This window comes from Periophthalmus magnuspinnatus, chromosome 1, assembly GCF_009829125.3.
Source record: "Periophthalmus magnuspinnatus isolate fPerMag1 chromosome 1, fPerMag1.2.pri, whole genome shotgun sequence".
Lineage (NCBI taxonomy): Eukaryota > Metazoa > Chordata > Actinopteri > Gobiiformes > Gobiidae > Periophthalmus > Periophthalmus magnuspinnatus.
Window position 1 is genome coordinate 22573678 of NC_047126.1, and position 121896 is coordinate 22695573.

Sequence of the window (121896 nt, forward strand, 5' to 3'; positions counted from 1 at the left end):
TTGCAGATTTCTGTAGAATCAATGACCAAAAAAATAAACCGTTATTCTGGGGTGAGATAAATAAGGTAATTTGGGATGTGCCAGGCAACCACAATATGGCATAGAAATTATGGATTTATTATTATTATTATTATTATTTGTTAATTTATTTTTATTAAGTACCTTGAAAAACATTTTTTACAGTGATTGGACTCACCTCTCCAAAGATCTGACTTGTAACTTGGCTTGGTGATATCACCATGGAGAGAGATCCGTTTCATGCCAGACTGTGGAAAATTCTAGGCAAAGCAACAGCATTTCTATGGAGACAAGCAGGTTGTTCAATCATCCAAGAGAAAAGTTAAAAGTTTGAATTGACATTTTGTTTCGTTCAGTTTTATTGTTCAGTGGGACTCATCTAGAATAGTACAGATCTTCACTAAGGCATCATTATAATTGATCTTTTAGAAAGAGAAACACATTGTCACTTTAATCATAATATAATTCAAGGGTGTCCAAACTATGGCCCAAGGGCCAAATGTGGCTCTTAGACCAATTATTGCTGGTCCTCAAGCCCTCTGCTGAACTGGCCCAAATGATCATAGGCTGTACTTTTTGCTGAAAATGTAAGTATTTCTACAACTATAACCTCAATAACATCACAATGTTTTGTGATACAGACTTAAAATTAATGACCTCCACTTCAAATATATTTCAAATATCACATGGAAATTTATTTGTAGCGGAGGTCAAAAAAGTGAAAAAAGTTTGGACACTCTTGATCTAATTATTTGACCCATTTTATACTAACATTTCCTCTTCTGTCAGTTGTTTCTATTCATATAATGTAATATTAATCTGAATGTGTTCTGAGCTCACCTGGACTCACTGTGGAGGAGCACCATCATCAGTTAACTGCATGTTTTTTTAGTGCAGCAGAGTAGAGGTACAAAAGCTGTACTTTTAAACAAATCACGAGTTTGTATGACCTGCCCTCTGCGACTTTCAATTGGTCCACATCTGGAGGGACATAAGGACTTGACTAATGGTGTGGCAGCGGGGGTGCAATGAGATGGGTCGATTCTTTGTCACAGAAGTAAAACAGACAGTTGCATTCTGAACGCTGTAGTGTTCGATGTGAAATATTCATGTGCTTTCATATTTTATTGTGATTCGCTCAAGTGGAAAAAAAAGAAAAAATTTAAATAAAAAAATCACTGTCACCTCTACTCACCGAGTTGAGAGCTTTGTTTATTTTATTGCTTATACTTCTGACATACAAGTTTCTTTTGTAAATGATGGAGAGAGAATATTTTGTGCGTATTAATTAACATCTGGCGGCAAAACATAATAAGACTTAGTTGTATCTGTTTAATTCATGAGCTGTGGTGAGCAGCTGCAGCCTGCTATCATGATTTTAGGATTACGGGTGGCTTTTGGCAAAGTGTTCAAAACATAATTTTAATTTAGTGAAGGAGTAGCATGATAGTACCGTGTTCATCAGCACTCACACACCACATTCATACGAGGCAATGTGGGTGAAGTGTCTTGCCTAAAGACACGACAGTATTTGCCACCACCTGCGTCCCACTGGTATCCCTAGCTGTCTCCCATCCAAGCACTAACCAACCCCTTAACCTCTGAGATCTGAAGAGATCAGGCTTTGACAAAGAGGTTTGGCCATATTAAATATGTTATACATAATTTTACTGGAGTATTAGAATATTGTAATGGCATTATATAACATCATTAAAATGGTAGCAGGCATGGTAAACTCTTGTGTCCTTATGGGGGAATACTGTCTTCTATATTTGACCCTCTGATGACCACAGTGGACTCAGGGACCCTTTTCCGAAATCTGAGCCAGGATCTTTGTCAGGGTCAAGCTGGAGGAAGTGTAAAGTTAACAGAGAATTTAAAGTAAAGGAAACCCAGAAACAAGGCAAACATACCATCAGGTTTGCTATGAATGAAAATAGTTAAATACGTGTGGTATGTCAGTGTGTCAGTGAGTACTTGAGGTAAATATTTATCAGTCAAGTGGCAGTTTGTGAGTAAAAAACACTGAAAAGAAAAGTGCAAAAAAACAAAACAAAATCCCCCCACCAAAATACAGGAAGTAGCGCTGAGTTCTAAAATGAAACACCTGTGCCTTTGTCATCAACACAGAAAATTCCAAGAAATGCAGCAACAATTTAGGAACAAGGAACACATTTTTCACAGATTTAACAGTTTCTAATATGGATTTAACAAAATGAAGGTGTTGTCATCTATTTCATCTTGACTATTGTGCAATTTACCCCTCCCCAAACCGCCACCTTAACGTGGTGGAGGGGTTTGAGCACCCGAATGATCCTGGGAGCTATGTTGTCGGGGGCTTCATGCCCCTGGTAGGGTCATCCATGGCAAACAGGTCCTGGGAGAGGGGTCTGACTAAGAGCGGTTCAGAAGCCCAACATGAAGAGGAAAAGAACAAGGCCAGTTATGTCGCCTGGACTGGCGTTACCGGGGCCCCACCCTGGAGCCAGGCCTGGGGTGGGTGCTGGGCAGCGAGCACCTGGTGGCCGGGCCTTTCCCCACAGGGCCCGGTCGGGCCCAGCCTGAAGGAACGACGTGGGGCCGTCCTCCCGTGGACCCACCACCTGCGGGAGGAGCCATGCGGGGCGGGTGCAGAGAGATCCGGGCGGCAATCGAAGGCGGGGACCTTGTTCTCCTGGGGGACTTCAACGCCCATGTGGGTAATGACAGTGACACTTGGAGGGGCGTGATTGGGAGGAACGGCCTCCCCGATCTGAACCTGAGTGGTGTTTTGTTATTGGACTTCTGTGCTAGTCACAGTTTGTCCATAACGAACACCATGTTCGAGCACAAGGGTGTCCATCAGTGCACGTGGCACTAGGACACTCTAGGTCGGAGGTCGATGATCGACTTTGTTGTCGTGTCATCTGACCTCCGACCGCGTGTCTTGGACACTCGGGTGAAGAGAGGGGCTGAGCTGTCAACTGATCACCACCTGGTGGTGAGTTGGATCCGCTGGCGGAGGAGGAAGCCGGACAGACCTGGCAGGCCCAAGCGCATTGTGAGGGTCTGCTGGGAACATCTGACGGAGCTCTCTGTCAGGGGGGTCTTCAACTCCCACCTCCGGGAGAGCTTCTCCCTGATCCCGGGGGAGGTTGGAGACATGGACTCCGAGTGGGCCATGTTCTCCACCTCTGTCGATGCGGCTGCTCGTAGCTGCGGTCGTAAGGTCTGCAGTGCTTGTCGCGGCGGCAATCCCCGAACCCGGTGGTGGACACCGGAAGTAAGGGATGCCGTCAAGCTGAAGAAGGAGTCCTATCGAGCCTTGTTGGCTTGTGGGACTCCTGAGGCAGCTGACGAGTACCGGCGGGCCAAGCGTGCTGCGGCTCGGGCAGTCACAGAGGCAAAAACTCGGGGTTGGGAGGAGTTCGGGGAGGCCATGGAGGAGGACTATCGGACGGCCTCAAAGAGATTCTGGCAAACCGTCCGACGCCTCAGGAGGGGGAAGCAGTGTTTCACCAACACTGTTTACAGTGCGGGTGGAGAGCTGCTGACCTCGACTGGGGATGTTGTCGGGCGGTGGAAGGAATACTTTGAGGATCTCCTCAATCCCACTGTCACGTCTTCCGAGGAGGAAGCAGAAGCTGGGGACCCAGAGACGGACTCGTCCATCACCCTGGCTGAAGTCACTGAGGTGGTTGGCAAGCTCCTCGGTGGCAAGGCTCCGGGGGTGGACGAGATCCGTCCTGAGTACCTCAAGTCTCTGGATGTTGTGGGGCTGTCTTGGCTGACACGTCTCTGCAACATCGCGTGCCGGTCGGGGACAGTACCTGTGGAATGGCAGACCGGGGTGGTGGTCCCTCTGTATAAGAAGGGGGACCGGAGGGTGTGTTCCAATTACAGGGGAATCACACTCCTCAGCCTTCCCGGTAAGGTCTATTCCAGGGTACTGGAGAGGAGAATCCGACCGATAGTCGAACCTCGGATTCAGCAGGAGCAGTGTGGTTTTCGTCCTGGTCGTGGAACACTGGACCAGCTCTATACTCTCCATCGGGTCCTTGAGGGTTCATGGGAGTATGCCCAACCAGTCCACATGTGTTTTGTGGATCTGGAGAAGGCATTCGACCGTGTCCCTCGTGGTGTCCTTTGGGGGGTGCTCTGGGAGTATGGGGTCCGGGGCTCTTTGCTAAGGGCTGTCCGGTCCCTGTATGACCGGAGCAGGAGCTGTGTTCTCATTGCCGGCAGTAAGTCAGACCTGTTCCCGGTGCATGTTGGACTCTGCCAGGGCTGCCCTTTGTCACCGGTTCTGTTCATTATATTTATGGACAGAATTTCTAGGCGCAGCCAGGGGCCGGAGGGGGTCTGGTTTGGGAACCACAGGATTTCATCTCTGTTGTTTGCAGATGATGTTGTCCTGATGGCTTCTTCGAGCCAGGACCTGCAACAGGCACTGGGGCGGTTTGCAGCCGAGTGTGAAGCGGCTGGGATGAGAATCAGCTCCTCCAAATCCGAGGCCATGGTTCTCGACTGGAAAAAGGTGGTTTGCTCTCTCCGGGTGGGTGGTGAGTCTCTGCCCCAAGTGGAGGAGTTCAAGTATCTCGGGGTCTTGTTCACGAGTGAGGGAAGGATGGAGCGTGAGATTGACAGGCAGATCGGTGCAGCGTCTGCAGTGATGCGGTCGCTGTATCGGTCCGTTGTGGTGAAGAAGGAGCTGAGTCCAAAGGCGAAGCTCTTGATTTACCGGTCAATCTACATTCCTACCCTCACCTATGGTCATGAGCTCTGGGTAATGACCGAAAGGACAAGGTCGCGGATACAAGCGGCTGAAATGGGCTTCCTCCGCAGAGTGGCCGGGTGCACCCTTAGGGATAGGGTGAGGAGCTCGGTCACACGGGAGGAGCTCGGAGTAGAGCCGCTGCTCCTACACGTTGAGAGGAACCAGTTGAGGTGGCTCGGGCATCTGCTCAGGATGCCTCCTGGACGCCTCCCTAGGGAGGTGTTCTGGGCATGTCCCACTGGGAGGAGGCCCCGGGGAAGACCCAGAACACGCTGGAGGGACTATGTCTCTCGGCTGGCCTGGGAACGCCTTGGGGTCCCACCGGAGGAGCTGGAGGACGTGTCCGGGATGAGGGAAGTCTGGGAGTCCCCCGCGACCTGGCCCCGGATAAGCGGAAGAAAATGTATGGATGGATGGATGGACATTGTGCAATTTAGTTGCACAATAGTTGCTGTTATGGAATTGCTGGGTTTCAGATGACATCTCAACATTCAACAGGCCAATACTATTTAAGACAGATAGGGCAGCTAAAATAAATATTGTTAAAATGCAAAAATTTCATGGAATACAGTGAGTTCTGGAGTCTAGACACTAAATGTATTTTTCGGATATTTCATGGCAAAGTACAATGTAATCAATAGGGAAAACTGGTTCTTGTCCCCCATCTGAGTGTATGACATGTCAAATCTGCTGCCAACCACGAAGTAACACAACACCAAAATTTTAAAACTAGAAAAAAAATAGGTGATGTTAACTAATATAGTGATGTTTACTATGCTCTAGTGAAATGCATTGCCTAACCTGTCAAAAGTGAAGGTAACTTTTATTTAGTTTTGATACTAGTTTTAGTATTGCGTAGAATCAAATTTTTGATGTAAGTAATTCATAAAGATCTGTAAATATTCATTTGAGTTGACTCTGACAAAAACAGTGAAAAGAAAAGACAAGAGCTTTGCTGAAAGTCAGACAGGAAGTGGTTTTATTAAACACTGTCTAAACATGCCACTGCAGGTGAGCATACGCCATTGAAATCTGCAGCAACATCATCTCATAAATGTATATATATATATGTATATATATTTGCATCATCCATAATATCCTCTTCATCCACCCTTACTCCCAGCCCACACATTCAAAACACCACTGTTATGTTAATAAAATAGAATCTTAACCTTTGTCTAAAAGTGTTGTCTAGCTGTTTGATCATCTACGTAAGCCCTTCTGTATCTCCACACATTGCTTGTCTCTTTTCCTCTCTGGACAATGAGACCGCACCAGCTCTGGACAGCAGGGGGCACTGTAGCCCCGCCCATCACTCATGCTGTGGTCTGAACTAGCTCTACCCTGAGAAATCTAAGACAGAAACAGAGGAGAGGGAGTGGGAGACACGGACATTCAAATGGTTGTAGGGAATGGCGAGGTAGAGATTGTCCCAGCCTAGGTCACCATTCTACTTATTGGCGAACACTGAAGATTTTGTAGAATAATCATTTGATAATCTAATATCCTAATACGCTAAACCCTAAATACTGAAAGCAAATCTCTACTTGCTGGTGTCAGATTAAATGGTCAAAAAATCATCATTTATCATTGTTAGTTGATTTGTAAAAAAAAAAAAAAAAAGAATTGTGTTATGTGTTTGTTGGCAGTGAAATGCACTCAAATGATTAAAATTTGTAATGTAAAGGATTATTCACAAAGTGCTGTTACTGTAACTGTAATGGTGTGTATTTGGTTAAGTTGGCAGTGAGATTAATGAGAAAAATTGTATCAAAATCTGTTTACACTACAACAGTGCGTAATAAACCTCTAAAGCTTCACCATGTTAGTATTAATGCTAAGAGTCTATTCTATGACCTCCTTGACACCTACAAAACATGACTTGTCTTCAGAAGCAGATGATTAATGATTTAGATTATATTTAAAAGTTATCATAGTTGCCAGTGTGGTTGCGAATGCTGTAACCTAGGCTGGGGTGAGGGAGCAGGCAGGTCCAGATGGTTTGTGGTCAGTGTGTGAGACCATGAGAAGAAGACGTAGTTGTGCCTGTGTGCCACTGCTCAGAGGAAGTCATAGCCTGTTCACACATGGGATAGGATGAATCGTGTGAGAAAAGCCTAAACTGACTAGTTCAATCTTCTACAGAGCTGCCGTCAGGAGGGTTGGGAGAGAGGCTAGTGGCATCAAATGACAGAGTCCGTCTCCTCAGCTCCACACTGCTGTCCGTGAGCTGGGTGGTCATGGTAACGGGCTGGTCGTCGGGGGGTGGGCTGACCCTGTGTTTCCTGTTCCTGCCCGATACCGGGGACACTGATTGGCTGAGGCGTCCTGATAGATGTCTGCTTATGTCCCCTGTGTGTGGGGGCGCGTGGGCCGAGTTGGTGATGTGGCTGACCTCAGCATCAGTCTCGTCTGCTTGGGACGTGTGCTGAGCTGTGCTCAGTCTGCTGGGGAGGGGGGAGTCAGGGTGCAGGACACTGAGGCTCTGGGCCTCTGATGTCTCTGGTGTCTCTGCGGGCTCCTGGCTCCTGGGGCGGCTGTGGCTGGTGCTGGTGCTCCTGCAGGAGATGACCCTCTGGGGGTGGGCACACTTGAGCGTGTGCACACTAGAGGAGCGTCTGCGCTGGGGTGAGGCTGAGGGCACAGTCAGGTGTGTGTCTCCTGTTAGCTCCTCTGTACTGCCACTCTGCTCCACAGAGTCACTACGCACGGCCTCCTGGGGACCAAGAACAAGAGATCAGAACACAGCAGCATAGCAGACCTCCTCTGGTTTAAGTCATGTTGAAATACTCTATCAGCCCTGTATCAGTAAGAACACATCAAATGTTTCAGCTGAGGAGGACTTGCCTTAGACATGATTTACACACAGAAACACAACTGTGTCTACAGTTCCAACACATTGTTTTCTTTTTATTGATCATGTCCCACTACAAAGGGCAGCAGTTTGTGTCCATCCTAAAGGAGACATCAGCTGTTTATTCTGCCCTGGCACTTTAAATAGCTCATTATTACAGACCATTTGTTTATCAGTTTTTAGAGCAAAGTGAAGTTTGTACTGTCATAATGGCAGGTTGATACAGTGCAGATGGTGATGTTGAAGTAGAAAGAGAATAATCTCACATGATTTGAGGCTTTCTGAATGGTTGATCTACACGGTGTTCCAAATTATTATGCAAATTGTGATTAAGAGTCATAAAGGTCCATTTTTTGATTGATTGTTTGGATGATATTGTGTCTCAGGGCTCTGGGTCAGTAAAATCAATCTCAGATACCTTTGCCAATTTGTTTGCCAGGTAAGTCAAATTAAAGGAAAAACTACTTAAGAGGGATGTTCCACATTATTAAGCAGACCACCATTTTCAAGCGATATGGGAAAGAAAAAGAATCTTTCTAGTTCTGAAAACAGTTGAATACCTTGGACAAGGTGTGAAAATCTTAGATATCTCACAAAAACTTAAGCATGATTATCGTACCATTAAGAGATTTGTATCTGATTCAGAGCACACACGAATTTATGCAGATAAAGGCACAATGAAATAGGTTTCTGCCAGAAAAATACACTGGATTAAGAGAGCAGCTGCTAAAATGCCATTACAAAGCAGCAAACAGGTATTTGAAGCAGCTGATGCCTCTGGAGTCCTGCAAACATCAAGGTGTAGGATCCTCCAGAGGCTTGCAGTTACGAATAAATCTTCTATCCGGCCACCCTTAACCAATGCTCACAAGCAGAAACGGGTCCAGTGGACCCAGAAATACATGAAGACTTCAAACAGTTTTGTTCACTGAGTGTCGTGCAACCCTGGATGGTCCAGATGGATGGAGTGGTGGATGATTGGTGGACGGTGACCATGTCGTCAACAAAGAGGTGGCGGAGTCACGTTTTGGGCCAGAATCATGGGGAGAGAGCTGGTTGGCCCCTTTAGGGTCCCTGAAGGTGTGAAAATGACCTCTGTAAAGTATGTGGAGTTTCTAACTGACCATGTTCTTCCATGGTACAAAAAGAAGAACTGTGTTTTCCATAGCAAAATCATCTTCATGCATGACAATGCACCATCTCATGCTGCAAGGAATACCTCTGCATCATTGGCTGCTATGGGCATAAAAGAAGAGAAACTCATGGTGTGGCTCCCAGGATCCCCTGACCTCAACCCTATTGAGAACCTTTGGAGCATCCTCAAGGGAAAGATCTATGAGGGTGGGAGGCAGTTCACATCCAAACAGCAGCTGTGGGAGTCTATTCTGACATCATGCAAACAAATTTAAGCAAAAACTCTCCACTAACTCACAAGTTTAATGGATGCAATAATTATGAAGGTCCTATCAAATAAGGGGTCCTATGTTAAAACATAACTAGACCTGTTAAGATGTTTCTAATGCTTCTAATTGAAAAATAAATAAATGACCATTTTCAGTTCTTCTACACGTCTACAACAATAACATGGTTTGAAACTTCATTGTGCATATTCATGTACCTCATTGTACCTCTACTCTGCTGCACTCATTTTGGAAGAGTGCAGTTTAGGTTTTGATTTTTGAAAAAAATACTGCCATCACTGGGAGGTTTGTTCAATAACATCTGAATTGTACTCTAAAGGCTAATAACTTGCCAATAATTTGGAAAGCTGTGTATTTAAGGGAGTGAGTCCTGAGAGGGACGAGGCTCAGTAAACTACTGCGTCAGAAGAATCAGAAGAAAGACCACAGAAGAGTGATCACAAGAAGAAGCACCTCACAGAGGGAGAGTCGGTGTGGAGTTTGTCAATACCATATTTGCCTTTCCTGTCTTTATTTGCCAAGGCAGTTCAGAGGAGACAAAACACCATGGAGCAGAGCAGGAGGGGGTCATGGGGGCATTCGATGAGAATCACCATCCCACAGAAGTATGAACTGACTGCAGCAGTGATCAGTTAAAATGAGCAGTTACTCAAACGCATTTGTGTATTATTATAAAGTGCATTAATATAATAAACATTTGAACTTTATATGTAAGACATTCAGGAAACACAGGTTATTAGTGAATAACTTATGAACTACAAAGCCAGTTTAAAGCCTCCCAGAGAATTGGGGGATTGTTGACTTCTTGGTGTACATGAACATTCAATATTTTACACAAATCAACCTACTTTATATCATATTTTAGGGGCAAAACTTTTCTCAAATTCAATACAAGATGATAAAAAATAACAAAATAAAATAAAATAAAACTTCAAGAGATTATTTTTTTCAGACGATATACCTCTCAACGAGCTGTTTATTAATAAACACCACACTGTCGCACCTGTCTGCGGAGCTGTCGTCCAGCTGAGTGGAAGGAGGCGGGCCTCTGAAGAGCTGAGCGCTCGGGGATATAGGAGGGGCTCAGCTTGTTCCTGTCCAAACTGTCTTCAGGACTAAGCCAGCGCTGGGGCCTTCTGTTGCTGGTGTGTGTGGGGCTGTGTTTGAGAGAGCCCTGTCTGTCCATGCTGTAACACGACACGAGCTTGGGCCGGCCCCCTCCACCCTCCTGCACCAGCCTGTATCCGTCCACGCTGCGGGTGGAGCTGAGGCGGTGGCGGTGGATGCGGCGCGAAGGGCTCAAGCGGTAGCCGTCGATGCTGTGGGCGGAGTTGAGACGATGGCGGTGGATGCGGTGGGCGGGGCTTAGTCGGGAGCCCTCCACACTATCGGAGGGGCTGAGTCGGCTGGAGGAGAAGCGGTCAATGCTCTGGAAGGGGCTGAGGCAAATCATGGGTCTGGTGCTGCGGCCCGAGCCCAGCGATGCGTGGCTGATGGCGGGCAGAGCTCCAGGAACCTGAAGCAGAGAGCTGGCCCCACTGGAGCCCAGGGAGGACATGGAGCCTGTGCACAAGAGACACAACAAGAGAAATGAATAATTCGGTACTTTTCATAGATGTCTGTGTAATCTCTCAGTCACCCAGGTCTGATCCATAGTAAAAGCCAAAGTTAGATCGGTCAACTGGACAAAACTCTACAACATTTTGTCCAGTTGACAGATTTAATTTTGGCTTTTACTACTTTTCATAGATAAATGTGGAAGAATTTATGCAACTAAACATCTGTCATTCATAGCACAGGTGTTCCACTGCAGTCTCCACGGACCGTCCTGACTGACATGCAAAACTCAACACTACTAAACTGTTGGTGGCTTTGTCCAGGAATGTGAATACATCAGCAAGCTGAGACTTTAACCATGCACATAAGTAACCAGAAAAAGCTCCTTTGGGTTTTTGTCCACATGTCTTTGTCAGGACTAATCTTGACCCGATTCTCAAAAGGGTTCTCAAAAAGTCGACAGCTGCATCTTAATCCATACTACTATTTTAACAAAGAAGTTGATACTGAAAAGGGCAAATTTGTACCTAGTTTTAGAGATCAACTGTATATCCGAATTAGTAAAGACCACATAATATTATTATAGAAGCTATTTTCTGTTGAAATTTACATTTGATAAAAAGTTTTCTTGTTTACATATATTTTTGGTTAATTAAGACTGGGCCTGACCGTAACACCACATTTTCTTTACATATGCACAGTGCGGTGGCTGAGGGTTTGCTCCAGGCACTCCAGTTTTTCCCCTTAACCCAGAATGTGGACAAAAGGTACAGTCCTCCAGCTCAGGTAGTCCTGACTGAGATGGGTCCCCAAGCACTGCAGTGCAGTGCTCACTGGTTTGTCCTCTACATTTGACCTAATACAGAGTACAAATTTCCCTACAGGGATAATGAAGTGCACCTTAACGTATATTATTACAGCGTTTTTAATGTGAGTATTTGACAATTTACACATGACAATACAGGTTTGAAGTCCAAGCTGATCCCACAATCTAGAGCACCTGAGCAGGCTATGACGCTGCACCTGGTGACATGTTCAACTGTTACATAAACATTTATTTTGAGTGGCTCCCAACCTCACCTTGTGTTAGTGTAAATATCCCCATAGTGACATGCCAAACACACATTCATTAGCTCAGAGACGTCCTGCTAAATGCTCGGTTTGCTTCTATTCAATAACAGTTGGTGAAATAGGAGCCAGGCTGTTTAGGGGAATTCTACCTTCTGCCAAGGAGCCCATGTGCCAGCCTGTTAGTGTGTTTGTAATTGGGATTACATAAATGCAATTCTGAGGACTTGTGTTCTCATCACTTTTTAAATTGGGTTCTATGAAAAACTAATACGACATGTTCTGCTTGGATCAATTCAAAGACAAAATACATTTATTCTATTTTAGATTTTAGTTTAAAAAAGTGAAAATAATAATAATGTATTTTGATATTAATAGTATACAGTAACGTTTGAATAGGTGGAAGAACCAGAAAAGTTAATACAACATGTAATACAGACATTTCTCAATTTCTAATTTATTTATTTATTTTTTTCAATGACACATTATGCAGTCAGTTTTATAATTTGATATAAATAATGTATTATGTTGATAGTGTTAGTGTGAGGTATCAACCTCACACTAGTATAACCCCCCCCCCCCCGAAGTACTGAATGTACTTTGTGTTGTGCTGTATTTTAGTGCATTATCGGTTTTGTGATTTTTTTGTGTGTGTAATTATCGTGTCTCATCTGCGTCTGTTACTTGTCTCCTGCATGACTAAATAAATAAAGAGAACGAAAAGTTAGTTCCTTAGACTGCACCTATAAGCAACATTTAAAAAGAAAATACACCAATCTGGAAACATTCAGCAACTACCAATACTGAATACTGTAACATCTGAGAAGTGAGCGCTGGGACTTTAAGCTGCGTTTATAGCCACTGGAGATGACGTGGCGGGGCTCTGTGACATTTAGAACTCGGTCTGGCTGAAGTCAGGTCAGAACAAAACAAAGACTTTTTTTCATCTGACAAATGCAGAACTTTATGTTCCTTGCTCCAGGAAACAGATTTCAGAGTATTAAGAGCAGAACTAGCAGCCTCTGTAACAACAATATCCTAGAGCACTCAGGCTAACACACTTTGGTAACACAGCTGGGACCAACAAAACGTTTTTTGTTTACTCTTACTTGGACGTTCTTCTTTTATTATTATTGTTATTATAGGTAGTAGTACTAGTACTAGTACTAGTAGCAGTAGTAGTAGTTCTCAAATGTACTTAATTAAATGTACTGCTTAATTAATTGAATTCCATTTCTCAGTAGTTTTCCAGTAACATACCTTTATTCCTTCTTGAGACAGTCCTTTTACTTAAGTAAATGTTTTGGTTACGCTTCCCATTGTGAATAAGTCTACAAGTGACAAAAGCCTTGTTGACAATATGAAATGATTTTAACATTTGTGTTTCCTACAGCACTTTATGTACTTTATTTTATGTCTGTCAAATTACATTGACTTCAAATTATATCAGATATTGTGTCCATTTGCTGTTATAGTTATTTTTATTTGAGTCACAGTTTTCACAAATATTTTCTTCTTTTACTTGACCAATATCTTGTGTCACCACGTTGTAATTCTTCTTGAATAATAATTTTGTAATGGTACTACTGTTGGCTAAACTAACCACCACCTAATAATAGTAATAGAATGAAAAGTGCCACTAAAATAAATAAGCACAAGAATCAGCATTCATTTTATATAATAATATGGCCACTTAAAGACTTAATATTTTATTCACTGCAAAATGAGTGTTTTTATTATCTGACAAATTGACATCTTTGTGAATTGTCATTCATTTGGGCTTCATCTTTAAGACTTCTCTGTAGAAATTGTACAATTCTGCAAAATCTCAGCGTGTTAAATCCACACACTTTGCTTCTCTCTTCAGTCTATTAGCAGAGGCAATGGTCCATCCAGAATCCACTTTAGCTTGGGAGCTCAAATGCTCCAATCATTTAGCCATAAACAGTAGAGTTACCTGAGTAGTTGTATCCGGTGTAGGGCTCATTGCCAATGGGAGCGTATGGGGCACATCGCAGAGGCTGCACATGGCTGTCGCTGGGGAGAGACAGCATGCGGCCTATGCTCAGCAGGTTGCCATGGGAACGCTCCTCTTCCTCCACAGCCACCTGCACACATCATCATTCAGACTGTCATCATTATAGTCACCTCGCTCTCCCACCTCTCATACATGCAGGAAATGACATCATCAAATCTCTTCAACAAGGCCAAACAAGGATTATAAGAAATGACTTTGTGACTTTTTATATTTCTGTGGTTCATAAACAAAGGGTTTTGTAAACTAACAAACTGCTGACCAGGCTTAGCTAGGAATGAGTTATCTTTTAACTAACATATTTCTGCTTCAAGTCAACTCTAGCTGTAGTGAAAGTCCTACTATGCTTAAACAAGAAAACAAATTAAAGATTTAATATTGGTGAATGTGACATCCTCCCAACAGTCCGTATAGTCTCAGAGCCAGTGTCACCTGTGCAGGTGTGTCGCCATTGGGCCCCTGGTCTAGAGCCCCTGATGTGGTGCTGTGTCTGCGAGCGGCCTCCTCCTTTTGTCTCTCCCTCTCTTTCTCCCTCTCTCGCTCCTCTCTCTCCTCCATCTCCTCCAGTTGGGCCTCCTTGTTGCTCTCCTCCAGGTGCTTCATGAGGACAGCCACCACCACATTGACCAGGACAAACTGAGCCGTCAGCACAAACGTGACAAAATACACCGGGGAGATGAGAGGCAGGTAACTCAGGCAGTGGCGGTCCTGTGGTCGGCACTCTCGCAAAGTGTCCTGCAATGTCATCATTATTATTTATGTATAAATATAAAGAGGTTTTGGTTGTACATCTAAAACGCTCTACAGAATAACAAGCCTGAAAAGTCTGTGTGAATCCCCACATTACCACTAAAACATAACTGGTTTCCTAATGAGACCCTAAAATCTCGTTATATTTCTAGGTTTTAATAATGAAGAGTGCCCAGGAGGCCACTAGATGGCACTTTGAGGCCCTAAGCCTGGCTATAGAGAGGAAAGAGAGGTAAGTAACCTTCATAATCCCATTCCAGTTGTCCCCCGTGGACACTCTGAAGAGCGTGAGGAAGGCCATGCCAAAGTTGTCAAAGGTGGCGTGGCGACTGAGGCCTTCACACGGGTTCTCGTCTGAACACTCTGAAAGACGATCAGAGAAAGTCAGGGTTGCACTGACACAACAGGGACTATTGTGTGCACATTAGATGTGAGTCTAAACTGACTTATTAATATATGCACCAAAGCAAATGTAAGCCTGTTACATAATCAAACTGAGATCTGAATACAGTGTCAGCTGCATGCACACACACACACGTGCCACCCTCATGCACACACATGCACGTGCACGCACACACACACTAACCCAGTTTTCCAAAGAGCTCAACTCCCAGAGCTGCATAGATGAAGAACAGCAACATGAAGAGCAGACCTAGATTCCCCACCTACAGAGACAGTACAGCACAGATATATACAGAATGAACACAGAAAAACATGAAGTCAACAGACAGAGCACAGTGAGGCTAGAAACACTCTCAGTCACTATAATACTGTACTTCTAGTACTACCCTCAGTACTTCACTTTAATACTCAGTACTACTGTCAGTACTTCACTTTAATACTCAGTAATATGATCAGTACTTCACTTTAATACTCAGCACTACTGTCAATACTTAAATTTAATACTCAGTACAACTATCAGTACGTCACTTTAATACTCCAGTACTACAGTCAGTGTCACTTTACGTCCAAGTATATACGATAGCAAGCTATTACATCAAAAAAAGACTATTCCACAGCACGGTTAATGTGGTTAGAGGTTACACATGTTTTAACAGGATTATCGGTGTAAGTGATATACAGCTCCAGTCCAAAGGCTTTAGCCTCTGTACACACACTGATCAAGAAAAATGCTTAGTCTGAGGTTACTGACTATTAATATGAGTAAGTGGTGCATTAAAATAGCAAGTTCATGTTCCATCAACAACAAAAAACACTAAGATTCACAAAAACATTCCAATTTTTCCACCAGTAAAGTTTTAGGTAACATATTGTTCATTATCAAGTCAATATGGTCCCCCAAATCAACTTTTTTCTTGAGCATTTGAGTATTTTAGACAGTATAACTCTTCAAATATAAAACTCTACTTAAAACATGTATATTTCTTTGCTTTTACCAAAACCTTGTGTAATTTCCAGTATAACCAGTTTTCAGTATATCTATTTTGTGTTACCTTACGAGCTTCTTCAGTTGTGAATGGACAAAATAGTCAATTAAAAATAATGTATTCTAAATGAAGGTGACTCTTATGACTGATCATAATTATGACTTATAATACAGAACCATTTGTGCACACTAAGGTCACGTTGACTTAAAATCTGAATAATAATTGCAAAAATTCAACATTGCGTTTATCTTACATCATGTACCATATCGTACAAACCTATTATCCATAAATCTAAAGACAAATTTCTCCGTGTCAGCCTGGTTCCAGTTCTGGTGCATTACAAACCTGCTGACCATTAAATCAAATGACAAAATCGATTGTGGGAGACTGGGTGTGCTCTGCTGTCGTGGTGGGAGGTATGGAGATGGCTGATTAGATGATATACGCGGTTAGCGCCGAAGCACGTGGAGCCCAGAGCACTTAACACAGTCCGGGCCTGGTCCACAGCAGCGCTCTGTCACATCAAAGACAAATGCTATTACAGCCGTTCCAGAGACGGCGAGGGGCCGTGTGCACAGACAAAGAGCAGGGAGGTTTGCTATGGAGGATCTGGAAGAGGGGTCGCGACAATCTCCTCCTGATAATCCTGCTTTGAAGGCAGACTTTGAAAAAAATATTTGTACAAAATACATAGAAAATATTGACACGTTGTGAATAGGGGTAATTTCAGTAAAGCGGTTTGAATTATCCGCTGTATGAATCCGGCTGTAGAAATACATTTGCCTTGCTCAATATAAAACATGAAAAAGGCATTTTTTAATTCAAAATCATGGAAAATGCACTTTTAATTTAAATGATAAAATGATGAAAACATGTACATGTGTTATGGCATCAAGTGCTATTTTGGATTGAAATTTGAATTGCTTTTATGAAAATGCAAATAGTGCCTAAACTGTGTCTTGTCTACTTGTCTAACCATTGCATTACAGACAGACAAGCTTTATGCTTGGATGCCAGTTGTTTCTAACCCATTTCCAAATGAGTTCCTCCCTGTTCCTTGACACTTTCACTGGCTTTAAGGTCTTTTTCGCAGCTGAAAGGTTCCTTCATTAGAGCACTTAGCACTCCTCTGTCAGAACACAACAAGGGGAAAATGTTCTGACAGAGGAGACACAGCCTCTTGAAATGACAGCCCACAAAAGTTACCAACATTAAAGTTATATATTGAATGAATAATTTTTATAACACAGGAACATAAATGCACTGTTCCATAGACACAATTTTCAAATTCATTCAAAATGTCAATGTGACAGTACTAAATGTCTAAATGAAGATATTTACACATCTCAATAAAAGTGGAACTAAACTTGTTTGGTGCATCTATCCACCAGGCTTTTCTCCCATGTTGGGAACACCTGTCAAGCCTGCATCGAAGCTGAGGCGCTGTGAAGGAGCTGATAAGCCACTTCTCACTGCTCACTTGGAACAGCAATTAATGTGGTGGCTCCTTTACGGGAACACGCAAAATTAGTGTACGGAAGAAGAGGAAGGAGAAGAGGTTTGGAAAAGAGCCCACATGTAAATTTAACAAGGAATACTGACTGTTTTTCTTCTTTGTTCTTACTTCCTGCCACTGTCAGTCAATCACAACCTGCAACCTTTTGTCTCTCAACTAATCACCTCACAAGCTACTCAAATGTATGCGCTCGCTCCCTTTTTTCCCCTTTTGCTTGAGTCAAGTGCACAACGCTTCTCTACCCCACCTCCTTCAGCACAGGAGCAGAACTAGCCTGTGTCTAGCCCTTGGGATTCTCTCTTTATTGCATCACTGACACGTGTACTTGCTGAAGTCTGAGAGCCAACTCTTACAAGTTAAAGGGCCCATATTATACAATTTTCTGATCTATCATATAATGGTATTTCCTCATCAAAAACATACCCAGAGTTGTGTTTTGTTTCCTTCACAAATGTTTAAGACCCAGACCTGCATAGTTAGGCTGTATTTTTCTATTAAACGGAAAACACTGTGTTCCATCTTTGATGTAATGTGAAAATCCAAGAAGTGCTCCACTGTGTTTTAAACTCCACACACCTTCACTATAATCATCTGGGTGATTTCAGCTCTGCAATTCAATTCAATTCAATTCATTTATTTTTGTAACGCCCAAAATCACAACAACAGTTGTCTCGAAGGGCGTTCATGTTTTGGTTGATGGGGAAACCGGAGTACCCGGAGGAAACCCATCCAGACACGGGGAGAAACATGAAAAACTCCACACAGAAAGGCCTGGTGACCCGGGGATCGAACCAACCTTCTTGCTGTGAGACATGAGTGATGCCACTCAGTCACCGTGCCGCCAAGACACAAAAAACAAAACAACAGGAAAAATCAGACACAACAGGAAAAATCAGACACAACAGGAAAAATCAGACAACACAAGAAATCGATTGACATGAAATTCAATTGCCAACCTCCATTGAACTAAAGGTAAAAGGTGGCCGTTAACTTGAAAACTACCACTTCATCATTTTGATGAGGTAACAACATTATAACGTGGGTTAAACCTCACAAGGATCCATACATTTAAACCATCATCATCGACATCATTGCACTTCACTTTTTGTCTGCATCTGTTATTTTTCAATGTATTTTAGAAATTAAATCATTCCAGACTAATACATCTCCATGGATACAATGAGGTAGCTTAGTCTCTACCAGACATAAAATCATGCATCTCTAAGTACTAATACAATCTCAAATACCAATTTTCTAAAATCCTAGCACTGTAAATGTGCAAATTGCCTAGTGGGAGTACAGTCCACTTCCTCATTTATCGTCTATCTAACAGTGTGGGCTGCTGCCCTGTTTCTCCTCTCCCCCACCCTCTCTCCCTCTCTCAAAGCTTCCCCTGGGGCCCTGGTGAAGTCCCGTGCACCGTACTGGCTTCCCCGCTCGCACGACTCTATTTTTACTCTTTTTGCTTTCGTGTTTCATCATTCCTTCTGTACGCCATGTTCAAAGCAACAGCTACACTTGCGCCTCCAAGACAGGTATATTGTGAAAATGCACCACCTGGAAAAATGAGGATTGTGCTCTCACTGGGGAGTCTCAAGAAAAGTCAGCATTAATTCTATCAGAAGAAAATAGTAAACGTATTGATTTTACTTCTGTGTTTCATATTATTATTGATAAGACTTATGCGACATATAGAGGGCAACTACACTTTGTATTAGTGTTGTGACGATACTATAATTTCAAAGTAGATTTTGATAGTAAGGAAGAGACTAAATACTCAATGCTGATACCACAAGTACAATTAAAACCATGGGTGTATACTACTCTATGTGGTCCTATACTTGTACTGATACATCTCAAGATCATTGTAAAGTTATTCAGGAAAGGTTCGCAAGGTTCGCTTTGCAGATAGAAAAAGACCATGGTAAATAAAATGAACCCAGCACTATTTCTAAACTTACAAAAATGCATTGAAAAACGTTCTTTCAAAACCAGCATGGTTCCACATTGTTTGAGATAGAATGTGCTAGAATATTTGGTGTAGCTTTCAATTAGATTTCCCAGAAGGTGTCAGGCTGGTTCTTTTGTAATACAACAAAGGAAAAAGTATCTGTATTCTTGCAATAATTATTTTCTCATTCTTTATTAGACAGTTTTAATAGAATAGATGAGGGGATGGATTATTTTTATATTCAGTCAGTCTTTGTAGTTATGTTGTGAGAATGTTTTATGAATATCTTATTTTCAAAAAGGCAGACAGTTTATTCATCCCCAATGGGACTTAAACATTCTATACCTATTTATTTATTTGTATTACTTATCTAACCAGAAAGTTCCCCTAATATTTGTTCCACTGATATTCTCATTGTCAGTGCAGCGCTGATCATGTTTTGTTTATGTTTTTAGTATTTTACTATTTTAGTTAAGCCCCACCGTGTAACTTTTGAGCATAAAAAAGTCTTTTTTTATTTTTATGTTTTTATTCCACTGAAAAACATGCCTCATGGCTGTGAATGGGCTTGCATTTCCACAAACCTGACTCTCAGGAGGCCCTCACCTTGCTTGTCTCCATGGAAATACTGTTCATTTAGGTATAATATTCCACAGCATAGCATAAAACATGGAGAATCAATCAATCTACCTGTCTCTCTTATCTCATACTTTATAATGTTAGTTATTGTGAAATCTACAATCACAATGAATTCAAAAAATGTTCCTGTCCTCTTTAGCAGATATAATTTCCTTGTATTCCATAAAAAAACTTAATGTTGAAAATACTTTGTTGGGGCACAAATAAAGTTACATGAACTGCAGAACAGCTCAGGTTGATTCTTAAGTGTGTATCATTTTTCTTTCTGGTCTCTGGAGGAAAGGCAAATGTATTGCTCAAAGTGTCAGGGTACAGCATGTGGCGCGGAGGAGATCTGGTGGGGATTTGGTGATTGATGTGGTGTGGACATGGGCACTGCCAGCTCCCATAAATCAAAACATAAAATGAGCCATCTGCATTTCATCGGATCTGGAACCAGGCATGACTTTTAATAAACATGTCGGAGTCAACAGGAGCCCGGCGCCTGTGTCAGGATCTAATTAATGGGGAGCTAGAGAAGGAAATAGGAGCATATCAAGGGCAAAGATATCAGTGTGAGTCTTTATTCAATTTGACTGCACGTGTGAATACCTTTGCATCAGTTCATGAGTCCTAGTCTGCTTTGATCTGTTTTCACAGTATTGCTTTTCATTTTTACATTCCTGTTCATGTTTATTATACCACTTACGAGAGGTGGTATTATATTGAGTATGAGGTAATATTGAAATTAAACCTTCAATTTGTGTTACGGTTAATAACCTTAGTATATGTTTTAAGTTATAAGTTTTAACTCATTTATTTCTATAGACATCTTTTTTAAAAGTGCACTATATAACTTCTATATAACTTCTGGTGGAAGGTTTGCCACCTGCTTGCCTCCATGGAGATGGATAAATTTAAGGCCATAGTAGTACAAAAACATCTCCATGGAGACAAGCAGGTCAAGCTAATTTGAAGGTTATATCGGTGGAGAAGCAAGCCGGTACTTTAATAACTATAAGACCCCGTTTTTTTTTCTTCTGGCTAATATACAGAAGTTAGAACTTTTTTTTACAAAGCTATACGCTACATAAAAGTTATAATATTCATATCATTATGCCTTATGTTTAGTAGTGTTGTAGCTCTGTGGTACCTGGGGCAGGGCTTGCATCACCGTGTCCAGCAGCGCTCTCATCCCGGTAGCCATCTTGAGCAACTTGAGAACTGAAAGGCGGTCACCATGGTGTCAGCTCACACATGTACAGTGTACTGGTGCTGTGCTAAGTGCAGTGTGTACCTCGCGTTATCCGCAGCACCCTCATGATGCGGATGATGGTGGGGTTGATGGGCAGTGACGCGTTCAGGTCGATCTCTTCCAGAGTGATGCCCATGATGGACAGCAGCACGATGGCCAGGTCTAGCTGGTTCCACCTGGACAAACAACATTTTTGCAGATATTTTAAAGTGTTTTAGTTCTTTTATTCATGCATTTAATATTATGGATAAACAGTAATAGTTACAAACCCTCTAGATTGTTTGTTAATTAATGATTTAGGGTAAAACATAGAAAACATCATTACTAAAAAATTATAAAAAAGTTTATAGTTTTACTTCCTGGCTGAACATGGGCAGCAGATATGACATATGACAACTTTTTTTTACACAAACTGCCATTGCACTGATGTAAAACTATGAAACATTTTTACCACAGGTATCACCCCAATACACTGGCTGTCATGTGATTTGCCCAAGTCGCTCAGAATGTGCCTTCTTGGGGACAAGTGCCCTGTTTAGGCCCGCCTGTGTTTACAGAGCTGAGTGCTGGGCTGGTGCCGTTTGAGACAGATTCTGGCCATATGGAAAGAGTCTCTTACATCAACAATCAAAAATTAGTTTATATGTCCACAACTGTCTGAGTGATTTTGATAAGTTTTGTTCTCACTTTTTAATTTTTGTTTTGTGTTATAATCTTTTTTGTTAAATAAAAAAAATATAAACATTACTTTACAAAAAACCTGATCAGAAGGGACTTGAATATAGAGACTAAAGGTTGTATCACTGCTTTAAAAAAAAGGGAAAAAAAGTATTTGTTTATTTGTACACACAAAGAATAAGAGAAGATGTTACAGTTTGTGTCGTTTTGCTTTATGTGGATAGGCCCAGTAATTACAGAGATAATACCCATAAACCAGGTTAAAATGCCCGTCCCTGAACCGCCACCTTAACGTGGTGGAGGGGTGGGAGGTATGTTGTTGGGGCCTTCATGCCCCTGGTAGGGTCACCCATGGCAAACAGGTCCTTGGAGACGGGTCTGACTAAGAGCGGTTCAGAAGCCCCCATGAAGAGAGAAACAACAAGGCCAGTTACGTCGCCTGGACTGGCGTTACCGGGGCCCCACCCTGGAGCCAGGCCTGGGGTGGATGCTCGGCGGCGAGCGCCTGGTGGTCGGGCATTTCCCCACGGGGCCCGGCCGGGCCCAGCCCGAAGGAACTACGTGGGGCCGTCCTCCCGTGGACCCACCACCTGCGGGAGGAGCCATGAGGGGTGAGTGCAGAGAGTCACCTCGCTGTCACCTCACTGGGGATGAAGGAGCCTTAGCTTGTGCGGGAGCTTGAGCGTTACCGGCTAGATATAGTCGGCCTCACCTCCACGCACAGCTTGGGCTCTGGAACCTAACTTCTTGAGAGGGGTTGGACTCTCCATTTCTGTGGCGTGGCCCGCGGGGAGAGGTGCCTTCGGGTCGGGGACAGGTCTCTCACTGTTGTGTCGGCCTACGGGCCAAACAGCAGTGCGGAGTACCCAGCTGTCTTGGAGTCCCTGGGAGGGGCACTAGACAGTGCACTAACTGGGGACTCCGTTGTTCTCCTGAGTGACTTCAGTGGGCCATGTTTTCCACCTCTATTGTTGATGCGGCTGCTCGTAGTTGTGGTCGTAAGGTCTGCGGTGCTTGTCGCGGTGGCAATCCCCGAACCCGGTGGTGGACACCAGAAGTAAGGGATGCCGTCCTATCGAGCCTTGTTGGCTCATGGGACTCCTGAGGCAGCTGATGAGTACTGGTGGGCCAAGCTCTCTGTCTCTGCAACATCGCGTGGCGGTTAGGGACAGTGCCTGTGGAATGGCAGACCGGGGTGGTGGTCCCTCTGTATAAGAAGGGGGACCGGAGGATGTGTTCCAATTACAGGGGAATCACACTCCTCAGCCTTCCCAGTAAGGTCTATTCCAGGGTACTGGAGAGGAGAATCCGACCGATAGTCGAACCTCGGATTCAAGAGGAGCAGTGTGGTTTTCGTCCTGGTCGCGGAACACTGGACCAGCTCTATACTCTCCATCGTGCCCAATCAGTCCACATGTGTTTTGTGGATCTGGAGAAGGCATTCAACCGTGTCCCTCGTGGTGTCCTTTGGGGGGTGCTCCGGGAGTATGGGATCCGGGGCTCTTTGCTAAGGGCTGTCTGGTCCCTGTATGACCGGAGCAGGAGTTGTGTTTACATTGCTGGCAGTAAGTCAGACCTGTTCCCAGTGCATGTTGGACTCCGCCAGGGCTGCCCTTTGTCACCGGTTCTGTTCATTATATTTATGGACAGAATTTCTAGGCTGTACCTGACTTCTTTTAAATGTGTATGCGCACCTCTCTTTGAAGAATCTGCGCAGGCCAAAAGCGATGAGTTTGAGGATGGCCTCGATGACAAAGACCAGAGTGAAGACGTAGTTGCAGTATTTCAGGATCTCCTCCAGGTACTGTACAGGACACACGCTGTTAGTGCCAATACTGAGACAGGGATGGTGGGCATTGTGTTACCATGGTTACCTGGGGCTGGTTGTAATGCTCCATGCTCATGGTCAGCAGGTTGGTGAGGATGATGACGGTGATGAAGAGGTCCAGGTAGTGGCTGGTGCACAGGGTGTGGATGGAGCGTCTTAAAGGGGAGTAGTCTGCGTAGTATGGTCTCTCTTGGGCTCCTGTGTGCAATAGAGTTCAGCGTAAACAACATGAGCCATAGATTTATTAGAGCAATAACTAGAAGAGACCATTTTGAGCCAATGCAAAGGGAACATTACAAGTGCTTCAGCCGCATCATACACTGCTAGCACTAAACTTGTTAATGGATGCTATTAACTTTATACTATATTAATTTTAAAGGAACTGTATGTAGCCTGCTGTTATTGTTTAAAAAAGTTATTACAATCACAACTGAGCCAGTGCATAACTCCAGGATCAGACCGCATGCAGTGCAGCTCCAGTCCGGTGGCTGAGAGTATTTCGTATAATTAAAAGTAGTAAGAAGAGCTCAGACCGAAGTCCAGTGGTGCCAGCGGTGGTGGCTCCATATTAATTCCATTTGGACTCTATTTTTGCCAGTGTCGACCACAAGCCTTTTTCCTTAATAAATTAATGGTTGTGTGAACGTATTATCTCACATGTGCAGCCTTCAAAGGCGATAACCATAACTGCACAGTAGAGTACTGCTTCTCAGGTGAGTGTCACATTGCAACAAAACTGATCCGACACAGGAGTCACAGCTAGATCAGGTGCAGTCTGAGCAAGGCAAACCTCAAAAACCCCAGAAATAAGGCTGCACTAGCACTGATTAATGATTGGCAGGTGCTGGGTTTAGGTAGTGAGGATTCAAATCAGAGATATGTTTAAACCAACTGGATTTCTCCATTGAAACTAACAACGCAAATGAGAGACTCATGTGAGGCTCATTCTGAGTTTTGATTGGATATTCACCTTGAGAACCAAAAAACAACAAGAAGTTAGCAATCATGTAAATGTAATAAAAAAAAATTTGTAATTAAGAATAAATCAGCATTGTAATTCATATCACTAAAAGCTATATTTGAACATGCCTACCCTGTATATGTGGACACACACAGATAAGTCAAGTTTACCTACCGGTCTACTAACTTTAAATTTACTATAGCACATAATACATGAATAGTATGGGCTACAGTGCAGATGAATATGCACATATTTTAATTCATTGACAGCTACCTTACCCCATAGAATAATAGCAGAGAAAAGCCAAAATAACAAACAATGTGTATCCTTTCAGTGATTATGAACATTTAATAGTTCAATAAAAAATAAGAGTGCACACTTAGCTACAACTATAGCTACTTCAGTATTGAGGCTAAGTCCCAAGTACTTTTCCTTCCATACTTCTCAATTGATTTAAAAACATTTCACATAAAGTGCTATCCCAGAAAATTCATGGGGGGGGAGCACTTTAGGTTACAGAAGATCATGGTAATAGGATGGAAAAAGTGTTATTTTAGTAATTACAGGACACAGCTGCCATTTTACTTAACTTTATAGTAATATGAAAACTAAAAATCATTTAAAAAGAAAAAGACGACTTTACTTGAGACTACAGTTAAAGTGGACCTATTATGCAAAATCAACTTTTCAGAGTTTTAATTATGTTACAGTTGTTGGCCCTTCTCATTTACCCTCCCAAAGCTGTATTTGGCTTGATTTGTGCATATTTTAGCAATCTTTAATCGCTTATTTTCAAGACACCATTTTGCCGATCAACTCCAGTGTTCTCCACTGCTCTCTATTTACTTCATTCTCCAGTTTGATTTCTTAATCGATGATACACGTAGGATTTGGGAGCGTTGCATAGAGATTTTGGTAAAAATGAAAAAGTTTCCTCTTCTCACTAGCGTAATTTGCTGTTAACCATAGGAGGTGCCAACAGCTGCCCAGCTCTTTGTTATAATGATGTTGACAGCAACTTTAGCTCCCATTGTGCACCGCTATTTTGTAACATGGACGTCAGCAGACTTGTTTCTTTAATTAAGTCATTTTAGATGAATATTGCAATTTAAAAAGTGCAAATTATAACATAATGATAAAAGTGTCATAGATTAACTATAAATAACTATATAACAGACACAAGAACAATACGTCTTGTTTAAAACAATGAACCTTGACTTTGTAATTACATATACCCAAGCCCCGAACCCTTGAGCTAGAACTAACAGTCCAAATGACTCCAAACCAGAACTCAGAAGTCCAAATGGGTAGATTATGGTTGGTGGGTAAGTTATGCAATTACCTTTGCGCCAGTCATTTTTTATCTATATTATAACACCATATCCTTATCAAAACATACCTGGAGTTTTGTTTTGTTTCATTCAAACATGTTTAACACACAAATCCTGCATATTCCTGTGTTCAACTGAAAACACTCTGTTCCACCTTTTGATGTCAATAGGTAATACAGAAAGGGCTAAATTGAGTTTTTAAACTCCATACACTTTCACAAGAATAATTTTCAGCCCTGGAATTGCCTTTGAAGTTACAGCTATTGTTTTAGTCTTGTTGAAACTTCTTCACTTCTCAGTGCACCAGAGATACAGGAGACGCTCTCAACTGAACAGAAGGGAAAACAAAAGAATTTTGTAAAAGGTTACAACTTACCATTATTCTAGTGTATTTTAGACTAAAGCAGTTAATGTGAAGCAAAATAATACTGCTAAAAAACTGCTAACTTTAAAACTACCACTTGATGACATCATAAAGTGGATGTCTGTGTAATCCTTCAGTCGTCAATGTCTGATCCATAGTAAAAGCTGAAAATAAATCCATCAACTGGACAAAACCTGCTCTTCACACCTACAACGTTTTGTCCAGTTGACAGATTTAACTTCGGCTTTTACTAGATGTAGACGGCCTAATAATCCAGGGTTACTTAAACAAGTGAGAATGAAACAAAAACACAACTCCAGATATGTTTTGGAGGAAATAACAATGTTTTTACAAAACTAAAACCTCACAGGGTCAATTTTGCATAATATAGAACAATAATCTACAGTAAATAGAAGTGAAAGAATTAACTAGGACTACAGAGGAGCCTGAGTACCACCAGAAGTTGCCTACACCACAGTTCCAGACCCGCTGCTAGCTCAAGTCTGTATCTGTATATGACATCTCTTGGACATGTTCCCACACACGCAGGCCTCCTCCACTTCCTCACACATGCTTAAAAGATTCATATGACATAAGCGATGAAGTCAGCGGTGAAGAGCGAGCCAAGTGTAGAGAGGCATGTGTGAGTAAAAAGTGCCACCTCAGGGATCTAGGCCAATCTATCACACACACGTATACACATGTGCACGCACACACACATACACAAGTGCAAACACACACACACAAGTCCATGGCACCTCAAGGTGTCTTTGGGCTGCCATCTCGCTGCCTGCTGCCAAACACTTCAAGTAGTAACATTTACAGATTACAGCACAGATTGGAGAGTGCGCAGGTTGCACTGCGTGTGAGTACTGAAGGATCACTCAAACAGTCTACATTCATTGTATTGAATAAGTCTTACATAATCACATCTTCAATGTAATGCTCAAAGTATCTGGTATTGTTAATGGTTTGGATCTCGTGGGCTGTGGCTGACTTAACAATTCATAAATGGAAATCTTAAGGGCACTATATTTTATATTCTCTTGGCTACATTCTTTCTGATAAAAGCTTTTTATTTTTCATAATCTTTCATAATCAGATAAAGAGTCATTTGACCATTTTTTATGCTAGTTCTTCATTTCAACACCAGAACATGTAATATATTGTGACTGATGTAGGCAACCTGCTGTCAAAGTGTTTGGCTCAGGGACACAATAGCAGGGTAGTAAAGTAGTTAGCACTTCAGCCTCACAGCATGAAGGTCCCTGATTGTATTGTCTGAATAGGGTGGGGTCTTTCTGTGTGCAGTTTGCATGTTCTCGACCTATCTGTGTTTTCTCTGGGTGCTCTGGTTTGTTTTAAATCAACATTTTAATGTAATTTAATTACTATGGGCCCAGCACAGCATTTTTAAGAAAATTGTGATAATTCTTAAGTATTATCTGCATTTATGGGATAATACTTAATAACATGCATTCTTGTTGTGAGCTTTCCTAACTATAGCTCTGAGCTGAATTTGGCTTTGTGGTGTCACCTCCTTGTCTACATGGAAATAGATTAAATTTAATGTCATGCTGTGGAACATTCAAGGCAAACTACTATCATCTCATTTTTTTCCCTCTTATTTGCCTGGTGCATTCTTCTTTTCTCACAGAGCAAATCTTGGTTATTTTTGTAGCATAACTAGAGCACTTGTAAAACTTAAGTAGCTGCCTGTATTCTAAATAAATTGCGTCGCTGTCCTTGGTGCCGGAGAGTGACTGCATCTGAGTGCGGTTTGCTAATGCAGAGGAAAAGAGCCAAAATATAGAGACAGTGATGAATGGCCTGCTTTTATACAGTGCACTTGATGCCCCAAAGCTTCAAACACAGCAACTCCCCGCTCCACTGTATCTTACATTCAACTACTTACAGCATAAACTATATCCAAGCCTGAAAAGCTTTATACAGAAGAAAATTTATATTGTCGTAACCATTCTCAACAAAGTAGTTTCACTCTACAATTGGGTTCTGTGTTCATTTGATCCTTGCTGATGGAAAACCTTCGTTATTCAATATTAAATCAGTTTGACAAATGTCCCTAGCCAGTATCATCAGATTCAGTCACTGTCCTTGGTTTTGTACTTGGCCTAGGACAGAGATTTTTATTTTATGTTGTGATTTTGAAATGAAACTGGCTATAGTGACTGGTGTCCTCTTGGCGAGTATAAATACTTGGACTGGAGTTGTTTTTGAGGTGTGGTTCTGGATGGGCTGTCTAATGGAATCAAAGAGGAGCTGTAAGATTAATTGCAGCTCAACTGAAATATCCATTTCAATGAGCGTAGTTAGTAAATGGCAAAGGCTACAATGACTTTGGTAAAAAATGACCTCTGCAAACAACAAACTATCCTGACCCTATGAGATTTTCTGTAAACAAAAACAAACCAAAAAACAGTAAAACAACTACAAACCTGTTCTGATTCTTGCATAGGTTTAGCAGTGGATATTTTAGGTGTCTTTCAAATGTTTATGCTCTTTGACGTGTGCCTAGTCCAGAATTATATCTCTTTGTATTTTTTTAAACAGAGGGATATCAGTCCAGTCACCACTGTCACGCCTCGAGTCGGATTTAGACCTAGTACTGTGCAATGAGATTTATTTCAGTGACGCATGTGAAGTGAAGGATCTCCTTGGTCACCCATCATTTAGTGCTTCGCTCATTGATTCAGCAGAAATACACAATGTTTTTCAGTCCCCTATAAATCAACTGCATTATTGAAATAAGATTGAAACGTGTTGGTATGTCCCTTATTTAATAAAAGGAGCTTTTGAAAATTGTTCTCTTTTTTGGTTTCTACGTTTCCAATGGATCCTTGATAAGAACCAGATTTTTGTCAAACTTGTATATATATATGTTCATTAACTCACAAATTATAACTCTGCAACAGTACAACTAGCTATAGTGGTTACAAGCAAACTGCCCAGCTGATTTCTCTAACCATTTCTCAGAAGAGTTTCATGTGTTTGTAAAAGTTAGTTGGGGGCAGCACACAGTCCTGACCCAGTCCCTCACAGCACCTTTGGGATTAACTGGACAGGAGCCCAGCCGGCCTTATCAGTGAACATCGCAGCCCAGCCTCACTAATGCTGTCCGGGCCAATGGGAGCTAATCCCTGCACCCTGCTCCAAATCTTGTAGAAAGCTTTTCTGGTCAAGTGCTCACAGCACAACATTGTTCGTAGTGTTCAAGTCAAGTGCTGTACTTTATAAAGATTCATCAGCAAAAGTGGGAAGATTTTAGGGCTGAAACAATGACTAGGATTAATCACAACTGTTTTATAACTCAGACAGAGCAGTAGTTACATGAAAATGAACAGAGGAAATATGCAAATGTTGTGTTTTTGATGGAAAAACTCTGCAAGTCTTCTGTATCAACATGTCCTCAAGCAGCCTCCCTTTGGCTTCATCTGAACCAGGTAGAGTAAAAAGTTGAATCATCGGCCTTTTGAATCTAATGATGATGTAGCACGGTGCGGGCGCTTAACAACACTGTCAATCAAACACTGTCAATTAAACCTGTTGCAAACATTAGTGACCTCGGGGAAAGAAGGCGCCTGATTTGTCTGTTATTAAAGTTCATATCCTGATTTACAGACACAATAGCAAAATAAAAATACAAGGTTCATGTAGAGTGGATTAATATGAACATTTCAAGATAAATATGACAAACATTGACAGTAGTAGTTAGAGAAAGAGGGGTGACCATTTTTCAATGTGAAGTAGTAAATTGAAGTTAGCAGGTTAACCATGCCCATTTATATATACAGTTTATGGTTTGACTGGGCAAAGTTTAAACAGTACCCCTGTGATATCAAAGGGTTAAGGTACTACTGCTACTGAAAGTTTGCCTGGCAAATCCAGAGGGATATCTCTATGAATTTTTTATACAGATTGATACCAGTCTGGTCCCCACGTCCTCCGTCTCAAGCCAAATAACCAAAAATGATTGTGCAATCAGGTATGTTTTTTTTCAGCGATGCATGTAAAATGAAGGAGCTATTTTTTACAAACAAAATTACATTCTTTGTCCTCAGAGTTTAGTACTTTGCCCATTGATTCTGCAGAAATCTGCCATGTTTTTGAATCCCCTGTGATATTTATTTTCTTTATTTTTTTGATACAGATCAAGCATGTCTCTGATTGGTTAATCCACCTGTAAATCATGCCCATCTCGCGGAGGTTCACGGTGACCAAACTTGCATCTTTGTTAGGTATTGAAGAAGTGTGCATTTAGGCAAAAGGGGTATTTTTTGGTGGGCAAAGAAGAGAGGTACAAATATAGTAAAACAATATTGGAGTTTTAGCATGCTTTTCTACTCATATTCATTTTTCTGACATGCTACAAATTTTTACTTTTCTGAAGTGAGGAGACTGCAGGACTAAACATGGAAAATAGCAGCTCATTTCATCCTGCACCTGCTTCTGTCCATCGCTCAGTGCTGTGGCCATTACTGAGAGGTGCTCAGATGCTACAGTGGCTCATTAAGTCCAAAAAAGGGGCATGTTGTCTAAAATTGGTGTGGTGATATTTCAACCACACCAGAGTCTGTTTGTGAATGGATCAAGGTTGACAAAATTAAGTATCTCAATATTTGTTGGATTCTCATGATGGCAATAATCTTATATTTTTTCAGTCTTTCAGGAATGATGCTGTAGTGACTGATGGTGTTGCACTTGAAACAGAATTTGAAGTGAAATATAAACTGAATTTGAATTCTCTTTGAACTCTTTCAATTTGTAAAATTTCTGTTTTAGTTATGCTTTCAATTAAAATTATACAATATTAATTTTCAGTTTCTAGAGGCACAGATATCAGACCACTATATTGGCCACCTCTAACCAATACAGATATCACCCTGTGTCTATGACCTGTATTAGAATTTAACTACAAACTTCACTAAAATGTAGTTAACATGATTATATTTAAGACTCAAGAACTAAAGAAGAAAGTTTTTCCTATTTTTGGTGAAGTTTATAATTTTACTTTGCAGTTGAGTGTTTTGGTAAAATAAATGTTTAAATTGTCAGAAAATTCTGACTCTGAATTCTGCTCGTAAATTGGAATTTTACGTGTTCATAACATAAGTAGGATTCTGTTTTCAAACTTAGCGTTACTTCTTGTATTTTTGTACTTTTATTCTCTAACATTATCCAAAAACTGCCACTTCACTGATAGAAAACTATGTTAAATATTTACCACCTCACCATACCGAGGAATAATTAGAAAAATGCACTTTAAACCAAACTAACAAGTTGTTTATTTGATGTTTCCACCAGGCTCTTACTTCTCCTCCTCTTCTCCAGACGCTTCTGCCTCTTCTCCTCCCTGATGCGGGCCTCCTCCTCCTCCTGCTGCTGCCGGCACTTGTGAAAGTTCTCCACCACCACGCCCACAAACATGTTGAGCACAAAGAAGCTGACGATAAGGAGGAAGGAGATGAAGAACAGCAGCATCCAGGGGTTATGATTCCGTATGGGCTGAAGGAGAACAAGAAATACCAGTTAGCATTGGGGAAAAAAACCCAACATGGATGGCAAAAGAGAGAGAGGAGAGAAGAGAAAAACAACAAGACAATGTAAGTCCTGAGTCAGCATTGTCAACCCAAATCTATTATTCCTCTGGCTTTCCCCTTCTTAAACCGGTCTTATCTGCTCAGTGGTCTTTTTTAGAAACAAAAGGATCAAGCGCAGTCGCTGACACCAAACACAGCTATAACTCGCACACACAGACATACAGCTCACTGTGTGCAGTACTTTATCTGGTCTTGTTGTTGGATTACTCAGACTCCCGATACTGTGCTGAACAAGTACTAAGCTACTACTACCTCTTTACACAAGGCCACCTCTGATAAATCACCATAAAAACTGCACTTTGTAAATCAGAGCAGTCTATGGGCTATTATTTGTTAACATATAACTTATATAGATCACCACGTTACCTCTTATTGGTGTGGAAGCATAGGTGATGTAGGTTCATGGGCTGAGTCTCGTACTACTAACCGTAAGGAGGGTTTGAATAGTGCTCGGGAGAGATCACTAGATTACCTAGACATGCATGGATAACATATAAAACCACTTCAAGGATGTTTTTGATGAGGGAACATTATAACATGGTGGAAAGCTCCAAAAAGCCAGTTTTGCAAAATTACCCCCTCTTTAAAATAATTAATGATATCACTTATTTTTACATCCACATAGGAAGAAATTAATTACAGTATATCAAAGACAAAATTATAATTTGAAAGACCAGTTATATCTATGATCTTATCTTGTTCTCAGTTTAGCTTCACATTGGTCCTAATTCTGTAATTTAATAATGATAATAAAATTTGATATTGATATAAGGAAATTTTTTGTTAATTAAAAGGTAGCGAACACATTATATTCAACATTCTTATCAAATATTACCTTGTCCATATACAGTGGTGCTGTCCTAGAGCATTCTAAAATTATGTGTCAAATTCATGTTTTATCAGCAACCTTTGTGCCAATATTATTAAGCTGATCAAATGCATCCGGTTGAGACCAAACAGAATAAGATAATTTGGTGACATGAGGCCCAACCAGCTCTGAATGCTCAATGCCTCATCTCGTCTCATTTTGGTATTACTCATCCTGACCTCTGTTTCAGGGTGTGTGTGTGTGTGTGTGTGTGTGTATTTGAGTGTGTGTGTGAGCGCACTTGCTGGTCCACCGCAACCGCGTCCAGCCCGTCATACATGATGCTGACCCAGCCGTCTTTGCAGGACAGGACGAAAAGGGACATGAGGGCCTGGAGGAGGGACAGTTATTAAAGACAGAAGAGACATCAGTCAGGTTTAAGAGCAGCTGTCACTCTCAGATGGAAGAGACCCCAGTGTCTTTGTGCTACTGTCCGCAGACATAAATCATCTGTGCTTATGTAAGGGAGGGCTAACTGCTTTCTCAGGCTGATATAATGGAGTTATAGTGGCCTAATATTGACTTCAGGGAAAGGTTTATGGTAATGTGTGTGATTTTGTCTTGTAATCTTGGAGACGTTCTCATCTCGAAAAAAACATGAAACTTTGCAGTGATTCATGGAGATTTGGAGACCCCTGGACGTATCCTCCTCAGTGTAGGTTGTGTTAAAATTCTGATTTTAAAACAATGATAACATATATTTTTTTACCAACACTACTATTTGGACACACTTGATTGCAATTAGTAGGTCTGTCCAAACTTTTGACTGGTACTGTATATTCTGATTGCCCAAACATTATGTCATCCAAGTTAGCATTATATTAAATTACCAAGTCTGATCATGAACTACAACTGAAATTCCTCACATTTTTTTGTTTGCAGTACCATATTAAAAACAGAATTAACTACACAGACCATGATCCTTTGCTCAGTTTAAGTGGATGCATATTGTAAGTCTCCTCAAATTATGGCAATAAATACATTGTAAAGTTAGTCCATTAAGTGTGACTAATCAAGGTAGTTTGAAGATTACAGAATAGTTTGAACTAGGGCTGCAGTGATTAATCCAATAGTTGTGACTAATTGAGTACAAAAAGTAATCGTAGGTGTATTTTGATAATCTTGATCATTATTTGGATGATACACACTCTAAAAAAGACATTTTTTATAACAAAGACAGTGGCATTTTTAAATCAAAATGTCAAAAAAAGAATAAACAATTTCAGATTTTCATAAATTATTCAGTCACCAAATTTCAACTTTTATTTGGTTGATAATGTATTTAAAAAGTCTCAAGGTATAACAGAAATAATCACTTGAGTAGCTGACTAGTAAAATTGTACACATTATAGAATTGAACATAACACAAGTTTGAACACATAACCCACCTGTCCTAAATTGTCAAAGTTGTACTTGCGGCGGATCCAGCGGTACCCTGCTTCCAGACACTGGGTCTTGTTGGTGATATTGCTGAGGTCCCGACCCTCGCAGTGGAAGAACTTCCCTTTGAACAGCTGCACAATGACAGACAGAGGGCCAGGACAAATTTACAAAGTACTGAAGAGTGTATAGATAAATAATGAACATGCAGCACATTCCATTGTACTGTAAAAGCCTACAGGCCAACTGTATGTTCCATCTGCTCTGCCCTGCTTTGTATGCAGCACAAGACGGGTTCATCTGCAAACCCTTATCATCATATAATGCTGTAGATAAGGTTTAAAGGCTATTATGATAATACAAAACTTTGTTACAACACATGTCATGCATACTAACAAAGTATGAACCTTCTGGACTACACTTGTCACTTTTCTGTAAGAAATCATTCATATCACTATTAAGAATTAAGTATTTCTTTCTGTATAAACAATAACAATAACAATAAAAACTAACAACAAATAAACACATTATTATACACATACTATTTATCTAAATTTAGTCTAGATCATGCTAATCTCATTGTAAAAAAGATTATCAAACAAATAAGCTAATAGAGTACCTGATTTTAATAGGGTAGCTGATTTTAATGTGATTTTTGTCAAGAAAAATCCTCTTCACATCATACATTGAAAAAGCTACTAAATAAGAACACTGAGACTGTAAAATATAATCTGTTCATTTTACATATCATTTTCTCAGGTAATAATTAATACAGACAGGATCCTTTTTTCATCCAATCAGGTACAATGTTACAAAGAATCATGGGAAATCAACTGCCTGACATTATCCTAGAGACTTGATTCTGTCATGGTTCATTTTGAGAAGTGGCAAAAACCAAACAGTTGGCAGAGATTGAAAACTATAAGGAAACAAATGCATGACACAATCCCAGACAGTTATTTCTGTGTCATGGTGCAATATCCGAATGGTAGGACTCAGGTACAGGTCCTTTAAAGGAAACAAATAAAATATAGAGAGAATTGAAACACAAACATGTGAGTAATACCAATCTAGTGCCTAATAATTTTGTGTAATAATAAATCTGTGGACTAACTTGAGAGCAGACAAAAGAGGTCATTTTCAGATGCAACATTCTGTCCCTGGAGCATTTTTTAAAACTTTGTAGTAATATCATCCTTTATCAGCAGCTAATTTGCATTCCACCTCACTTTTCAATCATCTGCAGCGCTCTGCCCTATTTTAGCTACAATGGTCTTTTGTGCAGGAAAAAAACATAATCAGGTTTGGAAGTTTAACAATAATAAAAAATAATAATTTAAAGGGCGCATATTACACTATTTTCTGATCTGTGTTATAATATTCATCAAAAACATACATGGAGTTGTGTTTTGTTTCACACATGTCCTGCATATTTAGGCTGAGTTCTTTTCTCAAAAAACACTCCACCTTGTGATGTCATGTTGCAATACAGGAAGTGCTCTACTGTGTTTTTAAACTTCATACACCTTCACTAGAATCATTTAGATTATTTTAGCCCTGTAATTTTCAGTCTCTACTGAACGAAAGGTAAAAGAGAGTTGTTAGCTTGAAAACTATTGCTTCATAATGTCACAAAGTGGAACAGAGCATTTTGAACTTTGGAGAAAAAAAAAAAAAATTACTCAAAGATTACTCAAACATGACAAAACACAATTCCATGTATGTTTTTGATGAAGTAACAACATTCTAAAATGGCTTAAAGCTCACAAGAGTTAATTTTGTGTAATATAGGACCTTTAATGTGTGAGGAAATATGCATATACCTGAACTCCAAGAATGCCAAAAACGATGAAGAACGCACAGCAGATGAGGACTATGTTTCCAATCGGTCTGAGAGAGGTGATCAACGTCTCCACAACCAGTTTGAGACCAGGCGCGCGGCTTATCACTCTAAAGCACATTCAATATTACATAAAATGATATCAAGTACCAAATTTCTGAACCTTAGTGACCTATATGCTTACCTCAGTGGTCTAAGAGTTCGGAGCAAGCGTAGGACTCGTAGGATGCCCAAGATTCGGTTTCCCCCAGCGGATGCTATTGACACCAGGATGTCCACTAGTGATACGAACACCAGGAGACCATCCAAAACGTTCCATGAACTCTGAAGATACACGCCTTTGCCAAAATAAAGGCCCATGGCACACACCTACAAGAGTTATAAAGGTGTAAATCCAACCAAGAAGACTCCAAACCAATCAGTCAACTGCCTTTTTCTTACCACCAATCACCCTTGTCAATAATCATTCCACTAAATGCATTCTCTGTAACCTCCTCTCCATTCCAGCAGCAGAACCATTAGCCATCTAAGCTACTCCATCTTCTTTTATTCACCCTAAGCAAGTGTGGGACAATCAACTATTTATTGCTCCTCACTTATTTGTCATCATCTGTTAAAGTATTTGGCTAAATCCAATGCTAATACTTTAAAGAAGTGAAATGTTATGAAGGAAAGAAATTTATTGCTTGCTGTTTAGGTTAGCCGAAAATTAAATGATTTTGCTGGCTGCGTTATTGAAACACTTTTTCTACTCCATGCCCCTCATAAATACTGAATAAATTAACACAATGATTAAATAAATTCATGGTTCTTTATGCTGCTTTCCCCAATGCCAAAAGCAATAACAGACACTGATCTGATCTATGAGTTAGAATAGCGGCGTAGACCTATTAAGATAAAAAAAAGATTTTCTCTTTCTTTTGATTTTTGTGGTAAATATAAATTAAATAAATACAATTTGTAAATTAGATGTCCAGGCCTTTTCCAGCTCTTCTTTGAGCCCCTGGTATTCTCTAGTTTCTTGTGTTCCTTTTTCCTGATGTTTCTGTCACTTGGTACTGCAACGTCTACCACAATGGCTTTGCTTTGCTCTGTTGTTTATCCACCACCACAATTTCCGGTTGGTTCCCCATCACCATTCTGTCAGTCTGTACCTGGAAGTCCCACAGGATCTTGGCTCAATCATTCTCCACTACCCTTGGAGGTGTTTCCCACCTTGAGCTAGGGGTTTCCAGTTTGTACTCTGCACACTTGTTTCTGTACACCATGCCCGCCACGTGGTTATGCTGCTCCATAAGTGCTTTCCCTGCCAGCATCTTACACCCTGCAGTTATGTGCTGGATTGTCTCAGGGGCCTCTTTGCACAGCCTACACCTTGGGTAATGTCTGGTGTGGTAGAGCTGGGCCTCTATTGCTCTATTGCTCAAGGCCTGCTTCTGTGCAGCCAGGATAAGTGGCTCTATGCTGTGATGTTCCAGTGGTATATCCCATGTAGGGGCTTGTCATCCCATGATGGTATCTCCAGGACCTCTTCCTTTGCACTCCACTGTCTGTACTGTACTGTACCTTTTGAGGGATCCTTTAGGATCAGGATCGTATGCCCTTCGGTTAGCCCCATCCCTTAGCAGCTGGTTCATTTGTGCTGTCAAATGCTCATGGAGAGCAGTGAGTAGGTGTAGCCAGTAGATGTGGATCATGTCAGGGCCTGGTGCAGTCCAGTTTTTCATACCTGAGACTCTTTCCTGGATGTCTGCCACTGTGATGGTGACCACTTGCTGTTGTCTTCTCTCAGAGCCACTAGCCACTGATGCCTCCTTCTCCCATATGCGAACAGACTGTTTATTATTACTCTTGGGTACTTGTTTTTTCATTGCACCTCTCTGGCACTCTGACAGTTGGCTCACTTCTTGCTGCGCTACCTTGATTTTAGCCTCTGTTTCCATGGTGGGGATTGTTTCTCATGGCTCCCATGGTTGCTCTTATAGCCAAGCATCTCTAGGATCACTGCTGCTGAAGTGTATATCAGCTCATTGGTTTCTGGATGGTTGAGGTAGGGATCACTCTCAATGTTGATTTCACATCTTCTAGGGGACTTTCAGAGAGTATTTTACTTAGCCTCTGTAAGTGGCGTCGGGGTTGCCTTATGTTTATTCGGGCCATGATCTTATCTTTCAGGTCAGTCGCTGCCTCGCTCAGCATGATGCTTATTGGGGCTTTGTACCCAATCTCCGCTTGGGGAGTTGATGTTAACTCCCCTCTGACCTGGCATCCTGCTTCCCCCTTGCCGTAACATTTGTGTTATACCTCGTCAATGTTGGAACACTATTAGTTGCTTAGCCGTAAGCTTGGACTGTGGGTTTCGAAGTAACCATTTGTCCCACATGTAACCACATGTAAACATTTATCCCCTGTAATCCTTCTGACTCGGGTCACTGGAGCAGTAGCATTCCAACAGAGCCTTGTTCTCGCCCATTTCCGTCTTGTTCCATTAGCCAGTTGAGCTAACCATTTTACATTTTCTTATCAAAAAAATATATATCTATATGTAAGGAAAATGTGTAAACTATGTCCATTCAGTTTCATTGAGAATGCTTGGAATTGCTGTCTCCTTGAAACAGTACTGACTGAAACATTTTGAAATTACAGTACGGCTATTGTGAACATAATGATTACATGATTACATAACGCTAACATAACAGCAGCACACTTGTATTTTATTGAAGGTCCCTCCATGGGTAAGTGGCGGTCTGCTGTTTGTGCAAAGCACTGTTACCACATTGAATGCCGTGGTTACACATTTTGTCAATACATTTATCCTCCCACCTGGTCCTGGAGGATTCACTTTTCACTTGACATGCAATGTTTTTGTCTCAGTAAATGCCTTAAGGGGCCTGACCCCCAGGCCACCTATTGATGATCACTCATGTATAGACTTTAACACACAGGAGCATCGCCATTATTATGCAGAGATTGGAAAGTATCTGTTCAGAAAGAAATAATCTGACCAATTATTTTTGAAATGTATGCAAACTACTCGAGGATTAAAAAAAGAACAAACATATAACATGCCTCCTAAAGGCTGCATGCCAATTTTGATTCAAAATTTCATAAACATGACCTAATTGTGTCCCCAGATATGACATGTTCAAATCAAATATAGCTTTTACTAACAACCACAGTAATGCTGATCTATTCTTAGTTATAACAACAATTGTCTTAACGTACCATTTATTTATGGTCCAACTGTTTTGGTTCTCATACAATTATCCAATCAGAAAGCAGAATGAGCCTCACATGAGTCTCTCATTTGGGTTGCCAGTTTCAAAGCTGAAATCCAGTTGATTTAAACCTAAAATGACTCTTTCTGATCTGAATCCTCACTACCTAAACCCCAGCACCTGCAGCCAATCATTAATCAATGCTAGTGCAGCATCTGCAGCTCAGTGACTGAATTCTGGAGGTTCTGACCTTGTACATGAGGCATTGCCTGTCCATGTATTGAGAATGAGAAAAACTTGTATTTGTCCTCTATATGAAGGTTAAGGCACTGGAAGGTTCAATTGTGATTGTAATACCTTTTTTTTCTAAACAACAAGAGCATAGGCTACATACACTTCCTATAAATATATTATAATTCTATTCTTCTAAGATGCTTTCAAACTGTGAGACAAATACAGGGAGTGCGTATGTCAATCTTTTGTACAAGCCAGTACATACAGTCTTCTTTATACTTACTTTAATCATCATTTCTCCGATGAAGATGACAGTGAAGATGTAATTGGACACGCTCAGAAAGACCCGCTCCTGTCAGTCACAGAGACACAAAAACATGAGTGCAGCCCCTCCCACACGGACACACACAGCTCTGAGGATTTTAACAGCAACTTCCATAATGAGCAGTACCATTGTAGCCGAAATATAATCAAAGCGTGTGAGGGGGAGCCCTGTTCTAACTAATGAATCCCCCACTGCTATTACATCAGCTATTCAAGTCTGCAGTCACTATTTCAGTGTGGGAATGTGTATGCAGGTTTTAGGTTCTGGGAATGTTAGCCACTAGTTTGGGTTGTAAGGTGATTTTTTTATTTTATTTTTTGTAATCCAATAAGTTACATGTGAAATAAGAGAAAGGTCTAGTGGAGATTAAACATGAAGTACCATCCATAACACTGGACTTAATTAGGGCATCATTAAGTGCAGTAGCAGCAGTGTATATAATGTCCGCCCTGTTTAAAAGGAAGCTTCAAGGATTCCCATACGCGTATGCAAATCTATGGGCCTATGGAATCTCCTACGAAGAATAACCTTTATAAATGCATTAGTAGAACTGGTATGAAGTAAGATTAATTCACGTGGCAATACCTGGTGCTATTTTTGTATTCTTAAAAGTGGCCATATAATATAAAATTGGTTTGGAGTTTTATAAAGACTCTGTGTACCTCAACTAACAGTGCTCTATCAGTATATTAGTTAGTAAACCAACAGAGAAGAGTTATTGTTGATTCAAATGTATTGCAGCACTATCGTGTGTTAGATGTATTCACCAGTAGTTAATCCAAGGGTTTTTTATTGAGTTTTATAAATAATTTTGGCTAATGTATGGTGTTGCTGCATTCATTGTTGCAACAAAAAAGGCAAAAATGTTAGATTTTTTACCATTACTTCTGTAAAGAAAGTACTATTAATTATAACTATACGTTAATTTATTTCACAAACAGTCATGTTTTTTGCAATGCACTGGAACTTTTGTGAAAATTATAGTCATCTAAATCTTATTTTTATGACTTTTACTCAGCATTACGTACCATAAATTTTAAGCCAAACAATGGAACAACAAATAAACAAATAGAAATTATTAATCTTTCAGCCCAACATAAAGTCAAATTATAAATTCATTCTTTTATTTAGTTATTTGGTTGGGACAATGCATGTTAATGACATGATTCAACATGAATGTAAATACACCGGATTATAGCCAAAGGATAATTTCCATCAGTTGTCCCAAGGGCGGGGTCACAAGGGGGTCAGAATAAAAACTGCACACTACACTCTTTGCACAGTTCCCATTATTGCACCATCCTAAATACTGCACATTGCACTCACTGCACAGTTCCCATAACTGTGCATTGCATTCATCACACAGTTCCCATTATGGCACCATACAAAACATTGCACATTCCATTTATTACACAGCCCCCACTATTTCAGTCAGTTTGGCCCATTCAAGACACTTACATTTTATACCCACCCCCTTCATATTTTGCCCATACTAGCAAATATGTCTCTATAGAAAAGTAAAAATCACATTGCCACACTAAATGAGTGCATGTTTGGTTTGACCATAACCAGTTGAGCTTTAAAAAAAATGTACGTGGGACATTCTCTCAGGATTACTGGGAGACTAGTCCACAGGTTCCTACCTTGGACAGATAATACATTCTGACCAAAGGTGGTCTGTCTGTGGGGGATCAGCAGGTCACCTCTGGTGGTGGCTCATGTTGTCCTGGCTAAATCGTCTTTATATTTGATGTACTCTTTTAACGCTGGTGGTGCGAGGGAGTGTAGAACCTTATAAATTAGGTAAGCTCTTTTAAGCTTGACCATGTTGTACAGTCCAATAGTCTGTTCTTTTTCAGAACATGACAGTGGTGGTGGGTAATGGGTTTTTCATCAAGTATATTTAGACCTCTTTTATAGAGGTTTTCAATGGTTTTAAGTGTTGTGGGGCAGACAAGAGACCAAATAGTTAAACAATAGTCTATGTGGGAAATGATCATAGAGTGAGTAGAAGTAGGTTTTAGCAGCACTGATGTTTAAGTTATTCTCAATGTGACAAAAATTCTGATTATTGAAGTGAATTAGCTGGGACACTTTTTTATATGACTTTTAAAGGATAATATTGGGTCTAGGATAACTCCAAGGCATTTCAATTCTGGGACCAGATCAAGTTCTACTCTGAGAAAGACATTTGATTGCTAAGGCAGCTGTGAGGTCATTTATGTCAATTGATTATATGTGAAACTGTTTCAGAAGAGGTAGGTTGTTGAGACCGTTGCTCAAAATGAGTCACAAGTCATAGAATTTGTATGAAGAGTCATAGCATTTTATAATGTATTCTCATACCTCATACAAATTAACATAAGGAACTGCATGCGAGATGCAATGATTTTAAATTCCATAAATATGACCCAACTGTGTCCCCAGATATAAGGTGAACCTGTTGAAATCAAACAAAGCTCTTATTTGTAACAATTGTAATGCTGATTTATTCTTAATTACAAAAACATTGGACAGGATGGCCATGTTTATGTTTTTTTGGTTCTCAAGATGATTATCCAACCAAAAAGCAGAATGAACGTCTAAACCTAAAAGTCCTTGCTCTGATCTGAATCCTCAATACCTAACCCCAGCACCTGCAGTCATTAATTAGTTCAAATCAGTAATCACTTTTGCTTTCTATCATGTTATAATGTTGTTCACTCATCAAAAACATGCCTGAAGAGTATTTTAGCAATCTCTCCTGGACGCTATTCAAAACCTCTTTGCAGTTAGCTGTAAGATTCTGTGCATTGCTCAGCTCACAAGACTACGTCACCCATGCTGCCACACAGCAATTCTCCATAAATACACAAAAGTGTGGCACAAAACTGTAGACAACAACTTGGCAAACCTCACGCAATGTACAGTAGTGTATTTTAGGGCAGATGCCTCCGATGCATGTCACAGATGCCGTGGACGCATGACAAAAACAGTTGATGTGTGCCCAGCGCATCAGTTGCGTTCTGCAAGTGTCTTTGGATGTTTTGTTTTCCTGGTCTCTTTGTGAACGACGGCAGACCAGGTTGAAAGAGTAGTGTATTTATTACATAAAACCCATCAACGGAAGCGATCAGCTTCGCAGTGGTATGTCTGGGTCCATAACTAGCCTTTATGCTAGCCGGTGCGCCCAGCATAATTAAGTTGCATCCAACGCGTGAACACTCAAGACGCGCCACTCTGATGCTTGAAAATGCACCACAAGGCGGCCTAAATATATGCTATGTGTTAATATCCCCTCTTTAGAGAAATGGCAACCTAGGTTCAGTTCTAATTGTAGTACCTTTTTTAACAGGCTGCATTCAGTTCCTTTAAGTTCAGTAAAAGAACCACACCTCCTCTACCAATGCTGCTGCTACATTCATGTGCATTCAAGTTCGTAGACTGAGGTCATTGCTGGGGAATTGATTGTTATACTTGCCTTGGGTTGAATGAATGCCACAAAAAAATCTGCTATAGCAAACAATAAGTATACTCTATTTGATTTTGGGCTCAAATACATCAAAAATCTTTAATATTTCCACAGTACTCTTGAATGAAATTGCAGTTTATGCACAATAGTCTATTTGGGCTTGTGTTGTGAAACATAATTAAGTCTATGGGCCTGTTCAGACCAGACATTAGTATGCGTCCTGATTATAAGTGGCTAGCCTCAATGCCAGCTGTTAGCTCTCCAAGGATCCTCAGGGCCTCCTAAGACCCAATCACTTCAGTGCTGTTTAGAGGTGGTCTCAAACACTTCTGATTGGTTCATTGGGAGGGTGTCAACTGATAAGTGTGCCCAATGCAGATGTCTAGAGTCAGCTCATATTTTGCTGTTTAGTGGATTTGTTTTAATGAATCAGGGAGGTCAAGGTTTAAGAATTTGACTTAAAAAAAAAAAAACATGATTAATAATGACGCCATATGATAAACATAAAATGATTTAGTATCAGACGTAATATCGAATAAGCTTCTCTGAACAGTTTAGTGCATTTTTCTTCATGCTCTGTTTGGTAAGGTACAAGTCACAGCTGCCCTGGGGTAGACTGCTAGAAGCAAGGCTGCCAACCCACGCTATGTTATAAATACTGTTAAAATAAATGTTATATATTACTACTTACATCATCTGTCTCATTTGTCCAGGAAGGTTCCATGGTAAAATCTAAAAGTACATCTGCACGATTTAGGAAAAATCTCTAATTTTTTTTTGAATTGTGATTATTAGATTTGCAGTTTATGTTCAAAGTTCCCATTTTGTGTCCAGAAGAAAAGACCAAAATATGAACTGACAAACTAATACATGAATCACATTTCAGAACATGTTTGCACAGTTTTTATGCAAAATAAGACAGGATTTTTAGTTGTTTGTAGAGGAAATTATGGTACTGCAGCCTTTGCGATTTGCTACTTGCATCCATTCAAATTGCAATTGCAGCACTATCTCAAAAGTAGTCATCTGGTCAGACACATTGTTGACTACCTTTGAGATAACCGTTTCCACCATAATTTGTCAGTGCACAAAATGTATTTTGTACTGTTTTGACTGGCAATAAAACCACCCATTCTTGATAAAATAACCCAACTGGAGTTGTATATCACATCATTCACGCTAGTTTCAGTAATCCTCTGTAAAAAGTCCTTTGCCTTTGAGCCTTACTCCATTCAAGTTTTCCTGAGATTGTGATGTCATACACAGAAACCCTGGGAAACCCAGTTGTTAGTTTAAAAATCATCAGCAGACTAATTTAAAGCACTTTTGCCGTCTAATCGCTTTCATTACTGCTGCGTGCTCATGTTCCTCATTACTTTGTTTTATTGCTTTCACTGTGGTAATTCCCTCTGGTGACAGCAGATGGCAAGCTGCACCAGATCAGAATATATTGAGCACTGAAGCTGTGAAATGTCTGCTTTTTTATTTTTTATTTTTTTAGATTAAGCATTATTTTAAGTTCAAAACAAGACCATTTTTAAAGGCCAATAACAATACAAGTAATGCATTATATTTGTTCAATAAAGCAGATGTATTATGCAAATTGACTTTTTTGTTGTTGTTTCCCCTCAAATTATAACTTAATCATCCACGGAAGTCATAGATTATAGATGTACTGTATAGCAGACACAAGCACAATATGTCTTCTTTAACAGAGTTGGATTTAACACTTTAACACTTATCACAGTTTAAAAGTACTATAATTTGTTACAAAGTGACATACAATTATTATCATTATTGTATTGGTAATTGGGATGACTGTATTATAGTCACAATAGTTATAACTCTGAAATATGATTTAAAGCTGAATATGTGAGCTCAGTGTGAAGAAAACAACATCCTGCCACATCTGAATCCAAGGTCTGTCAGCCTCACTGTTCCTTTGTCTGCGTTCCATCTTTGACTCTGCGCTGACCTCCACAATTCACTTATTTAATAGATGTGTTCCGGCTGCTCTGCCTCCACGCTGCACTCACACATGTTCTCATCATCATTTCATGTGCCACAACACACGGCTGTACAACATCAAACCTGCACCTTCCACCTTCAAACACACAAAAACCAATTGTCATATGAAACGCGCTGGCCTTGTAATGCAATTCGAAAGGTATGAGGTCTATTTCAATTAACTCATAGGTGAACATGATGAACCAGGCAGGAAGTAGCTCTTATTACTAGGGATGGTATAAGTTATCAGAGATATTGGTGATAATAGAGGATTTTCCCAGATATTTATATTGGTTTGATATTGAAATTTTAGCCGATATTTGGCACCAATATTTTGTTCTGCACTGCCCCAGGCTCTGTGTGCCTATGTGTCTTTCTCAGTTTGTCTTCAGTGCAGCAGATTTTTTATATATATTATTTTTACAAAAGTGAAAAGTTAATTTGTAAACTTTACTACAACATAACATAAATTTGTTCTGCACTTTAGCTTAATGACGGTAATGGCAAATACCGGTCATCAGACGCAACAATGAAAAAAATATGATATCGGTACTGGCAAAAAAAAATCCATATTGGATTATTCCTACTTATTCCAGTTGAAATGTAAATGCGTGCTGTACCATGCTGTTGGCCTGTATATCCGGTCGCTCCAGTGCGATGGTGATGCAGTTGAGGAAGATGAAAAGGAGAACGATGTGATCAAACAGCTTGTGTGTGATCACCCTCTGACACCACAATCGGAACCTAAAGGAAAAAAATCCATAAAACTCTTATTGATCCCAAACCTAGAAGACATAGCCTGATATGTCGGTATATATAAGTTTTCCAGATGAGTGTACATTGACTGTTTTGCTTCACAGGCCAAAAAACTGTTCTAAAGCTGCGCATGACACCAGAAAATTTCATGCATGTGAATATTAAACATGTGCCAAGGGGTTTGTAAGAGGAACAAAATAGAGCTGAAACTGAATAAAGGATACAATTACTACAACAAGTCCTCCTCTTAAAATGATAAGATTCCTTCTATTTTCTGGGCAGTACAAATTTTGCTCATAAAAAACAAAAAAATTCAACAAATTTAGAAATTAAATAGAATTTTATAAGTCTAATGGGATGAAAAAAACAAAATCCTACTGCAGTTTTGCTTTTGTACCGCAAGCTACAATATATCATAGTAAAAATAACCCTATTCTCTGTGTAATAACTTAACATGTGTATTTTCAGTGCTCTGTAATTAATAAAAAAATGTGCATGCCAACACAAAGCCTCCAGTTTAACCTTCACACGTTAGCTGTGAATTCTCTGGCAGCGCTCGCTAGCACCTCGGTCACTCAGGTGCTAACAAGCCTGCGTGTGCGTGCCTGTGGACTCACTCATTGTGTGGAGAGAACAGATACAGAGACCAGTCCTCATGATCACGGCACCACTGTGGCTCGTACGGCTCCACAATCCTCTTCAGCTTCACCCCAAAACTCTGCAGGTAAACAGCAGGTCACAAGTAAGGAAGAGGATACAAGCAGTAACTGCACTTTCAAATCAGTAGGGTGGGTTAAGGTTGTCAATTAAAATATTTTCCTCATAGTTTTCATTACTGTCATATTTTTGCTGACTAAAATTAAATAAAAACAAAATAAAAAGTAAGACTAAAAAATTACATGCATTTTTGTTGACTAAAACCATGACTTAAATGTTTTTACTGAATAATGAAAAATTAAACATAGATGAATGAAAGGAATGAGTGGAGACTAGATCCATGTTCCACTTTTCAATCGCAGAACCCCAAACCAAACCAGAAGAACATGTCTGTATGCAAGCACATACTATTTATCAGAGTTACCATAAAATAAATCAATTTTCATTACATCCATTTCCGTTTGACAAAAAAAAGTCCTAGACTAAAACTAAATTAAAATTTCTTGTCAAAGTTAACACTGGTGAATATTGAGGTGGAGGTCAGCTAAAATAATTTTTTCGAATACATTTAAAAAAATAAATAAATAATGGGATTTTATAATCTGTGAGCAATTTTTACCAAATTTTCCATGTAACTGAGCCAAATTTGTCTTGTCTGAGTACAGATATATTGTATAAGCAGCTGTTGAGTTGTGATGTAAGTTTACATCTAAGAGTTTTATTGTCCGATAATAAAGAAGTGCATGTTAGCTTTACTGTGACGCAAAACTACGTACTAGTCTCTGAAAGTTGTGGAAAAAGGTGAATAATTAGGATTTTTGGAATGCATAAGTAAGGAATAACTTTGGATCACTGCCAAATATTTTAAATACAGTAAAATCAGGTACCTCAGGCCTTTTTTTTGACTCCCTGCCCTCCATCTGAGACTTTGATATCAAATTCTAGATGTACATGCTTCATCATAACAATTTCCAAATATGAACTTTAAAAATTGACTGGTGATATATCTTTAATCTTCTGAATAATCTGTATTAGAAACACCGATTTTGATGGCAACAGTATCAATTCATGCCAATATGTAATTAATAACTGTGTAGAGTTCAAAGTTCTCATCTGGGTTACTTTGAAATGTGTTCAAAAGGTTTTTCAATAGTCTGTTGTGTGACTACGTTTGCAGAGAAATACCCAAACAAGCCTGATAACATAATTCCTACTCATTTGATTTTATATGTACTAGTTACATAAGCAAAACAAGGTTACAATTAATGAGCAGCACTTTTTGAACTTATAAGCATGTCAGCGCTTTTTAGTTGAGGCAGAACAATAGAAATGTCTTTGATGGTGATCTCCACGGTAAATAGAAACAAAGCCCACCTCCTCAAACTCCTCCTCCTCCTGGTCGCTGAAGGGCAGGGTGGGGACAGTGTCGTCATAGTCCGGGAGGTGAATGGTCGTGCCGTTACAGTCGGGAGGGTGGAGCAGGGGCACCTAGACATGTGAGGGGCATAATATCAGCCGGTTTCAAATGTTAATCCTCCTAGATATTTAGAAACAAAATTAGAACTAAGCCAAAGTCTATGTCAGATCTAAACTGGAATCAAACCACAACTAAACAAGAACAAGTGTAAACATAGCCTGAATATAATCTAGTACTTGCCAGAAGAATTACAATAAGATATTTTCCAACACCAGTGTACTGGACTGTAGAAGTCTCTGATAGCTTGCCCCACCTGCAGGTAGTCAGGCTGGTCCAGAGAGTGCTCCTGGCTGCTGGGGTTGGAGCTGTGTGTGTCTGAGAGCAGAGACTCCATCTCTCCAGACTGACTCCTCCGGTACAGACTGGGCCCTCTGCTCATGCTGGTCCAGCTAGAACGCCGGCTCTCTGAACCACTGTCCCACGGAGACTAACCACAAAGGACATAATGACAGGTTAGACTTCAATAGTGCATTATTCCGGTGGTGTTACGCTATTGTAGCCACAGCTGCCCTGAGATAGGCTCACAGAAGTGAGGCAGCAAATTTGCCACTAGCAACACTCACACACCACATTCATACTAGGCAAGGTGAGTTAAGTGTTTTGCATAAGGACACAACAACAGTATGCCACTGCACCTGGTATGCCCAGTGGTATCCCATCATAGGACTAACCAAGCTTGACACAGGGAAGGCTTTGAGTGAGTGTTTTGAAGCACTGTTTCAGATCACGTGATCTCTGCAAATGAAGCCTTGTGGTTCTGCAGACAGCCGACAGATAGTGCATATGTATTTCAATCGTATGCAGTTCTAGCAGACAATCAACAGATAGCACTAATCTCTATAACAATTAATGCTTTGTTGACTCATGATGTTTAAAACTTCACTCAACATCACTACAAAAAAGACATGTTTGAGTAACCTTCCAAATTTTGTCTGCTGCTCAAAACCTCAAAATGTTAAGTCCAACACAGTGATGTCATTGGGTGGTGTCTAATACATATATGCAATATAACTAGATCTTTTGACTTTATGCCAATAAACCATTCCCCCATTCAAACTCATGCAATCACCCATTCATACACCTGCATATGCAGACACAGGAAGCAAGCGGTATTAAGTGTCTCACCTGACAACACAATAGTGATATGCAATACCAAACTTTATGATCAATCATTAGTTAAACAGTTGAATATCTCAGCCAATCACAAGACAAATATTGTATAACAGAAGTCAAAACTAATGTGCATTATCCACCCTATGAACAACAACTGTGTGCACACAGCTATGTTAATGTAACCCTCCCATAACACTGCTAACTTCACTAATAATTCATACTAAAACACATACAGCAGATCAAAGGGGAGCAAACGTAGTGAAAAAGAAGACAACAGCTCAGCAACAGCATCAAATTTCACAAACAAAAGGACCAGCGAGCACAAGACGAGCTGCAAACATTTCATTACATATGAGCTCAGCAGCAGTTCACTGTCGACTTTCTGTTTGTGCTCATAGGCTCATGTTTGTGCCTGTAATGACTCCGACACAGCCCCTGATCCGGATGCATCCACTCCCATAGAAGCCCCAGTGACTCCCGGACCCCAGACAATAACATGTGATAAGAATCTCCCATTGGTGATTACACTGATACAACTGCTGGAGCTCAGTCCTAGATTTAATTTCAGAGTTCATGTTGTCATTTTATTTTTTGTAATACTAACAGGCCACATATTTTAAAATAGCATTATCTTATTTTAAAATCATAAAGTGGCAAAGTATGTACCGTATTTAAATCTATATAGCTAGTTCCAGCTCTCACAAACCCTTTGGTACATTGCTAGTATTCCCTATTCACATGCATGACTTAATTAGAATGTTGTTTTTTTTTTTACAATTTAGCAGAGGTGGGTACTCAGCTCCATTTACTTGAGTAACTTTTTAAAGAATTTATACTTTCCAGAGTACTTTTCAAGCAGCATACTTTTACTCCTACTTGGGTAATATATATATATTTTTTTATTGATTGTAATTTACTTGAGTAAAAGATTTGGTTACTCTTCCCAATGTAAGTCTACAGGTGACAAAAGCTTTATGTTGACAATGTAAAATTATTTGAAAGCGTATGTTTCTTGGACCTCTCTATCCAATTTGTGCATTATATTATGTTTTTTACTCTTACTTGAGTAACCACTACTTTTTAGTTCTACTTAAATAATATTATTTTGAAGTAATGTTTCTATTACTTGAGTACAATTTACTCTACTCTACCCTCTTCTGCAACTTAGTAATGTCATTTCATTTTTAAATACTACTATAGTTACAACAGTTACCATTTTAACAATTTGCAGCACCAACTTTTTTTTTTAGATAGGTAGAAGATAAGGCAGTTTAAACACTGAAATGCTGTGAACAAGCATAGTGTGTATGAGTGAGACATTTAGATTTTGATTGGCTAGATAACAAATTGCAAAAAGACACTTTTTGATGACCTCAGCAAATCTAGATTACTTAAACATGTAAATGAAACAATATAGACTACTACTCCATGTATGTTTTTGATGTGAAAACATTATAACACAGTAAGAAATAAAAGGAAAAAGGAAAAACTTTTTTGTAGAATGTCAAATGAAGTATGATCAGATTGGTTTTAAAATTCCTCTTTCATTGTTATCTGATGAAAGCAACTGCTCAGAATATGCTAAATGCTAATGACATAGCACAGCTGTGGAATAATCTCCCTTTTATACTATTTTTATATTAGTTCTGTCTGGGACCTTTATCAATTTTATTTTAAAGTATTCATGCAGCTCTCACCATAGACCTCTGCTCCAGACTGTTGAAGTCCGCTGAGGTTCCGCTGGGCCGTCGTGATTGGTTGGAATTCATCGTGGGCGTGGCCGCGGTGTGGGTGATGACAGGAAGAGGTGGGGCTATGTGTGGCATGGAGGCTTTTGGGTTCAGGAGTCCGTTAGGGGTGAGAATCATGGCCTGGATCTTCAGTTCTGCATTCACAAAAACATACAGATTTGTTATCAGCAATTCAGTCACATATATTTTCTAATCAAAATCATTTCTGTTATTGTATTCTTTTGCATTGCCCAACATAAAAACAGACACTGTAAACAAATAGGTGTGTTAGTTTTGGTGTAGTTAGCTCCTCCCTTCGGAGAGATCAGCACTTAACCAGCATTGAAGTAGAGTACTTTTTCACTAAAGCATAGTTAACAAAATTATATTAAAGGGAAATTTTATAAGTGTAACTGTACTTCCTGGTTGGACAGGGGCAGCATGACATATGTGAAGTAATTCCAGTTCTGTTACCTAGCAACCATAATAACCATGATAACACAGGCCAAAACTTAGTTATGCTTAGACTAATAAAAATGGATGACATCAACAACTTTATATTTTAAATAATTTATCTATTATTAAATCAATGTTTAATTTTTCAGAAAAATACCTTCCTTCCTCATACATTGTCTCTGCATTTTGGAAGAAATTTTCAGTGTCAATGACATAGAGAGAACTCTCCACTCCTTTATCTTTGTACCTTTCCACAAGCTGGCGTAAAACTATGATAAATATTTACCCCAGGTACTATCCCACCAAACCAAGTCATAATTAGAAAAACTTGAAACCTTATCGTATGCACTTTAAGTTAAAATAAATGTTGTATAACTGCCTCTCCATCTGCATCAAATATAAAAGGCCTATACAATATAGTGATGTTATCCAAGTCATTAATACAATAACATTGCGGCCTAGAATTTCTACAATAGTTTAAAATGAGATATTTGTTATGCACTGTGAGCTTGGTTCCAGTTATAATATGCAGGAAGAACCATAGCCATACTACAAATTAGCTGTAATCATATACACTTATTGTATAGCAGTAAATTCACTGGTATGGTGGATACTATTTCGAGTGACAGAACTTACGTGGTTATAATAAATAAAATAAAAATATATATTTTCCATTTTTTATTCATCATGGATCACAACAGCGTGTAGTAAGGTCATTTGGCTGATTTTACTTACACCTGTCACAACCAGCTTTATTACTGGGACTGGAGTGAGCAATCTGGGACAGAACACTTTGGATGAGATTTGAACCAACAAGGCAATAACAGTTAGCCTACTGAGTCCCTCTTAGAAGTGTGATTTTTAAGGGCAGTATTATTTCTCAGCATTTATTATATTGGACAATTAATCGTCATAATAAATCTCTAGAAGTAGAACAAAAAACTTTAACTACTGTGACTGGGGAATACACATAAGTATTAGAATACCAACTCAAGTACTTTGTATATTAACTTCTCAGTTTTATTATTATGTGTAAGTAATCTCAAAACTATTTGCAGTTGCAAACAAATTCTGATCTCTAACTCTGATAATGTAAATTAATTTCCACAAAAATAACTCTTTAGTATGATAAATCACTACAAAATTCAGCAAAATAAATAAAAAATATTTACAATAATTAAATATATCAGTTTAATTTCCATGTTGTTAGTAAGTATAGCATAAATTATACAAAAACTTAATTAGAGGGTGTTAAACACATGACATATTTATATCACCATGTTACCTTCTACTGTTCTGAAAATGCTAACTTTTCCGAAAACAACGTATTAATATGTTAAATAAGTTTCACTTTCGTTTTTGACGGTCTGAGTCCCCTGTCCCTTCGCTCCCACTCCCCCTTCAGAGCGATATCACAACACAATAGGTGTGCATCCTGCACAATACTGCATATGGCATCAGGTTTGTCAAGTTGTAGTGTACTGTTTTGATCATTTTGTATATTATATTTATGGAGAATTTCATGTGGGAGCATGGGTGAGGCTTGTGAGTGGAGGATTGAATAGGGGCTGAGAAAGATCACAAGATTAGACAAACATGTATTGATGACATCTAAAACAGGCATGTGTTTGATGGGGGAACAACGTTACAACATGATAGAAGGCTCCAAAAAGCCGATTTTGCAAAACATCTTTAAAACAGTTGACCGTGATTGCCTATTCCCTGTGGTGGTACTACCTGCAGCATATAGCTCCCTCAGCTTCTCCTCATCCTCGAAACCCAGCGATTGCCTGTCTTCATCGGTCTCCGATCGGTTGGCATCCCCCTACAACGCAAACACAGCATCGTGTCACAAATGCCTTTACAATCACCGCCACGAGCATCACGTTATGGTCTGCTGCTGTCAACTCCTACAAAAGAATTAGCGGGAAGCAAAAGAATGACTGATAAAGAGTTTTGTGCCAGAAGGGCCTAGAGGGGGGTGGAGGGTGGGGGATGGGCTGGGGTCTCCTGAGTTCTCTAGTTGAGTTATGATCGTGGCATTGGCAGCGATCTCCCCAGTTCAGGCCAATAAAGCTTTACTGAATTTAATTAAAATTCACGCCAGAAAAATGACGGCAGACGGATTTGGCAAAGAGTGTCTGTATGTATGTGTGTACAGGGGGAGTGAGGGAGGGGATGACAGCAAGTGTTCTCTGATGCCGCAGATAAAAGATGAAAACTAAACAACAAAAGCTCCCCAGCTGTGAATGGCAGGCCGTATCAAACACATCCCCACCCAGGAGAGGAGCGTGTGAGTGAAAGAACGAGAGATAGGGACCGAGGAGGGAGTGATAGAATATAATGGAGGGGAAAGAGCACTGGAAGCCTCCCAATAGCATGATGGTGGTTGGTTCTCTGTCACAGGCTCTGAACAGTTGAAGCAAATTTTGCCAGAGTGCTGTGGTCGGGGCGGGTAAGGTGCCAGATTTGGGGGTGACACATTTCAAATAAAGTGAAGCGCTGTGGCACTTTGCAAACCCTGTGCTTTAGTCCCAGCGCAAGTCCAAATCTGCAGACAAACACCACATTGTGGTGATTGGAGCGGAGGGAGGCGAGCAGAAACAAGACACAAAAACACAGAAAACACTTCAGCAAAAAGGAAAAGAGCTTTGGGACTAAAGAAGACAAAGGAAGTGTCTGACTGTATGAGTTACTTTTGAATGTGGACCTGTAGAAACGATAATGTAATTGACAACAAATATCATTGTTTATTGCTTAAAGGTACGGTGTATGTAACTTTCTGGAGGTGGCACGTCACCAGCTAGGTTGTGGAGATGCAAGTCAGCTCAGATTAAAGATGCAAATTTTTCAATGCAATAAACACCACCAAAGCATTTATGCTTTTATTTTAGCATATTTATGACTGAAAAGTTAGACACTGTGGCTTTAAAGTAAAATGTTCACAAACTTGAGAATACAGGAAGTGGACTGTCAGATTTGACACACTTTATACTTTGCCACATGTTTAAAAACTTTATTAACAGTATATTTTATCATCCTCATTTATTAATGAACAAACCTCTGAAAGTTATAATACAAATTACTAAGTCTTTCACATCATGATTATTTATTCTGGTAAGCCAGGCCTGTCTCATAAAAAAAAAAAAAAGTCCACATATTTAGGTTCTGATTCCCATCAGTAATATGATTCTTAGCTCAAATGCAAAAGCCAGAGTGCTCTTTTGTGTTCAGGATCTGTCACTCTACATGGGGGTCTCATTATTCATGGATGTTAGAGATTTGAGGGTTTTTTCAAATGTGCATAAATATTTTTCATTCGACACAGCAACAGCACTACAAAAGTACACAAAATTTAATTTTGAATATGTTTACTTTACATTTTCTTGTTATGAATTGTTAACATTATTGGATATAGTGCAGCTTCAAAATATTGCAATGCAAGTTCCTCCTCTACACAGACATTTCCAGAGGGAGCCATTCCAGATTGATATTAGAGTGCTAACGTGATTAGCTCTGTAATATCAATCTGGCTTTTGCCAGGTTGGAGGATGTGTCCCAGGAGAGGGAGATGTGGGGATCTCTGCTTGTTCAAAGCTAAGTGATGGAAAGAGGAGAGAGGACAAAGCTACAAAGTCTTTCACTTTATCTGCAAATACAACTAATATCCCCACTCAAATCACATAGCAGCTCATTGTTCTGTGTATATTATAGTGTCTCACAAAAAGATCATTTCAAATCGCATCTTCAATAGCAGAAATAAACAATTTTTTTGTCCTCACCTCTGCTTGGAATCCTTCGACCAAAATGGCCACCAGCAGATTGAAAAGGACATAGTTGCCAAACGTCATGAGAGCTACAAAGTACAGAGCAGCCAGAGGAGAGGTGGACGCCATACCATTATAAAGCACTGCGTTCCAGTCTTCTTGTGTTAAGATCTGCACAGACAGGCAGCATGTCAGTCATACAATGGATAGTAATAGGCACAGCACTTAGAACTAACCTATTTTCTATGAGCTGTTGTCAGCACAATGCCAATATAAAATGTCTTTACTTCAATGGGCTAAAGTGTAATGATGCTCATCAGTATTAAATCAGGTCTGGTGGTTGTTGCATTACACCACTCCCAGTTCACTTGTAAACTTTGCTTATCTACTCACCAGAGGGCTTTTGTGTTTACTACAGAAATTGAGAGCGAGCGTTCTGAAATTGGTGCAAATGAATTAATACATACAATCGCCTGGGCCACTACTGGTGACAGGACCAGCTGCTACGTGTTTCCCATTGCAATTCATTTCAGAGTGTAATTTAGCGATGATGTATCAACAGGGAGCTGTCCAAATGAAGTAAGGCTGATGTGCTGGGAATGGGTACGAACCTGGAACACAGTGACAGTGGCCCAGAGCAGGGAGTCAAAGTTCTTTCTGTCCGGTAATGTGTCGCCAGTCTCCTGACGCAAACCAAATTTACAGCCGAACAGATGCATGCCCAAGATGCTGGAACAAAAACAGCAAAGGGGAAATAAGTAGGTTTTAAATGATGGTGATGACAAATCTCTAAACAAACAACTATAGTCATTAAATTTGACCAAATGTTAATATCCTTATTTACAAGTCTAACAGTTAAAGTGCGTATGACAGATTTAATTTGGTGGGATAATAAATATAAATTATAGTTTTACAACCAAGAAGCAATTTGCAAAGAAAGTTCAAATTTTTAGCAAAATCTTAAACACAAAGAACTTAACTATGTTTTAGTAAAATGGGTAGTCTACGTTGTCATTGGCACGTTAAAATGTTCACCAAAAAACGCATTTGTCATAATTGCAAAGTGTCATGGAAACAATATGATTTCTTTCTGGTTGTACAAACTTTTGCATGTGTTGATAAGGAGGAAAAAAGCAAAAGGCAAAATAATCAATAACAAAATGAAAAATATTGAAAGTGTTAAAAATAGTTTTACTTTGACTAAACTCTATAATGTATTAATAATTGGACACATATAGACCAGTTTTTTTGGAATATCAGATTTCATAGGTGCATGTAAACACACATCAGTCATCAAATGATTTGGTCTATTTGATCTAATTAGGCTTTCACATGCATAGGTTAGGAGCACTAAATAAAGACAATTCTGACTATAACCTTTCAAAAATTATATGTAACAGAAAATATCTCGACCAGACAGAGAACCTTGGCCCTCTTATATACATCATATATTTGAACACCTGAATATGAATATGAAGAGCATAAGCAGCATGCAGAAGGTGGCCACGTTGTCCATGGTCTTCATGAGGACCACCAGTTGCCTGCGGAGCGCTGGCAGGAACCGGACCAGCTTCAACACCCTGAGCAGTCTGAAGGTCCTGAGTACTGACAGGCCTCCCTCCGCCTCTCCCACGATCTCCCACACGCTGCAACACAACAACAAGCACATTAAACACGCCTACGCAAATACGGTTCAATCAATATTCGCTTAACCTTCACCACAAATGTGGACCAATTCTCCCAAGAACGCCTCTGGGCTGGATAAGAGCTGAAATCCTCTGACATGTGGCAACTAAAAGGAAGAGGCCATTGCTACAGCAGTGCAGCCAATAAATGTAGTATGAAAGCACAATAAACAAGCACAGCCTTCAAGCGCAGATACATAATTTAGCTTCAAGTACTACATAATGGAGTAATACAGACCCTGTAGACTCAGTGTACCCATTTGGCTGTGAAAAGCAGTCCCACACACCACAACATGTGACGTGTACAGCCAATCCGGCCCAGGAACATATTTTTTCATTTAGAAAAAAATGAGATTTTCAAACATTCTATTGGCATGTCGTAAGACTAAGGTAGCTCAGTATGTTTGAAATTTATTGAGTGTAATATCAACATGCACAATATCTGCAGACAGCTTGAGCGAGGGTATTTATTACAGTCCTCCCAGTGCCAGCCGCTAATGATTTCACATAAAACAACAGTGGCTTTAAAAGAATTAAACAAAGCAACACTGACAACAACATGCCACTATGGAGGTTTAATTTACTCAGAGAGCTGACAGAGAGTTGGACTGAGCACCAGATTATTTAATTTTAGCATTAAGTGTCTGTGCGGTAATGTGCTCAACTTGAAACAACGCCTACAATTTTCTTTTCTTCAATATAAGAATTACCACATCTTGACAATTATAGTAGGAGGAGTAGGAGGAGTTATTAGTTCAAATTATGGATGGACCAATAAGGATTTTTTTAACCAACATTTGGTCTGCTGCTGTGGCTGATAACCAATATTTAGCTTTTAAAATCTATACCAAGGCCCCCAAATGTATCCCTTTTCACTATTGTAAAAATACAACAACAAATAACATCAGTATCAGCCGATACCAATATTGATAAATCGGTATGGTTGTCAGTTGATACCGACACTGGAACCGATAAATTGCCCATCCCTAGTTCAAATGTAAATTGATTTTAAAAACATGAAGGAGCACTAATGAAATTCAGACACGGCATCACTCAGACATGTATGAATGAAACAAAACACCACCAGGTGAGACAAAAACAATAGCTTTAACTTTAATGGGCCAATATTACACTGTTTTCTCATCTGTTATAATACTGCTTCATCAACAAAAAGAGACCTGGAGTTGTGTTTTATTTCATTCACACATGTTTAACATACAAACCCTGCATATTTAACTGAAAACACTGTAGTTTTAAACTACACAAATCTTCACTAGAATCATTTGGATAATTGCAGCCCTGGAATTGCCCATCTCTAGTGAATAAAAGGTGAAAGGTAGCTGTTAAAGTGGAACTGATCATTTTGAGTTGTTGAGATGTTGATACATTAATAATTAAATGAAGGTTAGTCAAACATGTATGAATGAAACAAAACACAACTCTGGGTATGTTTTTGATGAGGTAACATTCAACATTCTAACCTGGCTAAAAGCTCACAAGAGTCAATTTTATTCATTTATAGAGAGAGAGAGAGAGAGAGAGAGAGAGAGAAAGCGGAGGGGGGAGTACATTTGCAGAAGGATTAATCAAACATGCCAGAATAAAACAGAACACTTGGTAACTCCAGGTATGTTTTTAATGAGAAAATAACATCCTTGCACAACTAAATGGCTACAAGCTAAAAAAAAAAGAGTAATGCTAGCATAATATAGGACCTTAGGTAAAGCAAAGGAGAATAAAGAATAAAACACAAACAAAGCCAGAAAACACAAGCTGAAAGATGAATGTTCCTTGAAGTGCTGCAGACCACCAGTCTTTAAATCAAAGGCAGGTTTGTGGAATCTGATGGTTCTGAAGTTTGTGACATGGAGCGTGACGAGGTGAAGATTTTAAGACAATGTTTATCATTTCTTTCCCTCATTTTATGTTGTAGGTTAGGGCCGCACGATAAATCGCAATCAATTTTGAACTGATGCAATTAGCAAGTCATAAAAGCTGCAATTTTAGAAGTATTATAATTTCCACCACAAACAACAAAACATCCTGTCTTATTCTGCTTAAAAAACTGCTAACCCTGTAATTTAGATCTGTACAAACACGTTCTGAAATGTGATTGTTGTATTGTTGTTTTTTTTTACATTTTGCAAATCTAATCGCATTCGCAAAGCTTGTCAGAAAAATCGCAATTCGTAATTTTACCAAAATTGTTCAACCCTATTGTAGATAGAAGCAAAGTGACATTTACTATGGAGTCACTCAAAATGACCGTTGTGACTGCACTCTTCTAAATGATACAGCTCTAAAATGATCTCATTGAGAAAAAGGTTTATGCCCCAAAATCCTGTTTGTGCTCAAAGCATTGATTTGTTATCTTTCTTTCACTCATTTCTGGAAATGGTTGCTGCTGCCAGACTGTTTTCCAGTAAGTGAAAAACAAAGGTCAAATTATCACAACATTTAAAGGAACTATATATAAGATTTTGATTTTAAATTCCATAAACATGACATAACTGTGTTCCCAGATATGAGTTTAACATGGTCAAATGAAATATAGCTTTAACTGATAACAAGTGTAATGATGATTTATTCTTAGTTACAAAAACATTGAACATGATGTTTTTTGATTTGGTGTTTTGGCTCTCGAGATGATTATCCAAGCAGAATGAGCCTCACATGAGTATCTCATTTGAGTTGCCAGTTTCAATGATGAAATCCAGTTAGTTTAAACCTAAAATGACTCTCCGTGATCTGAATCCTCACTACGTAAACCCAAGCACCTGCAGCCAATCATGAATCAATGCTGGTACAGCCACCGAGTGAATTCTGGAGTTTCTGAGCTTGTATAAATAGAAAAACTTATATGTGTCCTCTATTTGCAGGTTAAGGCACTGGAAACCCAGGTTCAGTTGTGATTGTAGTACCTTTTAAACCTCCATTCACTCATTCCTCAACCTCTTATTGAATGGAGGGAGACAGCTAACTGCTCACAATATTCTTCACACCTCCTCAGTGATGCAAGATTTAGAAGGAAACATGTTGGTATCATATTGTAGGTTCCTCTGCCTCGGCCACTCAAACCAAGCTCTAGGATTACCTCTTGCAGGGGGATACAGATGAGACCACTTCACGGCTCCCATGCTGCAACTGTAGCTTTGAGCTGAAATGTAATAAAGACAGGGATATCCCGTGTCTGCGCCGCAAGCTCACAAAAGCACTTCTTGTTTGTGAACTTAAATAGGTTTCCATTTCAAGGCAGTTTTGGAGACACAGTATGAAAGAAAACATCCTGCTGATAGTTTAAGTGGCGTTGTGAAAATTATCTCTTGATGAATAATAATCCATTTGCGAAGCCTGGTGAGTTATGAAATACAAAAAGGTTTATTCTTTGTTACAACTGATACGGACAGGACAGGGCCCAGGCCTGCCCTAGACACAGACTGGCATCCTTCTGGCATCCCAAGCATGCTCTCCTCAGTTCTATCATTAGTCTCTCCTCTCTCCAGAGCATCTGAGTATTTATACCAGAATGACAAAACTACAAGCTTTGCTAAAGCAGGGTCACATCTGCTCACAGTCATGTTATAATGAACTTTTACACCAGGACAGGTAAGACTACAAAGGCTTTCCTGGAGGATGGGACAGAGCCTTCACACATGCTAATATCTGCTCTGGGTCTGACAGATTGACAGACCAAATGCATTTATACAAAAATGTATGATAAGAATATTTTCTTCACAACATGAATGCACTTACATTTCCATTACAGTGCATATGACAGGCTAGAAAACGTTTTCGCTAAAACATAGTTAACATAATACTATTTAAGATTTTTTTTAAATGTACCTAGTTCATTTGACTTTCTGGTTGGACATGGGCATAAGATGTGACGTACAAAGAGGTAATTCCATAGCTTTTACCATAATGTTAACAAGCACCAAAACGTATCTAAATTACACATTAGTTATGATTAGACTAATACAAATAAATGACAACACCTTTATTTTGTTGAACCAATATTTAAACAGTCAGAAAATGCCTTTCTTGCTTGTAAATTGTTTCTTTTAATCTTTCAGGTGAAATTTTCTGTGTTGATGAAATATCTAGAGGTATTCCATTTTAAAACTTATACTATACTTCCTGTATTTTTGTACTTTTCTTATCAACTTTTTTCCTCATAAACTGCCACTTAACTTAAATGATAAATATTTAACTACCGCATCAAACCATGTCATAATTAGAAAAAAACATGAGAACAAGTTTTTTTGGGCTCATCTAAAGGTCCTCTATCATGCTTAATTACATTTTTAAAGGTGCTCTACGTAATTTTTCTAGCAGGGGGTCAACCACCTCCTTGTTAGCATGGAGATGTTACTACGCTTTATCTTGAATGTTTCACAGTATGGCATTGTCTATATCCATGAAGACAAACAGGTAACACCTCCAGTACAAACTATAGGTCACATCTGTGGAGAGGTGAGTCCAATCACCGTAACAGTGCATGTTTTTCAAGGTTTTTGCATGTTTTCTACTTTTACTAGCAATAAAAATCCTTAAAGTAGAATAAATTCAAGATAAGTTTAATGCCATACTGTGGAACATTCTAGGCAAAGCAATAAGCAATCACAATCACACCACCAGAAAAGCTACATGGCACACCTTTAATCTACAAAAGCAAAGGTATCTAGAAGTAGTAAGGCTGTATGTGAATAATAATAATAATAATAATAATAATATAAGACTTTCAAAATGAATTTGAACGGTGACAGGATCGAATGCTGTCAAAGAAATATTCTATAATTTGCGAGAATAGTGTTCTTTTTTCTTCCAATAGCCACTGGGCCTAATTTAGATGATAACTTTGATTAACGAGTTTGTGAACACCATGGTAAAACGTCGCTTTGCATAAACAGTCATTAAAATGCACAGAGGGTTGTTGCAATTTGTGTGTTAATCAGAAAAGTAAATGTAGGTCTTTCAGTTTTATCAATGCACTTTCCAACTAATGATACAGTTTGTGAATGCATGAAGGTCACTTTGGGTTGCTAGACATTGTATGAATAGGTTTTTCCAGTGGTCAGAAACAGCAATCATCAAACTGCCCACCTACTAAATGATCACTACACATCTTTATTACAATTAAAGCCTAATTCGTACTGGATTAGTTTTACCTAAGGTCCCCTGGTAAATTGTAATAATTACCGACCGGTTCCGTGCAAATCGTCCGTGTTTGTAAAAATGTCTGTAAAAATTCACCCAAATTTTACTAACTGTAATTCTGCAAACTCAGACCTCCTCAAGTGATTCTAGTCCCATGTGAACGTGCATGTCTCTAAATTGGCATGTTTTTCATCTGTGCATTGAAGTTAATAGTGATCGAAAATGTCTCTACGGCCCATTTTAGGTTCAGATACAAACTAAATATATTAATTATTATAATATTAATCCAGTTATTGTTTTTTTGTACAATTAAAAAGTAAAAAAACAGAAAAACATGCAGTAAAGACAAGATCTGGAAGTACAAGTTGTTGTGGTAAACGAGGACCAGCAGCTTTTGGTGCAAAGTTTGGACGGAGGGGGCCATATAAAGGACTTAAAAGCGAGAGACTACGGCTGTTTCATAATAAATCTGATGGTATGGATGTCATGCTGATCGCCGAAAGTGCTCCACTGTGTTTTTAAACCCCGTACACCTTCACTAGAATCATTTAAATAATTGCCAAACACAAGGTAAAAGCTAGCTTTTAACTTGAAAACTACCACTTCATGACAACAGAGGTGAAACAGAGCATTTAGAGCTTTGAAGATGTAAACAGACTACTAATAAAGACATGTGTGAATGAAACAAAACACAACTCCAGGTAGGTTTTGAAGAGGTAATAACATTATAAAATGGTTTAAAGCTTTCAATAGTCGATTTTACTTATCGTAAATTGCGGACTATAAGCCACTACTTTTTTTCTACACTTTAAACACTGCGGTTTATATGGCGGTGCGGCTTATTCATTTTTTTTTTTCGTGGCGCCAAAAACATTTTGCCTAGCAACAGTTAACCAATAAAATTGATGAGTAGTTCACAGAGGTCCAATGAAATTGTATGATCAGTCAAGCGCACTAACCCTAATCAACATGGAAAATACTAGAAGAAAAGCATATGATGCGGTTTTTAAGTTAAAAGCAATCACTCTGGTGGTTGAAGAAGGAAATTGAGCTGCCACACGTAATCTTGGCATAAATTAATCAATGGTGAGAAGGTGGAGACGCCAGCATGAAGAACTGAGCCAATGCAAAAAGTCGAGAAAAGCTTTCAGAGGTAATCATAGCAGATGGCCCGAGCTTGAAAACTATCTGGAAGACTGGGTTAACACACAGAGAGCAGGCGGCCGTGGTGTTTCCACTGTACAAATCAGACTGAAGGTTAAAGCTATCGCCACCGAAATGAAAATAGAAGATTTTAGAGGTGGGCCATCGTGGTGTTTTAGATTTATGAAACGGAAAGGCCTGTCCGTTAGGGCACGCACAACTTTGTGTCAGCAGCTCCCTCCTGACTACGAGGAGAAACTTGCTAACTTCCACACATTCACTCAAACAAAGATAACGGAGAATTACATCAGGCCAGATGATATCATAAATATGGATGAAGTACCTCTGACATTTGACCTGCCTCTCATTCGGACCGTAAATAAAAAAGGTGACTCGTCCATCACACTGAAAACAAGCGGCCATGAGAGAATGCATTTTACCTGTGTTCTGAGCTGCACAGCATCTGGACTAAAGCTTCCTCCGATGGGGATTTTTAAGCGGCTGACGATGCCAAAGGAAAAATTCCCAAAAGAAATCGTGGTGAAAGTCAATAAGAAAGGTTGGATGATGGAGAGCCTAATGAAGGATTGGCTCAGAGAGTGCTACTCAAAGCGACCAGGCGGCTTTTTTCGAAGAAAAAAAGCATTGCTCGTTATGGACAGCATGAGGGCCCATGTAACAGATTCAGTGAAAGCTGCCATCAAGAGCACAAACTCAATTCCAGCTGTGATTCCTGGGGGTACCACTAAGTATCTCCAGCCACTGGACATCAGCGTGAAACGGGGCATTTAAAGTGGCACTGCACGAAGAGTGGGAGGCTTGGATGACAATTGGTGAATAATCTTTTACCAAAACAGGCCACATGCGAAGAGCGTCTTTAAATCAAGTCTGCCAGTGGATCCTAAATGCGTGGAGCCATGTCAAAACATCAACCATCACCAACGGGTTCCGAAAGGCTGGACTGCTGCGTGATGAAGAAGACGACGTGCACTCAAGTGACATCGAAAACGAGGAAACTGTAGTAACTGATGATATCCTGAGGCTGTTTAACACTGAATTAGAGGACTTTGATGGTTTTAGTGTGCAGGAGGAAGATGAAGAAGGCGAACAGTGACTTTTCTGGCAGAATGCAATATTGGTATCTGTTTTTACCAGTTATAAGGAGATACTGGAATGCTGTTCATGCACTGTTGAGTAAAAAAGCATAAGCAACATAATTTGTGTGTAACCGATACAAACGTATATTTCAAGGTAGCCGCGTTACAGGCACTGTTAGAAAAAAGCATTAGCAACACGTATGTAATATATTTGTTTATGTTATGCGGATTAAATTAAAAAAAGTTTAAAAAAAATCCTCACCTGTAATATCTTTCTGTGTAAATATCTCATATAATAAATTGTTTTTTGGTTCTCTGTATAGACATAAAAGTGAAAATAGTGGATGTTGTTCCTGCAGTGACTCATTTCTTACAGTAATAAGAAGATATAATGAACGTTTTTAGCTAATTTTTCATATTACTACGTGGGATACCTGCGGCTTAAAATCTGGTGCAGCTTGTACAAGTACAAAACTGATTTTCTTTCTAAAATTAGAGTGTGCGGCTTTTAATGAGATGCGCTCTGTAGTCCGGAATTTACGGTAATATAGGACTTTTAAAAACATTCAATATATGATTTTGTTGAGTAAAAAACAATTTCTAATAACAATATCCTTTTAACTGCAGAGTTGTTGACCTGGTTTATGGTTATTATCTCTGTAAATACTGGACCTATTGCATGAAACAAAAACTGGCACAAAGTTCAACATATTTTTGTCGTCATGACTAAATGCTATTACTTTTTTTTTTTTTTTTTTTTTTTTTTTACAATAGCTTAAGATGGTGCCATTACTCAACTAAATTTGTGATTGTTGTCATTTGAAATAACTGGAGGAGGCCCTTGCCATCAAATTTTATAAATGTGAGCACAAATATTCTGACAAGAGAAAGTGCACCAAAACGTCTTGTGTCTCACCTGATAATGACAATGATACTGTCGAAGCCATTGTAAGGGTTCTTGATGTATCCACAGAGGCCCAGAGCCAGGACCTTGAGCAGCATCTCCAGACTGAAGAGACTGGTGAACACCATGTTACTGATCTCCAGCACATCTGTCAGCTCCTGTGGCTGGACGACACAACAGGACATATACAGACAGACATTAGCATAAAGTAGGACTGTGTGCAAACATTCGCCCAATATATTATATAAACTCATTAAGACAAGACAATTACAGAATGGTAAATGGTCACATTTTTATATGGCTCTTTTGCACTCAAATCGCTTTACATTAAGGAACCATTCACACAAACATTCATACACCAGTATACACAGACACTGGGGGCGAGGAGGGTTAATTGTCTTGCCCAAGGACACAATGACAGCATTCATTTGTGGGAGCTAGAATGGCATCACCAACCTGTGAGTCAGTGGATCTGACTGCTCTATCAAAGAAGAAAATATATTGAACATCTAGCCCAGGGGTGCTCTTGATGTACCTTGCACAACGTCATGAGATAATACTGCACAACACAACTGAACTTCTTACATGTTCATAATTACTTGAATGATGATTACTGCTCTGACTTGCACTGAATGGAATCAGTGAGGGATGAATAGTTCAGGCAGTAGCTTCTGACAGGAGCCAGGAGTAAAATCGCATTTTTCGTTTGAAAGCGATAACAGAGCTAATCATGTTGATTACGGTTTTGTCTTTTTTTATAGCCATAAAAAACATGTTAAACAAAGTATCAGAATTTACTGCATTTTTTCACACAACTACTTCTATTTTACACATCCATCCATATTTTTCTTTTACGATGATTTATGATGATTATTTGTGATTATTTATGTTTTTATTTGTGTGATTTTAATGTCCTTCTTATTCTGTAAAGCACTTTGAATTACTTTGTGTACGAATTGTGCTATACAAATAAACTTGCCTTGCCTTTACGCATCGAATAAATGACTGGGAAAATCCCCGGAGCACCCGCGCTCTCATTCGTCACCTTCGAGGGACAACAGAGGCAGAATACCGTAATGATGGTAAAATATTTAGCTAGCCCCATGTCTCCGCTTTGAGACACCGTTTGAATTTACATGAGAGCACGACTGGGCGCGGAGTTACGCTGTTGGAAAGTCCGCAACCGCAAATCTATCGGCGACGATAGGATCCGACGCTATAGAGTTAAACTAACCCGCGCTTGTTTATGTGTGTGCAGCGCCCATGATGTGACCTAGAGTCAGGTGTAATCTGACTGGTTGTCCTGTATATTAGTCATGTGACTGGATGGATGACGGGATGTGATCTACCCAAAATGCCTTCGTGATCGACTGGTAGATCGCGATCGACGTAATGAACACCCCTGGTCTAGCCTCTGAACTATGACTATTAAGAAACAAAAATATATTACTTAATTGAAAGATAAATAAGGGTTGTCCCAGCCCACTCCAAACTTGTTTCTACCTGAATGTCAATATTCAGAAATGCCATGAAATTATTAATATCTGAGCCTACGGAAAGTGCTACAGTCAATGAATAGCATTTAGAGATTGGAAGATTCGCAGATACTGACCTTTAGCAGACTTTTCACTTTTGTAAAAATGATAAGTGATAACAAAATTTATCTGGGATATAAAATCATTTTTTACATCTTTGTGTAAATATACAGCCATATGAGTCTGTAAAAGAATAAAGTCAATTTCGGCCAATACCCACCAAATAAACGGTCGGCATTGGCTGATGCTGGAACTGGTATACTGTCCACCTCTAATAACATTGGTCCAAAAATATGAGCCCCAATGGGTTTGTTGGCACAGAGTCAGTCTTTACTCAAATTCAAAGTTTTTTTTTTCAATATATCACACTGTAAGGAAACTTAAATACATGATTTTTTTTTAATGACCAAAAAGTAAATACCCATGATTCTATGCTTTGTGTCTGTGCAACAATGTAAAAATACTATTACTCATTCAGTAATATAAAATTCAGTCTTTTTCTGTGGAATATGATATGGAATATAAACTATTAACTAAAGGCTTGTTCACAGCACAAGGGGCACAGGGATAACACCACACTTTATACTACACTGCCTGGCCAAAAAAAAAAAGTCGCTACCAAAAAAAAAGGTCACACACTCTAATATTTCGTTGGACCGCCTTTAGCTTTGATTACATCACACATTCGCTGTGGCATTGTTTCGATTTTACTTCTGCAATGTCACAAGATTTATTTCCATCCAGTGTTGCATACATTTTTCACCAAGATCTTGCATTGATGATGGTCGAGTCTGACCGCTGCACAGAGCCTTATCCAGCACATCCCAAAGATTCTCAATGGGGTTAAGGTCTGGACTCTGCGGTGGCCAGTCCATGTGTGAAAATGATGTCTCATGCTCCTGAACCACTCTTTCACAATTTGAGCCCGATGAATCCTGGCATTGTCATCTTGGAATATGCCCGTGCCATCAGGGAAGAAAAAATCCATTGATGGAATAACCTGGTCATTCAGTATATTCAGGTGTCAGCTGACCTCATTCTTTGAGCACAGACTGTTGCTGAACCTAGACCTGACCAACTACATCAACCCCAGATCATTTGCTTAGTTAAATCTAGGTGGCAACTTTTTTCAGTTCATACTACAGTTTTTTATTTATTTTTTTACAGGTTTATATCTGGTGGTACTAGGAAAGCCAGATATTATAGGTGGTACTTGGTGTAAAAAGTTTAAAAGCCAGTGCTTCATTAGAGACAGTAATTGACATTTTCACTGCAAAAAGAGTATTCGAAATGTATGGGATGATTAAAATAAGGACTGTGCCACCATAGTAAAAATAGAAACCGTTTCTGCTGTTGTGTCCTTGGGCAAGACACCTCACTGACCCTAGCAGTTAAAGGGTAAGTGCGAGTGTGTGTAGGTGTGTGTGTGTGTGTGTGTGGGGGGGGGGGGGGTATGTCGGGGTGTGTGTGTGTGTGTGTGAGAGAGAGAGAGAGAGAGAGAGAGAGAGAGAGAGAGAGAGAGAATGGCAGGCACCTCCGTCAGTCAGCCTAAGGGCGGCTGCGGCTAAATTAGTAGGTTGCCCCTGCCAACTATGGAAAATGAATGAATAATGGGATACTGAAAAGCGCTTTGCGAGGCTTGTCAAGATGTAGCACAACATAAGTCTAAGCCATTAATTTTGTTATGACATTTCTACAACATTAACAGTAAGCACAGCCCTATCGTCAGCAGCACTGCCGTACAATCAGAGGTGGGTAGTACTTAGTTTAATTTATTCAGTTACATATATTTGAGTAACTTTAAAAAAAAAAAAAAAAAAAAAGTACTTTCTAGACTATTCCAAGCAACACTTTTACTCCTACTTAAGTAATATTCTTATTGAGGTAACAGTACTATTAAGCTTTTGTTACTTTTCCCACCATGAGTAATTCTACGAGTGACAAAAGCTTTATGTTGACAATATGAAGTGATTTTAACATTTGTGTGTCTATCCTTTTGTGCATTAAACGTTTTATCCTTCCAATTACAATAACATCAAATTAAAAATCAGATATTATGTCTCCACTTACTTTTACTTGAGTAGTAGTAGTATTCCCAAATACTTTTTTATTCCGACTTAAGTAATTCCTTGGACTACTGTTTTGTACTTCTACTTGAGTCATATTATTTTGAAGTAATGTTACTACACTACACACATACTCCTGTAAGGAAGTGAAATGATATTACATCCACATAAAAACAAAGCCTTTGCCATTTAGTGACATTTCTGCAGCTCCAGTCTCCTTCACGAGCGCCAAACAAGCCATGCTGAGTAAACAGAGGGATTGAGCATGTGGGTAAGCTCAGTGACATCTGTCTGACACTCCAAGGGATTTCACATGACACCACACCGGTCAAAGTCAGCGGAAGGGAAAAATATGTCACCATGTGTTACAAAGTGAGCAGCATCAATGCTTCTTTTTTACTTTTAGTCAAGTAATTGACTAAATGTGCCAATTTAGCCCTATAGTGGCAGATACTATTGTCGCCGATAGAGCGCGGTTGTGGACTTTCCATTAACGTAACTCCGCAACCAATTGTGCATCATGTAAATTCAAACGGCTTCTCAAAGCAGAGGCATGGGGCTGTTTAAATATTTTACCGTCATTATGGTAACTTGCCTCTGTTGTTGGATTTTCCCAGTCACTTATTCGATGTGTCAAAGAAATGGATATGGATGCATATGTAAAATAGAGGTAGTTGTGTGAAAAAATGCAGTACATTCTGATACTTCTTTAACATGATTTTTATGGCTAAAAAAATAATAAAAGTCTAGGCAAGCTATACTGGACTATAGTGTGCTCAGTCCTTAAAGGGTTAGTAATAGTTTACTAACAGTAGCATAACAGTTTTACATGTGCTGATGTGTTTGTGGATATTGAGTTTGTTTATGGTCTGGTTTGGGGCTCTAGGTTTGAAAAGTGGAATATTGATTTAGTCTAGGGTTGTCAAAAGTATTGAAAGTCAGATATTAATTGATACTAAAACAAGTATCGATACAAAAAAAAAGTCTAATTCACAGGACAGAAATGAACCTGTCTTGAATAGCTTTAGAATGATCTTGAGCTGTATCAGAACAAGTATAAAACCACATAGACTAGAATATGCCCCATGGACCACTGTGGAACATGCTTGGACCATTGAGGAATTACACATATATAAGACTGGATGGTAAGATAAAAGAAAGTATTACAATTTATTGTTGAAAATGGCATTCTATTGTCTAAATAAAGAGCATTTTTTAAATTATCATTGTGGTATCGAGTCTATTTCTTAGTATAAAAATCTAGTTTAAATTTAGTGACAACACTTATCTAGTTTATACTCATTCCTTTCATTCATGTTTAGTTTTTTATTATTCAACAAGAATGTAAGTACTTTTAGTCAACACAATCATGACACTGATGAAAACTATGATAAAAATATTTTAGTTTACAAAATGAACACTGGCATCAGGTTTAGCAGCGCAGAGCTGTTTGAAGTGCAAAATAGTCTGGGCTAGACGCAGGTGAGCTCTCTGCTGTTGCCAAAGTGGAGCGCTCAGATTTGAAGCGCAGTTAGTTCTTGTTTTGGCTCAGAGTAGCTAAAATGTTTCTGAGTGATATACACAGAGATACAGATGCTACATGGAGGGTGTGAGGAGGGGAGAGGGCTATGTGCTTAGGTGGACTCCCTGTCTGGTATCAGCTTGGCTTGTGTTACATTCACACAAGTTTAACACACAAACTCTGCATATTTAGGCTGGCCAGAGTCCACAGTCCTACCGAGCTGATGACAGGCATCAATACTGCAAAACATAAGAGGCATATTGAGGCTAGGTTTGACATCGCCACAAGCCCAAAGCAGGTGTGGGAGGGCATCAGGGCCATTAGGGACTATAAGAGGGAAACACCATGTCTCTCAGCTGATTGTCCCAACTTAGCTGAGGACCTAAACCTCTTTTATGCCCACTTTGACAGGGAAAACACTGACCCTGTCCTGCCCGGAGTGGTGGGTTGGGTGCTGAAAGATGCAATGGAAGCTGGCAAACATCTTTACTTCCATTTACAACACATCACTGTCCATATCATGGGTCCCAGCATGATATGGCAAAGCAGTCTCAATAGTCCCCGTCCCTAAACAGTCCAATGTCATATTTTTAAATGAGTACAGAACTGTGGCACTCACCTCCATCCCTGCCAAATGCCTGGAGAGACTGGGCATCAAACACATCAAAGCTGTAATACCACCATCACTCGACCCATACCAGTTTGCATACAAGGAGAACAGGTCAACTACAGATGCCATCACCTCTGTGTTCCACATACTACTAGTATTAGTGTGGTTCTCCAGCTGCACTAAGGCTGACCAGCAGGTGGTGAAAACAGCGAGAAAAATCACTGAGACAACTCTTAAAGTACCACCTACACCACTCGCTATTTAAGGAGTGTGCGCAACATCCTGCTCAACTGGCACCACCCTGCTCATCACCTTTTCAACCTGCTGCCCCCCCTTCCCCCTCAATAACATTGAACTGGACTTGCATTGTTGCAAAATGACATAAAAATCCACATATCTAACTGGATGTCCCTGTGATGCACTTTACTGTTGATGCCCTTTATGCTGCTGCAAAGTCTGTTAGTGTTTATTACACATGTGGTGCACTGAATGTCATTATTGTACTAATGTTTACACTGGGATTATTTATGGGGTTATTGGATAGGCTCTTGCACCTTTTGTTTGTTTTTTTTAAACTATGCTGTGGTTAATGCTCTAAATGTCATTTCATCGTTTTCTATGACAATGACAGTAAAATCTTGAATATTGAATCTTAACAGAAAACACTGATGTCATGTGGTAATACAGGAAATCCTCCACATTGTTTCTAGACTCTGTACACCTTTACTAGTATCATTTGGATAATTTCAGCCATAGAACTGCTACTGAACTAAAGGTAAAAGGTAGCTGTCTACATGAAAATTACCGCATCATGGCATCACAAAATAGAACAGAGCATTTTGAGCTTTGAAGATGTAGACAAAGTAATAATAAAGGTTTTCTCAAACATGCAAAAATGAAACAAAACACAACTCCAGGTATGTTGTTGAAGCTTGAAGCTCACAAGAGTTAATTTTGGATAATATAGCACCTTTTAAATAAGGACAAAAGGGCTTGACAATAACTGGAGTTCAGTTGGAGATATGTTGGCTAAAATTTAAATTAAACAATAGCTAGGCTTTAACCTCAACCAAGGCATCAACAGGCACATTATTACATTTTGGGTGGATTGATAGAATCTTTCTTTTTGACAGTTCTTGAAACATTTCTTAAGGCAAGGCACGGCAAGTTTATTTGAATAGCACAATTTGTACATAAAATTAACATTAAAAGAGAAGAGTGCAGAAAAAAACCCTTTCAGCCTGGATCAAAATATTGTCAGGACGGTCTCACATCTTCAGGAAAACAGTTCCAGGTTTTAGCTGCATAAAACTGAAACCCTGATTCCCCATGTTTAGTCCTGACTCCTGGCACCAGCAGGAGGGTGGTCCCTGATATCCTTAGAGTGTGAGATTGTTCATATGGCACTAACATGTCAGAGATGTACTTTGGTGCTAGGCCATGGAGAGACTTATACACAAGCAGAGCTGCTTTAAAGTGTATATTCTGAGCCACAGGAAGCCAGTGCAGAGACCTGAAAACAGGACTTACGTGCTCGTACTTCCTAGGTCTAGTCAGGACTCGAGCGGCAGCCTTCTGGATGTACTGCCGCTGTCTTAACTCTCATTTTGAGAGGCCAGTGAGCAGGCTCAGTTTTCTAACCTACTGGAGACAAATGCATTGATAGGTCTCTCCAAGTCTGGTTGGAGCTGGGTCACACATCGAGGCAGCATGTAGATGAACTCAGACTGGTGACGATCTCTTGGACAGTTTTGACAGTTACAGGTGCAAAGTGAGTCAGCTCTAAGTGTCTAGGTGGCTGCTGAGGTGTTATTTGTTTTGTGGAACTGATGGTATTTTTAATGCCCTGAATCTTGTCATTAAAGAATACGGCAAACTCATTGCACTTAGATGTGGAAATTAGGTCTAATTGCAGCAGAGCTGGAGGGTTTGTTAATCTGTTTACTGTTGCAAATAGGACACAAGTGTTATTACTGCAACTTCCAATAATGTCAGAAAGAGACCTCTCCCTGGTTCTACATAAATTGTGGTTGTACATGTGCATCTTCTCTCTAAAAAGTCCTGCTCAGCCCTCCGGCATTCTCTTTTCTGTGCCCTCATTCCTCCATGAAGCTTTCTGCTCATCTTTAACCACTTTAACCTTCACCAGGGCAATGGTGTCCAGAACACTGAAAACACTTGAAGTCACAGGGTTCAACAAATCATCAACATTAGAACATGAGACATTTTCAAAGTCATTTCCATGAACAGGGCACCTGTGTTATCATTTGTGTGACTCCTTTGAACAACTGCAGGACCAGCCCCTGGTTTGGGAATAACAGACAGGTCAAAGAAGACACAGACACAGTGTCCTAGCTCTTGGTGATAACAGCTCTGAGGGAAGCAGCAAAGAGTTTGGGTGAGGGACCAGGTGAGGACCAAGGAGGCATTTCCAACTTAGGCTCTGTCAGTAAAGAGAAACTCTATGTTGTATATTGTTGCTTGAAATGGCGCTGTTGCCTTAGCAATATTTGTGATAATAATTTTGCATTAGATTATACAGTCCTATTTCTCTGAAATACTGACTGATGAAATATGTTGTGCTGTTGACAAACTCACTGAATTTATAACAGCAACAATAGCTAGAACATATATATAAGAAAAATTAGAAGCTCTCCAGGCATCTAATCTATTTGTTGAGCACTAAATAACCAGTGCTCACTTTACTGACCTAGTGCACACTAGCCAGAGAATTGCATCCATCTTTCTATTTTCTTGCCAACACAAAACAAACCTATATAACATACAGGACATTTAAGATAAAAGTATTCACTAAACAAATAGCTGTAGATACTAGATATTACTCCATTTTGCCTCCACTGAAGGGTAGTGAAAAAATATTTGACCCCACAAAAGATCAACATTCTAATGTATGCTTCTTCAATGCTACAAAGTGGGCATAGGAATATATAACAGAATTTTAAGGACCTACTGTGATTGTGTCTGCTATATACTTATAATCTATAACATCCGTGGATCATTGTTATAATTTGGACATTTTAAATCTCAATATTCACCTAAAACAGCTTAATAAAAGAAAGAAGTCTGCTGACTTCTGCACTGGAAAACTGTACCTAATGGGAACTGATGTCGCCGCAAACATCTTCACAACAAAGAGCAGTGAAGCTGTCGGCACCGCCAGTGAATAGCTGCACATCACACAAACAAGTAGCTGATTTTTTTTCATTTACACCAAAATTACTATATGATGTTGTCGAATGCATATCACTGATTAACAAATATACCAGCAATGACATCTTGAATACAGGAAAATAAAGATTACTCAAATATACACAAACCACGCTAAATACAACTTTGAGAGAGTAAATGAGAAGGAAACAACTATAACATAAGTAAAAGCTACATATAAAGTCTATTTTGCAGAATAGACCCACAAAACATAATTTTGATTTGATCTGTACTAGGATTAAACAAAACATAAATTTAAAGTGCGATTTTGATTGAGAGTTAAAGTCATTGTGAATCGAAGTAAGGTTTTTCACTTGGCCATTAGGTTAATAATTGTGAATGAACATAATACTAATTGTGATATTGCTTCTTATAATACATAACACTAAAATCTGGCATCGTAACATCACTATGTGGTAACTTATTTTACATAAACTGACAGCAAAAAAGTAATTCAAGTGGTGTATCATTTTCTCTTGTCTGGTGAACAAAAATACAGCAAAACCTGTAAAAATAATATCTTACTAACAAAAACGATGTAAAAAAATATGTGCTTGGTTATAAAAGTCATGTTTTTTAAAGACAGTACGTGCTGCCTATTTTTCCTCTCGCAGTTGTAGTACTCAGTGATCACACACCAACAACTGACATGGTTTTGTGAAAAAATAAATAAATAAAATATTTTTGTCAGAGCATTTTTCATCCTCACACTAGGTTTCTCACATAATAATCAGTAGGCTAAGTTTAGATACTAACTGTGACTACCGTGTTATCGGCATACATTTACAATGTGATAATAAAACATCAGATGGTTTGTTTGCATGATGAATTATTGAGTTATTTAAATGTCCATAATGATGCAGCAGATTGTTTTGCCTCTAGTTTGTGACACAATTTAGAGAATTAGACCAGGAGATTATAATCCCACTGACCATCCGCCTGTTACATGTTTATTTACTGCAACTAGTCCTGACAACAACAACTTTCAAGCTGTTGATTATCTGTGGTTATATCATCAAGGAAAGCAAAAACAAAGCATTTAAAATCTAATTAAGTAGAATTGACTCTAATTAATTAAAGACATGCTAGAACAACACATCACTAGTATCAAAGCAACACTGAAAACATCCACTTCAAGGTGCACTATGTAACTTGATTGTCTTCATGAAGATGTTTTAATTGTAACAGCAACAAAAACATACATTCTTATTGTGAGATCACCTCTCCAAAGATCTAACTGTAACTGTCACCTGCTTATCTTGGAAATAGATACATTTAATGCAATACTGTGGAACATTCCAGGCAAAGCAAGAAAAAGTAGGTGGTGAACCAAAAAGTTATGTAATGGTTTATACATAGTTTTAGTTTATTGGTTTATTTTAGCAGGGACCATGTGCAAACACATTAATCTAATAAAAGAAGTGCTTTACACCAGATTTAGCTAAAGCTAATTTCCATCTGCAGTCCCTGGGCAGGTTAACAAACGCCTAAAATACATCCAAGTATCCATCCATTTACAATCAAGCCATACATTCTCCCATTCTTTCATTTAAAAACATCACGCTCCACATTTCCACATTTCAAATTACTCAAATATTGTCTCTCTGATTCCTGGGTCTATTCACATGAAACAAAAAATGGCACTGAGTTCCAAATCCCACTCTCTGCACAATCAAATAATGGAACAGTATTTTGTTCACTATAGCTTCAAAATGTGGCACTATTCAATCACAATGGCATTACCATTGGCAGTACTTTTAAAAAAGTACTTTAAAACAACATGGTATAGTCTCTCCTCACTCGAAGTTCTCTCAATCGTCTAATATCTGTGAATTTTCTGTTTGGGCATATCTTTCTAAAGCAGTAAATCATCCATAGATTTATATTGCCCCCTGCTCTCCGTCTTAAAAATGACTATCATGAACACAACTTATAGCATTTTTTCACTCCATTCATAATCATTACCCCTTTTCACCAAGAGATACCTCCAGGTCTGCTTTTGCTCCTACAATTCAATGCTAGATAAATGACTAGCTTTAAACAGCAATGAACTACAGTGTTGTGTTAAAGAGGGGGCATTATGCAAAATGGTTGTGTGATTTTATGTCATCCATGCACGTTTGCGTAATCTAGCGATCTCTCCTGGGCCCTTTTCAACCCCTCCTTATGGTTAACAGTAGAATTCTGTCCAAAGCTCAACCCACAAGCCTACATCACCCATGCTCCCACAGGACCATAAATATAAAAAAGCTTGATTCAAAACAATACACTTCAACTTCACAAACCTGATGCGATGTGCAGTAATTTCATTAGTGCTGTGATAGTGCTCTGAAGGGGGAAGAACTTAGTGCAGGAATCAAAGGAAGGGGGGACTCAAGAGCATCAAAAACAAAACCTAAACTCATTGACGTTAATACTTTGTTTTCAGCGAATAGAGCATTTTGAAAAAAATAAAATGTAATATGAATATATAATATGAATATGATCTGAATATGTCAAGTGTTTAGTTCAGTTAATACCCCACAGAAGTGTAATACCCCCTCTTAAAGCTATATGTTCAAGCACATTTCACATGCCTATATATACTCCTGTAATCATTCTGATGACCTTCCTTATTGTGCTTTCCGTTTCAGTGGATGGTGTGTGTTCCCCGGAAAATCCTACAGATATGACACATGAATGCACTGTAGTGAGTTCAAATGATAAATGTACAGAAAAGCTTCAATTAAACATGAACCACTTACTGTACCAGTGCTTAGCGACTCTCACTGCACACATCACTTATTTAGTGTATTGCTGTATTATAAGTCACATTCTTGGCAGTGGATAATGTTTGGAATGCCTGTGAAACAAGGATATGTCATATAACAACCAGACATTGGCATATCCAAAACAGCAAAGCAATCTCTGAGATTTATTGCAGAGAATATTTAGGAGCTACTTCAAATCAACCCACAATAACATAAAGTATATTGTAAAATGCGTTGTAATCTGCCTATTAGGGTTGTCATAAGTATCAAAAATTTGATACTAATTGATATTAAAACTAAATACTAAAACTAGATACTCATTTGAGCAGGTATCAATACTAAAAAAAAGTCAGATTCACAAGAGAGAAAACAACCTTTCCTGAGTAGCTTTAAAATTATTTTTATCTGTATCAGATCAAGTATAAAACCACATAGTCTACTATATGCCCATGGAGCACTATGGAGCATGCCTGTATTACAGAGGGATTACATAGATACATAGATAACACCACATGGTAATACAAAAGAAAGTACTCTTATTTAACAATGAAAATCACATTCTATTGTCTGAAGAAAGAGTGCTTTTTCTTATCACTACTATTGGAATTGGTATTGAGTATTGAGTTTATTCCTTAGTATCAAAATCAAGTTTGAAATTTTGGTATCATGAAAACACTACTGCCTATAGTCACGCCAGTGCATGTAATATAAATGTAACAAATGCTGAATGCATACACACTAATACTAGGCCGCACTATATGATAAAAAGATAATTGGCAACTATGTTTTGTGGTGCGATAACAATATTAACAATATTATGGCTTAATTTGCTAGTCTGGATCAAAATTAAAACTTAAAGGTGCTGTACTTGATTTTTACTGCCTTAAAAATGTGAAAAACAAAACTATGTCTGTGTAATCCCTTAGTCATCCACATAGGATTCATTTAATTGGAATCTCTTAAATGAGTACATTTTAAATGGATTGCAGCAGTCCAATTATTCCTCACTTAACTTTTGCATTCCTACTATCGTAATTATTCTCCGCACTGAGTTTGTAGGGTCTTTTCAGAGGGGTGAGCCGAGTTTTGCCGCCACAGTAATACTAACGACTAGCATGCCAATTAGCATTCACTTCCTGATACTCGGACAATAAAACATTTTATAATTATATAATTTTTGCAATATTGATATTTGGGCGATATATATTATGCAGCTATAACTAATACTTTACATAAGTAATGCATATATAAAATTTGTTTAGATATGCATGACTATCTAAAGCCTTTAAAATTCTTTGTTTTAGTTCCCCCGTCCTTGAAGCCACACCTTAACATGGTGGAGGGGTGGATGTTTGAACAACCAAGTGATCCTGGGAGCTATGTTGCTTCATGTCCTTGGCAGGGTCTCTTAGTCTGACCCATGCGCCGCTGCTACCATAGCAGCCAAATGTGCAAAATACTATTTAGTTAGCACTTACTTAGCAAAGTCGAAACAAACATGTATCATCAGTCATACATATCCAAACTAACATAAACTACATTTAATAGTTTATTTCGCATGGTATGCCAAAGTTTGGGAAACAATGCAGGATGGTTGTCTCACAAATGCGCGTGCAAGTTGCTCATGTCTGGCTTCAATGCAGAAACTTTTTTTTGGCAGGCTCTGCAGTTTGGTGGCTCACTGCCATGTTGGTCTTGTGTTTCAAAGCCATAATAATTCCACACATCAGACTTAACCTTCTTCAATGGAGGATATAAATGGGTGGTGTCATACGGACCCAGGTCCACTGCCTGCCCACTAGACATGAGGGTGACTGTGACGGTGAAGAACCATCCCCAATTCAGAACTGGCTGAAAAGCTAACAAGTTTAATTGTTATAATTGAGGGACCCCTTGTGGGCAAACACCAGAACTAACATCTAAACAATGTATTGAAACTGCATAGATGAAACATGAGGCAGTCTGGTGTTGGTGTTGTAGGCGATTATCACTGTGTGCGGATCTTTTTGATCGCAATTAGAGACACAATGGTATGGGCGGGAAGCTGGTGGCAGCTTGCTTATGACCCCACAGCTCAGTCGCCACATGTTGGAGTTGAGTAAGAGGGTCGTATCCCTGCAGGACCCGTGGTTTCCATCGGGTGCTCAAGGGAGTTTGCCCAACAAGTCTACATTTGCTTTGTGAATCTGAGGTATTCAACTGTGTCCCTCATGACATCCTTTCGGTGGTGCAACGAGACTATGGGGCCTTTGGTAAGGGCTGTACAGTCTCTCTATGACCGGAGCTGTGTTTTCACTGCTTGCAGTAAGTTAGTGTAAGTTAGTAAGTCAGTGCAAGTTAGATTCTGCCAGGGCTGCCCTTTGTCACCAGTTCTATTAATTGTTTTTATAGACAGAATTTGTAGGCACAGTCAGGGACAGGAGAGTGTCTAGTTCGGGAACCTTATCTCTGCTGTTTGCAGATAATGTTGTCCTGATGGCTTCATCGAACCAGGACCTGGAACATGCACTATGGTGGTTTGCAACCAAGTGTAACGTATACAAGTGGTTGAAATGAGTTTCCTTTGCAGGGTGGCTGGTTCCTCCCTTAGGGATAGGGTGAGGAGCTCAGCCACATGGGAGGAGCCGCTGCTCCCCCACATCAACAAGAGCTATCTGAGGTGGCCCGGGCATTTGTTTAGGATGACTCCTGGCTGCCTCTGTGTGGAAGGTGTTTCGGGCACTTTCCACTGGGAAGAGGAGAAGACCTAGGACATGCTGGAGGGACTCCAGGTCTCTAGGCTGGCCTCGGAACACCTTGGGATCCCAACGGAGGAGCTGGAGGACGTGTCTGAGGTGAAGGAAATCTGGGAGACCCTGCTTAGGCGCTACGACCTAGCCCCAAATAAACGCAAGAAAGTGGATAGATGGATGTATTAGTTCCTGTCAATTGCTTGATGCAGTTCAGCTTTGCAGCAAAATGTGCCCTTTGAAAATTCTATAAATTCAAGACAACAAATTGATAATGACCTTCTCTCACATCCCTGTAATTGGCCGCTGTTGAACAAAGGTTCCTATTTTTAGAGGAACCATAGATTAAATACTATATTGCTGCTTTTGTCCCATCTATCAAAAGGGCAATTTTAAATCACCATAAATACTACTATTATTCCACTAGCAAGGACCACAACTTCAAAATACAGTGGAAAAGGAGAGGACAAAGTGCAAAGCAAGAATAAATATATTAGGTCACAATTAGCAAATAAACACCGCAATTACATATATGTCACATACATTCCTCTACAAACAACTAAATACTCTGTTTTATTATTTATAAAAATGCTAAAAGATTAATTGTGATCAAATCAAAATCGCAATTTGAATGGATAAGGCAAATCACAAAAAGCTACAATTTTTAAGTGCCATAATTTCCTCCACAAACAATGCAATCTCCTGTCTTATTCTGCATAAAAACTGCTATAGTCCTGCATGTTCTGAAATGTGATTCTTGTATTAGTTTGTCAGTTAATATTTGAGTATTTTTGTCAATTCTTCTGGAGGTTTATATATAAATTCTGCACAGAATCCTATTAAAAGTGTAGATACAATCATAGTCGTAGTGCTTGTCAGAAAAAAAGCAATTCGATATTTTACCCCAAATTATGCTGTCTTAATGGTGACACTGTTTTTGTTCAAGTTTAGCATATTTCAGTCTTCTCCCAATGGTTAATGCTCTTAGATGTGAAGACCCTACAATTAAAATCTTAACATCTAATCTGAATGGTTAAAATTTGATATTTACTTAAAATTACCCAAGTTGACTAAAAGCAACTAAAACCTAGCTTATATAAATGGTTTATAAATGCTTATGATATGTCTGTGCTAAAATTTCGACTATCCAATCCGACTGTCAGCCGTCTCTCCTCCTCCCTCTCTTTCTCTCCCTCTCTCTTCTCACTCTCCTCTCTCTCCTGTCCCGGGGTCACGCTTTAATTAACACTTCAGGTCTTATGAGTTTCTCCATCTCCTCTCTCTTTCTCTCTCTCTCTCACACACACTCACACACACACATTCTGATCCCATATGCCTGCCGCTCGACGTGTTGATTGGAGCCTACGTTTTATTGACTCTTGGCCGTGATTAGCGCATCCATTTTCAATCAAACTCTATAGCCCCATCCAATCTGAGATGAGGGCAAGCGTTAGCCATGGCAATACCTGCTCGTGGTACTCGATGCCCATAGACAGTGTGTTAATGAGGATGGCAATCATGATCCCGCGGTTGAAGTAGCGGCTGGCCACGATGAGCTCCAGTTTGGCACGAAGGTGGATCCAACAGCGGGGGAGCAGGCGGTGTCTCTTCGGCTTGGGTGGGGCTGGGGCGCGGTCGGTGACGGAGGTGCAGTGACATGGGCTGTTGTCATGGTAATTAGTGGCATTGATGTGGGTGGGGGTGTTTTCCACATGTTCGTGCTCATTATCGCCGAGTCTATTGTAGAAGCAGTAAGGACACACGGTGGTGTCTACAGGGATCTCTCCTGGCAGTGCTAAGGTGGGATGTCCGGAGCACCCACCTGCAGAGGGGACAAACAGGAGAAAATGGAGAATGAGTAACGAGAGTGCTATTTCGTATGGCTTGGTATGTAGTGTAGTACGCAAAAGGTCACAGCTGTCAGCTACATCAAAAAGAACTGTTTTCACTGCCGCACCTCTCATAATGATACAGATTTCAACATTGAGCAGTCTATCCTAGTTTAGTCTGTCTAAAATGCACAAGGATGAAAAGAATAATTGATTGTGTTGGACCATTCACACTGCACTGTCAAGAAATTAATGTTGACAACAGGATGTACGTATGTAAGTGTATATATTGTACCAAATTGTTAATCTCCACAAATATCCTGGCCCAAAACCAGTTTTTGAGCCAGCCAAAATTTGAGCCAGTAAAAGTCTACCATGAAGATGATTTGGTTTTGGGAATGTTCTACAGCATTTTATCAAACTTATACCATGGTCAGTGAGAACTCCAAAGGCAAACTGCCATGTGTTGATTTTGCATAACACACAAGTAGTCCGGCAACTGGTAAATCATTGCTATGTGTCCATCACCATGACATCACCATTGCAGCGTTTAAACATATGCTCAATTTCTCTGAGTAAAATGTAGAGACTAGCATCACGTAAAACAGAAATAACTAATATTTGAGACATTTACAGACAGTGAACAGGCTTTTCAGATCACAAGTGGGACATTTCAGTTTATAGCCATGGTATAAGAGCAGTAAACAACTTAAACACACTTCTCAGAGTGTTCTACGACTGCGTTGTGCATTAAAACTGTATAACTGTATACATTTTTGGGTGGTTTAATTGTTCAAATACATTTAAAGACATACATTTAATAGATCTAAACTGTAACCTGGCCTGGTGATGTATCCTGCTTGTCTCTATGGAAATAGCAAATCAATAAAATCTCCATGGCAGGTGGCCGGCCCTCCCTCAGAAATGTTAAGACCATATACTGCCAGTACACTATATGAATGCAAAACTGCTAGTTTCACTTTTGCCTGTTTAACATACAGTATAGGCAGAACCACACTGGGAGGGGTAATCTAAATAATGTTGCTGTGTATAAAGAATATGAATAATGTAACCTTTTTATTTATTTATTTTTTTTACAATTGACCATCTCTAAAAGCATGCCATATTGATTTGCACTCTAGTGGAACCCTGCCTTCAGTCCTACATTTGAGTATGCAGATGTGTTTTAATATATTCTCTTTGTACAAAAACAGAACATTAATTTCATCTCTGGTAGAGGGGAAAACAATTCAATAACACAGAAGGTTCCATGCGGTTGGGATGCTCTGTACGGGAGGGGGGGATTCTTTTATTAGAACAGGGACGTATGTGTCTGAGTTTAGGGGGAAGGGGTATGGAGGAGAGGGGGAGAGATAGAGGGAGAGAGAAAGAGAGAAATAAAGGGAGAGAAGGAGTTCATTAGCAAGCAGCTCTGAAGGAATGCTCCAGTGACATAACAGAAGCGCGTAATAGTGTCGCTGTGATTACAACAAATTTATGATACAACGAAAATGGTAAACTCAGCTTAGATTTCCTGTGGCGTGTCTCCTGAAAGACTACAATACAAAGGAAGTGACACCATTAACTACAAGAAAAATAGGAGCAATTTTGGACTCAAAGAAATATACCATGCTTTCAAAACATCACTCTTAAGATCAAAGGAGTGAAGGTAAAACATAAGGTAAAGGTTATAATGTTCTGAAAAGTAACATTATGGCGAAAAGAAATATACAATGCACGGAGAGACACACACAAGCCTGTGGGCAAGGGTGTGCTGGGTCCGGTGTAAGAATAATGTTGTTGCATAGAGCCAAAGTTGAAAGAAAAAGTATACTAGCGATGTGTGAAAGGCACATGTTTCTATAGCTATTTTCTGACTGACTTTTAAAAGTGTGTATTCTCGTCAAAAGGAACAAATCACAAATAGGCTGTCAGACTTTGACATTTCAATTTACTTCAATTAAATTTTAATACAACAGACACATACTCAGCCTGGACTGCACTAGACTGGAATGGACAACACCATCATATTGTCTTTAGAGTTCATGCCTCTGGGTCTCCTGGTCCTAGTCAGATGGTAAATAAACTTCTCCTTTGTTAGATCTCCAGCATCATGTCTCTTCTCTTTAACTCTCAGGCTGCTATTCTACTACACTTATCTACCAATCAACCCAAAACATGCGCAATAGCTAAGGTAGTCCTGACTAAGACTAGCTCAAGAGCTGGAGACAGGTCACCCCAGCACCACTATATGATGGGTCAAATAAATTTAGGGGCAATAAAGTGGGGCCATAATCAATGTTTTATCAAAAGACACAGACAACAAGCCTAAGTCAGCTTAAGTAATGCTTTATGCATAACCATTTACACAATGCACTTTATCATCATAGCACACCCGTACAATTAAAAAAGTAAAAATAACAAGCAAACAGACGCTAAACTAAAGCTCTTGAACCAGGGAACCAGAGTTCATAAGTAAATACTTTGTTCTGAGAGCCACAAAGCCCCTGTGTCTATATGCATTTATCCCTCCCGTAATACCCTACAAGATTTTAAAATACATATACTTATTAACAAATGTGCAAAATACATCTAGTATATATTTCAGTTGTTTTAATCCAAAAACACAACTAACTTATCAACATTGGGTGAAAAATAAAGTCCCAAAGCATGACAGCTCTAGCCACAGCTCCAGACACACCTTCAAATTGCTACTCTGTAAGTGCAGAGACATTTCGTTACTGAATTTCTTCATTCATTTGAGGACAAAATTGAAGAGTCTGTTTTTTTAGGGGTTGAGTGGGTAAGCCTTGACGATTTGAGTGTGCAATGTTTATTGGCACAGAATGTAAACCAGTCATTCCTAGGGCTGTGGAAATGTTTTTTTTTATTGTGACTAGTGGTAGAGGTAGTGGTAAAAAATATGTATGTGGACAGTTATTCGTCATCCATCTTCAGTGTCTCCATGGTAACCTATCTGGGGCATTGGGTGGTAGGACCCGTCTCCAGAACTTGAGTTAAATTTTTGGTCAAGTGTACCTTAAGGTGGCATTGATATTATAATCCCAGGGGCAACAAACTAATTTTCCTATTGATTACACTGTATTTTTCCAAGAAATATCTGAAAAGTAAATTCACAAATGTAGAACCTGATAATTTCTATCAGTGACTAGACCCATGAACTTGCTATATTATAACAAAAACTTCATATTAACAATATTCATTTTAGCTTCCCCCACCTGTATTGAATATTTTTGGCCTATCGACTGCTGTGATGTCATCTGAAAATCAGCAATTTAAAGGCTGATGTGTGGTATTATTTCAAAGCAAAATCAAGGGAGAAATTAAATTGAACAGTTATTAGAGTCTGAATAAAATTTATGTAAATGGTGATCCTATGCTTCTGGGAGGGCAGCAAGGGGAGGGGGGTGTTTTTTTTTAGATAGTAGTGCAGCTTTGAGGTAAAAATTATCACACAGCATGTCATTTATTTCACTACGGGAGAGTTTAAATCTGCACACCACTGTGAATCCAAGGTCGAGGCGTGTTGACTTTGAGATGCAAACAAACTCACCGTGCTCCAACACCAGCTGGGGCAGTTTGTTGACAGTCTCAGCAACCGGTCTCTTCTGCTCCTGGGCTTTTGCATGTGCATGACTCAAGAGGGGTGAGATGATGGGATAATTGTAGCCGTTTCCTCCGTTACCGACGGAGGGCTCGGTAGGAGGCGGGTTAGGCTGGTTGTGCTGCTGGTGACGATGGTGGTAGAGCTGATGCAGATGGGACAGGTCGGTTGGGACGTGGCCAGAGTGCCGGTTGGCCAGTCCATTAATCTCCCCGCTTCTCCTCATGGCCCCGCCCCCTCGCTCCTTCAGACACGTGCACACCTGCTGCACATGCACGCTCATGAAGGCCAGGCAGCGGGACAGGCGGCGCCATGCTTTCCGTCCCAGGTGAGCCAGGTAGCGGATGATCTCCTCATAGCAGCTGCCTGGTTGGCTGTCGCTGGCCAATGTGGAAGCTGATTGGTGGAGCTGCCGGGCGCGCTGCTCTGACTTCATTAAGGCATGCTCCCTCTGCTTTGTTTCGGAAAACTGGGTTGCTATGACGACCAGGCACAGGTTGATCATGAAGAAAGAGCCCACCTGAAAGAGTTGATGCAAGCACAATGTTGTTGAACAGAGGCTGCCAAGGTTGAAAGAAAAAGTGTACTTGTGCTGTGTTTATAGTTATTTTGTGACTGGTGGCATTTAAAAACTGTGCATTCTTGCAAAAGGGAACAAATATCAAACAGACTGTCAAACTTTAACATTTCAAGACAAATTATTCTGAAAGTGACAGCTATTTACAGGAAATCATGTCATTTTGTTCTACCTTGTTTCTACTTTCTGTGAACTGTCTTTCACTATCAGTCAGCCTGCTTCTTTTGACATCTCAACCAATCCTATCTCAGGCTAATCATATAAATGCACTCCCTCTCCCTTCCAGTGAAGATATTTCCAAATCACTTTTCTTCCTCCAGTTATCATATCTCTTGAACTCTTATTAAATGTTGCATCAAACAGAAGATCATATTGGTAGTTTTCAGATTCTTGAATGTGATGATGCCATACTCTCAGATTGGGAAAAGAGACAGATTTTCATATTGATTTAATTGTAATTTGCCATGAAATATGCAAAAGGTAAATTACAAACAAACAATTCACAACAAAAATCTACACAATAACAATAATCATTTACCTGCGCCCCATATGTATTAAATATTATTGGCCTATAGCATGTTGTGATGTAATCTGAAACCCAGCTATTGGTTGTACATAAGTCACAGTGATTTTCTTGCTTTGAGGTCTGTCGTTTCTGATCTCATCTCCTTGTGAAAGCTAGGAGCCCTGACTTACACCACAGGGAGCGCTTTTGCCATGATTAATTAATCACTTATCAGCGACATCCAGAGCAGCACGAGCACAGCTGAATACAAGTATAGGTGTGTCTCTGTACTTACTATGATGAGGAAAAAGAAGTAAATGAAGTTGTAGAACGAATGTGCATCCATGACATAGTACATAATGTCCACCCATCCCTCCAGTGTGATCACCTAAAGGGAAAAGGAAAGGAAAACACAAATTAAGTTTAACATGATATTGATCATTTGCAACTGATGTCATCACATTCCCTGGGGGTATGATGCTAACGAGAGCACTAGCACTACTCTGTCTGAAGCTCTGTTACTCAAGTTAGACTTTAATTTAGAGTTAATTTGAATTTTAACAGAATTTGACGAAAAAGAAATGACTAAGTTGGAACTACAACAGAAGAGCTGAGCTGTGTCTTCAGTTAGTCACTAGCTCTTTTTGGGCTCCTGAAAATGTATTTTTAAATCCATTTTGAATTTTCTCTTGACTTTTGTCGATGTGTGCATTGTGTCACCATAGTAACTGCTGAACATTCCACCATAGATATACATGAAGAATGATATCACTACAAAGCATCGATTGGGTGATTTTAGTTCTCTGGTTAAATACATGTCATTGCACCAAGTATTGAAAAATTCGTATAGCTGTAATACTAAACTTTTTTCTTGTATATCAGTTGCATTGTAAAAACAGTAATCTTTTGATCATTTGCAAAAAAAAGAACCTGGACTAGCCCCCTTCCCCAGTTTATGCCCCACAGTCTGACAACAGGCTGAACATAGATAACACAAATTATACTTTATGCTTGTAATCTTGTAGGAAATAGGATTAACTAAATTTAATCTGTAATCAGTGCTTTTTAATCAGTAGAGGCAAGAAGATAACATGTACACTCCCCCAACCATTGTATTAAATCAAATCATTCAAATATGGATGATTTGTACCACCATCGTCTCAGTATAAACCTAGGGAAAACACTGCACTCCACTACTGGGCTCAAACCTGGACAAGTGTCAACACATCCTAAGCTAAGTTTCAAAGGAAAACAATTTTACCTGGAAAATGGCAATCCATGCATATCCAATGTTGTCAAAGTTAATAGCTCCTTTGTGTGGGTTTAGTTCCCCAGCGCGGCACTCGTTGTAGTACTGAAACCAGTTGACACATGGTGCTGGCTGGTCTGGTCTCAGTCTGATCTCGGGTTGAGCCTCGTCCGCGTTCAGGGAGCAGTATGTCCCCGCCACCCGCCGTCGGGGCACATCGGAGCACCGAAGCATCCCGTTCTCCCGCTCCGTGGAGCAGATAAACGGGTGATCATCTGTGACCTCAGGCCGGTAGTAACCACTCAGGAAGGTAACATTGTATTTCCTACAAAAGAACACAAGAGTGGTAAAAGTACTTACAAAAGTACAGGAAATTAATCAGGTCAATTATCTGTGGCAAATTACTTGAAAACTATTTCAAAAATGAAGTTACTGCTTCAACTGATTTTTGAGTGGCAAGAACAGGGCTGACTTTTTGTTTAAAAATTCATCTGTTGACCTTATTTATCTCTCATCTGTTGAGGTTTGTGTTTTTACTTTTACTTGACTCAGTAGTTTGACTTTGCCCATTTAATTGAGTTAAAAGGCCCAACATACTGCATCCATGGAACTTGGCAAGTACAGAGGCATCTGAATTCTTCCATTATGTTAAATCATGCAAATGTAGTGATACACTGGAATTAAAATAATGAGGTTTAGCAAATTTATTTTCATATGTGCCTAAAAATACATAATCGGCTTTCCTTCAGCTGGGCCCATTTCCACATAAAAGAGTTCTTGTTCTCTGATGTCAATTTGGACATTGTGGCACTATTTAGACTACTCAACTCCTTAGACTTAGAAGAACAGTAGAGGACTATCATTGATAATTACTGTGTTTGCATGAGCTGTATGTCAACCCTCCACAAAGACACAAATGAAACATAAACTACACAGGTGCTAGAGCAGGAAATGAGAAAAGAGGTAAAAAGATGAAAGAAAAAAATGCTGATGAAGTCTGCAGGGAGGGGGCAGCAAGAGAGGGCCGGGGAGATAAGCAATCAATCATCTTTGTAGAGCGAGGGGTCACACCAGACCGCTGCTCACTGCTCACTCCTTATTAGGAAAGGTCATTTGCTTGTTTGTCATGCAGAGAAAAAATAGATTACTAACCCAAATTTTCATTTTGCGCTGGTCTGGTAAAAACATATAGTCTGCAGTGACCCGGTGACATTGTGACGCACTGTTCGTGATACAGCTATAGCCATTCGTCCTCAGCCAGGGAATAAAAGGATCTATTTTTATAGCAGGTGTGGATTATGGCCAGTCACTCAGATAAGGGAGGGAGAGTCGGCGGTGAGGGAAAAGAGCAATCTGTGCTCCACAAAATATATCCCTCAAAACACAGGCCTAATAAACAGGTCTGCATAATTGTATTCAGAAAGTATACATTGATATTGTATGCATTATTTATATGTCCAGGTTTGTTCAAGATCTTCCAAAAATAGAGGCACAGTATAAGAAAAGTTAAGGATTAAAAAAACAACTGCATCTGGTATCAAACGAACTGTGTAGCCCTAAATCTGGTGTCTCTCAGAGTCATATGTAGAATAACGGTATTAAATGTATTAACATTAGAACTATGAAACATGTAACTATAACAATACTTTGACTTTAGTTCAGAAATACAAATTATACATTGTTTTCATTATCATTTAGATAATGATGGCCAATAAGCACTTAAGAGTTTTTGGTTGATTTAAATAATCAAGCCAACCAATACAGAATATTATTACTTGGAGGTGTTCAGCGATTCTTGAATTCTTATTTAAGTTAAACTTTTTAGAAGCCACATTTTTAGACTACATAGTAAACCGCAATCAAGTCAAACAGAATTTGAGGCGGATTTATATCAAACCGCAAAAGCTGTAGTTATTTAGCTGTAGAGAACAAAATATCCTGTCCTTTTATAGAAACATTCTGTTGTGGGTCTGGAGACTTCTACAGGCATGTTATGAAATGCATGGGATTCTTGTATTAGTTTATCAGTTCACATTCAGTCTTCTCTCAAGTGTTAATGCAATTGTTGTTTGCTATGTGCACTTTGAACAGAATTTGACTTTTTGAATGTATATCGCAAATCACATGTCAATAGAAATTGCAATTATATTTTTTCCCAAAATTGTGCAGCCATTCTCCAGTCAGGTACAGCACCTCTGCATGTGTAAACAGTCTCCCTTCAAAAGTCCTGCACTGTTTCTTCTTCATATCTGAGCCTCCTCCCACCACCACCCTGTCAGTGATTATTAAGTTAGAGGTGGGCTAGAGTAGATGTGAGGCCAGGAGGTGAACATTGTGTTACGAGATATTATGTAGGCGCATTTGTCTGTACAGAAGAGGAGAGCGTCAGTCAAATGGTGATGGGACATGACAGCACGGCTCATGTGGGAGGCAAATCCAGCGACAGAGAAATTCAGTCTATCGTAAAATATCAAGATGAATCAAGTTAGGTCATACTTGGTGTTGTCTTTGATGCACGTGGTATAACACCATGACATATGCTCAGCTTTTCCAGGTATTTGTACAACATAATGGTCCTATAATGTCCCATTTATGTCCATCACATTTTTGTAGAAGAAAATAGTACAAAAATGGTTAGCCAGGGAGAAATTTCAGAGCAAGCTGCTGTAAAGTCAATCTAATTACCCCAGCCAGAACGTGTGTCTCTGGCTGCAGGGCTGGAATATTGTTATTTTACTAGAGTGTGACTTTAAAGGGTACAAAAAGTATTATTTTTCAATGTTTTATTCTACATAGATTATATTTTAATTTTACTTTTTCTGTTTTGTTTTATTCAAGGTTTTCATTTAGATCATGTTTAGATGATGTCCAGTTTATATTGTTTGATTTTTTTTTTTTTTTTTTTTTGCACATCCTGGTGCTAATTGCAGCTCATCTTTGGTTCTAACTTTAATCTTTTTAAACCACAACTCGTATTTTCCCCATGATCAGTACCCCTTCATTGCAGACAGCCAAAACTATGCAGACATAATATTTGGCCTGTTGTTGTGGCCAATAACCAACATTTGTCGAGGCCAATATTTAACTTCAAAAATTCATATATTTATTTGGAATATAACATAATTTGTTATATGTTTGTGTAACATATTGCCATATAACACTATTCTATTTCCATTTTACTCATTAGTCTGTTCAAAAAGGCCACACAGAGAATGGAGCAGCGCAAAAAAAATATCAGTATTGAATACTGGTATTGAATATCGATATCTAACGGTATTGAAGAATCTGTATTGAAATCAGCCGATACCAATACTTGATATACCTACATAACACTATCCCTAGAAAATATATTGCATAATATTTCAGAAGATTTCATAAAACCAAAGCACACTTTTCGTATAAGTTATCTTAAGTTTTCAACTGAGACCTTTGATCACACAACTTAAAATATTCACTTGTAGAGCCAGACGATAGTAATTCTGGCAGGGAGACTTACCTTGGCTCAAACTCAGGGAGGTAGCTTTTAAGTTGAGCGTTGTGGGGGTGAGGTTGGAAATACCCTGAGATGAAAAGGCTGTGTAAACGGGCTTATGGATATAGTACCCAGGTCTGATTAGAAAACTAACAAGATTAGATTATTGGGCATATTGATCTGCTCTTAGCAATAATAGATGGATGAATAAGGCTAATCAGTTTGGAGCTGACTTGTGACACGGATGGGGCCAGCAGATCAGCAGCTGTGACACTCCTCTGTTACTATAGAAACTCACATCTTGAAGTCGTCGCCCATGAAGCAGCGGTTTCTCAACAGGCCTGCCCACAGCTGCACGCCAACAATGCCAAAGATGAAGAAGACGAAGAAGCAGAGTGCCAGCACGTTTCCCAGCATGGGGAGAGTGTCGAGAAGGAGGGTGACCAGGATACGCATGCCTGGTAATGGACACACACACAGACCATTTAGTGGACTGCCAATAACAGTGAAAAAATGTCTAAAAACAAACCTGAAAAAGTTTTGAATCAGAAAATAATTATCATATACCGTCAAATGAAAATTGTCAATGGCAAGTCTGGTCAGTCTGATAGATCTGTCAGATGGTGGAGGTGGAAATCCTACCGCCCAAACACGTCACGTAAATAAGAAATCGCTTGTTACACTACTCATATTAGAAGAAAGCACAAAGATACTGTATAAGTATCTGATACTGTATCTGTATAATATAACAGATCTGATTGTGAGATTTAAGATACTGTTACGAGACTATAAGCTGCACTTTTTTCCATAGTTTGGCCAGGGATGCGACTTATACTCAGATGCGACTTATATGTGAAATTATTAAAATATATAATTTCACATCTTTGTTATTGTCACACTGACAACTGCGCGACAGCACTCACGCATGGCTTGTGTACCAGTATAACATCTTCATCTACTTCCAGACTGGTGCTTCTTCTACTTTCAGAGCATGCGGACTTGTTCAGAAGCGACACCGAGGATGAAGAATTCAATGGATTTAGTGATTTGGAGTGAGATCGAGAGTAAACTTGTTGTTTTTTAAGCTTTAGTTATCTGTATCATATCTTACGTTAATAAACCATACACTTACTCAGTTCACTGTCTATGCTTCATGTAGTTGAATAAATATGTGTTATGTTACGGCTGCTTATATATTTCTAAAATTGAAAATCTAGCCTATGCATCACACAAGCACCACAGGTCTGACACAACATTAAAAACAATGTTGGTAACACTTCATAATAACTAAGTTGATGTAGTTATTGAAAAGTGTACCAATATGTTTTGTGTATAAAACACAGACAGATGCAGGTGGAATACGCAAAATCCAAGCAAAAATGCTCTGCTGTGAGGAGAGAGCCATTGCGCCACCACCAGGGCATTACTGCCATAATGATGCATTACTGCCATACTCTTGACACTTTATATTTGGAATACACTGCACCATGACTTAGAAAACTCTCCTGTCCCTTACAATGACCAGACAGGGGAAATCTGTTTAGTGTGTTCTGCACAAAATCAGTGAAGCACAATTAATTCAATGGCAAATAATTAGGGTGCAAGTAATGGTAATTGGCCTCTCCTCTATTCTCTTGAAAATAAAAGCTTAAACAAAAGCCCTCTCCTTACTGTCTCCACGTCGGACGTACTTCAAACACACTTTTAGAAGAGCCAAGGTCACACTGTGTAAAACGGAGCTTGCGGGCCAATTTGTGCACAACACAAGCATTGTAATGGCTGCTGTGACTTTGTTCACTATGTCCTGTTTGGTTTGCACGAGCGTCTATCAAAGACAAAGCTGTGCGTTAATAGCTACTGATGCTAATTGCTCTAAAAGGTTAAAAAAAAGAAGTCAAATTTAGAGTGCGCTCAGGCAGCACTAGGGCTACAACTGTACATTTTCATTGTAGCAGATGTCTCAGAGGCTGCAGACTTTAAAGGGCCCATGTTACGCCGATTTTTGATCTGTTATAATGTTGTGTCCTCATCAAAAATGTACCCAGAGTTATGTTCTGTTTCATTCATGTTTAACACACAAATCCTGCATATGTAGTCAGATTTTTTTTCTCAAATAGAAAACACTCTGTTCCACCTTGTAGTGTCATATGGTAATAGGGATCTAAAGATACTGGTGATATCACAGTATCACAATTTCCTCAATATCGCTGTAGTCTCTTTTCGGTATTAAACAGTATGTGTTTGTGCCCAAAATGATAGTTTTGACTACATATACTATGATCCGTTGCGCCACATCACCCCTCAGATCCGCTGTTTGAGCTCATAGGATCACATGGTGCAGGCTTTCCACACTTGTGTTAACAACAACAAAGTGACACGCAGATGCCAGCATTTGCAAAGAAGGGAGAATGGAGGAAGAGGAAAGCTGAGCCGAAACCCTGCATAATGTTGAAAAAATAAAAAAAATTAAACAGTTTAGTTTTGCCTGGATATTCTTTTTTACTACTTCACCAGGCTGTTCACATTGCAGATTTTCTTAACTTATATTGGTATTTTGCACTTCATTGAAACATGCCAATCAATACATTCCTATGTGGTAAAACGGGAAGTGCTCCACTGTGTTAAGCTCCATACACCTTCTCTAAAATCATTTGGATGATTTAATTCCTGGAATTTCCCATCTACTAAACAAAAAGTAAAAGGTAGCTGATAACTTGAAAACCACCACTTCATGACATCACAAGTGGAACAGGGGATTTTGAGCTCTGGAGATGTACACAGACTGATGATTCAGTGATTACTCAAACATAAAACAAAACTCCAGGCATGTTTTTGAGGAGGTAACAATATTCTAAAATGGCTTAAAGCTCACAAGAGACAATTTTACGCAATATAGGACCTTTAAGAACTATAAAAAGGGCAAAATATAATTGCAATACAAGTCAAATTACACTGCCTGGCCAAAAAAAAGTCGCCACCTGGATTTAACTAAGCAAATGATCTGGGGTTCCTGCAATCGGTCCGGACTAGGTTCAGCAACAGTCTGTGCTCAAAGAATGAGGTCAGCTGACACCTGAATATACTGAATGACCAGGTTATTCCATCAATGGATTTTTTCTTCCCTGATGGCACGGGCATATTCCAAGATGACAATGCCAGGATTCATCGGGCTCAAATTGTGAAAGAGTGGTTCAGGAGCATGAGACATCATTTTCACACATGGACTGGCCACCGCAGAGTCCAGACCTTAACCCCATTGAGAATCTTTGGGATGTGCTGGAGAAGGCTTTGTGTCAGACTTGACCATCATCAATGCAAGATCTTGGTGAAAAATTAATGCAACACTGGATGGAAATAAATCTTGTGACATTGCAGAAGCTTATCAAAACAATGCCACTGCGAATGTGTGACGTAATTGAAGCTAAAGGCGGAACAACGAAATATTACAGTGTGTGACCTTTTTTTGTTTTGATGATGACATTTTTTTAGCCAGGCAGTGTATATACTGATTGTTTTAGATTTGGTAAAACAATCTTTCCACATATTTTAGTTGTAACTTCAGATTTTTGTCATTTGTACAAGCAGTGTTGTTTTCAGTTTAAGAAATGGTTATAACACCATATACACTGGTTACTAAACATCTGGCAAGAACAAAACTATTGAAATACATGAATCATTTAAAATGTTCTGTTGTTAACTAATATTGGTGCTTAAATACAGGCTATTCAAAAAGTACCATTAGAGCTAAATATGTTTGAGGATTGTGTGGCTCTCAAGTGCAGTGCATTTAGTAATATTTTTATTTAATATATAGATATATTTAGATTTATGTTCAAGGTGAAAACATGAATTGTAGTAAGGCAAACCAACCAAACCATCATTTTTGACACAGACTAAAATGAATTCTAAGTGTACCTTTCAACCAAGGTTGTACTGGAAATACCTTCATTTAACACTGAATCTTCTTTAATAAAGTAAATGCGACAGATAGAACAGTTCAACAGATCAAAAAGTTTGAGTTTAAGGATCATTTGAGTTACATAACAAAGCTTTGGAGAGCAAGCAAGCAAAGCACAAATATCTCCATGGAGACAAGAAGGGAGCAGACCTCCTCCAGAAAATTGCAGTGCACCTTTAATATCTTGTTCAATACCCATTATGTAATAGGCTTATGAAAATTATGACTGGTATGAAAATTATGATTGGTCGGATAAAACATCACTGATCAAAAGACAGCAAAGTGTTTAAAGAGGAAAAGAGGAAGTATTATGCAAAATCGACTTGTATGATTGAGCGTGTGCACCTTTGCCGTCAAACCAGTAAACCTAGGGGAAATACTGTGTACATAACAACTTCACAAACCTGATGCGATATATAGTAGTTTCATTAGTGAGATGCATGCTGATTGTGTTGTGATAGCTCTCTGAAGAGGGAGTGACACAGATAGCAAAGGGAGGGAGGACTCAGAGCGTCAAAAACAAAAGTGCAACTTAGAAAGCATGTTAATACGTTGTTTTTTCCGAATATAGCGTTTTCAAAATAATACAAGGTTACATACGTTAGTAGTTAATACCCCGTAGAAGTAAAATACCCTCTCTTTAACTGCTCCTCCAGTGCTCCTCCATTACTTACACGCTTTAATATTGAGAGCCATAACCAGAGCTATCTCCTGACTGTTTTATCACTGTGTCAGCACTAGGGAAAGGTCTGCGAACCTATTATCACTTGAGAATGAGAGAATATCCTCTGGCTTGTGTAAATGTGTTTAAACCATCACGACCGCCTTTAGTGGCATCAGGCCAAGACTAAAGTGCTTAAGTTGAGACTTCTGGAGGTGAGTATTTAGACTAAGTGAGACAAACTATGTCGTTACACACCATAGACTGTATATATAAATGAAGATAGCTAACCTGCTAGCTGCTGAGTTTCAAATAGGGAGTGCCCATGGGCGCGTTTCCGGCTCACACCTCCCTCCGTGTCTGCTGTCAGCTCGTCATTTTGGTCTTAAATTGTTTGCATTAACCCACTCTACATGATCCTGATATTTTGCTATTGTGTCAGTATGACCATTAAAAACAGACAAATCAGGCGCGGGAAAGAAGGCGTTAAAATCCCGAGGGCAGGGGGGTTACGTTCAACAGCCTCACTCCGGATTGGCTCGTTGGTTTCTATGACACGGCAATCAAAATTCCAAATAAGTAACTTGGCTCCAAATTCACCCCTGTAACTGCTAGCCACTTCTTTATACAGTCTATGTTACACACACAATACAGGCTGACAGGCTAATTGGCTGTGAAGTATAGTGACCCACGCACACAAAAATTAATACATGTGGATATATTAACGATGTGCCAAAGGGTCTGTGAGCAGTAGGGGCAAGTTAGATTTAAATGCATACTTCCGTCTTCTGTGAAAAATTGAAAATTGATTTGTTTTTTGAGAAATGGTTTGTAGTGCCTTGCTTTGGTATTTATATACTGAGTAGTAAAAATGCCACAGATGAAGTCAATAAAGGCAAAATAAAAAGTGAAATTTTAAACTTACTTAACTCAGCAATAGCCGTTATACTTCATGGCCAGTGTGAATAGTCAATCAGACACTTAACCTGCTAGTGCAAAATTGCCAAATATCCATTAACATATAACTGAGAATTGTTTATAAAATTACACGCAATTCCAAAGAGCATATCTAACATGTATTTTGAACAAGTTTATTATAATAAAGCTGTGTTTCTGCTTTGAGGGATTGGTACAGCTATGCTTGTACTTCAGATGCCCTACCTTATAAGGCTACAAGATCAATTGTGATTGAATTGAAAATGCAATTTCAATGGATGCAATTAGCAAAGGCTGCTATTTTAAAGTACCACAATTTCCTTCACAAAAAAACAAAATATCCTGTCTTATTCTGCATAAAAAAACCTGCTAGCCTTGTAGTTCAGATCTGTACAAACATGTTCTGAAATCTGCCTCTTCTGTTGTGTGCCAGTTCATATTTCAATCTTTTTGTCAATTCTCCTGAAAGCGCTTAAAATATAAACTTTGAACAGAATCCTATAATTAAAACATAAATCACAAATATAATCGCAGTGCTTGTCATAAAAAAAAAAAAATCAATTCGATATTTTTCCCAAATCATGCAACTCTATTATTTAATCAATTTATGAATTAATTAATTTATCAATTAACAGCTAAAATCATAATTGTTAAATATTGCAGCAGTTGTGCTGTTGTTCATTTCAATCTGATATTCCTGCATCTCAGTGCTATTAGGCAATTTAACAGTTGATATAGCCATTTAGGTCATAACTATATTACACATAATTTCTGAATCGTATGCCTTCAGAACCTTATCTTACTTTGACATATTATTCATTATTATTCCACTCGGCTTTTCTGTTCACTGTTGTTGCCCACAAACCACCGGTGACAGGTCGACAGGAGGCTTGCCGTTTAGTTCCATTTTATTCTGCTCTCTCAAACTGTTATTCAGTTTTTGCTCTAAATCAGCATAAAACTAATGGGGCATTTAAGAGGCACTTTTGGATTATGGGAGTACTTTTTACTTTTGAACGTATTTGAAGTTGAAGCAAACCTTGAAGGAGACAGACTTAATTCTCCTGGAGCTTAGCACTAAAATCACTCATGGGAAACATTACAGACGCCTGCCAACTCAAACAGGATCTCTTCACTTTAAACACTGCCTGTCTATCTCTGTGAAGTATGCAACACCAAATGAGTAAAACTAAGAACTTAATGAGTGTAAATAGTACCATACGCAGGAATGTGACAAGTAAGGCCGCAGTTGGCTAAACAAATTCTTGAACGACTAAAGATGTGTCCTGCTGATCGATTAGTCGATTAAAAAGGGGGCGTGGCAAAAGCACTTAAAATTATCTCTGTGTATCTGACCCTTTTTTACATATAAATACCAAGAAATAACAAATCTTCACCTAACTCACTCACTCATTAACTTCTACTTTCTGTTGTTGTTGCATATAAATCCTTATAATCTAAATAAAATAATTATCTGATTAATACTGACATAGGTAGACTAAGACACCATCATGAACAAATATAAGGGTTGGCCATTTTCATGCAGAATAACACAGAATATTTAATTGTTTGTGGAGAAAATGATAGTACTTCATAAACTACGATCTGCTTATTGCGTCCATTAAATTTGGCATTTCTATTTGATTGCGATTAATCTCGCAGTCCTAGCTAATATAATTAAATTACTTGGTGTGAAAAAGAGAATAAGTAGCATTTTCACAATACAAGAGCCTCCCCACAATTTGAGTAAAAGTACTGTGACCCAGATACTACATACAAAAACATATAGTACTATATATGTTGTGTGTTGTAAGCAAGTTCTAGTTTTCTCTGTCAATTTGGTTTACATTATTACTATAGAGTGAGAAGAATGGCTCTGAGGTATGTACACTAACACACTGATTCATATTGACTGAAAAATCGATGGACAAATCTATACATTACACAAGGACATAAAGGGTGGAAAGTTTTGACCATAAAAGCACAAATAGGACGTGCTGATGCGGCTTTATGTGTATCAGTCACGTTACACATATAGAATACTGAAGTAGATGAATAGAAGTTTATTGATATGAAAGTGATATTTAACATATTTTTTATTAAGGAACCGTAAGTAAGATTATATGAACTGTGTCTCCAAATATGAGGTAAACATGTTCAAATCAAATATAGATTTTACTGATAACAATTATGCTGATTTATTTTTGAGTAGTTTTCACACTGCCACTAGTGAGGTCAACTTAAAAGAGCATTCGCTCCAAGAGCAGCGTGCTTGGGCCAGTGTGAACCCAACAGTCACATTCTGGACCACATTAAAAGCCTGCTCCCAGCGAGCTCGAAACAGGTGGTCTTGGAGCGACTCCACTCGCACTCTGAAGCGGGGCGAGTGTGGTGTGAAAAAATAAAGTAAACAGAACTAAATCACTTGTTTATGTTCTAAGTTGGTGTTTTGATTCTCAAGAAAATTAGAATACTGATTGTGTAACAAAATGAAGAAGCTTTGTTTCTCTAATTAATAAATAAGAGTCAAAATGAGGCAAAATACATAATATTATAGTTAAGTTGGTTAAGGTTCTGTTATGGTAAAAAATCAAGTGTTATATAGAACCAGAAATGGAGGTATTTGAAATCATTGTTGATAGCAGCCAAACCCTTATCAGCAAATTAGAAACTAAATGTAAGGTTGACAATGGTCATAATATCACGCAATAGGGATGGAAATATATCAAAATATCATGTCTCAAGTTAAAAACTTCTGCAATATTGTGAACTGTGCAATATTTGAAATATTTAAAAACAGCTATGTCTTTATACTGTCTCTTTTTTCATAGCCACTGTTAAACATTACATTTTGTAGCTCGGGAAATTGTTCATTTTTATCCCGTATAACTTCACAAAAATGGAACATTTGAGATATTTTACATCATCACAAGAATGCCATCATTTTTAATATGTATATCCTAGTAAGGCTAAGTTATAATTAGGCTCAAAAACACCATAACAACCAGCACAGAACACATAAACTCCAATTCATCAGACAAATACCAAACACAATAGGCCAAAATTACGTAAAAAAAAGCACAATTAAGTTAAGCAAAAGCACAAACTCACTGGGTACTCTGTTGATGGCTCGCAGTGGGCGGAGCACTCGAACCGTCCTGATCGCTGATAGGCTGACGTTGTGTCCATCCAGAGAGTACTCCAGCATCCTAGAGACACACCAAAGACATCTCTGTGTCAAATCCGGATCAGAGCGACTTTGGCCTTGGCCCCAGCTCGTGCATCTGGAGGGAATCCGTCACTAGGCGCCGTCGCCAGGAAACACGGGCCCTTTAACGACCAATCATCACCGAGTCCCCGTCTCCCCGGACCCAGCTACGTGATTGTCATTCGGAGCAATCTGCAGACGCACACTTCCACACACACATTTGACATTTCACTGGCATTAAACAAGTGTCGACGCTTTATACACACACAACTCACTGTTGAACGTGCTGCTCGCTGGCTCATATTTAATGTCAAACGGGCGGGCGGGCATGTTGGAATCTAAGGCTGAATGAAGTTGGCAAAATACTGAACGGTGACGTAGAAGAGGTCTTAAAATAAGGGTTAGCAAGTGGGGACATATATTATAATAATAAGAACAATATACTTAATGAGAGCTTAAGTGATGACAAAATGTATTTGGCTTCTAAAAAAAAAGAAAACAAAAACAAAAAGAAGGAATAAGCGAGGACAAGACCCAAGCTCCTAATGAAATCGTTTGAAATTCATTAATTCCTTTTAAGCATATACAAACTCAAGTCTTGAGCAGCCTCGTTTGAGAAATACTATTAGCATAAAAATATCATTTTCTGTTGGCTTTTTGTATTATGGATTTAGTCATACTACAATTAATTAAATAGCCTGTATCTGGTTTAAAGTTATTCTTGTCAAGATAAACGCTCTTTACATCCTGTGTTGTTTGGTCAAAGCTAAATAAGAACAAAGTGAGACTGTAAAATACTATCGATTGCCTAACAGTATCCCAGGCAGTTATTTCTGCGTCATGGTGCTATATCACAATGGCAACTAAAACACTTGACTTATTTTTGAAATCAGTTACAGGTTTTTTAAAAGATATATATTTTATATATATATTTTTTAATTGCCATAAAAATAAACACTGGTGCATTCATCATTAGACAGACACCTTTGTTCTCCTAACGTCAAGTTGTAATTCCTAAATTTTCCTTCCAGTGCAATCAGCTAATTGAATTCAGCTGTGATTAATCTTGCAGCTCTACGAGACATGTCAAATACTTACCCCACAATAACAATAAAGAAGTCCAGTCGGTTCCACGTGTCGCCAAGGTAACCACTTTGACCTATAACGCCCAGCGCCACCATCTTCACCACCATTTCCCCGGCAAAAAAGATGAAGATGCCGTCGTCCAGGGCCTACACACAAACACGCACACAGACACACATGCACATGCACATACGTCAGAACAGCCCAGAGGATTAGAGTAAACTGATTAGTGACAAAATTAAAGGGAGAACTTTTTAAACCCTTGATAATAAAGTCTTAGCATAATGAATATAGAATTTCTGAAGCAGTGTGTGCATGTGTGTATGCACTTAGAGATTCTGCACCTGTACTACTAATATTAATAGCTTATTTATCACAACTAAGTTATCAAAATTTAGCATACTCAGCCAGTACTCTTTTATTATTCAAAAACAGGAAGTGCAGACCAGTAATAGCACCAGTATTATGTGAGATTCAAAAGTAAAACACCTCAAAATGTTTACATAGGTGTTGTTGAGGTTTTTGGGTTTTTTTTTGTCATAGTAAAATAAATTGCATTTACATCTCCAATATACCAGACTGTGTCTATAGCTTAAAATTGATCTGGAAGACAAATCAGAATTCTGTGGTGGAATTTGCTGTTTAACTGTCCTGGTTGACCTGGTTGACCTTATGCTTAACATCTTTGTAATCCCATCCGCATGAAACAAAAATGTCACAAAATTCAACATTTTCTCTGTCAGCTAAAATTAACAAAAGTTAAATGATCTTTTTTCACAATAGCTTCAGAAAGTGGTGCCATTGTTCAACCCAAAGACATGATAGTTGTCAGTTGAAAGGACCTTAAGATTAATACGGTACATTTTTGGACCAAATCTTAAATAAATGACTTCAACATTTGTGAATCATAAGCTAGGACATTTCTTTCAAAAACAGTACAACTCCCATAGAGTTACATTAATTTCCCAGCTCTCCATCTGTAATTATGACATCAGCAACTTGTAGAACGTGACTGCAACAAATGATCAAGAAAATATTGTTTTGTAAAATTTCGATTGAAACTATTCACTATCCAACTACTAGCCAAGTTTATAAAGCCTGCTTATCAAGTTTACATGTGTCAGTAACAGAAGAGGGTAGTATTCAGTTACGTTTACTTGAGCAACTTTTTTAAGAAATTGTACTTTTCAGAGGATTTTTCTAGCAGCTTTACTGCTGCTTGAGTAATATTTTTATTGAAGCAACATATAAGTAATTCATACTGTACAGAGTAACAGTTTGAGCTTGAGTTTGACTTTTGAGTAAAAGTTTTGGTCCCTCTTCCCACTGTCAATCTGCAAGTGACAAAAGTTTTTATGGTTACTACATGAAATTATATCAACATTTGTGTTTCTTGCACCAGTCCTTCAGATATGATTTATTTTGTCTCATGTTTGTGTCTAACCTTTGAAAATACTTGATTTTGTGCATTATTTAAGTTTTGTTCTTCAAATTATATTAACTTAAATATAAGTTAATATAATATAAATCAGATGTTAGGTCCCAGCAGCTCTTACTTGAGTAGCAGTTTTCTCAAATATTACACTGTTTTTTCTATCCTTGTGTACAGCACTTTGGTCAACTTTTTGTTTTTAATAAACTGGATTCGGAATACTTTTTTACTGTTACTTGAGTCATTTCTTGAACTTCTACTTTGTACTTCTACTTTAGTAATATAATTTTGAGTTAATGTTACTCTTACTTAAGTAAATGTTTTGGCATAATGTATACTTTTTATGTTACGTGAAATATGATTTATGGGGGTCTTTTCAATTACATTATGGTGAATAATATTAATACAAAAGTTCCGCTGTGTCCAGTCCTGTCTGACTGAATGCAGAATTGTTTATATTCCAGTGGAGATACAGTGGCTTTCAATAATACTGGAACAATGACTCACTCAGTAGTTTTTATTAACCTTCCTGTAATGACTGCATACTCATAATTTATAATGTGTAAAAGGAATTGTCCTCTGCAGACACGTGACTCGAATTAAAAAAGGCACAGCATAATAAATAATAAGAAAGGCCTTTGTGAATACTTGTATGTTATGAATCGTTATATGTTAATGGCTCAATTCATTCTATTGTAATGTGTGGTGAATGCGCGTCTTACCTGGAGAAAGAAGGGGGTGTGGCCACAAGGCTGGAACATTCCTAGGGTCACACAGTTGAGCAGGATGGCCAGGATGCTCACGCGTTCGAACCATGTGCAAGACAGTTAAGGCATTTCTCAAAATGCAGTGACTGTAGATAATAAAATAACAGTATATACAGATTCTTTGCCATGACATGGCTGAGGGATTGTGCATGTATGTCTATGATGGAAAGTTCAGCAGTTACCATACTGACACAATGCAAACACTGCCAAAGAAGTTGAAAACTTGAAAAAATGAACTGTTTAACAGCACAAATCAGCTCACTTGTTGTGGTTCCAGGTAAGTCAGTTCTTTATGGTCAGATTGTGTTAAAATAAAGCTCAGATTAAAGTCTAACTAGAGTAACAGAACTTCAGACAAGGCAGTGCCTTCAGTTAGCCTGACATCCCCCAGGGAATGTTAATAGCATCAGCTGGAAAGTATCAATAGGGGGACAGGGTCTGATCAAGTTATGAGCAAAGTGATAGGAGTGACCATCTCAAACGATACACAAATGTAAGTGATGAAATATTGAAGATTGCATTTCTTAACACATTTCAGCCATCTATTGCCAGCCAAACGCAGCCTTCTACATTTGACTGTAATCACATCTTAATACATTCATACTTTTATACAAATAGACTTTCTCCCCTTCCTGTACCTGAAAGCTCAGCTGTGTGTCCTAATCCACAATTATTTAATCTTTTGGACAAGATTTTGTGCCACAGAATGTTACAAGAGAAAATTACCATAAGATAGGGAAAAATTATTTGTTTGGATTGAACAAAAAACAGGTTAAGTGTTGGTGAGTTACACATTTTGACAAGCTGTAGGTTCAAGAAGCATTGCTACAATGACAGCAAAAATATAAAACAAAGTAAATAAAAAATGTGAGGTTTCAATTATGAGCAGAACTGCACAATTTATATATACAAATTATGACACAACCTCATCTTGTCTTGTTCACGTGGACCCAATCTCATGTCTTGTGGAAAGTGTGTCTCGTCCCACAACTACTAACCAATATAAAAACTGGTTTGTATAATAATCTGAACAAGTGTCAATACAAAAATGAAAGCCACAAGCGGCAATGAAAGCTGTCGCCACAATTCATTGTTCCTCCCATGCGCCTGGCTTGGACTTCCAACTGTCTCTGCATCGCGACCGCCTCTGCATCGCATCCAATTATGGTGTAATTTACGTTTTCTGACTGGAGTGACCTAAATAATGTTTGTGTCACTTTTCAATCACTTTACACTTTGCATCCAGGATTCATAGAACCATAGTTATGTACGTAACTCTCATTATACTGGAAGGAATGTTGGTGTGATGATGATTTTTGTATGTTATGATGAATAGACTGGACCTTAGAATCAAAATCAAGTTTGAAATGTTAGTATCATGACAACAATATCCCCAAAGCAGCAGAACCACCAACCTTCTCAGCCCCTCCAACTCCTCTTCTCCACCACCACCCCTGAGGAGATATTTTCCCATCTACCATTCCATCCCTTCATCCCATCTCTACTTCTGCATCTGCCAAGGTCTAAGCACCAAAGTTTATATCCACTACTCATTAGTCTATCACTAGTGATACAAAAAATTCAAACTCAATTTTGCTACTGAGGAATAGACTAGATGCTCACTACAGATTCTGATACCATAAATGTAAAAACACTCTTTATTTAGAATGATTTCAACATTAAATCATAGTACTTTCTTTTAAATTACCATGTGACCTTATATCTGTGTAATCTCTCAGTTGTTCAAGCAGGTTCCATAGTGGTCCATGGGGGCATATACTAGTCTATATGGTCTTAGACTTGTTCTGATACAGCTCAAGATCATTCAAAAACTATTCAGGAAAGGTTGATTTCAGTCCTGTGAATGTGACTTTTTTAGTATTGATACTTGCTCAAATGAGTATCTAGTTTCGATACTAGTTTTAGTATTGATTAGTATCAGATTTTCGATACTTTTGATAACCATACTATTCACTCTTTTGTCTGTTTCCCAAAGGTTTCATCCTGGTTGAATTAGACAGATTCACACGTGCACCTGTCTTGTTAAAATGGACTCTTCTTATTTTGACAGCTGTTGCTAGGAGCTCTGTCAAAGGCTTTCATTGCTGTCGAAAATCTTTCGCCGTGGCTCTAAAGGCACTGGGATACGGTTCACATCATTTCCATACTCATCAAAACACCCGGTGACCCTTTATGGCCGGCGCAGACTCATTTGCATCCATTATGACGAATTATTATTTTATTTTTTTTATCTCACTTTTCCCTCAGACAGTTTGACACCCTCATGCGATGTCTGAGCAACCGCACGGAACCCAATAAGGCCGCCTTGTTGTGTCCATCTGGTGAATCCTTTGATTCCTGTTTGCTTGGTTTGCTAAGCGTAATCACAACACAAACACGCCTGAAACACACTGAACATCGGACTGACTCTTAATTTTATTCCCCTTATGTTGGAAAATTAATGCAGGCACTCATTGGCTAAAACGTACCAGCTGGAATTTACAAGTACAATTTGTGACATAACATTTTGGCATGTTTAATATTCAGGGGTGAGATGGAGAGCAGGGAAACGGCCTTGTAAAACATTTAGAGTCATCCAGAGTTTAAAGTGGAACTTAATAATAAACTGTCTATATGGTGTTTTCATAACAATATCTGCTGTTTGTAATCCTTTTTTTGGCAATTTTAATGTAAACTACATACAATTGAAGCTTTTTGTTAAAAAAACAAACAAAAAAAACACCGATATCTAAATTTGTGCTGCCTTCAGTGGCTTCTGCAATTTTCAGTAGTTGGGAACATCACAAAAGTATGCCCTGATTAGATTCAGGTGTTTCTGAATTAAAATACCTGGATGCAGGGGTGGAGTTTGAAGTGTGGATACTTGTTAGACCAATTGCACTGTTCCTCATAGACATTGCTCCTCCTCCCTCCACATTCTTTTATTTAGTCCTCCAGGTATTGCCCAGTTTAGCAGCTGTATTTGAAGTGTGGTTGTGTGCAAAGTTGAGGAATTTAGTCCCACTTTAAGCCGCTCTTGATTTATTTTTTTCCGCTTTGCTGTTGCTAGCTAGCTGTCAGAATCAGGAGGAGACACATTACAGGTTTCAAATGGGGCTTACAGTGGAGCGGATTGTGTTGGCGCCTAGCAAACCTACTCAGACTCGTATATGGCTGTGAAATGAGGGAAAAAGTGCTGAATGGCGGAGTAGTATTCAAAACTCAAGGACGCGTGCATAACATAAGCAAAAGCCCAGAGCGTGTGCACATGAACCCAGCGCGACATGCACAGACACGCTCAGTCCCCTTTCCCGGACACTTTGCTCTCAAGAGGGCGGCAAAAATTAATGAGAGTACAATCCTTTATCACCCTTGAGACAGAGGGGGGAGAGGGGAGCAAGCGAGGAGGGTAAATCCAGTGTCCTCCCTTTTCGCTGTCGTTGCCATGGGAACACCCCACCACCACCATCCTCACCGTGGGAACTCACTTTGGAGTTTTCACAATTCTCTGCCATGCACTGCAATTAATAGGCAAACAAAGCCAGTGCAAACAAGCTAGTCTGTGATATTGAGCTGGGGTATCAGAATGAGATTATTTATGTTGGGATAAGTTACAAGCGCACAAGTGTTAGCCGGTGTTAGCATGCATAGTTAAACAGGGGGAGTGTGGCAGGGTCAAGGTGTGAGTGATGGATGGGATGGGAGTATTTGGAGCGGTAAGGCCATCATTCTAAACCAGCATAGGGAACGTCCTCTCCTCTGTCTGCTCTTTCGTTCGCTACTCCTCTATCAGCTATGCAACCTTTTCCTTTCTATCATCTCTCATTTTCCTCTCCGCAGCTTTTTCCCTCTCTCTTGGCCCAATTATTTCCCTCCACTGCCCGGCTCCTGCTGCTCCAGTCCGCTCTGTCTTCCTTTATATAGTGCGGTGTAATTTCCCATTTTCATTCCGTATCATTTCTCGCATAGTTTTTTCTTTCCTATTCTCTTCCTGTCTGTTTCCAGCATCGCTGCAAAGAGAGGAGCAGCTCCTAGGTTCAGTTTCCCAGTCACAAACCTGATTTCAAGTCGAGTGACAAACTGTAGCTATATTCAATCATTAAGTCACATATAGTGGAGACAGAAAAGAACTATATGATTAAAAATGATTTCACAGTGTTAAGAAGAAATACTATGCTAGACTTGTAAACAGTTAGAATGTTATATTTAAGTTAACAAAGCTTTGAGTCTAAGAACAGGAAGAATAAAATACAATGTTGAACTGGAATCAAAAAGCAGAAAGCTTTGTCATGACGTTGTCCCTGTTATGCAACGGTAAAGATATAAGTTAACAGCGATTTTCCACAGAGCTAAATAACCTTAATTTATTCACAAATGCAACAAATACCTACAAAGCTGGATTCAGACAGTGTTGTAGATCTCAGAACAGAACATCTTGGGTCACAGTGGTGGTACTGAAATGTTTTTGTTGTTTCCTTAGACATTGTCTCTATGTGCACTTCACAGTTGAAAATACCGAACTTTTAATCATGAGTTTGCTCTATAGCTTCACATAAGACCAGGATATATCTTGAAATGTGTATTTTAAAATAAGTAAAAGTAAAAGAAAGTTTGAAAAACTGCATAAAAGTGTGTAGTATTCTAAACCAAAAAAGTGCTGACTGGAGTGAAATGTGAAATTGCAAAACCCTGAGTTGGAAAGCAACATTATTAAAAGAATTAAAGCTAAACTAGTCTGAATATTGTCTACTGTCATTTTATCAGTAGTGGTTATTGTATGCAACATAACAGCACAAGATGAACAAGGCATTGTCCAATGAACAGATCAGAGCGGAGAGCCCACATGGACCATGTTTAACTGATCACACCAATTATTACAGCTACAATAAATCAATACAACAGAGAGACTGTTTTGGTCAATGCACAAATCACCAATACCTACTCCTAACATACATACTACAGTTCTATTCATCTTTGTGATATCGACATTGCAGACATTGACTAGTCTGTACTGATTGCAAGTTTTCAATATATTCAGTTGCCCCGTCATAAAAAAGAGCAAAAACAGACCAATTAGACGCAAGGTTAAGAAATAATAAGCTTGATGGGTCAATAAACACACGCTACAAAAGGGGGGTGAGGGAGGTTAAGACACTGTTGCCTCGAGCTACTCACTGTAACCAAGTGCAACTGTTACTGCACTTGGTCTGTTCTCACTAATTGCCCCATCACCTCCATCCCCTCGTGCATCTTTGAATATCACCCCCACCCACTTCGCTTCCCTCTTTCGCACACCCTTCTCTCTTTCACCCTTTCTCCTCCTCCTCCTAGTTCAGTGCCAACACAGGTATGAAAGGTCGCGCAGACATTGCAAATCAAATCGGATCACATCACCCTCATCTTTCTGGCATCATCACTCGCTGCACTCTTGGCTCGGCCGTGCGTGCTAAAGGCTATAGTGCTGCAGCCATTTTCATAAGCAACATTCATTATCTTAAAAGAAGTGTGTATAAGGGCACTGCGTACACCGAGGAGTACATGAAGGATACAGCCCCATTTGGTCCCCTCCAAGGACGTGGCATGGGACAACTGCTGGGGCTTTATTGCATACATTAAACTGAAATAGTCTTACTTAAAGTTTAAAGCCTCTATGGGATAAGAGAGAAAAAAATCTAAAGTTAAAAAACTGCCACTGTCAACCTCCTTGTAATATTTTTGGAAATAGGAAGATTTATGACTTACTACCAAAAATAATTCATAATAATATCTTCATGTGAGCTGCACTGAAATAAAGCAAAGCATCATGGTTTGTGTATTTTCCTCTCCTTTTTATCATTACATGCATTTTTAGTGCAGGGGTTCATTATTGAATTGCATCACTGATCATATTACAAATGGCAGCCATTCAAAAGGGTATCAACAGTCGGTAAATACCAGAATTCAATGGCCATTTTTATATATTGATCTAAAATGACAGTAAATACAGAGCAGTGGGTGTGTATGTGGGGGTGGTGAAAACGGGCAATAGCACCTTGATTGCAAAAGATTACTCAAACATGCACGAATCACTTAAAATACAACTTTGAGTGGGTAAATAAGAAGGGGAAATGATTATTACATAGTTAAAGACTCCTAAAAGTCAAATTTACATAATATGTCCCCTAAATTGCTACTTTGTCTTACTTTTGTTTTATTGCATTCAGACTCTTGTACAGGTTAAATTTCTGCTTTTTCTGATTTTTACTGTCTAGCAAAAACAGGAAAACTAGAGCAACTAGTTTATTTTAAATGGTTTGCTGTACTGGAAACGTGTTCTTCACTTTGTTAACGCATTCCATCCTGATTATTCAGTCCAATGAGCTGATGAGCATGGTTAACAACTTTTTGAATCCAAAGTTGTGTTTTGCTGTTACAAGACTGTTACCAACAACCAGCATGTTAAACAGCAGACCACCATTATTTCCTTGCAGACAACAAAAGCCAAAAAGGATCTGCAATTTTAAATGAGCTTGTACAATGGTTTGGCCTTTCAGAACTAATTAAAATGTTCCTTGACTTCGTCCTTCCTTTGTGGTAGCACACAAAATAAATTATCCAAACCAATTCAATTTGACATGCCCGATAACAGGCCAAGACATTTTTATCCAAATGAAAAACACTGTAACAATATTAAACAAATGTGAGGAAAAGGATCAGTGAGGTCAGGGCAGTTAAAAGGGGACATTGTTGTGGTGCTCAGGTTTAGTTACAGAGGTCACAAAGGTCTGACTGAATGTGTTCTGTTTTGGCAGTCAAGCGTGGGGCATACACCTGCTACCATTAGCCTCTTGTTTATTCTAGAAACCTTAGCCACATAAACAACATTAGGATGAATTACATTCTATCACAAGAAACAAAAAAATATTCTGATCCAGTCTAGCTAGATAATCACTCCATCACAATGCACGTCACCATGGTATTAACCTCACAGTACAATATTTGTGATATTGTGGCATTAACAACACACTATGATTACAATACTGAGATATAGAGCTATGTAGAGCTAAATAACACTGACGAAGTAAATCCTGTGTTGTTTGAGAAGGGGCAAACACTGTAAGAGAAGAAATTATAGCATATGCATCCTTTTGCAAAAAACAAACAGAACACAAGGAAAAACTTGATAAAGAGAGGGAACAGATTTACAATGATTCAAAAAATACCTCTGTATTAAAAAATCCTGAAGAAGCTAAAAGAAAATGAATGCAATTTTAAGTCTTGAAGTACAAAAAGATCTGTCAATTTTAAAACTACTTATGATGGAGACCTGTGTGCTGCAAAAATTCTTACATATAAACTCAAAAAAACACACTCCAGGAGCAGGGTGAGTTGTGCTGTGGTTGAGCAATTTAACACGGATGCAATAATCTTAAAGAATTTAGAAGAAACTGCAAATCAATTTGCAAAATTCTCTATGATGATAAAGAAAACCACAAGTCTATCATAGGCCTGTCATGAAAATAACTTTATCGACTGATCATTCAGTATATGAAAGCTGTAACAATATATTTTGTGGCTCAATATGTATCACGTGTTTTTTGTAAAAATATCTATATATATAATAATGTTTGAGCTGTAAAAGGTTGAATAAGTGGCTTCAATGATTAGTTATTGCTTCATTCTGCTACTTATTTTTTTGCAGCTAATATCTTTTAATGATACTGTCTATTTAAAAATCTTTTACTGGGATTATCTTGCGTTATTGTTATTGGGTCAGTGGCATTGTTTATCGCAGTATATCTCTGTTGCAATATATCATGCTTCAAAATGTGTCTGTTATGAAAAATATATCACGTTTCTTCCAAAATATACACCTTCCCAAAGCAACTAAAGAACAAAATTACAACCTTGTAGAGGAAATCTCTGAACTGGAGATAAATACTCATACCAACAAGCTGAAAAACATGAAGTCACCAGGCTGTGATGGCTTTACAATGAGTTCTATAAAATATTTAAAAGAAAGAAATTGCTCCACTTTTAGATAAAGCCTTCAACTATGTCCTTGATAACAACACCTGGGCAGCGACATGGAACTCCAGTATTACAGCAGTTGACCACAAAACAGGAAAAAAATAGACTGTGCATCATATAGGCCAATTAGTTTGTTAAACACAGATCATAAACTTTTGTCATTAATGTTGGATAATAGACTATCACTTGTAAAATCTGACCAAATCGGATTTATAGGCCAAAGATATCTCAAAGACAATGTCAGGACCTTAAGTGTCATTCATATAGTACAAAAAAACACAGTCCAGATGAGAATTCTCACACTTAACACAGAGAAGGTCTTTGTCTACCTCAACTGGATAAAAGCTATGTACAAATCCCCAAGTGTAAGAGTGAGTGTAAATTGTACTATATTTAACATTTAAAATATCTACTTCTAGGAATATGGCAGGGTGATCCATTGTCTCGAATTATGTTTGCTCTGTGTATTGAACCTTTGGCCGAGCGCATCAGAAAAGAGAAAACCATCGGGGGCTTGTGCCTTGGAGGATAAACCCATAAACTTTGATTATATGCTGACGATAGTATTGCTTTATCAAGTCCTGAATCTTCAATAATATCATTAATGAAATCTATACAAGAATTTGGGAAAATTCTCAGGGTACACATTAAATATAGATTTCAGTCAGACATGGTTGCTGGAAATTAAGAAGCAATACACTTTTCAGTGGAGCACAGATGTGATCAAATATCTTGGGATTAATATTACAAAAGACTTGTAATATAATGTAATTAAACAGGAGTTAAATAGGTGGTCACTGATACCTTTTTCATTATGTGAAAAAAATCTAAATTATACAAATGAATATACTCCCAATTTTTGTTTAAGGCGTTTAACTCCCTATTTTTGTTTAAGGTACTCCTCATACTCCTGTATTTCGTTCACTACCTTTAAACAATGAGAGTCAGTGTTTAACAAATTTATGTGGGACCAAAAGTGTGTAAGAATCTCATTAAATTATTTTCAAAAATTAAACAGAGATTGTTAAACTTATTCAAATAATGAAACAAGAAATCATTGATTAAATAGGAAAATCTTTCAATACATATATCTAAAGTACATTGGAACACATTTGTATGAATATTATTAGAAGGAATTCTCTTGGAATATCATTAATCATTATTTTAAAATCTCTGTTATACATACAAAATATAAAACCATGTCCCTTCAATGCTGGCGATAACACAGAGAACAGAAAGCTGATCACAGTCATGTGTTCTTGTCTTGCAAAGCAATAAAAGAAGAAGATTCCATTATAGAACTAAATAAATAGTTTAATATGAAATTTGTATATGACCCATTAACCCTACTAATGGGAAACATTCTAGAAAACGTTAAAGAAAAAGATTCCCATCTATTCTTAATAATACAAATTGCAATGATTAAACAAATTAACCAAACTTGGCAAAGAACTGATGTAACCAACATAAAGTGGAACGAGTTAGTGACTAAACTGTATTAAATGGAAGAATTAACAATAAAACAGAAGATTTTGAAGACAGATGGAGAATATGGAACTATTAAACTGTATTAAACTCTACTACTGTTACTATATGTAACTAATACTATGTATACCGTAACTATTGTAACTCCAAAACTCTTTTGTATGGATAAATTCTAAATGGTAAAATGTATTATATTATTTAGAGAGTGAATAACTGTAACATTTTCTGTGTACCCTTCCCCTGCCATTTTAAAAATATTTTAATTTTGATATGTATATGCGTGTGTGTATGTATATACATATTTTTCTCTCTCTTATTATTATTACTATTATTATTATTGTTGTTATTATTATCTATTTATTATTCTTTCTATCTATTTATTACTTTTCTGTAAAAAAAAATAAGCCAAAAGCCAAAAAAAAAAAAAAAAAACAAGAAACATGTTAACTCACTTAATCATGCTTTAATTATTATAAACTGCAAGCTCAACTCACACATCACCAGGAATGTTCTGCATTAACTATAGTTTCTGCCTTCTAGCTCAACAACGATGTCACTAACTTACTGAAACTGGGCCAAAGTCCATGCATTGCTGGGTTTCAGATGATAACACATTTAGAGGGGTTATGGACCTTCTCACTAAATGAATGCTAACTTGTGTAATCTTCCCTTTAGGATAGTTTTTAAGGAAATACTTAATGTAATGATAAATACAAGAAAGCTGGCTTCTGGCTCCGTGGGACATAATCACATTCTATAATATGAAAACAAGCAATGGAATTTCACAACATACTCATCAGCAATGTGACAAGGTCTGTCTCCATTTTGTGCCAAATCTAGTCTCATTTCAACACTAAATTTAAACATTGAATCCACAAATGGATGACACGATGGGTATAGTATATCTTGTTTAACTTAGCTGTACTATTTTAGATGAAAATCTTTAAAACTTTATGAACCAACAAATAAGCAACCCACTTATTTCCAATGAGGTCTCCCTCATTGGAATTACAACACACAGACTTGATTAGCAATAACCTAGATTAACACCAAACCATTCATGTCTAAAGGGAAAAAAATATAACGAACCAAGTAAAGTTGCTGTCAAGTTCTTCAAGTCCCTTACTCCACCCTCGGACACACTGACAACCGGTAACCATGGCAACATCTGTGCGATCCATGTTAATTGGCTGCAATGATTCTGACAGCTCTCCCCACTTTCACTAAAACCTCCTCCAATCCATCACAAGAGAAACCTAACCTGATAAAGAAAAAGAGGGGCAAATTCAAAACATAAATGATGGAAGGAGAAAAAAAGAGTGGGTGATCAGATAATGAGAAGGGCAGACAGGGAAAGGTGCCTGTACTGTACAAGAACCACACAATCAGCATTCTCATCTTTAAACAAAGGAAATGCTCTAAATCTTTCATGTGCTGCTGAATAAGTTATGTCCTGTGTGTGCATTTGCCCCACCACCTCCATTTGTGCGTATGTGAGCTATAGATTAAAGCAAAATAAGGATATTCAAACTGTCACTATTAAAATTAATGTATAATTCTTTTGAAAATTCTGCTTTCTTTTTTCTTGCTGTTTGAACTTTGTGATTAATTTGGGCTGGAAATGTGAATATTTATCTGCAAAATGTCATTTTTGTTACCATAATGTTTGTGTGCCAGAAACAATGAAATTGTGTTAGTAACTTCAAACATTGTATATGTGCAGTGTGATCTGCTTTCTTACCAATAAATCTTGTTTGTACTAGTTGAAGTAGTGGATATTTTAAACACTGCACAAATTTAAACAGTACTTCGCTTTTAAACATACAGGTAATTACCAAAATGCTGAGATGTTTACAAAGAAGGCTCTTTAGTCCCCACTTACAGAGCATCAAGACTCCAAAGTCAATAAAAACGAAAATAATAGGAATCGATGCAGCTTTGACAAATGACAAGAAAAAGCATCATAATAACCAAAGCTCTTTTTTGTTTCTTTTCCAAAAGAGAAGCTGGTGAAAGAGAAAGCTGCGCTGTAGAGAGAAGAGACATGATGCTGTAAACACGCTCCACAGAGGACAACTGTGAGGCTGAGCGTAGTGAAATGGAAGGAGACAGCAAATTAATCCCTAATACTGTGTAGTGAGTGCAAAAGAGGCAGAAAAAGATGGGGTCAGTTCAGGAGAGACGCCAGTACAGCTGATAGGAGAGGCCACCCCCAGTGTGCTCACATTAATGTCCCTGTCCAACATAGCCAGCCACATCACAGCCCCCACAGATCACTCAGTATACGCAGAAATATACCGTGTATATAATACTCCATGTATCGAATGTGACACATGCCAGCTAGAGCTAAGAGTAGGGCACGGCGACCCACACAATAAACAAGTACAGTGAGCGGAAGTAAGCGGACCGCTGAGGCCGAGCTACTCTGTTGCCAGGCAACCAGGTGATTCCTCTAAAGAGCCTCTCCATGGGAGATTCCCTCATCTGTGTAAGGGCATTCACTCGTGTGTGTACGTGTGTTTAAGAGTGTTCACTATAACTTATGCTGACACACAAGTCCATGTTCTCAGTGTGACCATAGTAACAACCCAGAAAGCTACTGAGCATGGCATTTGCACCCTCTTTTCCACTTGGCACATGTTATTGAGCCCATCATTTATATATTTAAATTTTTTATATTTTATAAACCATAGAGAGCTTATAATAGCAAATATGGACACAGATACCACAAGATCACGCATACAGCCAACACACAAAGGAGCCATAAGCAGTGGAAAAGATTCAATTTGGAAAGCTTGACAAATCCCTGGGGTGTTGCTGACGTTTATGCCAGCTTCAGAGTATTCATAGGCACTCATACAGCGGGTTCTGCTAAACGCGCTCACATGCTCACACCTTAGTCTGCTGGAAGTGAGCTCAGTGAGAGACAGCAGAGTGTGAGCTGAGACAATGAAGACAGGAGCAGCAGTTTCTGAGGTGACATGACGTTTCTACTATTTGTGAATGCTTGTGCCGGGTAAATGTGGGCCAGTAACAATGCCACTGACAGCCGAGTGTAACCCTGGAGATTCATTAGGGCTCGTCACTATGGAAACCTCCAATCAGGCAAAAATGTTAGCCATCTTCTTCTACAACTAATGGGTCCAAGAAAATACCTGAGGTGCTGTGCTCTCTCATACACACTGACCCCCACATGTCCCCTGTGTTTGGAGCCAACATAAACATGTGCATACTGTTTGGTGTAAGACCTGCAGCGGTGAGGAAGCCCAGAGCTCCAACACAAACAGACAATGTGTCTCTGACGCACTGTTTAAGGTGAAGGATATGGGTGGCAGACGGCTCGCAGGCACCAGGAGCGTGGCGGGCTGTGCTGGGTTAGAGCCAGGAGGACCACAGGGGCCAGAGAGGGATACGGCAGCTCCTCCTTCTCCTCTTTGTCCAGCTCCAGATCAGGCTCCTCTTCCAGCTGCCTGTCCTCTCTCTCCACCGACACACGCACGTGCTCACCCTCCTCCTCCTCATCACCCTCCTCGTCTGTGGGCCCGCGCTGCTGCTCATCCAGGTCTGGGTCCTGGCTCTGGCCCGTCATGGCTGTGCTGGGAGCAGCCTGAACCTATAACAGGGACATTGAATCCACCATTTTACCAGGGCAAGGGGATTTCAACAATAATCAGGTTTACAAGGTTAAAGTATATGTTAATAATCCCCCATGAGGAAAATTCATTCTCTGCATTTGACCCATCCTTCAGTGCTACTAGGGAAAGCTGTCAGAAGCACAGTAGCACTGCCCTTTGACAAGTTGCCAGAACTGAGCAGAGCCTCTAAATGTACAGTAATAACCTGAAAGGAGTAACTTCTCATCATAATCATCCTCCTTATGTCAGTGCAGTCTGGTCCAGCACATCTCTTTCACTCACAGAGACACACCAATGAATCAGCATTACTGGATTTAGCAAGCTCAGTGGCAGCGAGTGGACGGCAGCCATGTTGATCTGAAATTGTTATTGCGATGTGTATTTAGTGAATATGTCCTTTTCATCTGCCGTCTGCGGCACATCTGCAGCTGCACAATGATAACATTTTCAGCCCTCACTGCACTGATCCACATTGCAATTACATTAATATTTTAATTCTGTCTTTAGCCCTATCATAATCTCTGCTACAAAACCCCTGTAATCAAGGCAGCAAAAACTCAAAAGGCTTTTATTTAATCACTTTGTCAGTTATATAATTTAAGACACATGTGGAAATAACTTCTCTCTAAATTCCAATCACTTAAGAATTATTATGCCGTTGCCCTCCATATAAAAACAGTGGATGACCGAGGCTTTGTAAGACAACACTGTTTACTTTATTACTTAAGCATATTGAAGCATCGATGCACCAATGATGATATTATTTCCAATTCAATAAAGCGTACTGGATCGGGTACATGGCTGTGAAATGTCACATTCAGATCAGTTTTTTGATAAGTTATTTGTGTTAGAAGGAAAGAAATGTTATCTCTCTAGTATCTGTTCATATAGAGTAAAACATCTGGATGGGTATTTCTTGACTAACTTCAGGGTGGATGGAAATCTATTTATTTGTGACTGTGTCATTGCATAACATACACAAATAATGTTTTAAATAATATGCAAATGTGTGATTTGGCCAATTCTTCAGTTACATGTAGATGTAATGAGCATAAGAAAGAGAATAACACAATATACATGCCTACTTTGTAAGGCTGGGCAAAAAATCGATTAAATCCATTAATCAAATTTCAAGTTCAAATTGAAAACATATATTTTTATTTCTTAATTTTCTTGCATTCTTTTTAGTTTTGACAATTTTCTGTAGTTTGCAGAATATTTTTGTAGAAAGGGGGGAAAAAATCAACAATTTTATTTTTATTCACCCAGCCCTATTACTTTGTACTTTATATGTAGTATCATTACTATTACATTACCATTACTGGAGTAATTTGATGAAGGAGAAAAAAAAGAAGGATGAGTGAAGTGCTAATCACACTGTTTGTTGTTTTTTTTGGCAGTGACAGGTGGCAAGTGAACATTCTGTTCTCCAGGTGCATGTGTTAAACAGTTAAAACAGACCAGAAGTATTTACAAAACTGCTGATTCTGTTGAGCATCTAAAAGCCTAATTTGAATGTAATTTCAGATTTAAAATGTATTTATTTTCTACTGCCATGTTCATTTGCATCCAACAACACTGCCGTTAACTAATTTAAAAGATATCAAGCCATCTCTGCCCTGTGCATTGTGGATATAGCCCACCATTAAACACAGGTAGCTATTAGCCTAGGTGCAAACAGGCTCAATGCAGTCAACAGGAAGCACTGGAATCCCTTTGTTACACAGTAATCCCACAGCTGTGCTTCTGAGCGATGACAAGAGGTCATTACTGCTGATGCTTTTAATCCAGACAGCTTTAAACAATCTGGATGTGCGCGGAGAAAAAGTGGCTTAGAAGAGCAGCGCTGTGTGGATACATGGGAACTACAGACTGATATTACCAGTGCTCTATAAGGTGATTAGTTTAAGTTGAAGCTTTCAGATTTATTACACTTGAGTTGTGACTTAACATGGAGTCACACAAAGGGCAAAGTCAGCTGGCTGTTGTCATAACTACCATTTCTGTAAAGGTTATGCAGACGGCACCCTCTGAAACTTTATTAGTGAGTGGCAAAGGTATATGACTGTTAATGGTGAGTCATGACATTTTCTTCTGTAAGAGCTCAAAACACATCTAAAATGTGAAAGAGCTGCTACAGTTTAATAACAAATACAAAAGTCTACAACTCTGCTAAATATTTAGTTTGTACCTGACATTTAAAACAAGAAAATGAAGTAAACAGTCATAGAAAACCAGTTAACAGTTAGCTAGACAGCAGGGACACTGCAGACTACACGCACATTTATCACTGATACAGAGTTTGGGGTCGGACACAGTTGAACTGAACCTTCCTCTCCTTAAATAAGAGGTTTCTGAGTCAGTGTGTGGAGGAAATAATTACTGTGGCTAAGAAACAGCTCCACGGATAAAATTGAGGCAATAAAAAGCAAAGAAACACATTTTGTCAGTTCAGCTGGCCATAGTTCTGCCTCAGTGCCACTCAGTCGGACTGTTGAGGGGCATTTTTTCGAATTACAGGATGTCAGTGCATAACCTTTATACAGGGATTTCAGATTTCACTCTGCCTTTTGAAATCTAAAGCCTAAAGTTGATTTCTGGGTATGTTCATCAGTGTTTTTTAACACAAAGTTTAGGCTTTTGCCTTTTTTTCCTTCAAATCAAAAATAAAGATCTTCAAAAGAATCATTAAAAGAAAATAGTTATAATTGTATGAAAAAGTGATGAATGAAGCATGTTAGCAGCATGGCTATTTATCAGAAAGAAACAAACAGACGAAGGTACGACTTAGAAAAGGCACATGTATCAAGGGTACTGAAACTGATCATTTTGTTTTTTACACAAATTTTCTATTTACTTAAGCTTCACTATTACAATTGGTAGCTTGTATTACTTCCCTTGAGTATACTTATCTTAATTTTTCTTTTCTTGTTTTCTTTATAAAATGTACTCCTGTGAGCTTTAAGCCATGCTGTAATGTTGTTTCCTCCTCAAAAGTAATCATTGAGTAATCATTTGTTATTACTCTGTCTACATCTCCAAAGCTGAAAATGCTCTTTTCCACTTTGTGATGTCATGAAGTGGTAGTTTTCAAGTTAACAGCGACCTCTTACCTTTTGTTTAATAGAGATTGGCAGTTCCAGGGCTGAAATTATCCAAATGATTTTAGTGAAAATGTACATGCAGTTTAAAAACACAGTGGAGCATTTCCTGAGTGGTTTAGATTGAGAGAAGAACTCTGCTTAAATATGTAATATTTTTGTGTTACACATGTGTGAAAGAAACTCCGGGTATGTATTTGATGAGGAAACAATATTATAACATAGATCAGAGAATAGAGTAATATGGGCCCTTTAAGAGTCATCACATTTATCTCTCATTTATCTCAGGAAGGAAACCAATCTCAGAAAAAGGACTGTGTAATTAATTGTATTTATCAAAATCAGTAGTTTCAAATCGTCATTTATCAGAGTCTACAGCCCATAATGCTTGTATTTCGTAGAGTGACTTTCAATCACTGTAATTATGGAACTAAATTAGAGTTGAAACTTTACTAGTTTTTGTCCCCCTAATCCAATATTATGTGTTTTTTTTAATATAAATGCATATTTGATCAGTTAAAAATAAGGCTTGACTATGTGACGCAGCCCTCCTCATTGTCACAAGTCCACAGTGAGGGCTCCCCACTGGTGCGCCGTGTGTTTGCTTCATCACTTATTGATCCCCAGAGATCTAGGTGTATTTTTTTCCAAACCTTCCAGTTTGTTATTGAGTTGAATAGTTTACAGATAAATAGAAAGAAGGAACACAAGACAATAGAAGTCCAGGCCAATCAATGCTCGTTCCAGAAAGAGAGAGGGAGAGTTGACAAACCTGGAGGACTGTTTAATACCTGGTGTAGACAAAATAATGATTCAATCTGCTAGCGTCCTTCTCCGCTTCCATTATGGGCAGGCTGCATTGTCAAACTGCCCAGGGCCAAGCATTTGAGGGCGTTTTGTTGTTATTCAAAAGTAGCTGTTGGACGCACAGCAATTAAGCATTACAGAAGCACTATTAAAAGCTGCTGAAGTCTTTTCATTTTTTTTCTCCTTTCCTAGAGCTTTTACTTACAACCACAATGAGATTACATGGGCTGTTTACCTCAGGAAAATACAGCACTGAAATGTAATGAGAGAAATTTGCAGTCTATTCAGATTGTACATACATGCGTCACAAATGCAGGAATTATCCAACTGTCAAAGCTGACTTTTTTGAACCACACAGAGGACAAATCAATAGGTGAACAGGTAATATCCATCAAACGGCCAATATAAAGCTGGTACATGGTCCTAATTATCTATAAATCAAAAGGTTAAGAAAAATGTAAAATAAAGAAGCCTAAAAAATATATAATGTATTTGAGCATAGACTATCTGTTGTTGACCCAATATACATGTTATCCATTACTGTCAAGTTGATATTTTTTCAAAGACATCATTTTGTTGCGTAAATAAATTATCTCTCTTCTGAGGATCCTTCGTCACTAACAAAAAGGCGACATCATGGAGCTGGATCTTGTCCACTGAGCTTCATCATTCAAGCCAAAGCCCGGGACAGTAAAGCTTTTAAAAGTACTCTCCAATTAAGACAGAAGCCAAAAACTTTAGCAGCGGCTCTTACCGGGGAGCAGCGTCCATCCAACAGCGACAGTCACTCCGGGTCCGCTGTGCGCCCTGTGCTCCCGGAGCCCCGGTGCTCCATCTGTGAGCCGTCCGCCGCTCCTCTGCCTCCTCCCCCCGCAGATATCCAAACTCACTTTTAACGTGAAGGCAACTACAAATGAAAAGGGAAAAGTCAGAGGACCGCACCAGTCCTTTTCTCCAAAAGGGGAAAGTGAGAAGAAAAGAAAAGAGCAGTTCCCCGTGTGCGCGCAGTCCACATCCGCTGGACGCGTCTGCGGAGTCAGGTAGCGGAGTTGAGGCGCACCGGGGAGAGCTGTCAAGTCACTCACGGTCAAACACACCGGACATAAGCACGGTACACCTTCACAATAAGACGTCTTTGTCCCGGAAGTCTTCTGGAACAACGCTGTCCTCGCCTGAAAACACAGGTATGGCGCCATAGTCCCGACACATTTAGCTGTTAGCTAAGGCTGGCTAACTGTTTTAGCCACATTTCTCACCATAAGTGACCTACCTTCACACTCTTCATATTTTACATCTTATACGTTTAAAGGTAATATTCCATTAAAATGTCAGAGCACTATACCTCCAGCAGCCTTGTTCGCACGATTTACCACTTTTTTTTAGCCGCGCACAGACGACTTTTTTTTACAACGCTTACCTTGAAATGAATAAATTTACCCACAATGCGTCTGAGAAACTACTCATGCAAATACAATGGGTCTGTTTAATTTCATTCCTTCGTCCGGTCTCATACAGAGTTAAGAATGTAACTAAGGTTCTATGACCGCCAGAGTGCAGTGCTTTGTATTTGGATATCTATGTGTGGACAGCGCATAGGTCAAGAATAGATATCAACAAAGTCACGTCTTGGACCTGGGTGATGTCAGAAAACCTATAGCCTATATATCAGACACACCCATTACACTTTTCTTTTTAAATGCGCTCGCAATAATTTTGAGTGACAGGAAACTCTTAGAGTCATCAGGAATTTATCGAACCTTAGTTGCATAACTCTTGAGCTATCATTCCTTCTGACCTCCAGGGCAGTGCTTTGCACCTGAATGGCTTAATACCCACCAAGTCATGAGGAGTCTGCACTTACCATGATCAGTTACACATTGCAGA

General features: G+C 39.1%; 1 protein-coding gene across 1 annotated transcript; it reads right to left on the reverse strand.

Moving 5' to 3' along the window:
- Positions 1-6761: 6761 nt before the first annotated feature.
- LOC117369797 (voltage-dependent T-type calcium channel subunit alpha-1H-like) lies at positions 6762-120838 on the reverse strand. The gene is made up of 36 exons (XM_055222876.1): positions 120767-120838; positions 115796-116082; positions 102930-103023; positions 100791-100924; positions 99596-99693; positions 91228-91387; positions 87470-87782; positions 86504-86596; positions 85076-85646; positions 81139-81494; positions 65245-65396; positions 56707-56892; positions 55858-55975; positions 55262-55417; positions 53217-53304; positions 50991-51178; positions 48434-48607; positions 48078-48191; positions 46664-46764; positions 45911-46034; positions 39791-39859; positions 36240-36424; positions 36039-36165; positions 34224-34349; positions 33077-33166; positions 31680-31872; positions 23740-23891; positions 23560-23669; positions 21230-21363; positions 21086-21156; positions 15046-15124; positions 14701-14822; positions 14142-14444; positions 13632-13782; positions 10053-10612; positions 6762-7490 (listed from the first exon to the last, which is right to left on the reverse strand). Exons 2-36 carry the CDS (start codon positions 116056-116058, stop codon positions 6906-6908), a joined length of 6540 nt encoding a protein of 2179 aa, XP_055078851.1. The 5' UTR covers positions 116059-116082; positions 120767-120838; the 3' UTR covers positions 6762-6905.
- Positions 120839-121896: the final 1058 nt, after the last annotated feature.

Excerpts from the sequence above, each read along its gene's own strand:
- LOC117369797 (XM_055222876.1), bottom strand. The coding sequence starts at position 116,058 with ATGACGGGCCAGAGCCAGGACCCAGACCTGGATGAGCAGCAGCGCGGG. Across the intron at positions 56,893-65,244 it reads AGTATCATTGTCATTATCAG|CGTGTGGGAGATCGTGGGAG; the intron begins GTGAGACACAAG and ends GTTGTGTTGCAG. Across the intron at positions 36,166-36,239 it reads CGAACTCTTAGACCACTGAG|AGTGATAAGCCGCGCGCCTG; the intron begins GTAAGCATATAG and ends AATGTGCTTTAG.